At 42.2% G+C, this 143731-nt stretch overlaps 6 protein-coding genes and 1 long non-coding RNA gene across 16 annotated transcripts; 5 read left to right on the plus strand and 2 right to left on the minus strand.

The window, feature by feature from the left end:
• Positions 1-23264: 23264 nt before the first annotated feature.
• On the minus strand, positions 23265-32615 carry hic1 (hypermethylated in cancer 1). 4 transcript variants are annotated; one of them, XM_034604140.1, is made up of 2 exons: positions 32373-32615; positions 23265-26219 (listed from the first exon to the last, which is right to left on the minus strand). In XM_034604140.1, exons 1-2 carry the CDS (start codon positions 32430-32432, stop codon positions 23988-23990), a joined length of 2292 nt encoding a protein of 763 aa, XP_034460031.1. In that variant the 5' UTR covers positions 32433-32615; the 3' UTR covers positions 23265-23987. The 4 variants fall into 4 exon arrangements, with proteins under 4 accessions (XP_034460031.1, XP_034460034.1, XP_034460032.1 ...); XM_034604143.1 differs by having other exon boundaries at positions 23265-26203; positions 32373-32614; XM_034604141.1 differs by lacking the exon at positions 32373-32615 and adding an exon at positions 30704-30901 and having other exon boundaries at positions 23265-26203.
• Positions 32616-42039: 9424 nt separating this feature from the next.
• tsr1 (TSR1 ribosome maturation factor) lies at positions 42040-49508 on the minus strand. The gene is made up of 15 exons (XM_034604760.1): positions 49339-49508; positions 48297-48400; positions 47983-48211; positions 47564-47698; positions 46985-47433; positions 46452-46596; positions 45802-45989; positions 44061-44269; positions 43769-43931; positions 43557-43667; positions 43318-43450; positions 43038-43154; positions 42793-42933; positions 42617-42691; positions 42040-42324 (listed from the first exon to the last, which is right to left on the minus strand). Exons 1-15 carry the CDS (start codon positions 49454-49456, stop codon positions 42146-42148), a joined length of 2496 nt encoding a protein of 831 aa, XP_034460651.1. The 5' UTR covers positions 49457-49508; the 3' UTR covers positions 42040-42145.
• Positions 49509-54563: 5055 nt separating this feature from the next.
• Positions 54564-64684, plus strand: taok1a (TAO kinase 1a). 4 transcript variants are annotated; one of them, XM_034603994.1, is made up of 20 exons: positions 54564-55118; positions 57688-57937; positions 58668-58739; positions 58843-58944; positions 59038-59083; positions 59211-59307; positions 59410-59523; positions 59642-59733; positions 59851-59944; positions 60065-60146; positions 60269-60436; positions 60573-60773; positions 60877-61005; positions 61313-61549; positions 61653-61781; positions 61923-62126; positions 62259-62498; positions 62600-62812; positions 62947-63129; positions 63382-64684. In XM_034603994.1, exons 2-20 carry the CDS (start codon positions 57806-57808, stop codon positions 63910-63912), a joined length of 3066 nt encoding a protein of 1021 aa, XP_034459885.1. In that variant the 5' UTR covers positions 54564-55118; positions 57688-57805; the 3' UTR covers positions 63913-64684. The 4 variants fall into 4 exon arrangements, with proteins under 4 accessions (XP_034459885.1, XP_034459886.1, XP_034459887.1 ...); XM_034603995.1 differs by having other exon boundaries at positions 54568-54903; XM_034603996.1 differs by having other exon boundaries at positions 54614-55012.
• A 4039-nt stretch (positions 64685-68723) lies between these two features.
• On the plus strand, positions 68724-72322 carry LOC117772671. Its single transcript, XR_004615821.1, has 4 exons — positions 68724-68859; positions 70183-70319; positions 70924-70968; positions 71078-72322. It is a non-coding gene; the product is annotated as an uncharacterized LOC117772671 (long non-coding RNA).
• A 429-nt stretch (positions 72323-72751) lies between these two features.
• Positions 72752-78367, plus strand: paf1 (PAF1 homolog, Paf1/RNA polymerase II complex component). Of its 2 annotated transcripts, none has more exons than XM_034604855.1 (14): positions 72752-73029; positions 73685-73717; positions 73832-73924; positions 74482-74603; positions 74702-74768; positions 74853-74954; positions 75053-75158; positions 76016-76084; positions 76263-76366; positions 76459-76575; positions 76697-76825; positions 77067-77172; positions 77390-77465; positions 77596-78367. In XM_034604855.1, the coding sequence occupies exons 1-14, from the start codon at positions 72983-72985 to the stop codon at positions 78063-78065; spliced, it is 1641 nt and encodes a 546-aa protein (XP_034460746.1). In that variant the 5' UTR covers positions 72752-72982; the 3' UTR covers positions 78066-78367. The 2 variants fall into 2 exon arrangements, with proteins under 2 accessions (XP_034460746.1, XP_034460747.1); XM_034604856.1 differs by having other exon boundaries at positions 72769-73029; positions 73688-73717; positions 77596-78065.
• Positions 78368-83489: 5122 nt separating this feature from the next.
• Positions 83490-94763, plus strand: LOC117772650 (protein Smaug homolog 2). 3 transcript variants are annotated; one of them, XM_034603958.1, is made up of 13 exons: positions 83490-83854; positions 85082-85610; positions 85778-86248; positions 86480-86716; positions 86846-86955; positions 87275-87361; positions 87685-87958; positions 88052-88137; positions 88373-88488; positions 88684-88882; positions 89354-89480; positions 91867-91950; positions 92618-94763. In XM_034603958.1, the coding sequence occupies exons 2-13, from the start codon at positions 85415-85417 to the stop codon at positions 92644-92646; spliced, it is 2016 nt and encodes a 671-aa protein (XP_034459849.1). In that variant the 5' UTR covers positions 83490-83854; positions 85082-85414; the 3' UTR covers positions 92647-94763. The 3 variants fall into 3 exon arrangements, with proteins under 3 accessions (XP_034459849.1, XP_034459850.1, XP_034459851.1); XM_034603959.1 differs by having other exon boundaries at positions 83500-83547; XM_034603960.1 differs by having other exon boundaries at positions 83554-83854; positions 87278-87361.
• Positions 94764-95941: 1178 nt separating this feature from the next.
• On the plus strand, positions 95942-102888 carry socs9 (suppressor of cytokine signaling 9). Its single transcript, XM_034603961.1, has 2 exons — positions 95942-96139; positions 98126-102888. The coding sequence occupies exon 2, from the start codon at positions 98270-98272 to the stop codon at positions 99929-99931; it is 1662 nt and encodes a 553-aa protein (XP_034459852.1). The 5' UTR covers positions 95942-96139; positions 98126-98269; the 3' UTR covers positions 99932-102888.
• Positions 102889-143731: the final 40843 nt, after the last annotated feature.

Here is a 143731-nt window from a genome sequence, read left to right on the forward strand (position 1 = left end):
TCAGCAGGGACCCCTCACATCCTGGGGACCCACTTGATCACCACCCTCCCCTCGGGCAGGCTCAGGTTCTTACGTGCCCGGACAAACTGGCTGAGGAACACTTGTTTTTCCATGGGCTGTGGTCATGCTGTTAAAATCATAACACCACCGCACCCCGAAGAAAAAACATTTTTTTCATGTTTTAACTGCAGCTAACAATGTACAATGATACATTGTACTTATATTATTGTATCTGAAATATATGACCATTTTTAAATAGAAATTTCCTTCGGATCTCTATTCTATCTTCTATCCTAATTTATTTTATTTTTCTTATATACGCTGGTAAATGGACAGCTGCCAAACCAAATTTTGTTGTGTATTGATGTAAGCAATTGAGACTTATTTGCCACATAACAATAGTGTGAAAGAGAATGAGTGTTTCACTTGTGTTTGCATTGGAATGAGGTAAACAAACAAATCTTTCTCAAGTTGAACGTGATGTATCCGACTGAATCACCGGTGTCACTGACATAATCGATGTTATTTTGCAGAGGAGCTGCGGCTTCGAGGTAAAATGCTCCCTCACAGACTGCGAGAGCCAAGGAAACAATCACGTTGCAATAACTGGTTTCTATGCAGCTCTCTGAATCATTCTGAACCAAAGCATAAAGTTCAAACCAGCAACAGACTGAACTTGCAGATGCAATTGGTTAGCAGGACAAAAAAATGAAACCATACAAAGTCAGTGTGTAATGTACAAAACTCAAATTAGCAAAGATTCTTAACATTTCCACCTTGTTCACATCAATAAGTCTCAGCTGGGACGTGTTGTTTTTTTCCATCTTGGAGCAGGAAGTATGCAACCTGACTTCATCTTTATCAAGAACTCAAACGCTGTTCTGTAAGTTCATTTCTATGACTGCAGAGAGAGAGAGAGAGAGAGTGTGAGAGAGAGAGAGAGAGCGAGCTGCCAGTCACATTGAGTGTTTGGCCGTTGGTTTGCACATCTCCGCTTAGAATGTGAAACACATGTTAATGTGTGGGTGGGAGTCAGGAGAATAGAGGAGAGGGTATCCATGTCCCAATATGAAAACGCCCTGTCTGTCCATCTGCAGGAACATTTAATAAGACTTGCTCACCAGCAGACCTTTTTTTCCATCTCTCTCTCTCTCTCTCTCTCTCTCTCTCTCTGTCTCTCTCTCTCTCTCTCTCTCTCTCTCTCTCTCTCTCTCTCTCTCTCTCTCTCTCTCTCTCTCTCTCTCTCTCTCTCTCTCTCTCTCTTCATCTCCTCTGCCTCACACTCTCATTATCTTTGATCTCCATGAAGCTCAGACTCTTTTCTATACAAATTGTTTTGCTGGAAACTAGAAAAAAAAAAGCGTGTTTCAGTTCAGTTGAGAATGTGTGCGCCTGTGTAATGTTTCACTTTTCACCGTTGTTACTGTGTTTGTTTAGGTGTGTAAATGTTTGTGTTACTATACTATCTGCCGTGTGGTATAAGATTTCTCCTGTGTATGCGTGTGCTAAGCGTGTTCCACCGTGTGTTTGTTCGAGAGACGTGTCATTGCCGGGTTGAACGGGCTTGAGTGCGTGGCAGCCCCCTTGCCTGCCCCCCTCGGAGCTCTGGTGTGTGTCTCAGGACTCGGCAGTGGGTTTATGATGTCTGGCAGAGAGAGTGGAGAGTGCAGATGGCAGGATTTGAGAGAGAGAGAGAGAGAGAGAGAGAGAGAGAGAGAGAGAGAAACGGAGGAGGCGAGGGGAGGGAGGGGAGGGAGGGAGAGGTGTGTGGTTGCATTAATATGGTCTGCAATTCTCGTTAGCACTAATCAGGGGCTTCCTGTGCCGAGAGGAGCATGAGTTCACCTTCCCAAGTACCCCGGCACCACACACATGTACACACAGAGACACTTGCATCCAGAAAACACAACACACACCACTCGTGTGCTCGCATGCATACACACCTGCACACTCCCCCTGAATCCTACTCTGGCTCCCTCCCCTCCTTCCCTTCCTCCTCACTCTCCCTGAACACTGCAGGTCCATCTCCCTCTCTTTGCTTTCTGCCCCCTCACACACCGACCATCCATCCCTCACTGTTTGGCTCCCCGCGCTCTGAAACTGGCCATAAAATGAGTTGGAAGGAACTGCAGGCAACTGAAAGTGGAGCTTTTTCCACTCTCGGGGTGACTTAGCATATGCTGCGAGTCACGTGAGACCACAGCAAAGAGTTCACTCTCCCTCAGGAAGGCCCTCGTCCCAACGTGAACTCGGAGGGGTCGTGAACTTCTGCTGGAGTGCAGAGGAACTGGCATTCAGGGCGGAGATCCACAAAGACAGCCTAGCTGGCATCAAGGTAGCGCAGATGACATCCTGGAATGTGGAACACAATGACGCACGAGTGAGCGGTAAATCACTTGCTGACATTGGCATATGGCAGAAAAAAGAAAGCACCTAAGCCTGACAGGAATCAAGTCATCTGCATGCGCGCGAAATGTGTAATACCATCTGTGACCGTTTAGCAGCTCGGAGCTTGTGTGGCCACGATGGCATGTGGAATCTTTGGGCAATATGTTGACCTCAGAAACAATAGAAACAGGATTCCACAATGAAAATGTCATAAGTGCCCTCGCCCCTTTTCCTCTCCCTCCTCCCATCCCTTCCTCTCCGTTCTCCCAACTCTAAAAGAGCCCCGGGGTAAGATAAATTAATGTATTTAAGATGTGGAAATAAGATATTGAAATCTTTGCCCTCACCATCCTCCCCCCTCTTCCCCTGCTTCTCCCTAAGCCCCCAGCCTCCCTTGCACCCCTCTCCCTGCACTTCTGCTCTCTTTAATAGAGTTTAATAGTGCACATGGAGACAGCGTGATAGATAGACTGAGAGAAACTGAGGAGATTTGGTTCAAACTAGTTTCTTTCGCAGTGCACATTTTGCGTAAAGTTTTTTTATATTTCTTTTACTGTGCCCTGGGCTTTGCAATTGATAGCCTACTCAAAACTCAACCACTTCCCCCCCCCTCCTCTTCTTCCCTCCACACCTTCCCACCCCACTGAACCCTGGCCAGCCACAGCTGCCTGACCAGATGTGAAAGAGAAAGAAAGGGAGTAGAAGGAGAGATGAAGGACAGGGAGAGGCCACCTCCTGCGGGGAAAGAAGATTGAAACCGAGAGAGTGGAGAAGGAAGAGATGGAGAAAAAGGGGAAGAGGGAACTTTGCAGAGAGAAGAGTGGGGCTATAGATAATGGAAGAGATGTAGTAATAATGTAAGAGGTCAGGAATTGTGTGAGAGAACATGCATAGCTCAAAACTGATTCCTCTTTAGACAGCATGGCCATGTCATTAGAGACCACCTACCCAGACCACACTGGGCCCCAGTCACACGATTCCGCTGACTTCATTACATCTGCAGCCTCACACCTCCTTTTCACACCTTTAATCATTACTGACGACCACAACAAGAGCGAAACCCTTTTCAAAATACGTGACCAGAACACAAGAGTCCTCCACATTTCACAGCACCATCAGGCAGGTTAGTGGAGTCAGCATGTATCCAGGCTCCTCCATGGGCAGAGCTGATTTATGGAGCAGCTCAGCGCTCTAAGCCCCGAGTCCACGCTCACACCGTACTCCTGGGGGCTGTCTGATTAGAGATGGGGGGAGAGAAACCATGCACTCACACACCCCACCATTTGGTTCTCATTACACACATGTACATGCACACCCAGAACACATGAGCACACACTCACGCTGATGCAGATGCAGATTGTGCAATCTCTAACATGGAGTGCCATACCTAATTTACCTGGGTGTTGTGAAACTGGGCACCGGCATTGGGCTGTAGCTTTAGATAAATGGAGGAGGATTAGAAGTGGAAAGGGGAAAAATACAATAGCGCTATTAAGAAAGAATGCAATTCACATTTGTTGCGTGAAAGCAGTGAACGGTTTTTCGATTTTCTTGATTGTACACGTTCAGATTCGTGAGCTCTGCCCTGATCCAAGCCAATTCATCCTCTAGATGCTCGGCCACAGACGGACATATAGTTTGGGAAGTTGCCATCAAACTGGTGGTGTCAACGCTATTCTGTGTATTTACCCAAAAACCTGTTGCAGCATGGTGTACCCCATGCTGTTTAACACACGTGTTAATATGAGAGGACTGTAAACACTCGGCTGTAATCACAGACCGCAGCATGTGGTCACATTGACTGCAATGAGATGAGGAGATGCATGTGTTGGAGGTAAAATGAGAGCGCCCTCAGGGGCACAACGCTAATTTACAACACAGAATGCAGCTTTTAGCAGCTGACCAATGCATGAGTACCCAGGCTGTGTTTGTGTGTGTGTGTGTGTGTGTGTGTGTGTGTGTGTGTGTGTGTGTGGGTGATCCACCAGAGTCTCTGTTGTGTTATGGATCATGGACATTTCACAACATGTCATTAAAAAGCTGTTCGCCAAGCACCACTGCCCGTGCGCACACACACACACACACACACACACACACACACACACACACACACACACACACACACACACACACACACACACACACACACACACACACACACACACACACACACACACACACACACACACACACACACGCTCCCTCCAGGATTGGCCTGTGGATGTATCCAGTCCTGTCTCAGGTTGCGATGTTTTCCTCTCAGGGCTCGCTCCTCACTGCCAGTCCAGTCTTTTTCACCGCAGACTCTCCCACTCTTCACTCCAACCCTTCGCTCCAACCCCAACACCTCACCCCAAGTGACATCAGACCGCTGCATTGGGAGGGAAACACGTAGCTTCACCGCACCGTGCCCCCCCCCCAGATCAGGGACATGGCGCTGGAGCTCTGATGGGTAAACCAGATGCACACATAAACCAACACGGCCACTTGTGGCATATACAATAACGATAATACATCACTGCTGGAGTACTGCTGGACATGTTGGAAGAAGAGGACGGACAGAGTCTGATAAAGTATCACACAACAAGACTGAACATAGTAGAAGAAACTCTTAATATAAATGTAATGTATTAGATAATTAAAGGTTTAAAGAAATGAATCTCTTATTGACAGAAAACAGACCTGCACCTGATGTTTGATGTGAATTTCAGGTAAATTTATTTTTTTGGGCCATATATAGTTTTTTATGTCTATTTAAGTAATTTAAAAATTGTTTATAAGCCATTTAAGTCATTGAATTTATTATTAACCTCCTCACAATTACTACTTTATTAATGAATGCGTAATTGGTGAGGTGAAAAACACTTTGTATTCATTTTTACAACCTACTCTTTGTTATTACTGGTCTTTATTAAAATAATGTGTCATATTTTTCTGCCTCAGGGCTTTTATCAATAAAGCCTGCACTGAAAGAAAGAGCCAGGTCTGTTACTGTTACTATGACAATGTGTGTGTTTTTTCTTGCATGGAACAAAGCACCTGTTCTGGAGTCTGCCGTCATTTCAGCCGCGGTCCCCGGTGATCGTGTCCGAGTGTGACAAGAACAATGAGGTGGACGAAAGGGGATGAGAAGGTTCTGCAGGGGACGTAGTGGAGACAGATGCTTTCTCTCCAAGGGGGTGTCGCTGTCTGACAGGAAGCATAGGTCAGCGCTGGACGTGTGTGTGTGTCTGTGTGTGTGTGCATGTCTGTCTGTGTGGCCAGGTCCGCACCAGCAGGTCAGGGCTGTACAGCCAGCAGGAAATGACCCAAAACATGTGCACCAAGATTTAACCCCACGTGTACCGTACCATCTTCTCATCTGAAGATTTATTACTATCATCCCTATCAACAGAGGTTTATATTTAGCTTTAAGTTGTAACAAGTAGTTTTCTGTTTGTGTCTATAGCTAAAATTATCAAGAGTAAGCTGGGAAAAGCCTATTTTTAACTGAGGATATGAAAAGTAAAGTGGGTCTGTCGGTCTGCAGGTAAAGTGTGAAGTTACCACAAGGAAAGTTTCCAGGTCACCGATGATTATCTCGGTTGCATAATGACGCAATTCTTGGAAATGGATGAAGTAACAAACTGTATACGTGAGCATCCGAATACAAGTACGAATATTTGGAATACTTGAGCGGAGGTGCTCTAAATTTAGCTTTCCCTTGACTTTCCCTCACCCCCTCCCAACACTTCTGCCTTCCAGCCTGAAACAATGGACCCCCTATGTCCCTCCCCCATCCTCCCCCACCCAACACACACACACACACACACACTCCTTGCGCCATTATTGGATGTGCTGCCTCTCCCTGTTTAGGTGTGTATGTGTGTGCACTTGGAGTCCATCTGGCCTCTGGAGTCCCATAAGGAAGAGCTGAACGTTTAGCAGCTCCTGTGCTCACTTCTCAATGTTGTTTCCGTGGCGATAGGGACACTCTGCCTAGGTGGACAGGAAGCGACCCGCGGGGACGAAAGGAATTCTCAGACGGTGGGTCCTGACTGACGTTACGGGGGCGAAAATACACTATTTCTGGCAAGGATGGGGCTGCCTGTCAGCAGACACGTTTACATCAGTCTCGTCCAACTCTGATTGACCTATTAACTCATCGGGTTACGTAAACAGCGCCGTGAATACCCACAGTCGGCCTTGTGCGCCTATCTGCTGGCCTTCATCCTGCTGCCATTCTGTAAGTCAGGGCAGTAGCACACACACAGGAGTCGGTGGGGGTGATCTGAGGTTCATCCTGTTTTGGTGTGCGGCTGCAACCTTGAAACTTGTCACTTTCCTGGAGTGTCATGTTTAAAACAGACGGTTGTTATCATCAGTCGTTTGTGAGGAAGCTCCGCTGGCAGCTCATTAGTTCATCCTCTCTTTCCTTGTCTGCTCTCCTCTATTCTCAGCCACTATCTCAACACACAACTTCTTTCAGGAGATATAACCGCACAACCACTTAACATACAACATCCACCTTTGTTTCCCAGGAAAGTTTGACAATTTCTGGAAACATTTATTTTTGATTTCCTGGTCACTAATTCACACATTATATCATTGTTTAATCCTTAAAAAGCAGAATGTTAAAAATGGCAAAACACAATTTCTGACTTTATTGTAATTGCATATAGTACAAGTACAACGAAATGCAGTTTTACATCTAGCCAGAAAGTGCAAATAGTAGATTGAGGTGCTGATGAGGCAATATTTACACGTGGAAGTTTGTGTCATATATTGTATATAAACATGACAAAAACACAGATAATAAAAGAACAGCGAGGTCAATTATTTACAGATATGGTGTATATGAATATGTACAGATAGAGTAGAGAGAAAAGGTAATTTATATGAGATAAATTGTTTTGGATATAAGAGTATATATATATATATATATATATATATATATATATATATATATACAAGCTACTAGCGCCGGCATCCTGTTCACCGTCGAGACATGAGAGTGCTCTTCTCTTCTAATGCCACATCCCCTCTGCTACATTTTAGTTTTTAAAAGCACCACTACTGCTGCCATGGTTACGGCTGCCGTCCACACTGCTCCTAAACTGTAGAAGTTTGGAAACGCTGCTGTCGCCGTTTTAGTTTGAAAGCTTTGAGGCTGTGATGAGTCTGGACGGGCCTAAACAGAGACGCATTCGCATTCTGATTGGTTCTTATCAGTCACGACTCGACTACGAGCAATGAGGTAAACTCTGGGTAAAAGCTCCACTTTGTCGTCAAAGAGAAATTGTTTGCTCTTACTTCACAATCAGTGTTTCTTGATTTAAGCACAAGTAAGCAACCAGCTGCAGTGTAGACAATCTGCTTCCTGTTTGCATCATGCCCAGTGAACGTGAATGTACATGTTGATGTTTTCAGGTGTGTTGTATGGACGGGATCATGTTGTGTTGTTTTAATTTTCATCATTTAAACGTATGTAACCAAACTACATCTTTAAGTTTGGGACATCCTCTTATTCTTCACTGCCTATTTTGACTTGTTCCACCTGGTATCTTTGGAAACTTTGGGCTCCCCCCTTGAGTTTAAAATAAAGTTTGTAATCACTGCCCTTTCACCAAACTCTGCTTGTTTTCAAGAAAGATGCATTCCTCTGAAGCCCTCCGTGCTGCTCCTCTGTCCCTCATCTTCTCCGGTCACTTCCTCTGTCTCCATGTTCTGCATGTTCTCACTGTACAAATGCGTGCATGTGGGTCTGAAGCATGTGTGTCAGTGTCCATCTCTCCGTGGCAGCATTCCAGTAAAACTCCAGCCAGTGAGGGGTCTGTGTCTCACATCCCTCTTCAATCAAACACAAACACACACGTCCGGCCAGCCTGGCCCACGCTATCTTTCCCTGCCTCCTAGTGCCAGATGCACACACCCTGTGCTCTCCCTCGGCCGCTCTCTCCTCCTCCTCTCCCAACATTCCTCCCTCTGCCTCCCCTCTCTCCTCTGCTTGCTTTTCCTCCCCCCCCCATTTCAGCGCCCCTGTGCATCACATTGTCTCCCAGCTCTTCATCTTTCTCCACTTCCTGTGTCCTGCTCCTTGTGCCCTCTACACCCCCTCCTCCTTCCTACCCCGCTTCTCTGGGCTTCTCTCTCTCCTCGCGACGTGACTTTCAGCACAGACAGCGGGGCCGCCGCCAGCAAGCTGGGGCAGAACTGGCCGAAGATGTTCCCTCGCTCGCTGGGATGTCCACGCACATGTCTGACTGCGACGTGCTGCACACAAGCGGACACCTTGACACAATGAGATGTGGTTCACACCGTAATATATTTGCTTCTTTGCCACTACCATCAAATGTAAAGATGGGTGATACGTGACACTGTGAGAAGTTTAAAGAAACTATATACACTATATATTGTAATTGTTCATTAAAAAAGCTGGATGGTTGCTTTAGCTTAGCATTGAGACTTGAAACAGAGGAATCGGCTCGTCTGGCTCTGTCCAAAGACAAAATCCACTTAGCAGCATCTTTAAAGCTCAATAATCAACAGGTGATCTCTCGTTTTTCAACCAAAGTATAAAATGTATTTGTGGCTCATGAGATCTGGGTCATCGTCTATCCAGAAGGTCGGTGGTTCAATCCCCAGTTCTTTTGGCAGTGTGTGAATTGTGTCCAAACACCTATTTTTGAAAATGTTTTAATATACAGTACAGTGGAGCTATGGAGCAATGAAGCTGCAGGCTTTTGATGTCCCACCATTTTACACGTCATGCTGGTTTCTCTCTTCATTTGTCACACAAATGTTTGGTAGTTGTTAGCTTCCTGTTTATTGTGTTGGGAATTCAGTACTTCACTTATGTTCAAAAAAAGTTTTCTATTTATGTCCATGATGATCTTTTTGATTTTCTTCAATAAAAATAACCTTTAAAAAGTTTATAGCTAATGATGCTCATGTCTCATCTGAGAAACACTTTCTCAGCACAACTGTGCAAAGAAAGAAGGTTTTCGTGAAAGAAAGAAAGAAAGAAAGAAAGAGGAAGCATGGGAGACAAGTTGCAGCTGGTGCAGGAAGTGAAGATGATGCCAGTTGAGGGCATGAGAGCAATCAACAAGACACGGAACTCACACACACACACACACACACACACATGTTGCCGTGTGTATGTGTGTGTGTTCATATGAGTGTGTATTTACAAATGTTATCAGGAGGTTGAAGATGGAGACAGAGGACGTTCGGATCATCCCTCTCTCTGTGTTTACACTCAGTCTAAACAGCAGACCAGCCACTGAGGCTAATGGGCTTCTAATCTACAGCTGGATGACACACACATGTCGTCCTCTGAGCTTCTCCAACATACGAGTAACCCCTCTGTGCCACATGTGCATTTACAACATGCTCTTACTCTTCCACTGACATACACGTTATACATGTCAATGCATATCACGCCATTGGAGTGCACAGAAAATCTTTTGTGATATTATTTACTTTACATTCGTCTGGCAGATGCTTTCTCTCCAAAAACAACTTAGCCTCCTTTTATCACCCACATGGGAAGCAATTTGCGGTTCAGTGTGTTGCTCAAGGATATTACCGTCATGCGGAGAGGGCGAGCCGCAGATTAGACCACCGACTTGACAATTAATGAGCGACATACTCGGCTTCAAGTTTTGTGTTGTTTGTTTTGCGGATCAATAAAAAAAAAAAATTGAAAGATTTAATCTTAAGAAAGAGAGACAGAGATGCACCAACGTGGAAGAACAACACCCGTCTTCTCACCTTTTTAGTATCTGCACCACAAACACACACACACACACACACACACACGCTAAGTGAAAGTGATGAAGCACTTAGTAATTTATTACCCTTGTCAAACTGAACAGAATACTAATGGACTGCTTTTAAGTGTGTAACTCCAGACTGAGAAGGTAATGGACACCCTGTTCTTAACAGCTCAATGACTTTCTGTTCTGTGACACGAGGAAATTCTCACACACACACACACACACACACACACACATATATATGTAACCGGGCTCAGTCTTTGCGTCACCAAACACAATGGCATCAAAGTTGCAGCACCAGATCTGGCAGCCTCCCCTCCAGTCATCACGCTGCCAACTGACGCGTTCACATGAGATCGCTCTCACTAAATTAAAGGTCACACAACTTCTATAGAGCTAACACGCACCTACCCTGTACAGTATGTGCCTCTTACAGTAACACACACACACACACACACACACACTCGGTCGATCACCTTGTGAACTGCAATTGTTTGCATGCCAGCTCATTAGTTTGTTCAACTTTTTCCCCTCCAGGCCTGCAGTATAAAGGCTCTCTCTTCTTTTCCTCTAATAGATAAAGATCTGATTATTGCCTCTAAAGTTTAGGCGGCCTGCATTTATTTATATATATATGTGTGTGTGTGTGTGCGTGTGTGTCACCCAGCCAGGCTAGCCATCAACCCCTTTCCCCCCAAGGCCAAGCAACTTTGTCCGGGCTTGTCTGGCCGCTGCACTCCTCCATGCAAAATTTATGATGTGAAGTCCCTATTTGGTTAACACGCACGCTTCCAGCACCTGTGAATGACTAATTCATGAACTTCTAATTCTAGTTTCTACTATCACCTCCTGAGCTGGTATGAAATGCAACTTTCTGGAAGGTTTAAATCATACTCAGGGTCAGATCCTCCCTAACCAATACACAAAAGGCTGCTCAGCTTTTACACTTCTATGTCTCTTCAATTTGTATTTGCACGCTTTTTGCAAAATGCGAGCAGCAGCAGAAATAGCGAATGCATTGTGCGAGCAGAGAGAAACAGGATGGGTGGATTTGTCAGGGCAGGTGCCCACATGTTAGTCAATCTACAGGCAGGAAATTGCACTGGCATAGATACATAAACACACGCATTGCCCACAATATACACCCAATTTGTCACCCAGGCCCCCTCAGCAGCTGTAGCAATACTTCCTCCTCGTACTTCCCTTGACCCTGCTCTGCTTCTCACACCATCTTCAGCTCGCTTTAACCATGCGATTTCATCTTTGTCACACAACCAAACCCTCATCACAACCCTCCACCTCACTCAGGCTAAACTTTGCAGAAAACTCCACTTCAGCTAAACGCTTTATGATCAAATTAAAGATTATACAAGCCAATAACACCTATTTTTACTGTTCATCTGAGTGTTGGCTGCCAGAACTCCCTCTAGTCTGAAGACCTCTTATTCTATGTTCACGTTACCTTTACTTTTTTTATTGAACGTAATAAAGTGGACATTTTTAACCGCATTTCTTCTTGAAGAGAAACGGTGGCCATTGTCACCACGAGTGGGGATGATCAGACCAGATGATGACACATTTAATTTTCCTTCATTTCCCAAGATTCTCTTGAGTCAGTCGCCTTAACTGTTTGTGATTAAACCTGAGTGAAACAGTAACAAGCAGAGGGGGGCATGAAATAAGATGACTCAATGACATCAGTTAAACAGCAGTAGCATCTTGCTGAGATTACAACATCAGCCACAGTGAACTACTGGCCATGGGAGTGAAGATGCCAAACATGTCTAACTAATTCTGCAAAGAAGGTGAAATCCATAATGTTGTGTTGACAACGGATCAAATGATGATCTCAGTGATGACTCAATAGATAATTATCACCGATAAGTCTTCAGTTCTCATCGGCTCTACATACTTTCAATGAGAGTTTTGGTGTTTGTGGACAAAATGATAAACTTTGGTTCAAATCATAATTTGTTTAATAAGGTTTTTCTTTTTTCTTTTTTAGGGTTTTTTATCATCTCAATTCAAGATGAGTTTGGCAAAAGTCATTTTCTACATGTGCAAGATTGTGATAAACTTATATAAGACTGAACTGTGTTTTTAAACGTGTTGCTGAATAATCTGTACAGGGCATATTGATCGAATACATTTTTCTTTGTAGCCTATATATAGAGGAAAATTGTTTTGTGGTGTAAGCTCATAATTTTAAAACAATTTGTCCTACGAATATCGTTTAAAGTCAATCATATCCATGCTTGTTGGCTTTGTTCTGGAAGGTGATATCCTTTCTTAGTAACACCAGAATTAGTTTTTGAATTAATAATGAAAGTGATTCAAGAGCTCTAGAGGCTAAAGTTGTATTTAAACTTTGAGGTTCATTCCACATCTTAGAAATGGCAGTTAATTAAAAACAAAACCCTTTTGGTCCACTCACACTGTTCGCCAGCAGATTGAGTCTTTTCATGCTTTGGAACCACATGCTTCAACATGTGTCGTCCCTTTTCTGTGCAGAGCTTGAGCCCAGTTTTTATGCCTGTTTTTGTCCTCACGCTGGCCCCCTGTCCACCGCAGCAGGTGAAACAGGTTGGGTATCAGGACAAAGTAATAACTGACATGTTACTTAACTATATGCATACTTGGCCGCGCGGCTCAGCTGCATTATATCTCCGCGTTTTTCAACTTGTCAAATGCAGAACCAGCCATAACACCAGAGAATCACCAGGGAGTAGGGTTGGGAAACGAATTCACAGAAAGGAGGAGAGGGAGCGAGTACCATATGTGGATGGGAAACATGTTCTCATGCTGTTTTTCTTTTGTTTCAGCTGCGCGGCCCCACCTTAAATGAGGACAGGGAGCAGGGGAGCGCACTGGACAGAGGAGGAGGAGGAGGAGAGGGGAGAGGTAGATGGGAATTCATTGAAGAATCGGGCATAATGTGCTCTGGGCAGTCCCCGACCCAGCTGTTTTCCATTCAGTGGGAGTCCAAGCAGTGAAATGTAGCAGGGGTGGGATAGACAAGCAGAGAGAAGTGGAGGAGAGGAGGAGGAGGAGGAGGAGGAGAAGGAGGAGGAGGAGGGAGATGGTAAAACATGGCCTGAGACACAACACCTAAAGGTCAAACTGACGGCCTTTAAGAGAACTGATGTGTCTGTGTCGCTTCTTCCCTCCAAAAATAAATTGAACTTTTTGGTTTCCTCTTTATCAGGTTTTTACTCCCATTCAGTCGTTCATAGTGCACAGGATGTCGAACACTTCCTCTCTGGGGCTGTGTATGTGGTTTCTCCTCATCCACCGGCCTGTTGCATCATCTCCACCTGGCCACGTTCATCCAAGACTAAAAGCTTTGGACGCATTCATCAGGTCAAGTGCCGGTCACTGGTCCATCCGTTCATACCTCTTATTACTGGCTGGAGCCAATCCCAGGTAACATCCATTGTGTTACTCATAATAAACACGGTGAACCTGTGAGGCACAAGCCAAACTAACCAGCAGCAGGTTGGCTTGTGCTCTTCAAAGCGTTCAGCAGGAAGTTATTAACACTGTAAAACACACGGGTGAAGATGTAATTGCCCACATTATTGTGCAAACAGAGGTTACTGAAATGAACCTGCATCGTCACTGTCTCCCTGAGTCAGAAACATAATGGAAACCACGTGCTACAATTACACAAAACACAGCTCATTTGCATCTGTGATAATGCACTTAGAGTTTAAAGTCTGTTCTGTATGTTGAACACTGCTTCCCCATTTGTTCTTTTCCTGCTTTTTGGTTTTTATAAGCCGAATATTTCTTTTCCCTTGTAGGTTTGTTGCCGGAGCAATGCAGTAAAGCAACAAAATGAGAAGAGCGTGTCAGTTTTAAACTTTAAAATCCAGCTGTCTTCACATATTTTATTGCGTCGACAATGAACGGAACTGTTCTGCTTCGGTTTGCCGTCTTGACTGAGTTGTGACTGACAGGAGTGTGTTAACGTGAGTTCAGAGAACATCAGCTCAATCAACTTGAAAGAGGGGAAACGCAGATATCACAGACCTCCCCGCCACATCTCGGTTCCGTGGTCGCTGTTGAACGATCCCATTGACACCGAGTTCTCGAGCAACCTGGCGAACAGTTTTACAATGATGTCATGATATTGAAAGCTGCTGCAGGAAAGTCCGGAAATCTTCTCTTTGATTCTTGGAATTTAAGAGAAGTCCCAAAAGCGCAAACATGAACGCAGAGCTGACTTATGTTGTAATTTCCCTTTAATGACATTGATACACTTGTGAGTTTTCATGCGCAAATGCAAAATGAAACACAGACTTCCTAATCTCCGCACAGTACCGACTCAACTCTGACCTTTTCACTCCCATCTACTCCACATCTGAAGCACCAGGTTACACAAACACTCCCCAATCCACTGGATCTACCTCGTCTATGCACGTTTGTCCTGATTATTCACATTCTGGGTGTGAAAGTACTGGAGGTTTTTTTCCGGCGTTCGCTGCTCCATGCTCACTAAGGAGGGAAAACATCCTGGCGTGTTCTCCGACAGAGACAGACAGACGCTTCCACTCATACTTACGAACACTTAAATTCGACTGGCATCTCTCGTGAAGGGGAAAAGCTGCCCGTTTTTTTCTCACAGGAGGCTCAGTGAGGAGAATCAGAACTGGCACCAGCCCTGTGTCCCCTCCTGACATTACCAGGCTGAATGAGGGCGCCCACTGCCTGACACTAGACACCTCAGACCTTTGCCATTTAATCTGCGGCACCTCCGAGTGGCAGAGAGGCAAACGGGCAGGTTGTTGTTGTTGTTGTTGTTGTTGTTGCCGTTATAAGTCTTCTGGTTTCTCAGTGGGAGCAGCGGGCACAACGTTTCTGCCCCTGACATAAAGACACGAAAAGGAACATTTTGGGTCTGGTACTACAATTAGATGGGAAAACAAGGGTTGGTAAATTGTATCACCCATCACATGTTAAAAAATTATATTCTGGATCAATTTAAATCTGATGTACTTACTTTATTACCGATACACATGAAGGGTTTTCCAGTGTAGTACAGGATTATTACCACCTTCCTGTTTTAGGCCTGTTTCAGACTGACTCCAGCTCAAAAGCGTAAGAAATGTCACAAATGCTGCACGTAAAGATTAATTATAGTTGGTACCTTCCAGGGTGGAGCAATCCTGGTCCTATAATCTCTAGTATTATAACTACAACTCCAACTTTTCAGAACTTCTGCATCTTTGGAAACTCATCGATCTGTTTACCAAACCGAACTTCCTGGTTTATATTTGTTTGTCACATTTGTACCAGAAACCACTGAATGCCCTCTTTTTTTAAAAACATAGATCTCTGATTGGTCTCAATTGCGCATTAAATAAAGAGATTTAGATTATCTGGCTAAACCTTTACTTTGTCTCTAACCTGTTTGATTATCTGAATGTTTGTGCACCAGCTCAGACCTCAGGGATAAACTTGGTGAGTACAGCGTCCTCCTAATCGATAGTAAGAATCACGATCTATCTGCTTGAAAGTTCTGGAAGCTAGTAAGTGGACTTTGAGTCTTTTCTTATTGTCAAACATATGGATAATACTATGAAAATAACACCCACATTGTAATGAACTGGAATTTCCCCCCGAAACTGTCAGAAAGCCGAGCCTGGTTTCCAGCTTCGGGAAAAGAATGAACTGAGACGTGTTGTAATTCTCCTGCTGTTCCTTTTGTTTTCCCCCTACTGTTCAAACAGCGTCGAGCGGACGGCGTCGTTCACTTACACCTGGTGGACGCCATCGCGCAGGAAGCACCTTGACTTTCGTGAATGCTGATGATTTGCAGCACCTGAGAGGATGAAATGCTAATGTGTTTAATGTCGAGACGTAATTCGTGGCACGTTGCTTGATTCATATCAAACATCTGGAAGGCACTATATGATTTCTTACGTGCTGGTGATAATAAGGTGATTTTCACACAGTGGAAAAGGATGTGAGCGTGTGTGCCTGCCTGGCTGGTTTCGCTCCTGCTGACAGAGTAATGGATCTGTTCATTGTTGCATGTGGACTGTGTGTGATGTATGAGATTCATTTGAAATTCTCTGTCTTAAATGAGGCACTCACATGTCTCCATATGGGGGAATATGGACTTGAAGGCGAACGTATTGTAGGAAAATGAACAGCGTTTGCTCATTTTTGTGGTCGTCATTGCTGTGAAATGGTCCCGATCGTGGTCTTTTGTCTAATATTTTTCTTTTAATATGAAACCCTCGTCGCGCTCAATAAATGTGTCAAAAACACAATTTGTTGCTGCAGGAGTTTTTGCACAGAATATTAAAAATGGGATAAAACGAGTGTAAATCAAATTCTTACATTTTAATTATAACTAAAAAAGATTGCAATGGAATTGTATGCATATTATAAATGTATATTTATGTATTATTATTTGAATTTAACTCGGACATGCAAAAACCACAAATGAATGAAATGATTGGACACATTTCATTAGGAATCCATTATGCAATTCACTTTATTGCCAAGTTGATTTTGAGTATAGAAACAAACAAAAAAAACATGACATTTTTTTTCACATTGGCTTTTAAAAAAAATAAAAGCCTTATCAACATGATTTTATCAAGACACCATAATTAAATGAAATTATCATAAAAACCCACAATTGAAATTTACACTAGAAAAATTAACTATAAAACATGTAGACATGCAATAAATACATTCATTTCACTAAAGCAAAGTAAAATCAATATTGACATGAAAGGCAAAAAAATTGAAAACAAAAAAAATACTGTTTGGTTTAATGTATTGCTTTTAATTGTTTTCACGGTATAAACTGTTGTAAAAGCACAAAACGAAACACTGGACATTGATCGTGTTTCACGCACATCTGCCTTGTGCTGAAATACGATCCCGTCTTCCACTGAAAATCTCATCTCCACTGTAAATGTGTGATGTATGTGTTTTTCTTTCCATCTATCTGTAGCTACCACTGTCTGCGTGGCGGTCTGTGTTGCTGCTGAACTTCCTTGAACCACAATCAGTCGTAGAGGAAAACCACCTCAAAACATCACAGTGATCTTCATTAGATCATAATCCATCATTTCTTCACATAACCTTTTTCCAAAACCAGAATCAATGCTTTTGTGTGCAAGTGTGTGTGTGTGTGTGTGTGTGTGTGTGTGTGTGTGTGTGTGTGTGTGTGTGTGTGTGTGTGTGTGTGTGTGTGTGTGTGTGTGTGTGTGTGTGTGTGTGTGTGTGTGTGTGTGTGTGTGTGTGTGGACCCTGAGGCTCTATCTTGGCACAGGTTTCGGTGTGTTTTGGGTGGAAGCCGTCAGCGGGATCGCCTTCTCTTTAATAATGGTTTTTTCTACAAGAAGCGACAGTCCAAACGGAGCAGGGCAACCTAATTAAATCTGACCTAATCTGAAGCAGAAGTCTGCCATCCAGCTGTGTGTGTGAGTGTGTGTGTGTGTGTGTGTGTGTGTGTGTGTGTGTGTGTGTGTGTGTGTGTGTGTGTGTGTGTGTGTGTGTGTGTGTGTGTGTGTGTGTGTGTACAATCAAATCTTCTCCCTGACAACTTTCACTCTTCCAAACTCTTGGTTTGTCCTTTGTCTTGCTCTTTGTTTTTTTCTTTTGGACTTTAACTGCTGGAGCAGACGTTGTAGAATGTAAACCAAAAGATTCAAACCTCAGTCCACATCGTCTGTGTGTGTGTGTGTGTGTGTGTGTGTGTGTGTGTGTGTGTGTGTGTGTGTGTGTGTGTGTGTGTGTGTGTGTGTGTGTGTGTGTGACAGAAACAGAGATGCAGGCTGAACAGATGCAGGAGGAGGACATGGGCAGCCAGAGCCCCCTTCCCCTATATTCAGCTACAAAGAGCCTACTGTGGGTCATGTGCTGATTGGGTGCTAATTGTTCGGTCTGGGAAGAGGATGACTTCTCAGGGGGCATGCTGACATGAACGTGAAGAAACCTTGGCATGACCCGCAGAAATGAACAATGAAAAGGAAATAAAAACTTTCCTTTCAAGACAATTTCCTTTAAAAAAAAAAAAGAAAGAGGAGGGGGATGAATTAGCTCAAAGAACGAGGTTAAAAAAAAACAGAGGTGAAGAAACACAACGCCACCAGTTTCTCTTTGTTATTAAGTGAAGGTTATGACCATCGAGCACGAAGCTATTTGTCTCTGTGTTTCTGCTTCTTTACCTCTCAACCCTTCTCCCTCACTTGTTCCCTCCATCCCGGCGCATGACTTGGCTGGCGCAGCCGAGGCCCGGCTCAATTGTGCAATTTCATACATGTTTACTTTACTGGCATCTTTCTGAGCATATTTTCCCCCGAACATTTCCCCTCACATTATTCTGCATTTCCTCTACAATGATGTGCTGTCTTTAATCTCCCCTTTGTAAGCCGTTTCTTGGCCCCCGGGATCAGAATACAATAACGATGTCAGACTTTTAGATTTGGCCCATCATCTGCTGTATTTTAACACATGCCACAAAGTTCATTTTGGAAATTGATCAGGGCCTAAAGAAAAAGAAAGTAGCTCTTCACGTAAACATTTAGACAACTGTCTTCTTCAGCATGAAAAACAGCTGGAAGTAAGTGGATCAGGGGAGGGGAGGGGGGGGGAGGCGGCGGCGGGCGCTGTGGGTCAGCGGTTGGAGTCGAGTGTAAGAGGAGAGAGGGGACAGAGAGAGGTGAGGGGGAAGGCTGCGCTTTGAGGGAACAAGGGCGGTGAGCGAACGTGGCCGGGCTCTGCACTGGAGGGAGGAAGAGGAGGAAGGCGAAGGAAGCAGAGTGCCAGAGGAAAAGGCAATTGTGGGACTTCGAGGGGATCGTAAGAGTAATAAAAAATCACAATACAATGATTTTTCCAGAAAAGTGCAGTTCAGGGAAATAAATCTAAAGCAGCTGCTTGTAATAAAGACTCTGAAAGTGTCAAATCTCTCCGTCGTACTTCACCCTGCTGCACTGTGGGAAAGACGCTCAGACATGTAGATGGGCAGGTGCACACACACACACTCTCACACACACACACACACACACACACACACACACACACACACACACACACACACACACACACACACACACACACACACACACACACACACACACACCTATGCATGCACTCATACAAAGTATTGCAAAGTCACTGAATGCTCCTTATACCAAAGGCACACTTGTATTTCTGACCAAAGTTTTTGGTTTCACAGCCAAAATATGGCTTGAATATTAATAATTTTTGGCTTGCTCATAAAAATGATCATCACATTGGACAATAGTGGCACGTCTGCGCTGCGCTCTCATGGTCAACCACACAGAATATGACTTTCATAACAAGGCAACGTCGGTCAGAGGCCTCGCGCCGCAATGCGTCCCGTGGAAACTACAAAGATGATCAGCGAGTTTTGTTTTGAGCATCTGGGAAGCGCTTCAGTCCTTCTGGCACACAGTGGGAAACACAATAAATGTCAAACAGCATGATTGCGGATCGGGACTCTACACATAGGTGACCTCGGCCTGCTGCCGCTGGTGGAAAACTTAGATACATACTTTGAATTTTTACTTTTTTTTTTGTGGTGTCATTCCAAACCTCTCTTTTGGTTGACACTGGCCTCATCCAGATGCTTTTTTAATTCTATCATGTCGGTGTTATAAAAGGGGGACGGCTGCTATTTCATTAAAAAGGAAAGAAATGGACTTAAGAATTTGATATAATAAAATTTAAAAAAGTTAAGCTCACATCTCGAGGTTGGTGGCTTGTTTTACAGCACTCCTTTATTTATTGTTTTGCATTCATTTATTTTCATTGTGGTAATTAATGTGACTAAACTAAATTTATTTATTTCAAAACATCTTCATCCAAACCACTTTGGGAAGCAGAGGTTTTCTGAGTTGACGTGTCGTATAAATAACATTCAGAAAAGGCACATGGCATTAAACCCCCATGGGGTGAGTGGCTGCACCAGTAAATTAAAACAAGACTCTCCTAATTTTACAAACTGAATCAACCACAGACCCAGTTTTTAGTTTTTTTACGTTTTTAAATTATGATTTACAATACAGTTTCTATGACCTTCATATTGATCGGCTCTGTCACACATGTTTTATGGGGAGAACACTGATGAATTCCTGTGACCAAAGGGATGCCAGAAAAATTAATCCACAACATCCTCAAATTGTAACAAAATGTCTGAATGGCTTCCTCACTGTGCAGCGCTTGAAAGGCCACGACGTCGTATCACCGTGATACTGAGCAGGGGTTTATTCCCAGAGAGCAGCGAGGGGAAGGAAAAGAGAAGATACAGTCTACTTGTTTTCTGAATGGAGGGTTTCAGAAGTACGACCAGGCTTTCATACTGAGACAATGGCTCATGTCCACCCTGCTGCGCTCGCCCTGCTCCTCTCCCTCCCCATTCTCCGTCTCTCTATCTGCCTCTGAGCAGAAACACACGGCACATCCTGCTCGGCGCAGCGCACCAGCCAAAAGTTCACTTCCTGCTCCTCAGCTCTTCTCCTTCACACCAGCCCTATTCCCAGGACATGCATTAACAGCCGCTTATATGCTTAAATAGCATAGGGACACACAAACAGACAAGAAAACGCTTCCCCTCGCTATGCACACACACCACCTTCCCCCGTCCGCCCGTCCGTCCGTCCGTCGTACACATTGACACAATTAAACAAGTGGCAAGGAGTGCACATCCTACAGAAACGTTCAGCCATTATCTTGCTCTTCCCTCCTGCACAGATTTGAAGTGACAGTGGAAACAAATCATGTTATTTTAAGGGTGTAAGGCAGGGGAAGGAGGAGACAGATTTTCATTTAAACTCCTGAATGAGAGGGAGTGAGAAATTCCCACGACTGACATCCGCCCGTTGCTACGTTTTCTAACACGTATGCATGTTTGTGGACTGAGTTGCTACGGTTAATAATGTTTGATCTGAAGTTTATCTTTCTTTATTTCTTCAAACCCAAAACTTGAAGTATCAACGAAAACAAGCAGGCATCCTGTGTGTTTGTGTGCGTGTGCGGCCTCAGTCTGACTCTCATCAAAAGTTCACTAACCTCTGGAGAAACGGGGTCAAACAATCTGAGAGTCGTTTTTCTGACTCGCCCAGAAAAGCCACTGCTTATCTGTGCAGAGAGCTGCGTCGTGTCTTGTGGGCAAACCAAAGTTTCAAAGCTCTACACTCGTCACTTAGATTTTAACTGTACGTGTGGTTGGAATAAAAAAAATAAGAAAAAGAAAATGGCATTATGCGCACTAACATGTGGTTCGGAAATTCACAAACAGCCAGTTAAGATACTACCAAGATGACTTTGCCTCATGTTATAACAATGGAATTGGTCAGACCGACACAAGCCTCTTTGAGGACAACACAATAGAAAATGTATACCGCATAGTAAAAAATAACAACACAAATGTTAATATCACATGTTATCTCTCCACCATTAAACTGTAACAAGAAATGTATACACACAGAAATAACCACAGGTTTAACACAGGACCACCGCCCTGTAAATAAGAAAATTTAAAAAAAGTGTGTGTGTGTGTGTGATGAAGTTGTTATCTGAGGGTTGACTAAAGTTTAGCTTTTCCCCCATGCTGGGTTCAGTCCTGAGGTAAAGCACCAGTTTCACGTGCGCTGCTTTCAGCTCAAATCAAAATGAAGTAAAGAAAAGTAAGTGACAGGAAACAACGTGTCTGATATGATCATATGCTACAGAAAAAGAAGCCCTTAAATTATTGTACATGAAGAAAAAAAAAAACAATCCCAAAACGTCAGGCACATTGTCTGTGTTTGTTTTTAAGCCTTTAAGAGTCACTACGTCTATCACAGTGTATTTATGGCTTTAGTCTTCACATTCACCCACTGAGGTTGGCGTTGGCACTATAGTGGTCAGACATTTTTTATCTGAGGGACCAGGAAAAGTGTTAGAATACAAAATAGAAAGAGGGCAGCGTGCTCTTTGGAATAAACATTCAAAGACAAGAATGTGCCTTCAACCCCACAACCTTTAAGTGCTCTTTTGTTTTCAAGCTGGAGGAGCCGCCGGTCAGCCAACACAGAAATATGTCTTTCTCTGTTTCCACATTTGATACCAGCGCAGGGGGAAAGAAAAAAAACGGAGGCGAGGCTGGGGCGGGGGGGGGGACACTTGCTAAGCTGGGATGTGATGTTAATAAGTGGATCAGAGGGGTAAGATGGCAGGCATGAAATGGGACATCATGCTGGCGAGCAGTGCGAATTGTCCAGGAGAAAGTGAGATTTCACAGGGATTACTGAGCCACGGCAGCTGGGGAGTGCTGTTCACCCGTCAGCTTCCTTCCAGGGAAGACACACAAACCCCCTTCTTATTTTCATTTGACTGACAGATTAGCAGCTCGCTCTGTGTGTGTGTGTGTGTGTGTGTGTGTGTGTGTGTGTGTGTGTGTGTGTGTGTGTGTGTGTGTGTGTGTGTGTGTGTGTGTGTGTGTGTGTGTGTGTGTGTGTGTGTGTGTGTGTGTGTGTGTGTGTGTGTGTGTGTGTCGTGTGGAGCACTTTTAAAGGCAAAGGGCTGGGAACAGCATTGACTTTGGCCTGTCAACAGTAGCAGGGTTCCCAGACAGAAGACTACAGGGGGAGGGAGGTCAGATGTGAGGTTGGACAGTGGATCAGAGCGGCGTCCAACCCCGGCATTTGACTACTGCCGCTCCACCGTTAATCATCACGCTGCTGCGAGTGGAGTAATTGCTCTTGACAGATCTCTGTGTCATTAACTCGTGACCCGGTCCGAGCCTCAGCTGCATCCGTAACTGCAAATATTACACAATGTCAGAGGCAACACCCATGCGTCGTCTACGCCATGAGATGCAGGGATTAGTGTGTCATCAGTTGGGTATGTGCAATCATGTCCCAGCTATGAGATCACAGGGCCGTGCTTGCTGCATCTCAATAACAAGTGAGAGCTGTGGGAAGTCAGTCAAGATGCAAAGGAAGTTTTAGCTCGAGGAGGGTTACGCTCTGAGTGTACGGCTGCTTAAGCTACCGCTGCTGTCACATAGCGTGAGCCTGTACACACAAATATGAAGGGGAGTGGGTTACTTTAAAAAACATGTGGTCAAAACAGAGCAGAGGAGACAATGCTGAAGTGATTGCTCTTATTGTTGAGCTATTTCCTTGGGATGCAGGGAACACGGTGGGGAGAAGCTGGAGGGTCAGATACATACATTGTCCAGTACCCCAACAAACAGAAAAGAAAGAAAAAAAAACAAGAAGAAGAAAAATATATATATATCCTCCCATTACTTTAAAGTCCAGGAGAGCTGGTTTATTCATTTGATAAAAGTTCCGCTCAGGTCTGGACACAAACCCTGGATCTTGTCCTTATGTGCTTTTTTTTGTCATTTCTTGTACACAGATGATAATCAATAGTACACAGGTTTAGGGTCTGATTGCAATGTTTCCTTGCAACAGTTTCTCTTTGGATTTCATCATGATACAAAAATAAATAAAACAATTTCATTTTTGGTTTTCAATTTGTAACTTTGGCTCAATGGCTGAAAAAAAAAAAAAAAAGAAGAAATGTTTGTTTGCATATATACGCTGTACATAAATACTGTACTTCTTTGAGTGAGTGTCTCTTGGTCATGGAATAGCACAGACTTCCTTTATGAAGGAGGACTTTAAGATACATTAGATGCATAGAAAGGCACTGACAGTCTAAATGTTTTGGTGTGCATTAGCAGACCAGTTTCTTTTGGCCTGAGTCTGAGGTGCAGAGGAGGATACTGAGGTGAATGGCTTTAGAATACTGCAAGTTGTGTGTGCACACAGACCTATTGGCGACAGGTCACATGTCTTAGCTGGGTGAGTAGCGGTCAATGGTGCGGGCTTCAAGGGCCTGTGAGAGAGCGGGCAGGGGTTGGCCCAGGACATCCATCTTGTCGTGGATGAGGCCCAGGTGCTCCGCGGCCAGTTTGGACAGCGGGTAGAGGCTCTCCAAGGCCTTTCCGCCAGCCACCAGCTGCTGAGCTTGGATGTGAAGTTCATTGGCCTTCTCCTGCTTCAGCCCAAGATGCTCTGCTGTGTATTTACTCAGAGGATAGATGCCCTCTGCAAAGTCCAGCTTCAGTTTCAGATCTGCGGTCAGGCCCCCCGCACTCCCTCCGCTGCTGTGCATCTTCATGTGGCTGATGAGGTTGCGCTGCTGGGCGAACTTTCCCCCGCACACCTGACATTCGTAGGGCTTTTCCCCAGAGTGGATGCGCATGTGCTCAGTGAGGCGATACTGGCGGGTGAAGCGCATGCCACAGGAGTCGCAGGCGAAAGGTTTGAGGCCCAGGTGGCTACGCATGTGGCGCGTCATGGTACCACGCTGCGTGAACTTCTTGCCACAGATGCTGCAAGGGTACGGCCGCGTCAGCCAGTGGGTCTTCTCGTGCTGCCGCAGAGTGGCTGGATCTTTGTAGGACTTTTCGCAGTTGGAACAGCGGTAGGGTCGCATCATCTCCCCGAGGGCCCCTGAATTCAGCCCCTGTCTTGACTTGGACTCCAGATGGGACAGACTGTTCAAGCTGTTGCTGCTGTTCAGGCTCCCGTAGCCGTTTGTATTGCTGCTGGTGTTTTTGGTGCTGCTGTTATTGCTGTTTCCCATCTCCCCACCGGAGTTGCCGTACAGCTCCTCCTCTGTGTGTGTCTCCACGTGTGCATTGAGCTGCTCTGAGCTCGGGAAGCCTTTGTCACAGGGAATGCAGACATACAGATTGTCCCCGAAGCTCTCTGGCTCATACGGCATGTGGAACCTCCCCATTGGTCCCGTAGGGGAGGGGCGGCCTTCACTGCTCCCCGTCTCCTCTGTGCCAGACCCGCTCTTGTCATCTGCTCCTTCACTCTCCTCCCCAACCTTGTGGTGGTTGTGATGCTGGTCTCCGTTTTCACCCCCCTCCTCCTCATCCTCGTCCTCATCTTCATCTTCAGCTGTATATGACAGTGGCTCATGTTTCACCCAGCGGTAGATGTTGCCCATTTCCCTGCCTGCCTCGCCACCTTCCGTGGGAGTGTCAGGGCTGGGGGGGCATGGGTAGCGATCTGTGCCCTGGGTGCCTGAGCGGTGCAGGTGGGGATGATGGGGGCCAAGGGACTGGTTGAGATGGGAAAAAGGTGGAGGAGTGAGGGAGCTTGTCTGATCGGTGCACTCCATTTTTTCAGAGGGGAAGGCCCTGCCGTTCGTCCCCTGCATGGGACTAGTGCGGCCGCTCAGAGTCCCGTCTCGCTCCTCATCATTGTGACTGTTTGCCAGATGGGAGTGAGTGTGCTGAGACTGGGAGTTGGGGCTTTTCTTAGAGAGATCAAGGCCATAGTTGGGGGAGCAGTTCCTGTCGGGATGGGCTGAACGCCCAAGTTGGGCAGGCAAAGCTGACTGCAGGGACGGGAACACCTGAGAGCCCTGGGTGGAGGTGGGAGCATACAACTCCCCAGCATGGATGGCTAATCGATGGGGAATTAGCTCCTCTAGTGGTGGTGCCCGGGGTGCATGGCTATTCAAAATTCCTCCTGGAGGGCAGGGTTGAATGACTGGAGTAGAAACTCTGTACCTGCCACCACTCCCTAACCCCATGCTATTTGGTCCCATCTTTGGATAGGGCAGAAATGCAGGGCCCAGGCGCGGCGGGTACTTGCCATGTCTTTTCAGCTTCTTTTTGCACAACGCCACTAAGTCAAGCAGCTGAAGGTAGCTAGCTGCTGCCAGGACGGCCCCCAGATTGGGTTCAGTTGGAGAAGTGGGGTCTCCCTCAGTAAGGCGGCCTGTGTAGATGTAGTCCAGAATGACCCTGAACACGCCTGGACTCACCATCTCGTGGTCGAGGTTGATGAGATTGTCATGGACCACCAACGATTTCAAGTAGAGGCTGCTGGCGGCCAAAATGTTCTTGTGAGCTCTGAAGAGGGCGTTCTGCACCACAATGATAACATCACACAGGAAGCCCTTGGTGCGCTGGCTGTTGAGCTGCAGGAGGAGATCCCTAGCATGACTTGGAACGTCCATGGCATCCAGCATCGTCTTCAGTCCGCCACCTGCAACGAGAGATATCTGTAAAATATCATGCAGCAGTCAGCATTTCGAGCCACATCAACAAAAGCAATGTGTCATTTCCAGCATTACTGTTATAATCAATGATGCATTTCATCTAAGAAATCTATGAAAAGGTCAGGATTTACATACATTTGAAACATTTAAGTGTGAAAAAGTTTAACCACGAAATCTGCCGGAGCAACAGACGGACAGAGAGATAATAATAAAAAAGTCTTTACATGTCTGATGATTAATTTAGGTGAATTCATTTGCAAAATTATTATTTTAAAACACAACACATCCGTTAATTTACCAGAATTTTTATGCAAATTCATAATTACAGTTTTATCATTTAATTTTGTTGCCTTGTTTACTAATTAATTTGTTATCAAAGCCTTCAGTATTTGCAAAATCCTGTTTAAATCATAGATTCAGCTCTATGAGACGTGTGCAGCGAGCAGAACTCATGTGTGGGAAACGCACATGCAGGCCCCTCGGTAAAAGTGAACTTTTGCTAAAGGTGAGCAGCTGCAGTGGTTTTCTCATTATCAGAAATTCAAGTGTATGCATTCACTTCCTCTGCAGCGAGCAAAAACACAGAGACTGAGAAGTAAAGCCAGAGAACCACAGATATATATTTTTGCAACTGCTGGCTTCCTGATACAGTATTCCAGGAGTGATGTGCAGACGTTTTTAAACAAAGCGAGCGATGAACGTTTCACAAATATGATGAACAGCAGGTATAAACGTGTGAGGGAAGGACACGTCCAAAAAAAGACAGGTCTCTCGGCTCCAAGCTCTGTCCAGTCATATAAGAAACAGTGGAGCGCACAGGATGTAAATCAAGCTTAGACGATTCAGTGCTGTACATTGAGATGAGCTCCAGGGATCTAATGCGCACACACACACGCACACACTACGACATCAACCCTGACTGCTCCATCCAGCTTAAAATAAACTACATCAGCTGCGTGCACGAAACACAATGTATTGTTCAATCAGTGGCATCTGTTTACTTAAGGGATTAAACATCTAGAACTGTCCCCACGGGGTTGCACTCGCTGATGGGAAACAAGCAACTAAATAAATATCATGTCATCTGTCTGATCCCAGCCTTCCTGACACCAGCTCATTCACTTCTTGTTTATTTTGTTCAGTCTACGCGCTCAGCACAAGAAATATGAATTTTATTTTGTTTTAATCTGACTGAGGAATTTTGGAGAATCCTAAAACATCATGTCTATTTTTCTCTATTAAAGCTAAGTATGACCAAACCTCAAGGTCGCTCTGATGTTCATCATCAGGCAGCATCATTATCACTGAAAAATTAAAAGTTACTGTCAGTATAACAACAGCAGATGAACATAGGGATGAACATCTTTTAAATATGAATTTAATTTTTATTTAATATTCTGTGCTCATTTCTACACACATGACTGATGTGCTATTTGTTACTTATTGTCTTGTCAAAAATATCTTTAAATAAATAAATAAATTTAAAAAAGAACAAAAGCTGTGAATAAAAAGGCAGGTATATGGCAGGTTTACGCTGGACTCACACTCCATCATTTTCCCCTGTTGTCATCTAAAGTGTTTCCACTTCTGGTTTCTGTCTGGCTTTGATTACGCCACAGTGGTACTCGACTACAAATATCAACGTCGGTCGGATCAAACGTGTTTAGAAGACGAGTGTGATGCGAGGAACGGGCCGAGTCATTTCCATAACTGGCTGAACTTCTGCAGAGTCTCTATTGCGTTGAGGCTTGTTCAGCTCACTGGTTTGCTGCATGGTGACTTCAGCGGGACATGGTGACAGGTTGTGTACTAACACACACGGAATCACTGTGCGCTCATGCACCGTTATGTGACAGTTCATCCCAGAGGACAGCAGAAAACTAAACCCAACTTTATATCTGGATTTGTTTGAAACATTTGAATCTACGTTTGCTTTTTCTATAGGAGTCATGCAAAAAATCTGCATTTGTGCATGAATCTGGAATCTGCTGCAACTTTGTTTTTGGTAAAGTCTTGTGGTAACAACTAGACAAGGTGGCTGTGGGTTTTCCGATCAACACAGTTCAAATCGCTTTACTCTCGCTGGGACCAGTCTGATTCCTGTGTGACCCCACTCCTTGCCTTTCAAATCAGCTGACCTCGCCGTTTGATGACAAAAAAAAAGTGTTTTTTTAATTCTTGATCTGGTGTGCATGTGTAAGCTCACTTCATCCTGTTAGGAAACCAGCGGTGATTGCAGTGTGATTTAGCCGTGGAACACATTTTAAAATCCAGCCTGCTACATATAATATTCTGGTTAACACAATCCGAAACCTGCACCGCAGCTTGTGTTGTTGTTTTGTTGTGTTAAACAGGCCGAGTTACAAAATTTGTACAGTTGCACACACAGTCAGAGTCGCCTGAGAAGAGGTTTTCATCACGACAGCCTTATTTCTAATGACCCATCAACAAGCGGAGGAAACTTAAATGATCCTGATGCTTGTTTACAGCGATGACATTCACTTATTTGCATTATCTGCATATTCACTGTCCCTGTGTTTTGTCTGTTTTATCACTTTTGTGGTTTGGGGGATGAAGCCGGAGACTTAAACGTCAAAAGTCTACATCCAGCCTCAGTCACATAAACACTCCAAGACATCTGCTTAAAACATCATCTTCACGTTATATTTTCTCTCATTTCAATTTGCTTCCCACGCAGCCATGTTTATTTTAGAGCCCATTCCGCCATGTTCACATCGTCTATATGTTCAATTTATGGGGCAACACTGCAGCACAGAGTCCAGTGTAAACTAGCAAAAAAAGAGATTTGACTGTAGGTTTTTTATTACTTCAATCCAACTAATTTAATTTTTGTTGTTTCTGTGAGTCACCAGGGTCGAATACAAGCTGGAGAGGTTTTACATGCATGAGATATCAGACTGGGAGCTTTCCTTACATGTGAGTGCAGCCTGCAGTGCAGACCGAGGCTGATGAATAAGTGAATAAGTTTTAGTCAGATCAGCAAACATGATGGAGAGAGTCAGCATCAGTTTCATGTTTAAATGCTGCAATCACACAATTTAAAGAAAAGAATCCCTGCACATTTACAGCCTTTAAAGTTGCAGGAGAGCAACACACAGCTTGTTTTGTTACAGTAAAATCACATTTAATAATAATCAACACTTCCATTGAAGCATCAGCAGAACAAGTTGGCAGTTTTTTGGGGGGTTTTCAGTCAATTATTATCCTGTAGATTTCCCAGCAGATTATTCTATTTTAATTCATTTTAATTGCATGACTTACTTTTTTTTTTATAATTTCTTCTCCTGAGCATTTAAAAGTGACAAACTTCACAAAATAAATCAATATTGAATCTATGAACAATATTTGCCTTTTGTGCCGTGATGTTTAAGTTCGGGACATGAGGACTGGTTCCTCTGTCACTGTCTTGTCTGTGCGCTTCACGTCGCCTCTTCGCAGGCACCAGCATGGAGCTGGTCTCCTGACCCTGTGCGCGTCTTCTCCGGCTCTAATCCGTTCTCCCCTGCTCTTCGCGTATTATCGCTGCAGCAAAACCACATCACGAGTGCGATGTGTGTGTGTGTGTCTGTGCGCCTCATCCACTCTCTACCTCTGCGTATGTGTCTCCTAAATCACCTCCAGAGACGCAGCGTCCTCTGCGCCCTGCCTGCGCCACACAGCTGTTTCTTATAGCAGCTCTCTGCGTCTTCAGACCTGTCAGCAGCGCTCACAAGCTGCTCCGTCATGCAGCTCACATGAAACCTCGGAAATCCATAAATTAAAGAAGTGACTCCACACACACACACTTTTAAATTATTCTATAATAGTCTGTTAACGCGTCTGTTAATCCTGAACTCAACGGTGACGTTATTACGCACAGTGATGGGCCTGTTTTACAACATCAAACTGGAACTTATTTATTTGCTGCAACTTCCTTTTTTAAATAAGTCACCTGGTTATTAAATACGCCGAAGATCCGCTTTGACAGAAGTCGATGTTGCCTTTAGCTTTTAATAATTAATCTGAAATTAATAATTAAACTCGCAGGTCAAATACAAAAAAGAAATCCAACTGGATTCGTCTTGTTTTGCACTTTCATAATTTTAAAATCTATTTTTGCTGAACTTTGAAGCCACATTTCAAGACTACATCATTCTGACCCTGGAGAATTTTAGAGATTCACTGTCTATAATTAATTATTAGAGAGAATTTTTTTTTATTAAATCTAATTTAATGCGGAAAGAAGAAAAAAGCGAAGGATATAAGACTGGAGTAAAAAAAACACATGCAGGCTGCATTACACAAAGTTTGTGTCTTACTAATATATCAACGATTCATTTTAAGAAATGTATTTTCTCTCTGGCTGCACATCCCGCTGCAGTATTAAAGGAATAAAAAGCTAAATTGCCATGCGTCCTCCTCCTCCTCCTCTGCTCTGGTGCCTCCATGTGCGCAGCAGCAGCAGCAGCAGCAGCAGCAGCTCTTACCTGCATGCCCGATGTCCTCTGCCATCCGATCTAAGTCTCCCTTAATGATCATCTCAGCAGCCTCCAGGAGTCATATCTGACGTTTCAGCTTTGAACTGCCAGCCTCCAACAAAACCATGCCAGTTTTCCGAGCGCGTCTGCCAGCGCTTTTTTTTTTTATGATTATTAATTGATATGAATTTCTTGTCGCTCCTCAGGTCCGTCCCCCCACCCACTTTCCTCCCTCTCCCTCTTTCTCCCTGTGCCCCTCCTCTCTCCCCTCTCTCTCTCTCTCATCCCCTCCTATAAAAAAAAATAAAAAAAATACGTGCTCAGACCAGCATCAGTTTCCTCTTGTTTCTTTTTTTTTTTCTAGTAATTTCCTTAGCTATTTTTGAGTCAGAGCAATAACGCGCACCGGGATGATAATGGAGCCTCTATGCGCCTTAAGTGTTTTAGCGCCCCGTGTGATGTCAGTCTATAATAAAACTAAAAGGTAAAATCGAGGGCAGGAACTTCGAGTGACCCCGACTTGAACTTCTCAACACATCGCCTTAAAGAGACAGACAGCGAGTGTATACATCGGGATATATGTTCCATATTTATGATCAGCTGCCCTTCCACCGAGGAGAGGAGTCTACTGATGGAAGTGAATCAAACGTCCTCCAAAACTTCACTATGTTGACTTTTCATTTTGTCCCTGAGGCCAAAATGTAATCAATTAATTCAATGCTATTGATAAAAACTAATTAATTTCCAACTGTAATAGTTTTTTTAATAAAGTAGAACCAATAAACCTGTTAAATGAAGGTGGCATGCACCTTCCCTGCAGAAATCCACTGAGAACATGTGGATCTTTAAGAGGGCCCCCTGGCTTCACTTAAAGACCAGCAAAAGATAAGTGGAAACTAAAGGGAGGTTTAATAGGAAAAAACCTTAAACCTCTCTCTCTCTCTCTCTCTCTCTCTCTCTCTCTCTCTCTCTCTCTCTCTCTCTCTCTCTCTCTCTCTCTCTCTCTCTCGCTCTCTCTCTCTCTCAGGTAAAGCACCATCACCTGGACATGGATGGACTGACTGTGTCCCCTCACACACCTTAGAGCCTTTTTGCATTTAGATAACTTCAGTAATGTGCCTCCATACTTAAAAAACCTGGTCATTTATTTTCCCACAGCATTGATTTCAAAATATGTTAATGCTAAGTAATAAAAGAAGGCAGCTGTATGAGTAATACATGGAGTCCACTGTGCTGTCATTAAAATAAATTATTCTCATTTTATTATAGAAATTCTCCACCTTCTGTGGATATTAAAACTAATATTAAATATTTTACGTGGCTTTTATGAATTGTAAGCTTATTTCTTTCTTTACACCAACATATTGTGGCCTATATATTATAAAAGGATGGTTTAATATATCAGGGTTAATATTTAAAAAATAAAATATGTCTAACAAAGTTTATATCAGATAAGCTTTAGGCCGGATATGACAATATGATCCAGATGTTCATTCTCAGTCACTACAGGCTTCACCGGGAGCATCGGCTCAAATCTAAAAATACGTTAAAAAGCACATTAAAGTTGGATAAACTTGTGATCGTGGACGCGCACAGTCTGCTGCTCGTTCTGACACTGCGCACGACCACACGTCTGCGGGGATGTCATCCCTGCCTCTCCGCCGGATCTCACTCTTACCTCGAACTCATGTCTGGTGCTCTGGCCGTGTGTCTGCTCTCCTTTTCGGCATTCCCTCATCAGAGACCTGCCGCCGTTTCCTCCACGTCCGGCTCCTCCGCAACAAAAAAAAGCCTCGTCTTCCGCGTAATTTTGCGGCCCTGTATCTCTCTCTCTCTCCCCCTCTCTCCCCGTCCTTCAGCCTCTTCTATACACTGGGTTTCTCACGTGTTAGCGACACTCTGACACTTCAGACTGTTGTTGGGTCCGGTCGGACCAAAACCTGCCGGTGGAGACTTTACGCGCACAGCGACACCCAACGGCAGCGAGTCCCCACTGGCTTTAAAGAGGTGGACGAGAGGTGCGGGGATGTTTGGGAGGAATTCACTGGAAGCACAGCTGTGACACACAGGGAACTATAAACCTGTGGAAAACCAGCCTCGTAACTGGTTTGCAAATGAAAGGTTTGTAAAATGAGTTCAGGTGAATTAACCTTGAGTGATGAAATTGTGCACTGATAGAAAAAGGGTTTAGATTTCAGTTTAAAGATATTTTACTTCAGCAAAAGTGGAAATTCATAAAAAAAAGTACAAAAAGCAACTAAATGCATCAAAAGTAAAAGTACTTTTAGCATTTTTGGCACTTTGACTTTTATATACTATTATAATTTTCTGTTATTGAATCAATGTTATCAATGCATTAACATGCAAATTGTATTTTAATGTCATAATTAATCAGGTTATAGCTAATTTAAACTGCTTTAAACCTTTGCAGTTTAATGTTATATAGGCCAATTCTATGTTTTATGTGTAAAATATAAATTTTAAGCTGAATTTAGTGGACTACAAAGTACAATATTTTCCTGATGAAGAATAAACTTGAATGAAATTGAATGATAAATTATGAGTTCCCCAAAAACAAATTATCCAAGCATAATACTTGAGTACTTTTAACCACAAAAAATACTATGTTGCAATAATGTTGCAGCTTGGGTGGTTTGTTGTTATTGTTTTTCATAATCACCACTTGAGGCTGGTTTATTCAAACTTTTATGACAGAAAGCATCTCTAGAATGTATTCTGCTGCTGCTTATTGATTTCAGTGTTGTTTAAACAGAAGATTTTCTCTCTGTGTGTACACTGGAGTCATTAACTCTCTATAAACAATACTTCTTACTCATGTTTAATCCACCGTATTAAAGGGATTGTGTCAGACGTGCTCCAAACTTGAACTTTTTCCTCAGCCATCAAGAGATCCCTTTGAAAGGCCGCCGCTTGGAATAGAAGGAGCTAATTATTTTACCATCACTGAGGTCATTAGCAGACAGCCGATGTGATGCGCACTCACGGGGCCGAGGCCTATTCACGTTTGTTTTGATCACAACAGCAGATGACAATCTCGTGAAGCCTGCAGACCCTCTTCCTCTCGAAATGATCCGAGCTGAAGGTGCTGCCGTTTCAATGAGGAGATCCGAGCCACGCAGGGAGCCCGTTGGCGAGGAGGAAGGCATTGTCTCTCACTTCCATGTTCTCTCGATGAACCGAGGATAACCTCATGGACACATGTAGGCAGAGCTGCGAGGGAGAATGGATATGTTCTATCAAGGATGTGACACCGTGTTTCAATTCATGGTCCAAAATAGTTTTTTTTCCGCCAAGGGAAACATTCAGTGATGTCATACGTTGCCTGTCAGGTAGGTTACGTCTTTGACATAGTTTGGTTTCTCTCTGTTTTAGATTACACACCTCTTAAAGCACTAAATCCTGGTTGGTGATGTTCTTTAACCCTTACGCTCCCAAGACTGAATCCTTGAGCAATAGTGTTTACATCATGTGATCATTCAGTCATTTTTTTGTTGTTGTTTCAAATAATTTTCCGTTTTGAGATAACTCCAGCTATTTGAAAATTAAGAGACATTTTGTGTATTTTGCATTACAATGAGTTGATGGATTATACATGTGTCGATTTTTAAGTCAAGGTCACAGCACGTGTTCAAGCAGGTGATGGATCATTAAAGAACAAGAATCCAGCTAATCAGTGAAATCTGTGGTGTTTTGTAAATGGTGTTGCACCTACAATAGGCTCACAACCAATAACACAGGCAAAACCGATTAAGTGCAACAACATACTTTTATCATTTACTCCTTTAAGTAACTAATATTCAAGTTTTACACGTCAAACTACGTCGTAAGTCTTTTTTGACGAGGGACGAGGTCAAGAATCATAACCAATAAATATGACCGACAGGGTTAAAAGCAATAAAAATGTTAACATAGGTATCTAACCTATATTTGAAAGAGGGGAGGAGCACGTCCAACAGTATGAAACTAACATTTGTAAATTTCTGCTTCTTTGTTCAGCTGTTGTCTTCCCAGACAGACTTTATCTCACTAATCAATCAGCCTCCAGAGGCCTGTGCAGGACATTAAACCTCAGCCTGTCAAAACACAGTTTAACATACCGTAATCTGGAGCACAGCAAACCTGAAACACTGAACTTTTAATGAACTGAAAAACAAGAGAAAGCCTCCAAATTGCAGGTTGTAAGCAATGATTCAATTAAAGCTGTGAGAGCTGGGCCCCGAGTTCGGCCCTGGGATCTGGTGCCAAAGCGACTTCCCCGAAGACCAACACTCAGTGAAGGAACCAGAGCTGGAGATAAGGCAGGGAGAGCGGCTAAATCTCCCAGCAGTGTGCTGTCACCCTCTAAATCACACACCTTTCCCACCATTCTTCCAAGTGTGAGCACTTCAGGTTTTTACATGTGACATATATCTTGCAGAAGCTCGCTGGATGTGGAAACACAGCGACGGGGCTGAATATTCTGAATGACCGGGGCCAAGTTTCTCAGACATCTGCGAGCAGATACGTTGCAGGGTCACCGTGTCTCCGAAGCCCGAAGCACCTTGTTCCAATTTAGGTTTGGAGTGACGAATATTGCAATCACCCTATTATTGCTCCATTTGTGTCTGCCAGCAGAGAGACAGAGCAGGGCTGGACAATAGACAGGACAGTATGAAGGTAATCTTAACACCTTGAAACAGACCATCGCAGTGTATTGTCCCAGACTTTGCACACAAGGCCTTTTGCTCTCTTTCTCTCGCTCTCCTTCTTTCATTCTCATCAATCATCCCTCTTTCCTTTCTTTCTTTCTCTCTTTCCAGTGGACATGGCCACACATATCTCCAGATGCTTGCTGTGACCGCCCCCACCATACCAGACACACACCCCTCCAGCTTCGGATTCCCCTCGCCACCAAAAATTGAACGGTAGGCTCAACATTTACACACAGGCCTCTCTTAATTCATCGTAATGAGCGGTTTAGCGACAGCTTTAGAGTACAGGCGTGCAAGGCATGTCATTTGAATGAGCAGAGCTGTTGTGTGCGTTTGGTCGCTATTCTAGTTCACCCATCTGCTGGTGATGGACAATTATCATGCCATGATTAGAGCCAGATCCAATTTTATTTTCACAAATGGAAACATATGAATGCAAAACAGTTTCTGGTTTTGGGAACACTCATAATATACAATGTTTCATTGCCCAAATATTTTTTTGCACTCTTGCCTTTTTGAGTATTTTAGCTGGTCTCCAGTTTCTCTGTTTACTGTGTGTAAACAAGGCTACAAGAGAAATGCATCTGATCAAATATATCAAGGTATTCTCGTATCAGCCAACTTAATGGTCTGACGTTTTGGAAAACACATTTATTTCCTCTCTTGCCAAAGGGGAAATGAGAAGATCGATACCACTCTCATGAGAGTTATATCGATCTGCTCATCTAATTCACAGCAAGAGAGAATTAAGCTTTCCAAAAAAATGTTAAGCTTCTCCTTTTAACTAACACAGGGTGCAACATGGGTGAATCTGTTATGCCACCCAGATGGAGGCTGAGAACATTAAGGGAAATTGACATTCTCTACTGATGTTATGAGACTTATGAGACAAGTTTTGATGATACTGAATAGTGTCATATTTTAGACCATAAATGAAAAAGGAAATTAACAAATAAAATAAAAAAGGCCATGTGCCATGTGATACAACCAAAACATTGAACAACACCAGAAGGAACTGGGATGGATAAGGACCCAGTGATGTCATCGTGCCCAGTGACGACTGAAAACAGAGATTAGAATGAGTCCAAACAATAAAGCTGCGAGCCCGAAAATGAAAACAATGAATGATGCAAAAATTCAGGGCTGAAGGAAATTTCAGTCGTCATGTGAAAAGGGTGCTGTTCTCGCCCCCTTTTCCACTAGGCCCTGTCTCCCTACATTAAACATTTGGTCATTTGATTATTATTAGAATTTTGATTATCAATTAGATCCTGTAGATAATCTCTTTTTGAGTTGTGTGTTGTATTCTTTTACAGCAAGTATGTGTTGACAGTTTATTTATTTGATTGCTGTTTTGCCAGGTATGTGCAGGGGGTCAGATCAGGCAGTGAGTGATCTGACAGGTTTGCACGATCAGCTCTCTGAGAAAGGACGGGCTGGGCAGACTCAAGGAGACAGAGAACGGGTGACGTGTGCTGCATTGGATTACATCTCAGTCAACCTTTTGCCTTTATCTGCTGTATTTGTGCAGATAGATTGGATTGTGAGCTCAGCAGAAACCCAGAAACTTGTGTTGAGTGTGGTTTCTATTTGTCTTTCTGTTTAGCTCACCTTTGTCTTACCAGCGCTGGTGGTAGCTTCCTGGTAGGTGAGGCTATGAAGCAAAATGGGTGGGGGGGGGGGGGGAGGAGTTGGCAGCTTGTGGTGAGGCTGCAAATTTTTTTGTTTTGTTGCACTTCCCAGGGATCATTGTGTCTTTCTGTTAAAGTACCTTTTTGGTAATAAAATGCAATTTTTTTCACCTACTCATTCTTCTTCAGTGACAAATAACATCCTCCACCCCTGTCTGGGGGTTACGGCGCTACACGTCACTACAACAACAGTCATATGATCTGTTATGCTGATCATTGTAACTTTCTGGCTATTGAAGGCAGCTCGAGTGCATCCGCATGCACTCTGCATCTACGACGTTTCCTGCGCAGCACATTTGTCTGGTTTTAAATCGGAAGGGCAAGCGATGCATATGTCGGCCTTGTGTAAACCTTAGTTAACATGTTAATCTCAACTTAGTCCTTCCTCCCCCCTGTGTTACAGTATCATTGATTAGGCATGTGTTTCTCTGTGTGTACGTGTTTGCGTGTAGGCCAGTCCAGTGGGCGTCTGTGCAGCACATGGCTGTCCGATGCATGGTCTCTGCTCCCTGGTCTCTCCTCATTAGCCTCACACAGTGCAGCCATTCCCCTCTCACCCCTTCACCTCCTCCCCCTCTACAAGCCTCCACTCACAGTGCACACAAGGGGAAGAGCAAGCCTTTTGTTTTCTGTGTCCGACCTGCGCCCCATTCCAGCCCTCCTCCTTTTCTCTCCTTCGCCTCTCCTCTGACTAAATCTCTTTTCCGGCTTGATACTGCTGAAAACCATATGGAGTGTGACATCATCAGGGCAGGAAGCAGGGAGAGGGGAATGGTAGAGCAAGGGAGAGATTGGCTTGCCAGGTCTCTGTGCAGTTATGTCAGCAGAAAAACACTCTGGGAGGCCCCTTCAGGGGTGAGAGCAGAGCAGGTTGGAAGTTTTATCCATTTTTTTTTTTTCATGTCAGATTTCACTCCCACCTGGATAATCAGGAGGGAAAGTCGAGAGGGAGCGTGCACCTTGAAGGGAACCTTGATGTGCTCTGTTAACATGTCAGGTCATGGACTGTTGGCCTACTGTGCCGAGTTTACATTTGAGTGCAGGTGCTGCTGCGGCGCTTTCCCAAGAAATTCCAAAGGATCTGAATCAGGGGGATTTCAGATCATTTCTAGGCCATCTTTAGGTATTTAGGTCTCATCCCGTGAAGCCCAAAACTTCTGCCGATCATCTGTCTGCCTTTTAGTCGCCGGCAGTCCCAATCTGCTCACCAGGCTTTATGTCTGTCAACCTCCCTCCCTCCCACTTTTGTTCTCTGGGTGAACTCTCCAACTTTGTTGTGAGATCCTAGTCCCCATACCATACCGACCCATCCAGCTCCCTATTAGCTCACACAGAGATACACATAAACACTACAGTCAGCCACTCACACAGTCAGCATCTCTCCTCTTCACACACACAAACACACACGTACTAATATACCCTTCCCCTCTAATTAATGGCAGGGCTGGGGAGTGTGCCAGGCAATGGGGGAGGCATTCGAGGAGAGGAGAGGAGAGGCTGCTGCAGCTGTGGTTTTGGAGTCGGTCTCCGCACCCCCTTGCTGCCCCCTCTCTCCATCTCCTCTCCGCGGCTCCTCCAGGGACACACGCCTTGGCCAGGCCCCAGGAACCAGGGAGTCAGGACCAGGCTAAGAGGGAGAAAAAGGGGGAACAAGAGAGGGAAGGGAGGATATCACAAAAGAAGGAGAAAAACAGAGCTGACCTAATATGAAAGTATTGTCAGGCGGCATCGACTTTAATAGGCGAGTCCATGTGATGTTACTCAAACGTTTTTACTGGCAAAGTGGTATAAAGCTTCACTTTTCCAGAAACACATGAGCCTGTAAAAGATTGTTTTACTATTTGATACTAATCCTGTCATATGGTTTTATGTTGCAACAAAGTCAACACTCACTTTTTTACCAGAGTTTGGAAAAACTTCTTTGACTCAAGTAACATTCTGAGATAATAGCGTTTTCTATTTTGCATTAATTAATACAGCCACTGTTCTGTTGTGTTGTAGCTTTTTTACGCAAAGAGCCGAATGGAGCAAACTCACTCATTCATATTTAGCGGATCTCAGATTCTCCACAGGGGGAGCTGTTTTGTCAGAATTGCACCATTTTACTGTTAATGCATCTCAATTTGTGTAGTTACTACTTTGACTGCTTCAGCACGTTCTCACCATGCAACAGAGAGTCTTCTATGATCTGCACATAGCGGCTCAAAACGAGTGTAAAACCAGGATGGCAGTGGAGTGCATTCCTCCGCCAAGGCCGAACAACATGATTGTGTTACAGGAGAAATACAAATACAAATTCACATTTTATTTGTCACTTACACCAACTGTACACAGTACGACATGCAGTGAAATGCTTTCTAGATACGATAAGAAAATTATTTGCGATTTAACAGAGACAAATAGAGTATGAGGAATGATAAATCTGGTTAGGATAGGTGCAACAACAGTAGGCTGTATGGAGTGCAGGCATGTGCAGCTTGAGTGCAAACATGAGCTGTGCAACATCAGGCTGAAGTACTTGTTGTTGCTGTTCAGCATATCATAAATGCAGCTTTAATGTGTTAATGTGTACAGAAACATTTCTCGAAGATGGTGTGATGATTTTGATTTGATTGGGGAAGGTTTCGACATCGTCCTTATCAAAAAAGCCCATCACCTGTGAACTGTGTGCTGTTTGACGCATCAACCTGTGGCTTCATTGTTGGCCTGACTCAACATATGCACGATGTTTGCATATGCTTGTGCATGCGTGAACCTTAAGTGTGATCTGCTCACCCCATGGTGCCCGGGGCTGGTGTGCACTTCAGAGCCATTCTCCCTCTCCTTTCCCCCACTTCTCTGTGTTTTATGGGCTGTGTGCTGCGGTGCAGTGACCTCCCTCTCACCCCGGTGCCACCCAGCCGGTGCAGGATTCAGGCGCGCATGGCCCCTGCCAAAACCCCACAGCGCCACATCTGCAATCCATAAACGCCAGCCACTCTTGCTCTCCTCCTCCCTCGCCCACACCGCCTCCGACTCTCACACTCCTCCATTTCACTCTCTCTCTCTCTCTCTCACCCACTAACTTTTTATTTTAATTTCTCTATGCATCCCCCCATTTGCATTCCTTTGACTGCTTCCTCCCACCACTTCTGGTTTTATTCATGCTGAACATCATCTGGCTCTTCCCTTATCTCTCACTCCCTCTCTGTCCCTTTTCTCTCCTTTCCTTTCTTTATCCACATCCAATGGAAAAAAATCTCTCACCCATTATATCTTCCAGTGGGAGCCAACTAAGTGTGGTGGCAGTGAACTTGGAACCACAAGACATTCCTGATCCAAACAGCACTAAGTCACCAGCGTTCACGTCTTCTGACAGTGGCTTGTGCCAAACAAACACTTCACTTATCGGGAGGATTCAGCCTCACCACGTCGCAGTTGGTCCCCAAACAGCTAAATGTGTATCTGTTTCACATTGATCGTCAGGGAAAAATGTCCTGCATGCATGTAAATCCAGTTCCATTTTTTGTAGATGTTTTACTTTGAGAGCATTCTCCATCATGGGGGTATTGAATTCCCCCCCCCCCCCCCCCCCCCCCCCCCCCCTAAGCATGAACTGCTGGCCAGCACGGCTCACAGGCCCCCCTCCCCTCAGCCTTAACAAGATGTGTTCAACACATCACTGTGCCCTTGCCTTGATACGTGTGCAAAAAAAACAGTCAAGTTGAAAATAAATTGAGTGTTACCACAAAACTGTCCAGAGCTCCCAGCATGCCCCCCCCCCCCATGGGCATTAGAGAAATTCGTCTTTCCCGATTGTATTATCTTTTTCCACTGTAATCAAATGAAAATGCACAGGGTGAACTTTCGCTCCCCTTTTCGTTTCTTGGATCATGTTCTCCTCTCCGTCCCGAAGTCTTCACCTTCTGCTTTCCCAGACATATTGGCATGCCTCTGTGGTGCAGTCCCAGCAGAGCCCCCAAGATGAATCATGTTGCAGCAAACATGCAAGAACTCAGTTTTATGATGAATCTGTGTTTTCCTCTGTGAGGAGCACGGGCCAGGGGAGGATGCAGAACTGTGGAGCACTTCGACTTTAGCTTGAAAACAACAGCGAGGTCACAATGTGTTGACAAGAGCTAAAGAGGAGGCTTCGGGTCAGGGCAAGACCACCATGGAGAGAGAAACTGTGTGTGTACTGCTTGTAGGAGGCAAAGTAATATCAGTACTTCTATTTTTAGGTGCTCGTACAATTTTAGGTAGACCACTTGTAAATACAGGGTACAGGGAAAATTGTTGCTTTCAAGGCCGTTTTGTTTCTTCCCTTGCCCTCACACCAATGTTGGTGGTGCCATGTAACTTAAATAGTTCCAACAGAAATGAGTTTTGTGCTTCATATTGCATGAAGACTGATGATTAATAAGGTCTTGGTAGCCTAAAGTCCACTGAGGCATGTTTGTGATAAAGGATTATACAAATAACTCAACCTGACAGCTGCCATTTGTCAAAGCTTTCGGGCCACAAGTCGTTCATTGAGATTATCGACAGGAATTGTTGCTCTTAAGTACAACATGTGGGTTCTTTCTCCATGATTAAAGCGCCTTGATATCTCAAACATTATCTACAAAACGGTTTTGTACGTTTTAATGTGGCTGCAGACTTTGAGCCACATCTGCACGACTTCAAAGAGCTGCCAGTGTAACGGGCTCGAAAAATGACGCATGTAAAAACTATCGTTGACCTGCCAGTTGTTGTGGTAACGGTCCTCCATGTTTGTTGAATCACACACACACCCAAACGTTTGTTCACGCGTAGTCACTGAAATATTTTTGACCTATTTCAAAACAAAGATTTGCTCGACAAAACAGTGAGGAAACTTTATCATTACTTATTCATCACTGCCATCTAGTGGACAAAGTAGACTCAGCAGCAAGTTTGAAACTCAAGAAGAACCAACAGGAGATACTTTGGATCAAAATAGTTGTATTTAATACACATTGCACATACACACTGATGTTGAGTATTTCTGTTAATACAGGTTGTACGTCTCTTGCATTGTTGTCCCTCCACTACTCCATGTCCGAGTCGTCCGCCTCCACGGGGCCCTCTCTCTTGACCCAGGGTAAAGATGAGGGCACGTAGGGGTCGTATGTCCAGCGAGGATACACCCGCTTGTACAAATTCATCATGACAGTGTCTTGAGAGGGCAGCTGATTATCAAATACACACTTCATGTGGCCGTGTGTTCCTGAAAACATAGAATATGGTGGTCAGATTTTACTGTACATAAAAACTGCTGCCTGACGACGCTGCTCAAACTGAGTTTTAGTTCCTCTGCGGAGGACCCATTAAATTTAGTTGCAGATCCAGGAGCTGTTTGTCCTTTTCTTTAACAAGATTGGGTGTTTTTTGACATATACACTAATTTCCCAATGAATTATAAAAATCAGGAATGTTTAGGGACTGATATTAATGGGTGTCTGATACTATTGGCCTTTGGCAGATGTATGCTGTCTATTCGTGTTTTTTAATTCTCTCACCTAAAGCCTCTTTGATGTGACCTCTCCGACCCCACTTGGTTCGCAGCTCCACCGGCTTAAACCACATGATGTCATCTGACAGAGAGAGAAAAGAAAAGAGCAACAAAACAGGAATGAAAACCACAGAGAAGTCGAGAGTGGAGTAATATTCTGCAGCCATGAGAACGTCCCCTCACCCCTGTTAAAGAACATGTAGCGGACGACCGCAGAGCGCCGGTTTATTTTGAACGGGTGTCCGCTCAGCACAATCCTCTTCAGCACGACACGCCGAGGGTCACAGCTGAGCAGGCTGCCTGTAGCCACCAGGTCCTGGATGCCTGGAAAAGACAATGAAAACAGAATGGATTGGTACAAGATTAAAACCAAGGCAGCAATCTACTTATTTTCAAGTACAAGCACGACTTTTCCTTCTTCCTCTCACCATCATTGTGCTGTCTGAACAGCAGGACTCCTGCAGGGGAGAATGTGATGGGGGCGTACACTGACACCACAGTGGGGGCATCTGGCCTGAGGAAACGCTCCATCTTGTGCTTGTCAGCTAGAGGAGAGCAGAGACCGAGTTCAGTGCTCAGTTATTCATTTTCTGCTGTTCAGTATATCCTGCAGCTAAATCGGTTTCAGATCTTCACACCTACAATGCTCCTGCTCAAATTATTGTTTCATTCAGAAGAAATTAAGGTTCGTATGTGGGCATGCTTCACCTGAGGTGTGCTGAGAGAAGATGGGAGAGGCCCTGAACCTCCGAAATCCACAGTGGAACACCAGCTCCTCTTTGGATTTGATTGGCTCAGTGTTGCTGGGGTGTCTCCTCACCAAAACATGCATCACGGACATCTGTGGGAAATTATTAGGGCAGAAACGGTCAGATTGACTACGTTTCAAATGGACAGTTATGAAATCAGACACAAAGGCTTTCAGAAGTCAGAACTGTGAATCATACCTTCTGTTCATGGGGCAAGAGGGACACCAGCACCAGAGGTTTGCCTGACTGCACGCTCTCCATCACAGACAATGGCACGTCAATGATGTGCAGTGTAACATACCAGCCCGCCTGAAAACAAGAGGAGCAGCAGAGTCGATGAAGCCACAAATCTAAAATAAAAAAGTGCATTGGATAAATGAAGACGATCTTTTCTTTCTTTTTTTTTTTACCATGGCTCCCTCTTCCTCTTCCTGTGCAGCCTCAGCCAGAATGCGGTGGCGAGTGCGTTCAAAGTTCTTGAACTGGAAGATGCGAGAGTAGTTGACAGGCAAGTTCTCCATGGGGTCCCAGGGCGAGGAGCGGAAACTTTTTAGGCCTCTGTAGCGCTGAAACCTAGACACACAGGACAGCAACAAGATCAAATACGGCAATGATCAACCTTTATATAGAAAATGTTCTCAACTTTTTTTCCTCCGAACCTAAACACACAAACTTAGTCAGACTAAAAGCAGCAGAACTGACCTGTTTTTAGCTGACGCCTGGAGTGGTGTGTCCACCTCATCAGGAAAATGCACATTGGCTCGAGCCTCCCGGTAGCGTTTAAGGTCTTCTTCTTCTGCCGCCTCGTCAATGTGCTCATCGTAGCGCTGATCTGCTCCAACTCGTTCTGGGGGGCACACTTCCTCCTCCTCTTCCTCTTCTTCTTCCTCTGAACAACATGAACCAGCGTCCTGAGCAGAGAGGAAATAGAACAAATCGGTTTTAATATACTGTAGAATTGAGCCCCGGGGACAGAAGAGGCCAAAAGCTAAAATAGCTTATTTGACTGCAAACATATCTGATGTCTTTCGCTGGCCATAAAAGAAGCAGTTTTCGTTGAGAATATCCTCCAAACTAATTTTAATAGCCCGAAGCATAGTAACAGGTCACAAGAGAACTAAATCCACATACCAACTCCAGAAGTAAATGGATGAACAGGTGCCTCTGCTATTCTCTTGCTGTTCTGCATTCATAGTAAAGCAAAACCACTGTTGCATTGCTCCCATAAAACAAATGCAGCCTGAATATTCTACAAACAATGACCAGACAAACATGTTGGGAACACAAGGGCATTCAAAGAGATTCTAAGAATAGAAACGGTTATTGTAAGGCAGCCAAACATAAACAAGACCAGCCCAGCCACAATAAAAACAGTGTTAAAAGGAGACTGGTTCTGTGCATAATGGTACTTGAATCTGCATACGTCCGTGTGAATGTGATAAGAAGCCGCCTGGATTCAGACTGTGGGAAGCCTTAGTTTGCATATATTTAAATTCTGTGCCCTTCCCAGTGTGTCTACAAGTGACAGCCTCCGGCTCCTCCAGACAACCTCTCTAAGAATATGTAGAAATACAGCTTCCATGGGGAAATATATTTGTGTAAGGAAACAAATCATCAAAGAAGCCATGCGGTACAGTACTCCCATTACTGGCAAATTACAGGAGGAGCCAGACACATGAGGGGGGAAGCTCTCAGCATGGGGCTGATTCACAACCTTTACAACATCCTTGCTGCAGTAATAATAATCATTATCATTTGAAGTGCCCTTTTCCCTATTGTTGTCCTCTCCGAAATATGTATTCCTGTGCGCCAGCCTTAACATCAAACACATGCTAATAACAATTACAGATCGCAATGCACCCGCTGCACAAGGTGAGCTTCCCCGACTCCGTTTCAAGCAGCGCTGGAAATAAATAAATGGTCGAACCGCTCCCTCCGTCCAGACAGGAAGCTCTTTTCACAGGACAGGAAGAGAGGAGGCTTCTCCTGGGACTCCTGCTCCAAACACTATTGTTGTGGTGAGCAGCCTGGCACTACAGCCCAGAGACAGACAAAACAAACAGTGCCTGTCAGCGGCGAGGTGCACTGACCACGGGTCACGTATGCACTGCTCCGGCCCCACTGACACTCACGCATCACTTCTCCACACACGACTGTCCTCGTTTTCCTCTGTGAGATTACACTGTCTGACTGCAGCCACACTGTTGCTGTGACAACAAGAAGGAGGAGCTGGACCAACTAAGGTGTGTTCAGGCTTATACTGAAACTATTAAATCAATTGAACAAAGTAGTTATTGGAAGTTATTGGAAGTTATTTGAAGTAATTTGTTAAATTATAATCCCAGCCAATTTAGTCTTTCATATTTAAACATGACAATTTGGGACTCAAGAGAAATTGATACTAAAGTTTGTAATAAAGGCTTAAAAATGCTTAAATGTGTACCTGAGAGTTTATCTCCTCATCCTCGCCATCCATTGCCTCGTCCAACATGTCGTCATCATCGTCATCATCATCACTGCTTTCTTCATCTATCTCTCCATTCTCCGCCTCATCTTCGTCAACAATCCACGTGGCCTGGTAGTCCGACGTTCCTTTGGGAACCTTCATTACACGTTTGCTCTTCCTGGCCTCTGAACAGCAAAGAGAAGCGTCGAAGAAACATTTAGATCAACGTCTTATTGTGGCAAATTACATTTTTATTAATGAGAAAGCCAAACATTAAAAACCAAACACACACATTATAGTACTTACTAATTTATGGTTGGTAGACATGATTTTAAGTTCTTTCGAATCATGCGTCTTTTCTTTTTACTCACTGAAGAGCTTTGTAAAGTTTGTCATTTGACTCACTGTTTGTGTTTATTATCAAATCTGGTTCAAAACCAGGTTCCTTTCTCAATACAACAGTTTCCAGTCAGTTGGAGGCTTTTCAAGATCACGTTACAATTTCGTGTTAATACTCAGAACAACCGGACCTCTCACAAAAAAAGACATCTGACTACACTTAATTGTTTTGTATTGTTAAACACTGGTACCATCTTATCTCCATCTGACCAACTGCATCATGTATAAATATAATTCAGTGTCTGCACCTTCAGCTTCCAGCAGCTCTGTTTCCGTTGGCCACGTCTGCTCTCCGTCCATGGGATCCACGTCCGCCTCATTCTGAAGACTCTCCCTGCAGGAGGGGTCGGCTTTCATGAGCACCCGCACCGGAGCCTCGTCTTCAATCGTATCCTGTGGGAGACGCAGACGACTCATTTAAACAACATTGAAGGCTTTTACATTACTGAATTAATTTTGCCATCTTACAGTGAGCCACCCTTCTCATTCATTACACAACATGAAAAGTTATATTTAATATTGCTCAAGAATGAGAAACAGCATATAGCGACAAGGTAGAACGAACTACCTCTTCTAATATGAGGTGTCAATTTAAGGTCCAAACTTAAGACTGATTGATGTGAAAAGAGACATTTTCTGTGTTTGGATAATTTATTCTTCAGCATTTATTGGATGGATTACCTAACAAATAATATAATAAATGTGAAGAAACATCTTATTTTTAGCTAATTACAGCTGTAATTTGAAAATATAAGAAATTTGATGAAGTAAAAGCTCTTACCAGCATGTTTGTGTCTCCTCCCTTGCCCAGCTTCACTGGTCTGGAGGTGAAGATGAGGGGAAGAGGGTCTGGTGGTGCATCAATCTGACTGAGCTGAAAGTCCCCATGTCCACAGATGTGCACCAGTCTGTCAACCCGTAGAGGACGACCACGGACATACCCAGAGACGCAGAGAGTTCCTAGGCCAGTGTTTCCACCTGTACCCTCAGCAGGGCTGTTGGGCGTGAACGTGACATTCTGACCTAACATATGTGAACGTCTGGAGCGGAAACCGAGCTTTCTCTGTCTCTGGGTGCCCAGGTGTCTGAGAAGTAAAATGCCATCCTGCTCTGAATCCAGAGCGAAGAGACGGGTGTCGGGGAAACGGACCTCTGTGATCTTTGACAAAGCTCTCCTCGAGTCAACCTTCTTCTTCATGGGGAGATCGAACACACCTTGACACACCAAGGCTATATGGAACAAATTCAGAGACAGAGAAGACATGGGTTGAGAAAGTGTACAACAGGGGGGATTCAAATTATGAATATGTGTCAATGGTGGAGTCTGAACGCTCCAGGTTGTTCAGGTATAAACACCCACCATGGCTGGGGAGGCCCTGGGCAAACAGGCAGGAGAGGCAGTACTCTCCATAGCTGTCCCATCCTTCAGTGGAGTCCAGAACAAATAAAAGACTGTCTGCAATCTTTACCACATCCAGCAGGGAGTGCATGTCAGCTGTCAAAAGAAACAATGAGACAGGCTTCAGAAAATGCTCATCTAAGACAAAAGTAGTACAACAAAAGGTATGAGACATCGTACAATCTCTAAATGTCTGTTAAAAATTGCCCTATAATAAGATTTTACATTCGTTAATATCCACATTTTTTTAATATCCACATACTCTCAATTTAAATATGAATACAAATTAGTGTGTATCTATTATAAAACAATATTCCTGCTGGACATAACAGCATTCATCTAATTCATTTAAACAATAGTGTCGTTCACTCAATACTGACCTGTGCTGTGACTCAGAAACGTGAACCTTTGTTTAAACCGGGGCAGAATCAGTCCAAAACTGTCACTGATGCCGGTGATACACCGCTCCTGATGAAGAAGACCGCCGGCGCCCTCTCCACGCAGCAGTTTGGTAACAGCCCCGGCGTCGACACCAGCGTGGAGAGACACCACAGCGACCAGATGAGGAGGACCGTCCCTGCTGCCCAGCCGCCGCTTCTCTGTCAGGACCTAAACAGTTGACGTATATGAAATCTCTGCAGCAGCGATCTGGAAGTCAAGCACAACTGATTCCTCATGTAAAATAAAATAATACCATGTCTTTCTTGTTGCGGCGTAGCTGGTTGGCTTTGTGTCTTCTGTCCGTCTTCCTCTGCTCCTTCCTCTGTTTTTTGGTAAGAGCTGTCACCGACACTCTGCCTGTGTGACAGATAAACACAAAGCAAACACATGGTTTTCTGGAGTTTTGACTGATGTTACGACATCTTTGCTGTGAAAACACTGATAGAGTTTAGTGCAATCCAACGCAACAAGGACTGCCTTTAAGTCAAGGAGCTTATAAGGAAATTAGTGTCTTAGTTGCATTGATTCAGTTTATAATTCTATGACGGATACATTACAATGTCTATGTATCTTTCCCAATCAGACACTTACATGCATATTAACAAAGTCACGTTGTGTTGAGATCTTTCTACTAGTAACAACAAAAAGTGAACATGAGAGGGGGTGGTTCATGTTTCTTACACATAATTATATTTTAATAATAACTTAAGAGACAGCTGAGTTCAGATTTTGTGGACAAAGATTTCCCTGTGAACCTACAGCAGATCTGACAATAGTCGTGAATGATTGGGTCTTTTAAATCTGAATGGTATTAGATCATTTGTCTCATTTGCAGCTGCTCACTTCTGTAACACACACAGCTGTTCATTGGGATCCCCTAAGGTTTGTTAACTGCAATGTTTCATATCCAGCCAGTAATAAATAAGTATTAATTTAAACTATAACATCACAGAAGTTTAACATTAGTATGTCATTGTATGATTGTAACGTGTACTCGTCAGGGTGCTAATTTAAAGTCTGGCATAGCATGTATAATATGTCATCATGTGATTTAAATTCAATTATCAGGTCACTGAGATGCAGGGATGTAAAGTTTTGCTTTAAAACCTTTAGATTAAGTCTATAGATAGAGAAATCCATTAAAAGGTCCCTTTTTCACGCCCAGATTAACATGTGATAACCGAGGATATGTGATCGCTACCCAGAAGTCAACACGTGTGTCTGCAGAGCCGCGGCCACATGCTAACACAGCACAGCTAACATCAGCCGTTAGCGACACTTTCTAACCCACTCACCTTTGTTTTCTCTATCAACTTCCCCTTTCGTCCGGTGCTTGCCATGTTTGTGTCCCTTGTTCTTCTGTTTGTAACTGCCGGCTCTGTGGCCTTGTTGTTTTTCCTCAGTAGCAGACATTTTCTGCCATGTGGGGGAAAAGCCCAGCCAATTCACTTCCTGCTTCCGGGGGTTTCCGGTGAGTTTTTTCCCCTTCAAAATAAAGGCCCGGGGTGTAATTTGTGAACGTCTTGATATTTTGCACATGCTTTGACTTGAATGAATATTACATTACCACAACGCGTTTACTGAATACATTCAAATATTTTGCACAGACAAAGAGAAACAGAACCTCACTTATACACATATATGATAAGCTGCACCAGATGAGAGTAAATACTGTATTTCGGATGTGGTGGGGAAGAATCCTCCCTGTGGGAGAACATAGTGTGCAGCCTTCATATACAGTCTATGTGTGCAGCAGTGCTGAAAGCAGCCCCAGCCTTGACTCCTCCTCTAATCAGCCAGGCTATATAAGGAACCTGTGAGTCTCTGTCCTTCTCTTTGCTGTGGTTGTAGCTGGTGGTTGCTGGTTATACTGGTATGTGGCCCAGGCTCATTTTCTGTGGCATGCAAACTAAATGTACTGCCTCCATTACAGCCTGCATGTGCCCTGTTGTCCTGGCTGTGAGAGGCACATGCCAAGGCCCCATACTGGAGGTGGTGAGGAGTGGTGGCCCCGATATTGAATGTGTTTTTCTGCAGCATGGTCTGCCTAACTCATTGTGTTTTCTTTGTCTTTATAGGTTCACCTGCTGCCGTTATGTTTGCTTCTGTTTTGGTTAATATTGTTTTTATTTCTTTTGGCAGCCTTTACTGGTTTACTTTGTTAGAATTGTTCTTTGTTCATTTGGACAATTGGGTTACACCATTATTGGTTATTGTTTACAGATGTATTGTTTATGGTTATATTTCTACACTAGTTTGTTTCAGTGCAGCTGAGTGCCGCACTGCTGGGAGGCTTGGCACTCCAGGTGAGGTCCTCCACGTAACGCATGTGAGTGAGAGCACTGGGATAAGTTGTGTGCACCATTGTTGCTTTGTGAGTAACTGGTTGCACCCTTGGGCACTTCTTTGGTTTGACAGCCTCTCCACATGTGGCCTCAGCTCACATTTTGTTTTGTAGGCTGGCTTTTATAGTTTTAAGAGATTTGTTATAGTGATTTTGGAGTAATGTAATAAAGAGATTTTAATCCTTGTGATTAAGACACTTCTCTGCCTCTTATCAGTAAGAACTTGAGTAATTGATCGGTGTCCAGAGAAGGACGTTGAGACTATAGATCCTGGTGTGTGTGTGTGTGTGTGTGTGTGTGTGTGTGTGTGTGTGTGTGTGTGTGTGTGTGTGTGTGTGTGTGTGTGTGTGTGTGTGTGTGTGTGTGTGTGTGTGTGTGTGTGTGTGTGTGTGTGTGTGTGTGTGTGTGTGTGTGTGTTCTCTCTTATTTCCTTGTTTGAAATGATTGAAAACATGTAAGGCTGTAAAGTTAAGGAAAGGCACATTGACTATTTTTGCAGTACTAAAAAATGCAGTACTTAAAGTTATGAAATACTATATTTGTATATGTTTTTTTTTTTTATGAGATCATTTCCACACTTGCACAAACCCACCTCTGAAAAGATGAATCATCCTCTGATATTAAGTTCTGCAAATGATTCAGCCTCTTTATCTATGCAACTACAGAGTGAGGAGCTTTTCTTCACACCTAAGATACCTGCTGGAAAGGGTGAGGAGATGGAGGTATGAAAAGAGAATGAAGAAGCGCCTGATGCAATAAAGTTGGATCAAAACTGAGCATGAGCTGCCACCTATTCATTCAGAGAACAGGTTCCTACCAGAGCAGCATATTTTATTTAATGGATCCCATTGTTTTATTTTAATACTGCGAGGAAGCCTGCGAACAGCCACCAGCATTCATAAATACTGTGGCTACTACCTGCAAACACATCTCACCCCTTTTTTCTAGTAAGGATACTTAAGGTTCCTGTCAGACCTGGCACACTAATCTAAGCTCTCATCAGTTAAAAAGTTCCTTCTGTTTTGATTATCTAATTGTTGCCAGGATTTCAGTTAAAATACTGGTTACGCAATTTCCATTGAAGATGAAGTGTGAATGACTCATCTTTGACTTTATTTCTTGGTAGCCTTAAAAAGTACAGTATGTAATGGGAGATTACTGGTATAAAGAACTTTAAAAGTCAACCAGAACATCAGGTGAAAGAGGAATAAGAGGAAATTCAAAAGTGTAATGAATCATATGAAGCAAGATTTATCCATTTTATTTAATTGTCATTACCGACATTCCCATCAAGGCTAAATTGTGCTTATTAAACTGGAATTAAAGAGCCTCACAGCAAGAAGGTTTCTGGTTTGAATCCTGGTTTGGGCCAGGGTTATGTGCGTAGGATTTCACCACATACTTCTGCTTCCTCCTGCAGTTCTAAGACATGCAGATTGGGTAAGGTTAAGTGAAGACTTCACATTTATAAGTGTGTGTGAATGTTTTTTTTGTCTCCATGTCGGTCGTGCAATACACATGGGGACCTGTCTAGGGTGTACCCACCCTCTGTCAGCTGGGATGGGCTCCCCTCCGCGCCCCTCAAAGGATAAACAGTATAGATAATGGATGGATTTGCAGTCAAAGCCTTACATGTTAAACATCTTCGGTTTTCTGTTATGCAGTTTGGTTAGTGGCTATTGTGGGATCGAAACAGACACATTTTCTGCTGTCAGGATCTTCATTCTTCGTGCAGAAGCTCCAAGTTGTGCAACTCACATGCAGAAGCAGTCACATGTGGCATCATCTGAAGAGGATACTTTTAAATAGATCCTAAAGCCAGAGCACCTGTGCCTTTTTGTCGTGGTAGGAAATCCCCCCCCCCCAGGTGAAGCTGACTAACAATGGTTCTGTTCTGGTCAGAAGTCACAATAATTCATTTCATTATTTACACCTGTGCCTTTCCTACCTTGACATGTCCACATGTGTTCTGTGAAAAAAAGGCCCGTTGTGCAGACTGTTACCATGCAGATGGAGAGGGAGGCTGAACTTGAAGGGCTGGCTACAGGGGTTTCTTCTGTACACTGTTACATCATGCACAGAACCACCAGCAGAGAATCTATTAGTAAACAATAGCTGACTATCATGCCCTGCCTGAAGGGAGAAAATGGCATACCCTCTGTCTGCTGATGGAGGAGCCCGCAAGTATGATGTAATAACCTTTTTGCACCTCAGCCTCAGATCACCAGCTTTAATGTTGCAGATAATCTGAAAAGAAAATGTCCCCGATATTTGGAAGAATTTAATGTTTATTATTTAAATGTCTCGATCTGAAGATCAGTTATGCCGTGTGGTTTGAGATGCTTGTGAACTTTCTACTTTGAATCGTCAGGAAAATACAGTGGAAGGCCTTGAGATTCATTCTGTGGCTCCTCAACAACAAAGAATACTTTCAAGGATCCCCAGGGCGAGTCACATAACTGTGTTCCAGTAGAACCAACAGTAGAATACATGCACTTGTACTGGTTTATTCCCTGGTGTTGACCACGGAAATACAGTATTATCCCCTGAATATGTCGGTGTGTTTGAATTGTGTTATGAACCACTGCAGGATAACAAAATGAGTTGATGGAGCTTTTATTGCCAAGATAAAGTAAATAAAGTTATATCTGTTACAAGATGTCGTCGGTGCTAGTGAATATACATTTCACATATTTTCATAAACATTAAAGCTGTAAGTCAATTTTTCCTTCAACACTTACACAAGCAGAAAAAACAAATACAACACCAAATTCATTTGTATCATTGATAATGGTTAAGAAGGAGATGAACTGTTCAATTGAAAGTGCAAGTGAATGTAAGATAAGAATCCTTTATTAGTCAAACCAAGTGTTCCAGCAGTATAGGATAGTGAAATGCACTCTCAGTAAAAGTAATGAATAAGTAAAAAGTAAAATATCAAGGAATTATAAAGATAGAAAGTAATATGTACAATGTCAGAGTATATACAGTGTAATGGTAGTGTACATATATTAAAATTGCACTGACAAAAAATTACTATAGCACAGTTAAATAAGTTGATTTAGAGTGAGATATATAAGGTGCATGTGGTCGACATGGGAGCAAAGTTGCTTGTACAGTATAACAGCTACAGGAATGAACAGCCTGTGATACCTCTCCTTCAGACACTGTGGGTGAATCAGTGCTGGGATGGTGTCCTGCGGGGGGGGGGGGGGGAATGGTTTTCCATGCAAGATGATGTCAGACTGACCAGTGTTGATAGATTATGGACATTACAGGCAGAAACAGACATTCAAATAACAGACCAAACAACACCCCCAACATCACAGGCCCAAACGTATACAAAAACTTTATAAGAAGGACCAGAGCAGACTGTATTTGTAAAGGAGCCTCAGGTATTTGGGGTTGCACCCGAGAACCTCGGAAAACTCTGTCATCTCAACTGCTGACAGGATGAGACTGGAGGTGGTAGAAGGAGAATGATCACCTGCATTTTCATTTTTTTTGCCAAACATAAGGTCTTCTTGAACAATATGTTGATCAACAAAAAAAGTCATTGCTAATGTTTATAGTATTAATAGCTAAATAAACAAATGACACGTGTTTTTGATGAAGCCTTGATCATCAAGCTTCGGGTGGCCTTTAATGATGCATTGAGAATCTGTCTTTAGAATCTTTGTGGCCTGTAATGTTCCTACTTTCCACGCTGTCAACTTTATGAGTCGATTAACTGATTCAGCAAATGTTATCATGATGGTCTTTACTGAGCCTCGACACAGTGACACGAGGTATTGCTCTTGTTCCTGGAAACACTGGAACAAAGGCCTTGATAATAAATTTGGATTTGTGAGCTGCTACAATTATATTTATATGCTGTTTGTGTCTTATTGTTCTTATATAGATATGAGCCTTTTGTGTTCGGGAATAAAGTTGAATTGAATTCCTACTTTACAAGCTTTTTTATGAAAAGTGTTTACAGGCAAGTATTTATCTCTTGAAAGGTAAAATGGTTTTATGTCACATATTCCATGATCAGTCAGGAATTTAAATAAAAAATAAACATTATGATAAGAGAAAACATGTGAATAAAAAGAACATTTATAAGAGCCCAGCATTGACTTTTCATATATAGTTTAAGTGTTATTTTAAATGTATAGTCCGGTGTCCCCGCCTCTGGATGTTGGGTCAGAGAGAGTTTACTGCCACAGTCAGGGCGGAACTGCTGTTCACAGAATGTGGAGGGAGGACGGACGGTGGAGCGGAGTTACAGCGAATCTAAACAACTAAGTTAACATGGCGGCGTGCTAGCTTCAACCTACCTTGTTTTACGACGACCCCGCGGAGCCTCTCTCGCCCTGTTTATGGGTGTTTCTGAGCGGTTTGAACTTCCCTCACATTCTCCCCCGACGTGTTTCCACGAAGGGAGGCGGCGGCGGCGGCGGAGCGCTCGGCAGCCATCTTTGGACCTGCCTGGGAGTGGGACTCGACTACTCTGGCTCCCCAGATACTTCAAGGGTGGGGATCTTTTTTTTTTTTTATTTTTTTTTTTTAAAGCTGTGATAATTAACGACTCTAGTGCGCTGTAGCCGACTGACAGCGTCCAAAAGCCCGCAAAGGATCCAGCGTGAGTCGGGGCGGGGATGAAACGGGAGGAAGACTCTCATAATCCCCGAACTGTCTTGAATTAACGACATTAACCGAGGCGCTGAAACCTGGCCTGTCAAGGGAGGGTGAGTTTCAGCTAACTGGCTAAGCTAACTTAGCAAACATCGCACAGGTTAGCCCGCTAATGTGACAGTTTCGGGGGGTAAAATGGCCCATGAGGTCGGTTTAACTCCCCACGATTCGCTCGGTTATCAACGTCCCCGGGTTGCGTGAGTGTTGCCCGGGTTGTTTCATCATATGACACGTAACTTAGCCTAGCTAGCGTCAACTTTTGCTGTGAGGCTAACACTTCCAGGGAACGTTGGGTCCAGTTGGGGCTTGTGTGCGCACGCTTCAGGGGGTTGTTGGGTCTTTCACGTTTCGGGGGTGGGGGGGGGGGACCCGTGTAAGTTTGACTCTGTTGTGTGACAGCAACTGGAGCAGCTGCTGGAAAGTGACAACTTTCCAGCAAATCCCCACTAAGAGCTCCGTGTAATCCCACTCGTGTGGTAACTCCAGCGAAGTGTTAGCCAGCCAACAGGTAAAGTGGGATGAGACGCAGCAGGTAAGGCTGGGCTGCAGCCCCACATATGACAGGGGTGGGTGGGTTTGCTCTCAGGCGAAACTCTGATCAGTTGATGGTGGTTTGGATTTGTCAGACTATTGTGTTAACATGTGTCTACCTGTCCTCGCGTTGGTTAGGCCCGATTTCCACTTTATTAATGTTCATAAACCTACTTTGGCTTGTTCTCTTTGGTTTTGAGCTTTTGACATGGGTGGTTAAATGATTAAGGAAACCCCGTTGGGTGTCACAGTGAGATCCAGTTTTTCAGGGAATGGCCGAACTGACCTACATCACTGATGGCTTTAAACGACAAGTCATCTGAATGATGTGGAAGTTTTAAACCTGTATTTGACTGTGTCCGAATCTGCATTGCACGACTGAGGGATTGTCACTGTTGTGAAGCGAAGAGACATATAATCATCAAATGCTCACCAGCGCCCAGTCCTACCTCCCCACAGCCAAGCGAACAGGAAATGCTGAGAAATGCGGAGCAATGAGGGCATACATTGGGAATTCCAGCCCTCCAGCTTTGTTGTCCTGTCTTGCTGCATTCTTCTTGTATGTGTGTGTGTGTGGGTGTGTGTGCTAGTTGGAACGCAAAGGGTGTTTTTTATGAAGGTATCAGTTGTCATCACTCACTTTTGTGCTCACGTGTCCACGGTCGAAAATGCCATCATGACATATGACAACAAAGCTCATTCAAGAGCGACAATGTAGTGCCGAACAATGGCAATAAAGAGGCACACAGTCCCACATGGTAATGAGGCTTTATTTCACAGCCGTGGCTGCATCTCTGTGGAATTGTGAGTTGTTCAGTGTTGTTGTGAGACAAAAGATGTCTGCTTCAACTGGGGGCTGTTTCTCCCAGGCTGGGAAAGAAGTCTTGTGACTCTAGCGTCAGCTCTGCATCTGTTTGCAGCAGATCATCTGAGCCGCATGTACTCAGTAAACTTTCCTCAGTGATCTTTTACAGTCTACATCTGTATTACAGCAGTGAAGTTGTGTAACAAACAATTTAAAAGGCAGCAAATGGTTAAAAAATCTCAGTCTGATGGTGAATTTGTTGACACAAGGTATATTTAGTAAATTTCTGTAAGTTTAAAGGGGGAAATAAAATAGCTTTCTTAATTTCTTAGTGGTATCTTGATGATGCAGATGATTTTGGCTTGTTTCATGTAGTGAACCGTAGAATATTTTTGTTAGTATTTTTTACATTCAAAGGAAAATATTTCGCAATGACTACTGTCATTGATTACTGTAAATTTGATTGAGTACCTAGTACATTAAGTTTTTACGGTGAATCTGCATTTAATTGAGATGTGGCTGTGGGTTTCTTCATTGGGAATTTGTTTGTTTTTTTGTTAATGGTGTGTGAGAGAGATATATTGGTGAACTGACTCTTGATCACTTAAAGGAAGGTTACATGGGTAATGTTTGGTATGTTTAAGAATCTGTGTTTACTAAGTACTTACAGGTTTAACAAGTAGTCTTGTCACTGGAATGCTTTCTTTCAGTGTAGGCATCCGTCTCACACTGAAGCAGTGTGTTGTTACCTTGGTTTCTTTGTTCGAGCTGGTTCTTTGTATCCTCAACACATCTATCTGTCCACATACCAGTCACTGAAGGTGTGAGGGGAGGTTGTTAGGACACAGGCCACTATTTTCCTCGCTGGAGTTGCTGTTACTATGGAAACAGGAGACTTATCTGTTGCTACTTATGGATTTCTAACTGCCCGTTCTCCACATTTGCACCTGACATCATGGTTCAGTCGGTGCTTTCGCCTTCTCTTGCTCTAGTTAATAGACTCTGTTGTTGCAGACAACAGAGTCACAGTCACAGACCTGTGTTTTTTTCAGAAAGAAGTTATACTTACATATTACATATAACATAAACTGTAACATGTTAAGGTAGAAAATATGATCATCTTGCTCCAAAACATCCAGAAACCACTTATGGAACACATTGTACTTGTATTAATAATAAAGCCATTACATTTTTATTGGGCACACATAAACACATTAGCTTATACCACTCTGCTGTTGCTGTATTTCTTTCACTGTACTCATTCTTGTTTACCCTTGTGCTTTTAGCTCTGAACACATATGAGACCACTGTCCTGCAGATGAGACATCGGTGGGGGCTTTCAAGTCGCTGTCGCAGACCCAGATAGTTGCTGGCGGCAGCGGCATTGCCCCCCAACTCCCCATTATGCCCAACAGCAGTCGGGCGGGGAGCCTGAAGGACCCCGACGTAGCTGAACTCTTCTACAAGGAGGACCCGGAAAAGCTCTTCACAGATCTGCGTGAGATCGGACATGGCAGCTTTGGTGCTGTATATTTTGTGAGTATTTCTCAATATAAGGTTCAAGCCTAACGCCATGTTCATTCTGACACCTGAACTGAAAATGCAGCCTTCTCACTCTTTCAGTGAGGCCAAGGGCTTTGGGGGCGAAAAAGTTATGCCTGGCTCAATTAATCAAATACATCTGAGCGTACGGTTATTGTGTTATGTGAATGTAAAATTCCATTGCTATATTTGCATCATTACTACGCATAATAAAATAAATTCCACCATTATTATCGTGCTGAAAATTAGGTGAATCTTTTTTTCCTCAGTATTCCAATTGGAGTAGACTAAACAAAAAACGGCCTCTTAGATCCTTTCAATTATTTCAAACTATTTCGAAATGATTCTCAAATTGTAGCTCTGTTGTAGTGACACTGTCTCAATGTGTCAGCTAGCAACTACAGTACAATCAGACTTAACAGTAAAAAATAAAAGTAAAAAGAAAAATTTGATATTTTACAATTCTGATGTTTTTTGGGGGGCGTGACTTGGCTTTTGTAATTGCTGTAATGTGAACGTTATGCCTCAGCAGTTAAAAGCATTGATATGATTGATATTATGTCAGTTAGCTTACTGAGACTTGTGCTGTAACAGCAACAGATTGTGTTGTCATGATGGTTTTGGCAATGAGATCATCATTATGGATTTAATGGATTTTGTATAAAATGAAGTTATAAAATGAAGGTTGCAATCCCACCTAATTGTAATGTTGCTCATTACTCAGGCACGAGATTCACGGACAAATGAGGTGGTGGCCATCAAGAAGATGTCCTATAGTGGAAAGCAGTCCACTGAGGTATGATATCTTTGACTTACCTATATCATGTTAATAGGTCATTGTTACTATGTTTACTATGTCGGTTGTTAATATATTGCTCTGCTTTTAACTGTTTTTCCAGAAATGGCAAGACATAATCAAGGAGGTGAAATTCCTGCAGAGCATACAACACCCAAACAGCATAGAGTACAAAGGATGTTACCTGCGAGAGCACACAGCCTGGGTAAGATTCACCATTGATGACGAACACACTGTTGTACATACTGCTAGGTAAAAGAAAATGCATTCACACAGACCCCTCTTTATTTCGTTGCAGCTGGTTATGGAGTACTGTCTAGGCTCTGCCTCAGATTTGTTGGAAGGTGAGTTGAAAATGTTTTAAACTTTTGATCTTTGCTGCATGACTTGAGAGGGTAGACTCCCTTTTCAATTTAAACCTTGTTGCCTCTCTCTGGATTTACATCACTGTCTGTGAATGTTCCCCTCCAGTTCACAAGAAACCTCTGCAAGAAGTTGAAATAGCTGCAATTACCCATGGTGCTCTTCAAGGGTTGGCTTATCTTCACTCCCATAACTTGATCCACCGGTGAGTGTCTCAAGTGTTTAGGAGCGTGCTTGGCATAAAGTGCCCTCAGGCCAACTGTCTAATGTTTGGAGCTTTAATATTTTCTTGTTCTGTGTTTGACAGAGATATCAAAGCAGGAAACATCTTGCTGACAGAGCCAGGGCAGGTTAAACTGGCAGATTTTGGTTCTGCCTCCATTGCCTGTCCTGCTAACTCCTTTGTGGGGACTCCATATTGGTACGCTACAAAATTATATAAGTATATTAAAGTTTCCTCTCAGAGCGTCTGAAAAGAGTTTTTGTTAAATTTCCATTTACTTATTTTGATTGTGCTGTGTGTGTGTTTGTTTTCTCAGGATGGCCCCAGAAGTCATTCTAGCTATGGACGAGGGTCAGTATGATGGAAAGGTGGACATTTGGTCTTTGGGAATAACCTGCATTGAATTAGGTACACAGCCAGTGAGAGTTTTGCTCCTTTAATCTGTTAATTATTGATACATGTTGTTCCTCATTGTCTCACAATTAAAAATGTTCTTCTTATCTGACTCCTCTGTGTAACCTGCAGCTGAGAGGAAACCTCCACTGTTCAACATGAATGCAATGAGTGCCTTATACCATATAGCACAGAATGAGAGCCCCATGCTGCTGTCTAGTGAATGGTGAGTTCAGAATTATTTTTTTATCAGCTTATTACTTGTTTCTTAAATCATTAAGACTGAATGCAACAAAGTATAGAAACAATTTTATAAATTTACCGAAATTTCATCTCTCAACTTTAGGACGGATTATTTCCGAAACTTTGTAGACTCTTGCCTTCAGAAATTTCCCCAGGATAGGCCCAACTCTGAGGAGCTGTTAAAGGTATGAATCAAAACATTTCTATGACAGGCATTCGGGTATGTTATGATTAATGGCTTACCCTTATAGACACAGTAGAATTCAGGATTTTAATGCAAGAGGTGTATTCTGTGTCCTTCCCCCAGCATGCATTTGTCCAGCGTGAACGACCAGAATCGGTTCTAATGGACCTGATAAATCGGACAAAGGATGCAGTGCGGGAGCTGGACAATCTGCAGTATCGCAAAATGAAGAAGCTCTTGTTCCAGGAAGCCCACAATGGCCCCACAACTGAGGCACAAGATGAAGAGGAGGTCTGTTACATGACTGTCTCTAACCTCTTTTTCTAACCTGCATCTCCAGTTTAGCGAGGCTGTCAGTGTTTAAACACATATTATCAGAGAGGCTTGTTGTAACCTTGTCACTGTCTGCTATGTGTGCTATTTTTAGGAGCCAGAACACAGTGTGGGCAGGACAGGTACAGTGAACAGCGTTGGGAGCAACCAATCAATCCCCAGTATGTCAATCAGTGCCAGTTCCCAGAGCAGCTCCGTCAACAGTCTAACAGATGCAGGCGATGACAAGAGTGAGGTTGACATGGAGGGAGACCACACAGTCATGTCCAACAGCTCTGTCATACACCTCAAACCGGTAAGAAGTTCAGGTCCTGGCCTGTTTAACCTGTTTATAATTGGTTATAGTAGTTGTTTGTTTTAATTGCTTGTTCCTCTTGTGCTTTTTGTGTCCCCTTCAGGAAGAAGAGACGTATAATCAAGAGTCTGAACCTAACACCCGGCCAACTGAGCAACAGTCGCCACCTGCACAAACTCCACGGCCAAAACGAAACCGCGAGCACTTTGCCACAATACGTACAGCCTCAGTGGTAAAAACACTTTTATCTGCAAGTTAAATAGGAAGATGGTTAAAGTAACTGCTTGATAACTGAAATAACTGCTCGCATACCCACTGGAAATTTCCAATGGGTTGTTGAAAGTGTTTTGACATATTGTCCTTGTAGTCATTGAAAGCTGTAAGGCTTGAAAGTAGTAATTAAATTATGTACAGAATGAAAAGTAATGCCGTAATCCTGCTTGAAGCTTTTATACATTTGGATAGACTTTTATGTTGTTCTCTCAAAAACACCCAACCAGCAATAATATAAATGAAATTCTTTGTCTTATCTATGCCAGCTCACTCGCCAGATTAAAGAGCACGAGCAGGATTCTGAGTTAAGGGAGCAGATATTGGGCTACAAGCGCATGAGACGGCAGCACCAGAAGCAGCTGATGGCTCTGGAAAACAAGCTGAAGGCTGAGATGGATGAGCACAGACTCCGACTGGACAAGGAGCTGGAGAATCAGAGGAATAGCTTTGCCCAGGAGATGGAGAAACTCGTCAAGAAGCACCAGGCATCGATGGAGAAAGATGTATTTGTTCAGCTCATTTATGTGTTCACTAAAATTTGTCATTTGCTGTGGGTCATACTAGGCAATAGATCAAGTTGACTGAATATATGTATTTCTCAAACAGGCAAAAACCGTTAGCAATGATGAAAAGAAGTTCCAACAGCATATCCAGAGTCAGCAGAAGAAAGAACTGAACAGCTTCCTTGAATCCCAAAAACGGGAGTACAAACTTCGCAAGGAGCAACTCAAAGAGGTAGAGAAACCATTTGCATTGTTGCTTTATATAGTGCCCTGTGTAAGCATGCCTTGCAGCTAACTTACTGATAGCAAATAAACACTAATCAGTTCTTTGAAGACAGTTCTATCAGTGACCTGTGCTCTTTCTTCCCTTTAGGAGCTGAATGAAAACCAGTCAACACCCAAAAAAGAAAAACAGGAGTGGCTGTCCAAGCAGAAAGAAAACTTCCAACACTTCCAAGCAGAGGAGGAGGCCAATCTACAGCGCAGACAGAGGCAGTACCTTGAACTGGAGTGCCGCCGGTTCAAACGGAGGATCTTGATTGCTCGCCACAATGTTGAACAGGACTTAGTACGAGAGGTCAGTTCTCCGTCCTACATTGTGCTGCTGAATTTCAAATTTCACAAAAATAGTTCATCAACAAATTAAAATTTGCCCCTCCTTATCTATTTGTTGTTTCCTTTTTGTCTTTGCATTTGCTAAAATACTAAGGAACTAAACAAGCGTCAGACCCAGAAGGACTTGGAACATGCCATGCTTCTCCGCCACCACGAGTCCATGCAAGAGCTGGAGTTCCGCCAGCTCAACAACATCCAAAAGACGAGGGCTGAGCTGATCCGCCTGCAGCACCAGACCGAACTCCACAATCAGCAGGAGTACAACAAGAGAAGGGAGAGGGAACTTCGACGCAAACATGTCATGGAGGTTCGCCAGCAACCCAAGAGCCTTAAGGTACGAATAAGCTTGAGCATGTTCATAAACATTGACATTAAACAGACACGCAAATTTCACTTAAAAAAAACTTAATTTTGTAATTTTTCTCTACAACATAGTCCAAAGAGCTACAGATCAAGAAGCTGTTTCAGGACACCTGTAAGATCCAGACCAGACAGTACAAAGCACTAAGGAACCATCTGTTGGAGAACACGCCAAAGTCCGAGCACAAGGCCGTCCTTAAACGGCTAAAGCAGGAGCAGCACCGCAAACTCGCCATCTTGGCTGAGCAGTATGACCACTCCATCAATGAGATGCTCTCAAATCAGGCGGTTAGTCTTGCTTTGCCAGGAATGTGGAATCTTAATATTGTGTACATTTTGCTACCTTTTTAGAGGATGTTTCCAAATCATTAGTGGTTGAATTCTATTCCCTGGACCCTTATGTTAAGTGTCTCTGTCTTCAGCTCCGTCTGGATGAGACTCAGGAGGCTCAGTGCCAAGCCCTTCGAATGCAGCTACAGCAGGAGCTGGAGCTTCTCAACGCCTACCAGAGCAAAATCAAGATGCAGACAGATGCCCAGCATGAACGCGAGAGGAAGGACCTGGAGCAGAGAGTGTCAATCAGGAGGGCCCTGCTGGAACAGAAGGTTGCTTTCTATTCATTATTCTCATCTGGTGATTTACACCTGTCTGACTCAATAGTTGTATGAAGGATTTAAGTTTAAAATGTTTTGAAAACCAACTACACCCTCACAGCTTTAGGTTATTCCGGAGAAAATACAGAGGAACCTCAGTGTCCAGTGCATGTCTGAAAGTAGTTCTACTGTGACCAGTCAAAATGTCTGCTGTGAAAAGACCTCTATGGATGCTGTTGTCAACAACATTTTTGTTTTCCATAGATTGAGGAGGAGATGCTGTCCTTGCAGAATGAACGCTTGGAGCGAATCCGGAGCTTGCTGGAACGTCAAGCCCGAGAAATTGAGGCTTTTGACTCAGAGAGTATGCGCCTGGGCTTCAGCAACATGGTGCTATCAAACATCTCCCCTGAGGCCCTCAGCAACAGCTTTCCTGGGGCTTCAGGCAGCTGGAGTCATCATCATCAGTACAACCAATCTGGGAGCTCTCAAGGGCCACACTGGGGCAGTGGCAGTTCAGGCGCAGGGTCAAGCCACCAAGGCAGCCTTCACCACTATCACTCCAGTCCAGGAGGGGCATCTATGCAGCAGGGCTGGGGGCAGGGAGGTGGGAGTCCATCACCGTGGGGCCACCCGTCAGCAGGAGGCCTGGTGTCCCGCAGCAGTGGAGGTGTACAGAACAGCCCCCAAGCAATGGGGAGGACACCCTCAGGGGGGCGCAGTGAGCAGGCAATGAGCAGGAGTACCAGTGTCACGTCTCAAATATCTAACGGGTCACACCTCTCCTACACATAGATCCCCCGTCAGCAGTGGAGTCAGCATTGAGTGTGGAGACGGTAGAATCCAACAAACGCAGCAGGGTATTGGCTGAGCTCCGCTGCTCTGTCTCTCTCTGTGACACCCCTCCATTTCTCCCATGTACAGATGTGGATGTGTGATTAAATAAATGTTGCTCAGGTCAAAAGGGCTGGAAAAGGCACAGCCCGTCCACACGGCAGTTTATCGGCACACATACAGATCCTTAAATTCTATGTTATATAAGCAGTTTGAGTGTCAACACATAATACTCCCATTTTGTTTTTATTTACAGCTCTCTCCTATGGAATTTATGGAATATGTGTTGTGCTATTAACAGCCATTGCTCTCATTTTGCACATGAAACACTGTTAAAAAGTCTTTGACATGTGTTAACTATGTCCTTAGAAATGTGGTATCAAACATTCACAGTTTTGTTTAGTACCTCCCTCCTCGAATTACCCAATTCATATTAATTTATACACTGGCCGATCCTCTGATGCTGGTTAGAACTGCAGCAAACATCGCTCTGTGTTTTTTGGTGTTGCTGTTGTGATACGAGCCTGCTGTAATGGTCATTGTGATAAATTAGACGACTCCGTTTTATATCCTAGTTTTTTAAATTCTGATCATAAGCCAAAATGAGACTTAACAAATTTAAAGCCACAAAAACTAATCTTAACTGTAAACCAGGCTTATGGTACACTATTAAAGTGCCTTTTTAAACCATTGATTTAAATTAGTCCCAGATGTTTATAGTTTAATACTTTCATCAACCATTTGTGATCAGTCAGTGCCAGTGTTTTTTTTTTTTTTAGTTCGTTCTGTTTTAACACAAGTGATTTTAAGTCCAGAGGTCCCAGATAGATTTGCCAGGTTCTTGTGTTCCCTGTGGATGCAGTGGAGTTGGTTTAAGCCTTATACATTTTTGAGAAACTTATCCGTGCATATCAGTAACTGTAATGTAGGTGTAACTTGTACACCCCTGCATTACAGAGAATGTGGTTGTACATGTTGAGTAATTGTGTGGTGGGGGGTAAAAAAAGACTAATTTGCCTTCACAACAATCCTAATATTGACCTGTTGATTTTTTTTTTTTTTAGTGCCTTTTTAAAACTGCTGCCTTTTTCAAAGCACTTTATACAGCTAAATATATGTAAAGTTAACGTTCAACTTCTTTTCGCCAAGCACCTGGTGGGTGTGTGTTTTGTTGGTACGTACGCTGTTAAGTTAAGGAGTCGAGCTAACCTGTGCTGTGAGTTTTTTTTTTTTTAGGGGCAATTTTCCATATATGGACAAAAGCCCAGTGTATGATACCAGACAGTGCAGTATGAGTGACAACATTTTTTTCCCGTTCTGCGGCTTTTACTGTGTTTTGAATGTGTTTGCGTGTAAGCTGTTGTTGGTTATCTCCTCTGTGAATAGAGGATGGGAGGATGCTTCTAAGAAATGTTTTGGCTCCAGTTTCCATTAAACAAACTGAACTGAGTTAACTGAAGAGTTCATTATGTGCAGGCAGGAAGCGTAAGGAATTGTCATGACCATGACAGCAGGCTTGGAACTACAAAGAAACTACAACACTGTTAAAAACAATGTTGGGGCTTATTTAAGTAACACTAAAAATGTTACGGGTCCTATGTTATTGATGCCACACCATTCTCAGCAGAGCCCAGGAACAAGGGTGATTGAATAATGCACACACTCGCATGATGTTATTGTTGTGTATTCGTGTAGAAGTAAAATCGGGTCAACACACACGCTGGAAAAACGGCCATGTACCAAATAAATGTGGCAAAAGCACTTGGGTATTCCTTTGATAGCTGTAACTGTTCCTATTTGAATAAACTCCTTTCTCTCTGGTTGATGAACTATCACTGGCTCAGTCAGGTGCCCCTCGAACCTTTCAACAGTCTCCCCGTTCAAGTGAGGTTTTTCCATTTCCATACAGAAAAGGCCTTTAAGGATACTTATCCATAGATAATAAGGATATGTGCTCCCCCCCCCCACCCCGAATCACAAAGCTGGAAGTAAATGTTCATATGTGTATATTTTATCAAAGAAAACATTTAAAGACTAAACTCACATTTTAAGAAAATAATTTGTAAAACTAACTATTTAACTGACAGAACATGGGGATATTAGCAAACCTTTCACTCTCAAAGTTCGAGTGGTGTTGAATTGTCTGGATATATGCTCATTGGAAGATATTCTTGGTCTTGTGTACAGAATCAAAATGCCTCATATGCATGTATTTGCTGTCATCTCCTCTAAATGCCACTTATTTAGTCACCGGCCGTCTCGGAGCATTAGAGTTTGTTCTCTAAACCCCCCCCACTCTGCAAACATTTGACCAATTTGTCCCCATTCCACTCTGATTCAGAGCCATTATTTCCGAGGCAGGCTCTTTCTGAATGTCATACTGTGATATATTCCTATCACGTTTAAGGACACAAAAATGCTGGGGTCTCTTTATTAAATCGGTGGGATTTCAGTTTACCGTGTGTATATATCCTACCTAGAAAATATGCATTATATCATCTTGTATATGGTTTGGTCCCAAAATCCATAATTTTTATTCTTGAATGCCAAGTGACTTGTTCCGGCTACCGTAACACAGCAGGTTTAATTCATCATTTCTTTTCTGATTTATTGATATTTGATAAAAGGGTAATGTGCTTATCATTATTGGAATCTTACCTTAAGTCAAAAGCCAAGGCTAAGACGTTCAATGTCAGGCCCAACAAACCTCCCACACATGCCAACCTTAAGTTTTTATGCACAAGTTTTGTTCACTTTTGTCAGTGTTGTGTGTGTGTGTGATGGAGTCTGGATATTGTTGTCAATCATCGTCAGTCATAAGACCCTCTCCACCAACCTGGATTTTATTTGTTTTTTTAACTTTTTTATTTTACTTAAACTTTGATGTCAAATTTTGTCCTACTGACTGTAAGCATATGGGATACTGAATGAGAATCAGCAACTGAACATGGCGATCCTTTCTATGGTCAAACACTGTGCCATACCCGAGTTGCCAAGCCCAGATACCACTGCATTGTCTCATCTCCATGGTCGTACCTAGCATTGGGCGGAAGGCATGAAACGTATGAAACATGACAACAAGCAAGTTGGTTCACGTCTCATGCCCAAAGTAAAAAAAAAAGGCTTGAACAGATGATGTGGTGACAGGCGAATAATGAAAAGAGATTGCATTTCTTTGAAGGTGTCAGTATTCTTCTTTGGCACATTACCACTACAACTCATAACCTGTATTAAAATGTATAGATGGTGGAACTTGTTGAATGTCGGAGAGATTATGAAGATGTTACATAAGAGATGGTAAAGTACTAAAAGTGGATTTAAATTGTGTAAAAAGATTCACAAAGCAGAATAAGAATAGGATCAAATTTACTATTATGTTTGTATATTTACTATTGTTTTGGCAGAGGGATATTGAACAGAAATCAGCTGTAATAAAGTAATTTTAGTATAAATTGCCTTGTGTCTGTGTGTGTGTTTTGCACCTCATTTGCTAGTGTCTCCTACACAATAAAGTGTTAACGCTTAGAGCCGTTTTCAGACGTCACCTCTGGAGAATGTCCACACAACTGGGCTTGAGTTTTCCAGCAGTTTGCATCTCAAACATGAACAACGCAGCAGGAGATTCTCACCTCAAATCTTCGGGATGTTTGGGTGAGGCAGGATGTAGCTGTGGAGCTTTGCTGTAAATCCTCTGGAGGATCTGCTGCTTTCTCACATGCTGCAGAAGGTCCCAATGCTCCCAATCGGACATTAGTGTTCTCACATAAGCCGCCTTCAGATGTGTCCTGCGGAGGAACTCAGAAGAATTGGGCCCCGGACTTTCTCTGCAGTTCACACATGCACAACGCGGCAGCACAACAGCAACAAATACTTTGCTTGATTCAGTTGAGAGGTGGAACCGCAGGAAGAGGCAGGAGGTAACGTTTTCATTACACCGTGGAGCTCACGTGTTTTGCTGTGCCGGCTCCAATCCCCACAAACTGTCTTGACGTCTTTATTGGTGTCTTCTACGTATACGACTCCACTTTTCCATTTTTGCATCTGTCACGTGTTGGAATCAGAATCAATGTTTATTGCCAGGCAGGTTTACTCATACAAGGAATTTGCTGTGTTGTGTTTGTACAAGTATAAATATATAAACAATGTTTAAAAACAAATACATATATAAAAAGACAACTACGCACAGGAAGATCCACAATGATTAATGTGTCACCTCAACCATTGTAACATTTATATTTTCACTTTCAGGTTTATCGGGAAGCAAAATAACAAAAGATGAGTTCATTCCATTGTTCTTTCATTTCTTAAACTCCATTTGAAGAACTTGCACTGAGATGATATTTTCATCCCACTGCCGTTCTATGCAACCACAGTTGTTGCTGTCTGCAGCTATATTTGTGTTTTAACCATCAGATTGCAGTGAATCTGTTGCTGGCAGTTATCAGATATGTTGGTGCATGTGTGATAATGCACTCTTAACAAGGAGCTTATTGTTTTGGTGGTGGAGTCATGAACAAGTCTGGACCTAGAGCAAAGATGATCGTGAAGAGTTTATTTCTGGTTCAAGGATTTTATATTCTTTACACCAAGAACCCTCACCTAAAGTAAATCAAATGGGGATCGGGCACAAAGTACCAGCGCCATTGACCCTGGTGAGAAAGTCTGAGAGCAGCTTTACTTTTATATTTGCGTTCTCAGATTAAAGATCCTCTGGAGCAGAATGAGTGTGTGGCCGCAGAGGAGACGTGTCCGGGCCTCTGAGGGGCCGCGGACCAGAGCTTTTCACCCCCAGGTCCCAGAAGCGGAAACACACGCAACGTGACTTGTGATGATCTTTGTAAACAAAGTGGATGTTTGGCTTTAGGCAGCGTGGAGCCGGAATGTCGTCTCGATAATCTTTTGACTTGAGTGAGTAAAGAAGGAATCGACCTTTTATTTAACGGTGCTCGCCTCTGTACTGACAACCTTAAGCATGTGGTTATAGATGAAACGTTAACAACTGGAGTTAGCACCAGTGTTTTCATCCGCTCCAAACGCGTCGTTTCAAACTTTGAAATCGTTACTTTAGCGATGCGTTGATTAAATGTTTAAATGTGAACAACAATAATGTTAAAAACAACACGTAATGATTTTGCCTACAAACTAACACACAAGAGGATTCAGCACAAACGGCTGTTAGCTAGCTAGCTGGTTAGCACTGGTACTTGGATGTCGACTTTAACTAGAGAGCTAAGTTATCACCGGATTATTTTACCTTCCATACAACAGCGTCGGTGATAAAAGACAAGTTACGTGTTGTTGATGCATTAAACGTCGACATTTAGCCGGAAAGGCTCGACACTGATTTGCTAACTTTCCTTAAACAGCTAAATTAAAACACAAAAGTGGATGTTAGCAAAGTTTTTCAAACATCAGGTTTAAATTACAAGTGACGTGTTGGAGCATTTAACATCGTGTGCTCCTGTACAAAACATAACTATTTACACGTTTAAATCTTTACACGAGCATCATAAGAACATGAGTTATGATGTGTTGAATCTGCCTCTGTAGCTCTTTTACATTTACCCCAGTCTGAGGCCTTTCTGGCTTCTCATTGGTTAATTCAGTCACGTGAGAGTGAGAAGCAGGAAGTGTGTGTTGTTGATGTGATATAGGAGATATTAACAATGCTAATATTATATGTTGATAGACTCTATAATAATAATAATATTAACAATAACTTACATTTGTATAGCGCCTTTTCCATAGACGCTTCACATATTTGAGGAAGAAGGACATATCTAAGGTGACATAGACAAAGACAAGGACAGATAGCATCAGACCAGGTCATATGTAAAGTGATGTTATTATTTATGATTTTTCCTTTCTGTGTACATGTGTCGATAAGTTGTTCAAAGCACAATTATGTAGGAATCATCCAAACATTTTCGGTTCATTATGTAACTGCGGTGGGACAGATTTGACCGTCACAATGGAAAACACTGAAAAAGAAAGTTATTTAAGTTTATTCAAAGCAGTCATATTTTGGTCATAGACCCAGGTGTTAGCTGAACATTAAAAAAACATGATATGCAACATTTCTCAAACGGCTTTAATTCTACCAGATGCATGAAAGAGATTGTATGAATATGATGGCAATGCCTCTGCTAGTGGACACATTTATATCCTCTCCTCGGCCAACCAATATAAGTTTCTACTGTGTGTGTGTGTGTGTGTGTGTTGTCCTCACAGAGCTCCAGGATGTTGTGTGAAGTCCTGCTGTCGTCCCTATGGTTCCTGTTTGTTATCTTCTGGGTGGAGACAATAAGCGTGTGGCTGTTTCTGTCCATGTTCTACCAGGACCGGGGTTTTTACCACTGGGGAGATGGGTACGATTTGTGTTTTTATGGCTGTGGAAAACTAATTGATATTTATAGTAATTCTCACACTTGTTTGTATCTTTAGTGTTATTTTTCTTAGACTACTTCTAGTGTTTCTACAGCTTTATTCCATTTAATTAGGTGACTACAGTATTTCTTCTGTCACTCAAACTCGATTGAAACGTCTCATTCATGTTGCTGACAATGTGTCCTGTAATTAACATGCCTGACTGTTTCACATGAATGCAACTGTAGCTGGATTGGAAAACCCAGGGTTGGAGATAACCGACCCAGCTGACAATCTGCTTTGTGACTCAAGTTAGACTGGATTACCATCGTTAGAGGCAAAGACAGCCTGTGATCTACACGCTTTTCCCCCACCAATAACTTACCTCAGCTGACAGAGAATAATGAGAAGCATGGAAAGGCCACACATCCTCTATTTCCTTGATAAGGCCCAAAATTAGACCTTAAGGGTCCTCAAGTCCTGTCATGCATCGAAGGATGGAAAAACACTTAAAACCTAATGGGCATTGTCCATTACGGAATCAGTGTTGAGTTCATGGGTTAGTGAGCATAATTTTTTAATGGAACCCTTCTTTTAATGTTGCAGGGTTTTTGCAGATGATCCTGGACAGCTGATATACATGTTAAGCAGGTATGAACATTTCCTCTGACCTGAATAACTGTGTTCATAATATTTTATTTTGAAATCTTGAGCTGTGTGTGCCTGCAGGTCTAATGTCTTTTCTCTCTCCAAAAAGTAGACACCCGGATGCAGACAGAGACTGAGTCAGGAAAAGATCAAGATGTCAACTGGAAGACACATAATGGAGGGGGTGCTGCCGTTATGTGACAGGGGAACATATCACACTGCTTTGCACAGCCCTTGTTAACATAAGTAAATGTTGGCCCACTTAAAAAAAAAAAAAAAAGGTGGTGAAGTGCAGCATGACTCAAGGCACAACTACGTACAGGAAGATCCGCAATGATTAATGTTTCACCTCCACCAATTGTAGCATTTTCACTTTCAGGTTTTTCGAGAAGCAAAATAATGTCGAAGAAAATGCAATACAAAGCTCATTAGGTTGTTCTTTCATTTCATAAACTCCATTTGAAGACTTATACTGAGATGATATTTTGATCACACTACCGTTCTATGCAACCACAGTTGTATCTGTGTGCAAGCTATATTTACATTACATTTCATTTAGCTGACGCTTTTATCCAAAGCGACTTACAATACTTTGTGTTTTAACTATCAGATTGCAGTGAATCTGTTGAGATTGAGGCGTATGAATGTTGCTGGCAGTTATCAGATATTTAGGTGCATGTGTGATGATGCACGCTTAACAAGGAGCTTATTGTTTTGGTGGTGGAGTCATGTACTTGGGTTTTTCATGTAAGTCAGGACCTAGAGCAAAGATTATTGTGAAGAGTTTGTTTATTGTTCAAGGATTTTTATAATTTTTACACCAAGAACACTCACCTTAAGTTAATCAAACGGCATCAGGAGGATCATTATTTGAACTTGAAGTTTCATTATTAACAGTTGCAATATTTCTATTTAAAATTTTCCAGAGCTTTCAGAGACATCTGGTCTTTTATTGGTGGATGGATTTTGCTCTGTTGTCATGTGTCTGTCTTCTACACTGAGCTCAGGTGATAACTGAACCATCTCCACGGCAAGTGCAAAAGCTCCATGTGCTAATGAATATAAGGAGATAGGACTGAGAGCCGTGGACGTGAATCTGATCCAAGGAATTTTATGTCAGAGGAGCAAACTAGATTTGTGTATATGTGGAAAATAATAGTGGGGATGAGGGTGTAACCCCCATATGAATCATTTAATGGAAATAATTTGTCAATGCCATATCCATTTAATGAAATACAAGTATTTTTTTAAATACTTATAAATATGTATCGCTTTGCAAGCCTGAAATATTGTCTGTCTTATCTTTTTTTCTATTCCATCTTGTCCTCTGTTCATTAAAGCGTTTGCTTAAAAAAAATAAAAAAAACAGCTGATAGTTTTGATCTCTTATTGTAACTGAGACAAAAAATGTAAGTATTTTTAAATGCATGCTTTTGGTGAATACACTACACAGTTAGGAATTATGAATGGACTCTGGATTTCTCAGAAACAGTAAAACATCTCCTCATCCAGTGCAAGAAAGGAGGGAACTATTCAGATAAATGGAAACAACTGGAGGAGCATTTCTACTCTGTGCAATCTGCCAAACCTGCATGGCTGGACCAGAATGAAGGAAACCGACTGTCTGCACAGCATTGCACAATATAAACACACATGAATAATCATAAAGAGCACTGTTAACAAACAGTAGGGGGCAGCAACACGCCATTGCAGCGTCTCGTCAGCCAAATCCAAGAAGAAGAAGAAGAAGAAGAATATATACACAATAACTCTTCACATGCCGGACCAGCAGGTGGCGCTCACCAAACACCAGATCCGCGTTAAGAGCTGTGAGTCTTCCTGTTCTTCCAGGACTGAATTAAGATGCATTGTGATCGAGGGGGGATTTAGCAGCGGAGTTTAGTTTTACTCGGATCAGGTGATTTGTTTACGATCAGGCGTGTTTGTGTTGATTATTTGCGCAAACAGAGGAATTTTGTTTTCAGTTGCGGAGCACTTTGTTATTGAAAAAAATAAAATGGCTCCAACGATTCAAACACAAGCTCAACGAGAAGACGGACACAGGTAAGTTTCACTAACTAATTAACTAACTGTCCTAATCTGCGGTTCACAATCCATATAAACACTAAAGCTAAACCAGCCTTGAGTCTGCAGCGTGTGTTTGTTTGCGCGCAATGTTAGCTAACGCTGCTAGTTAGCGAGATAAACAAGCACGCGCAACGTCAAGTTAACCTAAGCTAACCCGTTAGCCAACAATCACATTGTTTATCTTCAGAGAACGAGTTACTGCCATTGTACTGTTTCACATTGGATTCAAATAAAATGGCTGACTTAAAGTTAGTGGTAGGTTTTGTTAGTTTAAGCTAGCCACGGTTAGCCAGCCCGAGTGCTAACAGCAATGTCTGTAAACTGACGGAGCGAACATCTGGGATGAAACGTAAACAGAAGACAAGACGGTGTATTTCCCTGATACGTAAAGATAACGTGAACGCACCCAATATGTCTATGGCAGCAATATAATAACACACTCAGTGATCATATTAATAGGTACAGCATCACAACCTTATATCATTTAATGCAACAAGTCTGCCATCACTTTGAGCTTTCTTACACGAGCGCACCACAGAATAAACACCTGGATACAACAGATCAACAAGATCTCAATCAAGCAGTAGAGTGTTGGTTGCAGGTTTCACATGTGGCTGTTTTTCTCTTTCAGCAGGCCGTCCTCACACAGAACTGTCCCAGAGAGGTGAGTGGATTTGACACTGTTTTGTTTTTGCCGTCACGTGCAGTAACCTGTCTCTTTAGTGAGGCGTGTGCGAACGACCGGCTAACCCCAACTTTCCTTCTGTGCCCGCGACAGGTCGGGAGTCGTCTGTCGAGTGAAGTACTGCAACAGCTTGCCCGACATCCCTTTTGATCCCAAGTTCATCACATATCCGTTTGATCAGCACAGGTAAATACAGTCAATCGTCCGTCCCTACGTTCACCAAGGAAACATTTGGGGGAGGAATTAAACATTTAGGCCGTGTCCAGACCTCGAATTAACATCTTTCCTGTGAGATTTGATCACAAGTGGTTATCTCTATATGCAAATAAACATGTAAATTATTCCTGTGTATAATGGTCAAATGATGCTGAGTATAGATGTGTTTGTGTATCAGCATGAGAGATTGAATAGGGGAGAGAGTCAGGAGGGGCTGAGTGAATCCATGCAAAGCAGCCAGCAGTAATGTAATGTTAAAACATATCTTTGTGTAGTGGTCAGTGTTCAAAAAGCAACACAAGGGCACTGAGAAGAGTAAAAGTCCTTTGGAGTCATTGTCAAACTGTAGTGGGTCAGAGACATCAGCTGAGTAGGGGGGGGGGGCACATTCGCGTGTGGTGTGACTGATCGGATCTCAAGATGTATTCACTTGTGGTAGGATCACTCAGGACAGATGTAAACACTAGGTCTGAATGAGGTCTTAAATACCCAGACACATGCCTCCATTTGTCTGTTTGCTGTGGCAGGTTCGTACAGTATAAAGCCACTTCTCTAGAGAAGCAACACAAGCACGAGCTCCTGACTGAGCCAGACCTTGGCGTCACCATTGATCTCATCAACCCAGACACATACCGCATTGACCCCAACAGTAAGTCTTCAGTTGTGATCACAAACCTAATTTCTTACGGCAAGACTATCTTTTTCAAATGTGTGTGTATAGACTGAACCAATCTTTTGAATTGATAGTATTGTTGGATCCCGCTGATGAAAAACTCTTGGAAGAGGACATCCAGGCTCCCTCCAGTTCGAAGAGGTAAGTCTACGTAATTGCCACCTTGACAATATTGTAAATTCATGTGGAGACTTTTGGATAAATTTAGTTTTTTCTCTCTCAAAGGTCCCAGCAGCACGCCAAAGTGGTCCCGTGGATGAGAAAGACAGAATATATTTCTACAGAGTTTAACAGATATGGTGTTTCCAATGAGAAAGTGGAAGTCAAGTAAGTTATTTATTGCTTTTTAACTTAGAACCATTTGCACAGTAGAAAGATGACCAGTATGATTCGGTGTATTTAATCTGGATATGTGTTGTGTTTAGGATCGGTGTGTCTGTCAAACAACAGTTTACAGAAGAAGAGATCTACAAGGACAGAGACAGCCAGATTTCTGCCATTGAGAAGACGTTTGAGGATGCATCGAAATCTGTAAGTGAAGATTTTCTGAGGTTGGCTGAATCCTTTTTAAATCCTGTATATCTCAAGCAACATTAAGAGTAAAATGGACATTTCAAACTGGGTGTTGAAAGTTTGCAACTCCCGGGATTGAGGAACAATATCTGCAAAATGCAAATATTGGGATGAATAAGACGTCTTCCTCAAAAGCTTTTGCTGTGGAGCTGCTGTGTACAGTAGAAAACTGTTTGTAATGTTTACCTGTCAGATACAAATCGGCACATTATCCAAAGTGGTCAACATGTATGGGTAGGTAATGTGGTGGCAGTTTCTGTTTAATAATGATACTCTATTGTATAATAATACACACATAACATTGTCTCTCGGAAAGTTCAAATAAAACACCTGCAGGTGGGCTCACCCCACACAGCTACCTAGTGTAACATGTATAGAATGAGCACAGAGCACAGGAGAATCACTTCACTTATACAATCAGAAGCCCCTCCCTGCGAGGAGCAAATGGTATTCTTCAGCCTCTTGATGTCTGACCAGGTTGGGCAGAGTTCCTGTCTCAGATCTCCGTCCCAGACCCCTGGTGTGACCTCTATCTTCATTTACAACATCAAAAGACCCCAGTCCTGTATACAATGCAGAGTTCCCCTCACCCATCTCTATCAGACACACTAAGTAACACCCCTGCAGTGAAGCATTTGCTAAGACACACATGTGGGGGCCATAAACACTTATAGTCCCCTCTGCAACTTTTGTAAGTCACAGAAACACATTTGTTATCTACTTCTTCTAAATACATATCTGTTCTTCTATTAAACATTACACAAATGCAAAATCTGCCATTACAGTAATTAAAAGGCTATGTTTTTTCTCCCCAGATTGCGCAGCACTACAGTAAACCCAGAGTCACTCCTGTGGAGGTACTACCTGTGTTCCCTGACTTCAAGGTGAGCTAGCTTCTTAACACACAGTTTATCCACATTTAGAGTCTGTGTGGATGCTTTCAAATTGAATACCATATGCACTGTGGCAGGGGATGTGTTGTGAGGGGAAAATGTATCAAACTGGCACTTCACTGGGCACCCTTATGAGCTTCATTAATATTGCTTTTGTTTCTCTCCTCAGATGTGGATCAATCCATGTGCTCAGGTCATCTTTGACTCTGATCCTGCACCTAAAGACATGACGGCACCAGCAGGAGTGGAAATGATGTCTCAGGCCATGATCAGGTGCCTACAGATTATCCTCTGTGTGGACGTGTGTTTCGACAGAGCAATTATTTCTGAAATAATAATGCACATTTCTTGTCTCTTGAATACAGAGGAATGATGGATGAGGAAGGAAATCAATTTGTGGCTTACTTCCTGCCCAATGAGGACACACTTCGCAAGCGCAAGAGAGATTGTGATGAGGGCGTGGATTACTCGCCTGAGGATCTGTAAGTAGAGATGTTGCATCAGGAAAAAATCCTGGATCTTTTTTTATGCATTTCAAAATAATCTTGTGAATTTGCCTTCTTTAACCTCTCTGCAAAATGTATGTGATTTTCTGTGTTTCAGATATGATTACAAGATTGCCAGGGAGTACAACTGGAATGTCAAGAACAAAGCCAGCAAGGGTTATGAGGAGAACTACTTCTTTATCTTCAGAGATGGAGATGGTGTTTACTACAATGAGCTTGAGACAAGGTAAATCATTGATCGGAGAAGAGAGTTTTTGTGGCACCTCAACAAGGTGAAAGGGAAATATTTTTTTTGTAGTAATAAATGCAACTGGTGTGTTTGGATCAAACAAGTGCACGTAGAAGTGTCTGTTCCTGATGACAAACCGTAACACACAAAACAAACCGCACTATCCCTAATGATTTATGGAGCTTTCAAGGGAAGCTGTTTGGCCTGGTTGTCTGACAGCCTGTCTTCTCTCCTGCAGGGTGCGTCTGAGCAAGAGAAGAGCAAAGGCTGGATCACAGTCCACCACAAACGCTGTGCTGGTTTGTAAGCACAGAGACATGAACGAGAAAGAGCTTGAGGCTCAGGTGAGTGTGCTCGTCGTTTTCCTCTTCATTTTATCCACATTACACTTTCTCATTATAATTATATTTTAAATTCATATTTAATGATGCTTTACAGTAAAACTCAGCATAAAAACGTGATCAATTATTTGATATGTAGCTTTAACGCCTATGGGGTTTAATTTTGCATTGATCCTTGTTGTTTTGTGATGACCGATGATCCCCTTATTATGATTCTCAGGATGCACGTAAAGCTCAGCTGGAGAACCATGAGCCAGAAGATGAAGAAGACATGGACAAAGACATGCAGGACTCTGGTCAGTTTTCTTTTATGCGCTCTCTGACTTCATATTTACTGTATTGTCTACCTACTCTACTATGGTTGTCATTGTTCCTGCTAAATCACTCACCATCTGTGCTGTGTTGTGTTTGCATTGTTTTCTCCAGGTGATGATAAAGACAAGGGCAGCGGCAGTGAAGCAGAGAACTCTGGTAGTGAATCTGAGAGGGAGGAGGAAGAGCCGGAACCGAGCAGAGGAGTAGTAATAGAAGAAGACAAAGAACCAGAAGAGGAAGAGGTCAAAGAGAAGAGAAAGAGGAAACCTAGTGGCAGTGGAAGTGAAAGCGGCGAGGAGAGGACCAGAGAGCTGCGAGACGAGGAAGAGATCTTCGGCAGTGACGATGAAAGCGAGGAAAACGACGACAACGACGACAACGAGCCTAAGACCTCAGCCAGGAGCAGCGGGGAAGAGGGCAGCGGAAGTGAGGACGAAGGAGGGAACAGGGGTGGCAGCAGGAGTCGCAGTGCGTCTCCAGCACACAGCGACCGCAGCAGTGACCATTCAGAGACCCGGGCTCAGAGCGGAAGTGGAAGTGAGAGAGGCTCAGACTCCAGTGATGCCAGTGACAGTGAATAAGGCCTATTCTGTCTGTTCTGTATATTCAGCAACAAACACTTATGATCACAACTCCTCGATGAAATTTGTGAGCAAGATGCACATTGGCTTTGGACCGGAGACATCTCTGTTCACTCCAATTTTTAGATTTATCTCAAGCACCATTAGGTATATGTGTACCATTCCTGTGTTTTTCTCTCTGTCAAATCGTGTGAAAATTTCTTTATTCTCTCAGATTTCTCAATGTCATAATGCGTTACAACTTGAAACTGAAAATAAATTGCAGGTGTCATTTTGTAAGAAAAGGTTGTTGTTTTTCTTTTACAACACTGCATTCAAATGGCAAATCTATTCAGGGATTATTTTATTCCAGGAAGTAAATCACTGTTTGTTCTTCATTTTTGAAAGGTATAAAATATAATTTGTTTAGCTGATGTTCAGTTCAGACTTCGGTTGGAAGAGCCAATCCCAGCTGATGTTGGACGAGAGGTTGGGAAATGTATTTTCATCGAAAACGACTCATTTGGTCCCACAGCCATTCTCCAGTGAAGTCATCATGGTTTCTTGTTTCAAATATCTTCGAGTATAGCAGAGAATGTCCCAATCAGAGATAACATCAAAAGTATGAATGACTTGCAAAATAGGTGTGGATATTAACTTTTGTCTCTTTGACTCTACAAATCTTGTAGTACTTGTCATTTTAATGTGATTCTCATATTTTGGTGACTGTTGCAGGTTTTGAAAAATATCAAAAGATTCCTCTAGGTCTTTTGATTGGAGAGCATGAAATGTACAGTGTTCTGTAGATGGAGATAATGTCCTTACTAAGTTAAGTTTAGTGGTATATTTTTTGTGTCATTAAATGTCATGATAAGACAGATCACTTTTTTGTAATTACCTTTTTGATTCTTAAAGATTTGACCACGTCCATCTTGCTGCCTTCGTAAACCATATGTTGCTTTGCCGCAGATGCTGTCAATAAGGAATTGAAATTTTCACAAGGGATTCTGTCATTTGTCCAGTCAAACAACAAATACATCCGATGCCAAAGTCATGTCATCAGTCATTCTTCAAATAGTTAAATGGAGAAAGATGTGTTTTTACTCATTACCTCTTAAAGACTATTACTTACTCTCTGGGGTGAAGAGTATGAAACACAGAGGGTAGGACACCCCATCATCACCATTGGCATTGACATAGAAATAGATGATGTATGTGAACTGTTGTCAAAGAACTCAAAATATGGTCAAATTGAGTGGCAACCCAGAGTCTACATCCATACACTGTCTATACTTTTAACACTATAAAGTTACTTTTTAGTTACTTTTGTAGTTTTAGTTACTTTTTAGTAATTTTTGTACTTTTCGTTACTTTTAGTTACTTTTGTACTTTTAGTTACTTTTTAGTTACTTTTGTACTTGTGGTTACTTTTAGTTACTTTTGTACTTTTAGTTACTTTTGTACTTTTAAGTTACTTTTGTACTTTTAGTTACTTTTTAGTTACTTTTGTACTTTTCGTTACTTTTAGTTACTTTTGTACTTTTAGTTACTTTTTAGTTACTTTTGTACTTGTGGTTACTTTTAGTTACTTTTGTACTTTTAGTTACTTTTTAGTTACTTTTGTACTTTTAAGTTACTTTTGTACTGTTAGTTACTTTTTAGTTACTTTTGTACTTTTCGTTACTTTTAGTTACTTTTGTACTTTTAGTTACTTTTTAGTTACTTTTGTACTTGTGGTTACTTTTTAGTTACTTTTGTACTTTTAGTTACTTTTTAGTTACTTTTGTACTTTTAGTTACTTTTTAGTTACTTTTGTACTTGTGGTTACTTTTTAGTTACTTTTAGTTACTTTTGTACTTTGAGTTACTTTTGTACTTTGAGTTACTTTTAGTTATTTTTGTATTTTTAGTTACTTTTTAGTTACTTTTGTACTTGTGGTTACTTTTTAGTTACTTTTGTACTTTTAGTTACTTTTGTACTTTTAGTTACTTTTTAGTTACTTTTGTACTTTTAGTTACTTTTTAGTTACTTTTGTACTTGTGGTTACTTTTTAGTTACTTTTGTACTTTTAGTTACTTTTAGTTACTTTACGTTACTTTTAGTTACTTTAATTTAAATAAGTAGTCAACAATTTCCAAATAGAATCTTCTTTTAACTGTTTCCCACAATCAAATACTGATGACTCTAATACATCAATGTATCAAAGATGAGGCAGTAGAATATATGTCCTTACAAATTCTACTAATATCAGCATATCATACCTATTATCTAATAGCAACAAGTAAAGTACATTTTTGTCTTTACATTAATTTGGTGAACTTTTGTGTCTCATTAAAGGTCATACTTCTTCTAACCTGTTAAAGGCCTCGTCCAGATCTTCACAGTCACAGCAGCATCCGTACTGGTAGATATCACACTCGCAGCAGCACATGGGATCATCTGGCTCCGGAGGCTTTAACTTCTCCCATTTCATTATGGCTTCCTGAAGTTCACAGGGCAACTTCGTTCTCTGGAGCGATGCACAAATGAACTACACCATTAAAACAAACTATTAGTGCAGGGAACATATCTATGGAAATGTACTGACAGAATCTATAACACAAAAACACACACACACGATCTATAACTTTGAAAAAAGCACATATATACATACATATCAACATATATATAGGAGCAATTATCGTAATTATAGAGGGTTTACTTTACATCTGAATTGGCAGCAATATTTCATCTATCTTACTGTCTATAATGATATAAAACCACTTGTCAATTAAAAGCAACTAATTAGGGCCCGAGCACCGATGGTGGGAGGCCCTATTGAAATTGTAAGGATTTTTCTTATTATTATTTTTCCGACAAAAGAAGGGGCTTTTTGAGGGCTTCAACATGCTCAAATAGTTACCAAAGTTTGCAGAAAGTTAGAAAGTGGTGAAAATTTACGTATTCTGGAGTATTTAGAAATGGGCGTGGCAAAATGGCTCAACAGCGCCACCTGGAACGCAGCCCCTAGGAAACATAAAAGTCTCTCAGTGTATTATGAAAAACGCAACAGGAAGCCCGCCATTTTGCATTTAGTGGCCATTTTGGCCATATTCCACATTTTTACTTTGACGAACTTGTCCCAGGGCTTTCATCAGATCAACTTCAAATTGAGATGAGTGTCATCTAAACAAGATGGAGATAAAAACTAACTCAAAGATCGATTTTTCGTCACACGGTGTGACCGTGGCGTGGCGTCAAAGTTTGATTACACGCCATCAAAACACGAGGTTCTGTATCTCGGACAGACGTGGTCCAATCGAGTCCAAACTAGACATGTAAGACAAGAGTCGCGACCTGATGACATCTACACAGAAATCATGACTTAAAATCACAGCGCCACCTGCTGGCTACAGGAGGTGACATGTTTTATACTTTGATGCACTGCTCCTGGCTGCTTAACAATATAGAGCTCAAATGAGCTGAGAGAAGTCAATGGACCATGGTCAGAATTGTGACATTTCCTCAAACCGTGGCAACATTGCGGTGCGGCGAAGGATCATCCTTCGCCAAAGGACACGATATTGTCATAACTCCAGTGTGCATAGTCCTATCACTACCAAACTTCTGTCACATGATTAGAGTCCAAGCCTGAATAGTTCTATGTGTCAATATTTCCTCAGTGTCATAGCGCCACCTACTGATTCGCCATGAAACAGGAAGTACTTTGTAAATCCACCCTGCATTATCCAACCGGCTCCGAACTACCTATGATCACAATCCTGACCTGAACACATCCATATATTAATATTAGTTCAGGGTGATAGCGCCACCTACTGATCAGTGTGAAAATTAAGTTGTTGTAACATTGTCCAATTGACACAAAATTGCTCACGCTACATCAGAGCCCCTACTTGAACAGATATATTAGTCTGTACGTAATAATAGTGATTGCGCCACCTACTGGCAACAGGAAGTAAGCTTTGTTTTACAAATATCATTCGATTTACATAAAATGTTCACAGTGTGATGTGCTATTTGATAGCGTGGACCGCAATGAGCAATTAGCAGGAAAGGATCGACATCGCGTGACGGACGCAGGAAGTGAAGCGTTTATCCTTGCCGCAGTGCGCAAAACGCATGCAACGTGGAGACGTGCGCTTGTTCAATGATCGCTCTCGCCACTAATCGCAACAGGCTTGGAAATGCGTGTGCTCGGGCCCGTTAGTGCTACAACGTAGCCCTAGTTCTGATTGTTTTTGAGTTTTCATATTGTTTGTTGTGAAGCCCTTTGTTACTTGTATTGAAAAGTGCTATACAAATAAAGTTATAATTTTTATATTGAGGGCAGGAAATGTTTGTGCTGCAACATGCAAGAATTTAGTTTGCTGCATGAAAGAGAGCAGGCGATGGTCGACTTGTGTCACCATGATCAAGTAAAAAAAAACAACGAATAAGTACGCACAAATATTTTTGAATGACAGTTCAGCAAATCCAGCAAATTTCAACACAAGCAGAAATATTTCCCATAACTGCTCCAGTTTCACCCACCATTCTCGTCTCTGCCCTCCTGTCTTTGGAGTGACACAGGCTTGTTGAAGCAGTTTGCAAGTGACAGACAGCCTCTCCCACTCTCTGCTCCTCACAACAAGGGGAATGACCAGGGGACAAACGTGCATTACAGGTGCTTCCACTTTTTAACCCCACAAGATGATGCAACCTTTATGGTTTGTGGTGTGAAACAGTGTGACCATCTTTTAAAGCTTGGATGACACATGCAGGAAAAAAGCAAAACCTTTAAATGCCAGTCTGACAGAAAGGACTGGGGCATTTAACTAAAATAGATCCATATCTGAAGCTAAAATAGATCATTTTTCAACAGGTTGTGTATCATTACCACATTACTGTTTGATTATTTTATTGTTGGTTGGGGATTTTACTTTTAATTCACATTATCATGTGGGGAAGACATCAAATGGAAGCTTGCAGAAAAGTACTCAGATCTTTTGACCTCGCACTACCAGAATAACAGAAGAATACTATTTATACTACTATTTATATATTGATATATATATGCAAATACATAAATGCTACACAAAATATACAAATAATTATTTATAAAATCACCCCACCCAACCTTGCATTTATGCTTTTTAATCCAAAATACAGAAATATACTGTATATACTGTTTACTGAGAAGGGGTGAAATTAAATAAATGTGTACTTCTTCTCACTCCTTTTCCTATATGTAAATTAAATCATTAAGCGTTTGATTTTTTTTTTCTCAGTTTGTATAATTTATCTTTTTTTATTTACATGTTAGAAATACAAATAAAATGTAAATCACTCTTTTCATGTTTATTAAAATGAAAATGTGTCTATTTCACTACACAAATACACGTGTTTACTTGTCGCTGTCTAAAAACGAAGCTTTATATTTTCCAGACTGTGGGCGGGACCCCACATGACGTACCCTCCAGACGTATGACGTCGTGCCCACGTCTTACGTCAACTTAAAATCGAAGTAGATTTCTCCAGGCGTTCACTCTTTATTTTCTGTATTGCAATAAACATTTTTCCACGCGTGTTCTTCAGCATGGTGCGTTGGGAGCCGCGGGGGCCCGCCGCCGTGGAGGAAGCCCCGTGAGGAGCCGCACGTCCAGGACCGATCTACGCTTCTTTCAGCTGAGCTAACGTTATTGCATCTATTAGCAAAAAAACTCGCTAGCTAAGGAGCTAGCGCTAGCACTTAGCTATCCCTGCCCCTACCGTCGAGCGAGCTGAGCGTTAGCACTTTAGCCTAGCCCGCTAACCAGTGCCAACTGACAAAGGTAAACAACCAACCTTTCCGCCTGCTTCCATCGTAAGTCGCTATTCTTACAACTTTCTGCGGCGAACGCGCTGCAACAGGGGGTCGATTTAAACCGCGTTAGCACGTCCCTGTTTGTGCCGCTAAGCCTGAAGTCCGAGGCGGAGAAAGGGGGCAGCAACAGCTTCCACGAAAAACAATACAAATCCCGAATCCCTCATCATTGACTAGGCCGACCGAGCTAACTGCGGCTAACGGCTAACTAATGCTAGGCTGCCGGGTGTAATGTTAGCCTGTGTGAAGTTATTAAACCGCACAGGGATGGTCACAACAACGGGGAGCCGATCGCAGCTCGTAGCCAGACACTCGTGTTTGCTGTTAAATCCGCAGCTTAGCTCTTAATGTTACAGGTGTCACCGTTTGCAGTGTTGGTGCTCGTAGTTTTGACATGTTAACGTTGCCTGATAAACTTCATAATAACGACCTGTTGTAAATGTAGGGCACCACTCACTGCCCTTGTTTTTGGGGTTTGCAGCCTACTTGAATGCTGTGAGACAAGCATTACTCTGAGTGTTAGTGGCCTGGACTCTAATCTTTTTTTATAACACGTTTGTCACACCTTTGGTGAGTGACTTGGGCATTAATCATCCTATTATGATTCAAGCAGCATGAGCAAAACTGGTAAGAGTCTCTGTGAAGTTATAAAGTTAATCAGTCATCTCTCACCTCTAATATTCTTGCATTACCTTGGACATTGTATTGTAAACTTATCAAATGCACAACAATTAATAATGGGCAGATAAAGACTTAGTTATGTTCCATTCTTTACGTATCTTAATTGATTTTAGAAGTCTGTTCATTATATTTTGTCTGTGTGTGCCATAATGTCCTGTTAATTTATTTTCCATGAACCTTCATATGAATCTCAAACTGTCAGTCCAGTTTTTCACCTACTGAAGCCAATGATCCGTCTCCACCATCAAACTAAATCTCCAGACCTTTGCATCTTTGAGGCAGAAAAGTGTCCATATATATCAACACAACTGTTATGGACAGGAAGAGCAAATTCAAATACTTAACCACTGGTGCGGAGGATCAGCTTAATATGTCGAGGCTTTCATCACTTAAATTAGAAAAGCTTAATAAGTTTGCAATTGATGTATACTAAAGTATAAGGCTGATTAAGATTTAAAAATTTAAGTTACATTTTTGTCATTTGTAAGTTTTCTCTTTTCTGTTGATTTAATAGGGCATGGGTGATGTGATCCTGAACATACAAGAGTGAAAGAAGACTTTTCCAGTTTGTGTCATTAAGACCCACAATTGACACACTTTCAGTTTCCCTTCATAAGACAACATCCCAGTAATTCACACGGCCTGTGAATTCACCTGTCTACAGTTCTTTCGGCACCTGAACCATGTGAGGGCCCCTCGGTCCAGTCTGAGGGGATCCCAGGACTGTTGCAAGTACGACCCCGCTGTGCGGGGCGAGACTGATCCTGTCTGTGTTTGAGAGAGCAGTCTTTTCAGTAGCCCCCTCCCCACCCACACATTCCTGCTCTCCTTACTGAGGAGACACGCCATGATGTTCCGAGACCAAGTAGGTATCCTCACAGATTGGTTTAAAGGCTGGAATGAGTGTGAACAGACGGTGGCACTGTTGTCCCTCCTGAAGAGGGTGTCCCGCACCCAGGCTCGCTTCTTACACATCTGCCTTGAACACTGGCTGGCAGACTGCACAGAGATCCACATCCTTGAGGCTGAGGCCAACAATGCAGGTAGCTATTAGTTTTACGAGTGTTTTTTATCATGTGCTGTTGGTTAGTGTGAAACACTTAAAATTCGTATATCTTTTTCTAAAATTTAAGAAGGCTTATCTTCAGAAGGCTAATCAGTAATAAAAGATTAATTGATGATAAATGTTTCTTTTCCCTTTTATTATTAGCGATTGTCAGCCAGTGGCACCAGGAGCCAAAAGAGAAAGTGGTTTCCTTGCTGCTGTCTCATCTGCCTCTGCTGCAGCCACGCAACAGCGAGGCCAAATGTGAGTACATGAAGCTGCTGCAGAAGGTGTTGAGTCACACCATTGAGAGTAGCCTGTTTGTGGAAGAAAGCAGACAGCTGCTTTCCTATGCTCTCATCCACCCTGCGACCACACTGGATGACCGTACCTCTCTGGCCATGTGGCTAAACCACCTGGAGGAACACCTATCAAGTGGCTACGCGCCTCGGCCTCCATCCAGTCCCTACCACCCACGCCAGGGCTCAGATGAGTGGCCCAGCTCAGCTGAGGCTCTGGACCCTGGCCTTGCTTGGCACGACAAGTCCCCATCATCCAGCACATCTCCTGCAGGCCAGAACGGACACATGTCATTCCCAGGCGGGATGTCTTCTCCCATCAACAGCAATAACACAGGTAATGTTTCTCATTCGTCTTTTTCTTTTACGAATCTGGGGAAAAAGCACATAGATTGATGAACCTGGGATTAGTGTATATATGAAACCAGTGAGGACATATTTTTCTACCCATATTATGCATAACGGGGGGTCATTTATTTGAAGGTCCCAGAATGTTATTAACATATCCTTTACCAAGAATATAACTTTTTTTCATTATTGCTCATAACTGGATTGTTTCCCTTGCCAGGTCTGGGTGGGCAGATGCAGCCCAGCCCTCTGAAGAAGTCCATGTCCGTTATTCCTTCCAGTCCCCAGGCTTGTGGCTCTGAGTGGGTTAGCCAGGATGACATGCGACAGAACTTTATGCCAACAGATCATGCACCTCTTTCACCCCAAAGCAGTGTCGCCTCCTCAGGCAGCGAGCAGACAGAAGAACAGGGCTCCGCTCGCAACACTTTCCAGGAGGATGGCAGTGGCATGAAAGGTCAAAGTTCATTACCTACCAGAGCTAAGGGCACTCATGTCATTTGGCTCTGCCGAAAGCCGTGCATAGCCAACAGCTGTGGTGATATAAACCCGAAATCTAACATTACTTTGTATGTGTTTGCTGTAGATGTTCCAGGGTGGCTGAAAAGTCTCCGCCTTCATAAATATGCATCGCTTTTCTCCCAGATGAACTATGACGAGATGATGATTCTCACAGAGCACCACCTTGAGTCACAGGTTGGTAAACCTCTCTTTTACGTACACTAGGGCAGGGCTTTGGTTATTCCACCCCCCTTATCAGCTGTGAACATTACTGTCCTCAAACCTGATGATACATCAACTCTCAATGAGGCATGAAATTAAGCAATGCACCCTACAGTTATATCAAGCCAGTCACACATAAATGCTGTGATTTTGCCTCTGCCCCTTGGCTTTAATGAAACAGATGGTGATTAGCTTCGTTATTTAGTAACTGTATAAATTGCCCCGTGTTCACACAAGACATGACTTGCCTGCTTCTCATACCATCTTGTTGTTTTCTGTCTCTCCTTTTTAGAATGTCACTAAAGGAGCACGGCATAAGATTGCCTTGAGTATCCAGAAACTGCGAGAGAGGCAGAGTGTGCTCAAGTCTTTGGAAAAGGTAAGTCAAATGGCATGTTGCTCTTGTCATTCTAAAGAAAAAGGCCACAGTGTTTTGTTTGTGCTGATAAAAATATATGTACTCATTGATGATCATGTGACTTTTGCATTGGGAAATCCCCATTCTTCCGTTGGCACCGAAGCAGACAGAGTGCAGCTGGTAGAGATGCAGTTACTTCCTCTAAGATATTTCTGCGGAGCAATGTTTGCTCTTAAAGCTTTAATCCAGATTTACAGCTTGGATGTGTTACTCTCTACTTACAACATCATCCTTAAACTTAAAGCTTACACAGCTTGTGAGACTGATGTTTCCTCCCTTGTCAGGATATTTTGGAAGGGGGGAACCTTCGTAACGCCCTTCAGGAGCTGCAGCAGATCGTCACCACACCCATTAAGGCCTACATCCCACCCAGTGCAACACAGCCTACCTTAGAAACCGCCTCCTCCCCTTCAGAAGCCTCAAAAACAGGAGCAGATAAAGAGCCAGTCTCAGAGGGCTTCCAGTCCCACAACCCACCCCCCTGCGATGGAGACTCCACAGCCACACCTATCTCAGACGGCGACATTGCTGGACAGTTCACCCGTGTCATGGGCAAAGGTAAGAATATGATGTTGTTTTTTTTGTTTACATTCCTACATCAAAATGAACTCTGTGAACATGAATACCTAAATCCTGTCTTCTGTTTTTCAGTGTGCACCCAGCTGCTGGTGTCCAGGCCAGATGAGGAGAATATCAGCTGTTACCTTCAGCTCATCGAGAAGTGTCTAACACATGAGGTAACTGCACATCAAGTTTATTTTTCATATGCTGAATATGTTAAAGTGAGTTGTGTACAGCGTTATAAATATCTCATAGTTCCAAAAGTATAAACCTGAAATAATATAATCGCAAATTTAAATAAATAGAGAGTAATATATATATTTTTTTAAATTACAAATATCAGAATCATCTCCTGAAACATTGAATATCTGATGCCTTTTTTCTTCTGCTGTCTCTTTCTCTGTGTGTCAGGCTTTTACAGAAACTCAGAAGAAGAGGCTGGTCTCCTGGAAGCAGCAGGTCCTCAAATTGCTCCGCCTCTTCCCTCGGAAAGCTATGCTGGACATGCCTGTGTACCGACAGAAAGGGTGAGCCTCTCTTGAGACTCTGCTCTCTTTTATCTTTGATCTCCATCTGTAGCAGTTAGATGTCACACCAGCTGAATTAGATTTTACATCTTACAGTCTATTATTTTCACTCTCTTTCACTTCCATTTTCAAATAACGACTTTTGCAGTTTTCTGATGCATGTTGCCTTTGTTTTGTTTTTCCTTTTTACTCCAGTTGGACGTATGGGTCCAACTCCCTCCCCACAGCCGGCTCTGTGAGTGGAGTTGTAGGCCGACGAGGGCAAAGGCCGTTCCAGATGACCCCTCGTGGACTCCCAGCTGGTCGCATAAGTCTTCTGAGTCCTGGTGGGATTGGCGGAGCATCTCCACGCCACACACTCACTAATCCTGTGCTGGCAGGCCAGGGTAGACAAGTTAGTACTTCTGCCATTGGATGGGCATTTTTAACACAAGATTGTGACATAAAACTTAAGTTAACATGAAGCCTTATGTTGTGGACAAAATGGATTTATCAGTCATGTCAGGTTCTGTTTGTTTTAAAGTTGATGGAAAACACTCAAAGCTGATTGCATTTATTTATTATAATTCAAACTGACTCCATATTTGTAGTCTCTGTTTTTACTTTAGCGGAAGGTATTTACTCACACAATACACCTTAGTAAATATTTACTCTAAAGGGAAAATAAATGACAAAACAATAGGCATTGGTAATTTAATCAGTAAACATGTCAGCAGGGGTTAGGCATTATATGTTGATATAAATTGACTCACTATCTTAGCTTGAACAGTTTAATTTAACGATTTAGCTGAAAAATAAACAATCCACGTCTACCTCCCAGAGTGAATGGGATTTAAGTAACAATAACTTGTGTTTTCCTCTATAGAACCTGTGGTTTGCCAACCCTGGGGGCAGTAACAGCATGCCAAGTCAGAGTCGCAGCACTGTGCAGCGGACCCACTCACTCCCTGTCCACACTTCCCCACAAACCATGCTCATGTTCCAGCAGCAAGGTACTGTGTGATGTCAGGCCTTTTTGTATTCTTCATTAACATGCTCGAACCCACAGTTTGTGGCTGGCTGTGTTTACATTTTGATATACTCTGTCAGTCTTTCATTCCACAATCTCCTGTTTACATTTCACCACAAAAGAAATACCGACACGTCGCTTATCTACGGCTCCTTTTAATTTCAGAGGAATATTATCATTTAAAGCTTAACTGGAAAAGTTTCATCGACCTAGAGTTGAGACTAATTTAACTGACCAGCCCCACATTGTTATAAATTTCAATGTTATAAAGGGACTATAGTTACTCAAATCTCAGTCTAGTTTAAAAGATTATCTCGGTTTTAAAGTAACAGTAGTATAAATGTTTCAAATGTATTTATTCTCAAAAGAAACCCTTCAGAAGATCATGGAGGCCGTGTTTCTATCCTTAACCATGATACATGAGGTGATATTTCTTTGAGTATCACTGAAATACTAGCGTGTGCAGTTCATCAACCTCTGTGATTTAATGCAGTGACCACTAAAATGGTGTCTTTACCAACAGAGCTACCTCTGATAAATTGTTATTACTTATTTCACCTTTCTCAGCAAACCGTGCTTCAGTTAATGGAACTGAAATGACAAGATGTCAACACAAGATGCTGTGTACACCTTGTCGAGTGTATTATTTAGCTGTTTGCTTTTACTTCCCACAAAATTAAATATGCCGCCATCTGTCTGACTTTTAATATGAACCGCTGCAAACATGAATGGATTTTAATGTTTTTAGAAGCATCTCATGTTAATATAGATTTTAGTAAATCTGTCATAGACCTTCACTTCAGGTAATCTTAGAATATCTTCTTTTAGAGGTGGGGAGTGTCTCACATTTTCTAGGTTCATTGTAACATATTGTAGAAAAATGAGTCGTACATGTTCAGAGACCACATACACCAAAAGAATAGAATTTAACAGTGTGTTCCTGTGGGCACTCCAAAGAAACCAATTTAAAACTGTCATGGCATCACTCCTCACATCACTGCACAGACTTGCAGCTGAATATAAAAATCAGTCAAAGGTCAAACTTAACACCCAAATGGTCGTCACTGGTCTGTGTCCTGTGCTTTCATTTTCAAGCTCATTCACACTCTGTCCCTCCTCAGAACCACTATAATGTACCATGTCTGAGTCCACTTCAGACAGATTTCACTTTACGCTTGACAACAGAATACGTCTTGAGTGTCTTGAGTGGTCACATAGTGGTTTGTAAGCAAGTGACATGTCAGCTGTGTCATATACCAGACAAATAAACACTAGACTGTAGCCATAGAACTAAGGAAAAGGATTTCAGAGGTGAAAGGGTCTTACCCACTTGTATGTCGATGATAATCTACATTTATATTGGATGTTTTTGACAGTGAAAATGATTGTCCTGTTGTTTTCTTCTTCAAGTTGATCAAATTGTCAGGTTGTTTATGGGTTAATGTCACGTTTCAGCAGTAGTTATGTGAGTGGAGTCTGTTCCGATGTCAGTGTATATCAGACGTTTGACTGAAACACATTGAGTAACAATATAATATAGATGAACTGGTGTGCCTGACATTGTTTGGTTGGCATAAATGATACCATGGAATTGGCGTAGTTTAAAGAAATATGTTTTATGAAATTAATTATTACGAATTATTATTCCTTTAAGTGATACACTTAAAGGAATATGCACTTCTTACTTATTTTTGTGTAGCTGTGGTTTTTCTGGATGTGGAGCTGATGCCATTATATTGCTGCTACACAAGTTATCAGAAGATGAAACAGTTTAAAACTAATTCAACTTTCAATCACTTTATATAATTCAAGATAAACAGGGCTCAAATGTTCTTTATATTATCCGCTGTATTGTTAAATTCTGTGCACATCTATGGTCATTTTGAAAGGTCAAAGTCGTTAAATATCTGTATATCTCTGTTAATGTTTATTACATTTCAGGAATATTTTTGCTTCCAATTAAACAGATTAGTTATCAATACGCAGTAAAAAGGGCTAAGAGTTGAGTGAGCATTCCCATGGCTGCCCAGTATTTAATAGATGGTAACAGTAGGTTGTATTTTTAGCAATTTGTCAGCCCCATTAGTTTTGGTTGACTCTTAGTGGCACACATCAATTATGCTGAATATTGTTATGTTTGTTTGGCTAATAATCCAGCTACTCTGTTTCCCTTTAAACCAGATAATTGTTTCTTTATTATGGAAACTGTCATTTTCTAGGTGAAATTGGCAAATGAATCCTCTTTGGATAATTAGAAAAAATCCAGATATCATAAATTAAGTGTGAAAATGCAGACTTTATTGCGATACTTGCTGTAATATCAACCCCAATCTTTCTTTCGACTAAAATGTTTTCACTCATTTCCCCAGAATGCCAAGTTCCAGGTGCTGACCTGGAGATCAACCCCACGCTGGAGTCATTGTGCCTCAGTATGACAGAGCATGCCTTAGGGGGTAAGTGTGCTCAGCAGCCTGGCACTAAAAATGCCACTGGCTAGTTAACCTCACTAAACTATCAAGTACACAACAACAACAACAACAACACCTTATTATGTGTTATATCTCGGCAATGAGAGGGAAGATTCTATTTATAGACTGCCCATCAAGGAAAGTTATCCATACTAAATAGTTCACACACGACTTCCCTCATGCAAACTGTTGACTTTCATAATTCATATCATTAGTTTTGGGTATTAATATTGAATATCATCTTAATTATACAAGACCATTCAGCAAGTCACAGCCAGGTTCCTCTTGTGGAGAGAGAACTATTTTCCTTCCTTTCCCAGAGACAGTTGATGTTTTATTGTGTTCCATCAGGTGCTCTTACCTGTGTTGATCAGACTAAACTGTGCTGCTACACCCTCTGATGACATATTAGCACAATGTTCTACTGCAGGACACAGCTCTGCATGTTGCAATCAGAATGGTTAGGAGAAGGCAGGTGACATTGGAAAACAGATTAATGGACACATAAGAAGGCATCAATAACTTTGTCTGTCTGTGGGACAAGAGGCAAAGAAGCCGCACTACCTCTTTTTAAGGATATAATGTGAATGATGCTGTATATTTCGTGATTGTAAATGTCCTGAAAATTATTTCTTTCGAATCTCCTCCGCAGATGGAACAGACCGGACATCAACAATATGAAGAGAAGAAAGGAAAAATACACTTCATCTGAGGCCTGTTCAGTTCCTCGTCACCCAGCACAAAGATATACGTATGCTTAAGAAAACCAGGCAAAGCAGTCACTACAAAATGACAAAAAACTGTGTATATGTTCTCTAATATTTTTGTACTTTATTATATACAACTAAGTTTATTAAAAATGGAATACAGATGATTATTATATTGCAGGACAGAGAAAACAAAGGTTAACTGTGCAATCTGCTCCGTGTCACCTGCAGGACTGTGACATGACGTGCAGAGGGTCAGTTTGCCACGGTCTGAGAGAAAAACGGTCGATTGGTGCTGTCTTAAAGGGTTTCTGCCCTATGAGTTACTTTTCTTTTTCTCCTGCCATGGAGCAAGGGGTTCTAACCGGAACACACCGCATAATGTGTAAATCAGACAATGTCTAGCCAGGAGTAAGGCACTTTTATTAAATTATCTGTGATATTAGGCACTAAACTGGAATTGGCCCAAGAATCCACTCAACTGGCAGACGGGTGTTGATATTCAGACCCCAATACACTTCCTAGCCACCTTAACTGTTCTATAACCAGTGCTAGTGAGAGCTTGTGTTGGTTGAAACTAAGATTCCTTTCCTTGGTTCCTTTCCTCCTCTCTAGAGAAGTTGTTTTTTTTGCAAAGGCAAGAAACTGAGGAACAAAAGGATCGAGACAAAAGCTTGTAATTCAACTGTTGGCATACCCGTTGTTTTGGTCATTCTCCCTGAACACGTAGTCAAAGTAGAAGTGACTGTCCTCCTCCAAACTTCTACAAAGCCAAAGAGAAAGGTTGTACAATGGTTAATTTGAAAAGGATCTTTGTAGTGAAGTGCAACAGAATGGTATAATTTTGTTTAAAAAAAAAAAAAGAACAGCAGTTTGAAGACTTGATGCCAGCTGCAATTTGTCTCTGTCATTTTATGCCCTACTACGTAAATGATGATGAATCTCATTTTGTGCCGAGGAATCCCAGAGCGGTGAATAAGGGCCGGTGTGGTTTGTACTGTGCAAAGAGCTGATTTGATATTGAATTGTTAAAGGGAAGGAGGGGAGAGTGTTTTCAATCTACACTCAAATGCCGAGTGAGAAAACTAAATGAAACCCATTTCAACCCTCTGGCCTCTTTATGATTGGCTTTGGAAAATGAAACTTGATCCTGTAATAAATGCTCGGGAGCGCGGCGCCCTCACCCTCACAGTGCCCTCTTCCTCAAACGGCCAACGTGATGATTTGATGAATCATACTTTTCAAGGTGCTTGACGATGTCCATATTTTCTGTTTGTGTCTCTGTGTGTTTCAGTCTCAGAACCCAAACATTATCATGTGGTATCGGTGTTGAATCAAGAAACAGTCTTATACAGCCTCTGTCTTTGAATGTGGCAGAGCGGAGGTGCATGTATGTGTAATATGGTCTTAACTTTTGGATCACTTTTGGTTACATCATAAGGCAGGGATAACCATTCACATTTTTATTTCAGCAGAGCCATAGGAGGTCGGTCTAGTAAAAAAAAAAGGTTATTTACAGATATCTTTTCCAAATGTATTTTTTACTCTCCCGTGATATTGATAACTTATGCTTATTTTCTATAATCGCATGTTTTGCCACACTAATACAGCACTGTTGTAGATAGAGGACATGGTGGTTGATGGCGCCCAGTGTCACCTACAGCTAGAGAGCAAGAAATCTTGCAACTAATGTATGTTTATATCGCCTAAATGTCACTGTTTACATCTCTCTGGGATAATGCCCGATTCATGTTAAGTGATGTCATGAATACTCCATTGTCTCACTATGTAACGCATTAAAGAACTGAAGCCTTCTCGCACAGGAGCTGGCTGGGTAGAGCCTGAAAACAAAAGCCCTTCTACCCACTAATCCACAGACTCCATATGAGTCTCGGTAGATTTTTCAAGTGATAACCGTATGGGGCACATAACGCCTGCTTTTTGTGGTCATGCAGTGACGAGAGAGAATGAGCTTTCTTGACCTTGTGACTGAGCTGTTTGCTGTCATGTCCTCTTTAAACTGTTCATGTGGTGCCTGAAATGCACAGCTCCAGTATCCTCAACAAGTTGATAAAACGGTCTTGAGTAGTAGTCTAGTCATGAATTTCTTCAGAGCAGGCTCTCGGATAGATTTGACTTACTAAAAGCATCGCACTCATGCCCAAAGAGGACTTCAGCGAGTTTGCAACGCAACTTTAAGATCTTATTTTTTAACTATTCACTATACTGTATAGCAACTGTGTTACGTTACAAGTCGCTCAGATCATCCTTATCATGGCCTCTGAAGTTTTGGGCGGTCTACACATTACTGAAACTAGACAGAGGTACCATGTGGCAGATTTCTGCTGGCGTATGTGCATAATGAAGATGCAGCAGGGGATGACGATGCTTATCTGAGCCACCGACGATGTGATTATGAGTAAACTGAACACTAATAACAGGCCAAGGAATAATGTTTACTCCATGTTTACATTCCAGTGGGGAGTGAGATGAGTTGTGGGGGGGCAATGCACTTCACGAGTTCAGCCTGGTGTATTTTTACATACCAAGCAGCCACAAGGAGGTACAGCGCCTGTGTCACATGGAGAATTCTACCCACAGAGCATGTTGTTAAAGGTTCAGTGTGTAAGATTCAGGTGAAAGGGATCTATTGGCAGAAATTGAATATAAAATAATCCTAGTGATGTTTTCCCGAGTGTGTGTTTAATCTAAATTGTACAAATTGTTTTCTTTACCAAGAATGGGCCCATTTTATTTAAATACTTCATATTTACATTGGGAGCGGGTCCTCTCTATGGAGGACGCCATGTTTTTTACAGTTGCCCAAACTGAACAAACTAAACACCTTTCGAGGTTGAGGTCAGGTGTATTCAGCTGCAACATGCAACTTCACCACTAGATGTCACTAAAATCTACACACTGAACCTTTAATGTCCCTGCCAGGCTTAATAATAATAATAATAAAACTAAACTGAACTGTGGCTCCATTGCTTATATTTGTCTTGTACAATTTATATTTAATTCTGATGACTCCACCCCCCCCTGGACATTTTCTAATATTTTATGAAACCTTTTGCATCCCATGCTTAACACTCTACTTTTTTACTGTCTCTCACGTGTGTGAATGGTCTGAAGTGCAGCATCCGTCTGATCGATGACAGTCCAAATAAAGAGGTTCAGTTCTTTTGCAACTTCACTTGTGCTTTGTCGCTGTTTACTTACTTTATTCACACGTTTCTATTCCTCTCCATCTCTCCATTCACCTCCCCCATTACTTGTATACATCCGGGTCGCACCGCGGTCCCAGCGGCGGTTCATCTGTCAAGCTAACGGGAGCTAGCCGCCTTGTTAGCGCTCATTAGTTCGTCCGAGAAGAAACAAAAAGCTCTCTCGTCCGCAAACTTTGACACCGGCCGCGACGGGATGTCCCCAGGCGACGTCGTTGATGAAGCTCGACGCGAGTAAGTGTAAGTACAACGCGACGTTTCCTGCCTACAGGGTAAAAGTACCCAAGTTAGCATGTGGCTAGCTAACTTAGCTCGCCCGCCGCAAACAGCTGCTTGCTAACGACGCTAACGCCAGTGTTGTCGCTCGCTGTGTTTCGCTGTCGATGTGTTTTTGAGTCGTATGTGTATCTGAACAACCTGACATCTGGATTTAGTTAGCATTTAGCTCCAGCTAGCTTCACGAGGAGTGGAACTGGTTGAAAGTATCTACTTTTAATGACCCTCCACTGTCTCTACGTTGTGGGATTTGTGACAGAGCTTCATCTCTTTAACTCAGATCCTCATCAAACCTTTTAAACTCTCCGCTTATACAGACATCGAAGTCTTTGCAGAGTCAAACAGGTTTGACATTTAAAAAAGGTTTAGTTCTTATCAACTTAACTTTTTTTACATCACAAAGCTAACTACCATAGCGGGTGTGAAATTACAGATTAAACGTAACTTTACGTTGAGAAATGCTCTAAAGACACTTCAGGAATAAAGAGCACATCACAGTTAATGTTACTTAGAGACAGAGCGTCTTATTTTATGAGCTGTAACTTCTGTGTTTCTGACTCTCAGATGGGTAGTTTAAAAAAAAAAAAAGTAGTATATACTTTGTTTTAGAGAATAAAAATGGACTTAAGTAACTTAAACCTGAAAGTTAAGAAACTGTAACGCAGAGATGGTTTTCCCCTAAAGTTATGAGACAATGATTTGTTTATTGAACTGGATGTTCCGACCCTAATGGTGATTCATGTTCTCTGTTGATTTGTTGTTGTCTATGGTTCAGCCTATGGGAACAAACTCCAGATGTTCATTATCACAAATGTATCATGTCCGTGAAAACCACAGGAGCTAAAACCAACACCAGAGAGCTGAAACAGGCTAATTTAGTTCTCGGCACCATGAACTTTCCTTTTATTAAACTTTTGAAAGATATTTCAAAAAAATAGTTGTGTGGGTTTTCTCTAAGGGAGAACTAGTTTGTAGTTGTCACCATGAAGGGCAGCTTGGGAGTTAGCTGCCCTTCATGGTGACAACTGCAAACTTTAGTAGATTTATTTTTGTATATATATTTCTGGTGTTGAACACTTAAATGACCCGGTTGCCATGAGAATTCTATGTAGGCCAAGGTGGATTATGAGCCTTATCAGGGATCATGTATCGTTGAAACAATTTGACTATGCAAAGTTTTAGTTTACAGAGTCCATTCAACGTGAATCATACAATCCCTGAATAAACTCTCATAGAACTGAAATGGTTTGACATGTTTTCCTTCAAAAGCTGAGCACACGCGGGGCAATACTTGTCCCTGACAACAGGTGGTTGACCAGAACAGCTCCTTGGGGAACCAGGTCCCTCAAAGCATGCACTCAATCAATCTGACAGAAAAACCTAACTCAGCATGGCTGTTCCATAATTAAGACATTAGTCATTAGCAAGTGCTCCAAACTTGCCTCATCCATAACACATGTGTCCTGTTGACCACTGACCCCACACAGTTCAAACTCATCAGCTGTAGATTACGCATACTGCAACAACTATTGAATGCAAACTACAAATCAACCAGTTTCCTCAATGAGTTGTCGGGCTGTTTTCCACTTTTTTTTTTGTCTGATAGCGTTTTACTAATAATACGTCAGGAGACATGGAATCGATCAAATCCAGGGAAAGCATGTTTCGCTCACTTAACACAATTACGCCACATGAGGTTCCATCTTGTTGATGGAACAAGTTAGATTAACATGGCCGGTCACATGACGTGCTGGGTATGTATATTGTTATGACCACTACCTATATCTTTCATATTAATATAAATATAAATGTGAAAATGATCATCAGTTACCTCTCTTAAATTATAACTTTGATTAAATTAACATCTCTCTGAAACAGTTTTAACAATAGAATTATTTTGACGGGAAAAAAATCTGCCGGCTTTAAGCAGCATCTCATTTTGTTTTGCAGGTTAGTCTGTATGTCCACAATGCATGGACAACGATAATGGCATCTCAGACCAGGGATGTGGATGGGAAACTTTTTGCTAATAAGTCATCCCTTGGCAACTCCCTGGAGCGGTGCAACAGTTGCCATTTCACCCCATAATCCATCATGTCACTACCAAATGAATCAGGGAACCGAGGGAAGGATCGAGAGAGGGGGGCTCGTCCCAAGGTGAGACAGAGCCGGTCAGAGGAAAGACGGGATACAGGAAGGAAGGGTGGAAAGGCAAAGAAAAAGGGCCTGGCCTGCCATGAATCACCTGCTGAGCGACCTGTCAGCGATGGCTTTGAGTATGGTGAGCTGTTAAGTGACCTGGAGAGCAGTGACCAATCTTCCTGTGCCCTGAGGGAGAACTGGAGATGGCCGGGATTGGACGTCACCGCCTCTTCACTAGGACAAGAATGTATAGCAGCCAGGCCAGGACTGGAAACCGTCAGCTCTGCCAGTGAGTCGCCTGCGTCAAGTGAAGGTGACAGCAGAGGGTCGAGCAGCAGTCGCACTCTCCGGCAAAAAATCCAAGATGCAATGGGGCAGTGTTTCCCAATAAAGACGCACAGTGCAGCAGCACCAGCTCCACAGGCTCTATCATCATCATCATCATCATCATCAGCCGCCTGCGCCTCCTCAAAGCGTAAGATCCATCTCAGTGAGTTGATGTTGGATGACTGCCCTTTCCCTGTAGGGTCTGAGCTGGCTCAGAAGTGGTATCTCATTAAGCAGCACACAGCCCCCATTACCCAGCCTCCCGTGCTGGATTCTGCAGTCGTGTGCAGTGCCCCACCTTCAGCCATGGCTGCTGTGGTTGAGGACGTAGACGATAGGTTGAGAGAGCGCAGGCGAATTAGCATTGAGCAAGGTGTTGAGCCACCCCCCAATGCAGAGATTCACACATTTGAAGTGACAGCCCAAATTAACCCTCTCTACAAGCATGGCCCTAAGCTGGCTCACGGTATGAATGAGTTAGCAGGTGCTGACAGAGCCTCCGCTCAACAGCAACAGCAGCTTCTTCTCCAAAGACAGCAGCAGCACCAGCTCCTGCTTCAGAGCTGTTTGGACACTCTGGACGAGGTGGTGGCCTCGGCCTCAGCATCGACCTCAGCATCGGCCTCAGCATCGGCCTCTGTCCCCACCAGCGATGCCATCTCTGACCCTGTGGTTGAACCAGAGGTTGCAGCGACCAACATGCCCTCCAAAGCCATACTTCCTCAGACTGAACAACAAACATCTGAAGATGGCTACCGCATTCACACCCAGATTGATTACATTCACTGTTTGGTTCCAGACCTGCTGCAAATTACCAACCTCCCATGTTACTGGGGGGTCATGGACCGCTATGAGGCAGAGACGCTGTTGGAGGGAAAGCCCGAGGGCACTTTCCTCTTGCGGGACTCTGCCCAGGAGGACTACCTCTTCTCTGTCAGCTTCCGCCGCTACGGCCGCTCGCTCCACGCACGCATCGAACAGTGGAACCACAATTTTAGTTTCGACGTGCACGACCCCAGTGTCTTCCACGCTTCCACAGTTACAGGGTTGCTGGAGCACTACAAGGACCCCAACTCGTGCATGTTCTTCGAGCCCCTGCTTTCCAACCCCATCCACCGCACACAGCCCTTCAGCCTGCAGCACATCTGCCGAGCGGCCATAAGCAGCTGTACCACCTACGATGGCATTAACATGCTTCCCATTCCAAATACTTTGAAAAAGCACCTGAAAGAATACCACTATAAGCAGAGAGTACGTGTACGGCGAATGGACACCTGGTGGGAATGAAGGACAACAGAAGAAAATAACACATTTTTAACACAGGTCTCTCCTTATTGAACTGAATAATGACCCTTGTTCTTGACTCTCTGGCTGTTTTAACCTACACTGCACTGTTCTTATTTATTTTATCCCTGCTGTACATGTCTTAACAATTGTGTGAACTACACTGATGAGGAGTAATCTGACTGATCTTTCACGCTCCATGTTCTTAATGCTCAGATTAAACCGTTGTATTTAGATCTGTGGTGTTCAGCGAACTACCCTCTCATCATCTGTGTTTTCAAGTGCGACTAAATCAGCTTTATTATCAGACGGTGGGGGAATGTGTCTTAGTGGAAACGGAGATGATTAAAATAATAGAGTTGTTCATCAGTCACATGCTGGGAAGACGGAACACACACAGACAAGGTTTCCTACTTGTTACTGAGGTGAGGAAGTGTAAATCATTTACCACAACGATCCTAGGAATTTCCATAATTGGTTAGATGTAGATCCACATCCTACCTACTCTTATTATGAAAGAGAAGGTTTGATCCAGAATAGATATTTGTCACACACTGAAGTCATGAAGACGCTCCCCTTATTGTTCAGTGTTCTAGTTTCATTGCAGGGAAAGATGCAAAGTGATATTGCACAACTAGAAGTAAATGAATGCCATATGTTCCGATTCTACATCATTTGGTTGCTTTGTTTTTCCCCTTCATCAAAAAACCATCTGTTTCTCCTGAGGTTGAACCGCACACAGCGAGTGCCAACGGACTTCATTAGTTTTGAAGTAAAGGATCAAATGTAAAGGTGAAACAGTTTTAGAATGTAAATAATGGAGCACAAACACTGATGGACCTTATTTTACTGAAAATCTGTCTGCAGTGCTGTTTTTAATGTACTCGTCCCCGGTCCAGAGGTTTAGTCTGACTTTTTTTTATTTTTCATGTAATTGTAGCGGGAAGACCCAGATCCTTAAAAAATGTTGTTGCTTTACTCCCTGCTGTACTTTAAAGAGGGGGGGGGGGGTGTACACACTAATCTTTCATTCCAGCAGTTCAGTGATAAAATTGTCGTAGTGAATTAGCAGTGGTGAATCTTGATTTAAGAGGAAAATGATGGGACATGGAACGTATGTAGGCTTTTTCTGGAGTTTGACATTAAGTCGGCTACACGGCAAAAAAGCCTGTAAGCTCTGAAAAGATTTGAAGAGATGAATCAGACCTAAGCTGAAAACCTAAAGGCTCTGAGTAGAGGTACTGCTGTAAATGCAAGTCTATGAACCTGAGGCAAATGCTTAAAATTTAATATGTGGGAGTATAGGGTATAGTGCACTTTACAGCATATGATATAATGCATAATACACCTGTCTGTGCATGTACATAACAAACTAGAATGGTATCAGAAAGCATAAACCTCCACCAAGGCCCAACAGTCCCATATCGAAACCACATTAAAATTCATTAGGTCCGAATTTTCATTTGAATTTGTACTAAATTGCACAAACCCATAAAATCAGCCCCCTAAACATGTCAGTGAATTATTGAAAAATGTCCCTTTCTTGCTTTGTTAATCGACCCGCCCCCAGATCTGGGTCCGCACCAAAACTGAATGTGGTTCTTCCCTGACCCATAATGCATCATTCCACCAATCCATCCCACAGTTTGTCTGTATTCCTGTTAACTAACAGACAAATGAATGAAAACATAACCTCATTGTCAGAAGTAAATATATATTTTTTTAAATATATCAATGGAAAAATGTATGTCAACACTCAAATTCTACAAATGCAAAGAGAAAATAATTGTATTACTTTACAAAGACCAACATTTATATTTAAACAGAATAATTATGTCAACATTGCAAATGAGGCTTATTCTACACAAGCACTGTCAATCTCTTGAAATGAAGACAAGATAGATCTGCATGTCTGAATGTGCAAATAATACCAACGTGCCACAAATGAGTAAAACATTTCACGCCAGACAGACTTTAATTCACCTTATTATCAAGGACTTATTCGAAAGATTAACTGCAACATTTACCTGTGCAGACGAGTCATGCACTGCTGTGTGAGAGCAGCATCTTTGTACTAATGAAAACACACAAGAGAGACCAGGCAGCTAATTGTTGTATGCAGTAAGTAATAATCACAAAAGAAGAGCGCTCCGGTGTTAATAAGAAAGCGTAGAGAATGGATCCCCGTTCACCCCCTGAACCGCTCTGATACGGTTTCTCCTCCTCGAGATGGGTGATTTGATTTGCCGGATGCAAATTATTCATGACAGTTCACTCCGCCACTAATGAAGATGCTATAATTTAAACAGCGTTTCCAAGGCAGCGTTAAAGTCTGCATCTGAAATGCAAAGTCCAGACCTTTTGACCTTTTGTGTACTTAATTAAGTCAGTAAAAGTATAAAATAGGGTTCTGTGTGTTGGAATACACAAGTGTGGTCGACACTATGAACCTTCTGCACATGCAATTTCAGTCCCATGACAGTTAAAGGCTTTTGTTTTGTATCTTCCACCACAACACAATCTGGTGTTTTATCGCAGATAAACATACAAGAATATATTTATGTGCCAGGGTTTTCCTGTAACTGTTTTAAAGGTGATAACTAATTTATATGCAAGTTTACACGTGACTAATGTGTAATTTGGTGCTAAGCATTGGTTTCAACGGCACATTTCCAATCAATAATTTCCAATCAAGTGGAACCTAGAGAGAGTTTGAGAGCACAGCAGATCAGATGAGCACATTTTTCTAGCAGTAACCATGCATCAAACATACGGAGAACAGAGTGATCATTATTTAATCAGTAATGAATGAATATGTGGTTTGGTTTCTCCCAGTGTTTCTCTGGAAATCCTCAACTCTGTAAACTCAACACGACTAAACAACCTAAACTGTTTGGACATTTCCCTTCAACGATATGTGGAAAAGACTTGTAAAATAAAGTGTTAACAAGTTCAATATATGATGAAGCCTCATTAATTATGCATGTTGGTCATATTGTATAACAAACAGCACTTACAGACATTGAGTGTTTGAGTCCGTGCAGATTGTTGTGTTACGTGCAGCACAGCAGGTGGCTCTAAAGAGCTGCGCTGGGCTTCTTTCAGTGGCGGCTCTCAGGCCTGTTTGTGCTCTCGGCGCCTGGAGATGGTGGGATTGAGTGCGGCTGCTGCTGCAGATGGCAGCTCCGCGGCTCTCATCATGCAGGTATTACAGGTCCTGGGTGGAGGGGGGGGGAGAGAGACGAGGGCTGTTCTCTGACTGGATCAATGGGCCCTGAGGACAGCATGCTCGAGCAAAGCAGAAAGCTGATTGGTTACTCCTGCTCAGTGTGTTTGTGCCTGTCTGGACCTTCCCCCCCCCCACTCTCTTCCATTGAGGGAGATTTTCCTCTGAGCCTAATCTCTACAGTTGAGCATCATGGGGGTGGAGAATACGATTGGAATGTTCTTAACACCTGGGGACAATTACTTTGCAAAAATAATCTGCCGCTCATAATCCAACAAATGCTGTAAAAGGGCTTGATGTGGATTATTTGAGAGTGAGAACATGCACAGCGACAGTCTGTGCTTTTTGGCGGCCGTACGCAGACCCATATAGATTGTTAACTCATCCACCGTGAGATGTGGCATGTGTATCTAGGACATTAATTCAGGGGAGGGCTTATCAAACTGGTTTTCGAAATTCCTGCAAGATGTATACAGCCAGACATGATTCTTCTTATCCACCCACAGAGGGGGAATACATTTCTGTGACAGAGGAAACGCTGCAGCGGAGAGGGAGTTATTTTTGGTCAGTAAATGAATCCTGCTGAATTTTCCACCTTGAACATGAATGGGAACATTCTTGCCTATTTCATGTCGCGCCGTTTCAAACGGAGCACCTCTTGTCAAAAACCAAGAAAGTCACTCCCGAGGTATTAAAGTTTTCAGTTTTTAAAAGTGTCTCAATCCCGCCCCCCCCAGGAGGTACATTATCACCGAGTGTGTCGCCTTCGTTTGATGTTTGTTTCCCTGGAAGCACGCCTTTGACAACATATTTCCTCTCTGCCTCCTATTTACAATCCAGATGCACTCGAGTTCTCCCTGGAATCTCGAATGAGGCCTTCGCTACAGCTTTCTCGTTTGGATCTGCGTGTCTCCTTCCTGCACGATCCCTCGCTGCCTGTGTTTTTCACTCTCGTCCGCACTGACAGGTTGTTGATGGAATAATGGAGGTGTTGGGCGTGCCACAGCTTAGCCAGTGATACAACCCTGATTGATGGGATTGTGGTGTAAATGACACACGCCGCAGCCCATATCCCAGGCCTCAGCCCAAGAAGTCATTAACCAACTGCCTGGAAATAATACTGGGACATACAGTGGACCGATAATGACACCTGATGATTCATGAAGCTTTGCAAATGAACATATCCTGTAATTTGACGCATGTAGTTGTAATGTGCATCAATGTGTTTGTTCCTACGGACTATAATGGAGCCCCAGATATAATTATAGATAAGCATTGTTTGCTTTGAGAAGAATGGTTAATTATAATACGCAGTCACAGTGACTGGTAAAAATGTCCATGCATCATTAATACAAGGGAACGTTTATAATTGCACAAGTGATAAATTAAACTACACAACTCCTGCTCTCTGTGGCTAATTATGCTGTTGCACAACAGTTGCATTGACCGGTGTGCGCCGGTGAAAAATTACAAATGAGAAAGGAACGTGTGGACCTTGGCAGCCAGTTATTGTAAGAGTCGTTCCTCACAACGGGCACCTGAGATTGTTCTTTCTCCCAGGTATTCATTTTCTATCCCTTTAGCATTTTGTCAGAGTGAGCAAGTTTAATTTGCAGGTTAATGTGTTGGTGGAGCGCAGGCACCTAAATGATCTGGACTTTTCGCAGATCACACAAACCAGAACAAATCCCCTCTGTTACTTTCATGCTCCCAGTTTTCATGCAAATGAACCGTCCTTTGCAAATTAGTCTGCCGTGACCTGCTGTTAAACTATTTGTTTGCTTTTTTACTTAATTAAAGTGGATGCATTCTTTTACGAACCACGTTCAGGAGTCGTATTTTTAACTCGTACATCCCATTATTGTAATGGCTGCAATCTGCTGTTTCACCATAGACACCATGTATCAAAATACATCAGAACTGGAACGTGACTCATTCATTTCTTATATCAATTTATATGTATTTGAGCTAAATGTGGGGATTTATTTCAGGCAGCGTTTCGACTTGTCAGTAGCAAAAGCCCAGGTGTTGCTAATGGCATTAACAACGGTTCAATTACGAATAAGCCGTGACAGTGAGCCAACGTGCACAAAAGTCGGATCAAAGCAGCTGAAAGGAATTAAGTCACCATTAGCTTCATTAATGAAACCTGTGCTTTTCCTGTCAAATTGTCTGAGAGGTGAAAAAAGCCTTTTCTAATCATTTTGGAATCACTCAGGTAAATGAAATGACACGTATCATGTTTCCTTTTGTCAAATAAAGCAGGTGACAGTGTAGTTTAACTTCATATTTCAGTTCATGCTGCATTAATGCAGGCAAGTTATTCCTCTTTTCACGTGTTTATCTACAATCGTACTTCAGATTTTATAACAATGTCGCAGGAGCTGCTGGGAACGGCCCTGTTATTTGGGTTGGTTTATCATAAAACACAAACTACTTAAAATATACAATATTTAAATAACACAGATATCAGAAACCATATTTCACAGCAGATCTGATCCATCCTTAGAATCTGTCGGCACTAATAGACCATTTACCCTGTTTGAATCTATTCATCCATCCTCCTCCTCTGCAGGCAGATGGTGAGCTGTTTGCATGTGTCCATAATAATGTAAACACTGTTTTACAATTGTTGTTTGACTATAGATCAGAGCAGCATTGAAGAAACAAATTGTACAGTTAAAACCATCACCTGACTCTACACTGTACATTTTCTTCACTGCAAGAAGGTTTTTTATCATGGTGTGAAAAGACTGGAAATGGAATAATAAGTAAATTATGGGCTAAATGAACCTGATATTCAACATGTCAGATTAAGTGGGGCATAATTAACTGTTCTCTGTCGGTGAAACATGTTTTTTGTTGTATTCCTCTGTGTTTTCGCCCCAGGTTTTTCTACCTAATTGACGGGGGAAGCCTTCGGGATGTCTGGAGATATGTTTAAAAAATGTTTATGAATCTAGATGTTTCGAATGGACAATAAACTGCCCATTAACAAAATATATATTTTCATTCTTTAAATAGACATTAGAAGCAACGACTAAAATGCCCGATGCTCATTCCAGGCCCGTAAGCAGGACGAGAATGTTCGCGTGAACAGCTGGACAACTGTCCCGTGTAACTATGGAGACAAGGGACGAGCTAAGTGTGGTACAAGAAGACAAAAGATGGTGGAAGTAATGGTTACTAAGTCCCTGATATATAATGGACTGGATTGTTAGATAGATTCCACACTAAAGTCACACACTGTGGGAGACAATACTTAATGTCACAGGAAAAGCATTCGACACAGACTCACAAAGCTGCACAATGGACATTTTAGATGAGACTCTCAAGTACTACACTTCATAGTGAGATGATCAGAAACCCACTCAGATTATTCTGATCCTCATTACAAATATCTGTACTTATGATCTAATCATTTTTTAGAATCAAATGTATGTTGCTATGTTGCCCTGAACATTAGCTCGGATCTAAAGTGTGAGTGAGTGAGTGTGTGTGATCAGCATCATGATTATTAATTGTTGACGTGTGGTCACATTTTGTGTTGCACTCCGTGTTATAGATTGTTGTTTGGGATCATTTTTAGCTGCTGATGGTACATCTGCCTCATTCCATCATGTGGTTCTCGCTCCCAGCATTAGTGTAATTATCTTTTGTTTACCCGCCTGGTATAAAATAAGACCATGCGATGTGTAAAATTAAGCTCTTACTATGTTAAACGCTGCACTGGCATCCAAACACAGATAAATTGCACAGTCTACATTTGGTAATGTCACCGTAAAAACCCCATTCTTCCCATGTTAACGGGAGCCGTGGTGACAGGCAGCTAACATGACTGGCTCCAAAACAAAGGTAAATGTCAGTGGTGCTTTTTAAATTTAGGTTTCCTGTATGAACCTCCTGCCTCCTCGGTGCCTGCGGTAGCTTTAGGCCTAGTTATTACCTGAAAGTAGGCCTCTCTCCGGTAGGCACCTCATCAACATGACTGACACGTTTTGGGGGGGGGATGAGCTTGAGGGAGGCGAAGTGGAGAGGATCTTACAATTCACCTCCTTCGCTCAGAGCAAAGAGTAGCACATATTAGCTTTAACCGTACTGCAGCCTAATACCTGACGTGGCTCACATGTCAAGCAGCTTCTTTTTTTTTTTTTTTCACCGATTGATGATATTTTGCACAACACATGCCACTCAGGGCCGTGGAGAGTGTTTTACACCTCTGTCGTCACTTCATTTTTGTAGCTCACTCAATCAAAGCTGGGAAAAAGGAAAACCAGTTTAACATCCCAGCGTGCAGAGTAAACTGATTTAAACCGAATGCACTCAGGGAACTTTTATTTCCCTTCTCTGCAGAGAGAGTAATTACACAGGCACTGTCGAGTAGTGTTGTGCGACATGACGATACATAGTGTGACAACAGCAGAATGTCTATCGTTTCATGTATTAGTCATTAAGGCGACTATTTGTCTTCTTCCACACAAGCACACATGCAGGCAGGAAACGTACATGAGGGAACACAGACAAACTTGGAGGAGAGTGAACGTGACACAGGTCATTCAGAGCAGGTGAAGGACCCAATAAAGTGGTTTGGGTAAAGATCAGAAAACCACACAAGGCACTCAAATCAAAAAGCAGTCCCAGGTTTGTGTATTACCGTCCATCAGAGAGAGAGAGAGAAAGACACCGTCAGGAATCCTGTGAAAAATAACAAACTTCATTATATGTATTGCATTGTTATATTTATTGTGGTAAACCTCCATTCGCTGCCTGAGACACCAAAACTATTCTACTGAGCTATAAAAATATATATTTATCTTTATTATTTGTCACTTTATTTGTAAATTAAACAATTCCGGCTTGGATCCTGCAGGAATGATGGCTCAGGCTCTGAAGCAGGTGGCCCTGCAGCATACATCACCATGGTAACCTGCTTTAAAAGTGAGCCAGCTACGTGATATTGGAAAACCTGAGTTAAGCCCAAAGATGATGGGTCAACTAATCTGACTTTGTGGCACGGGCCCCTGTCTAAATATATTAATAGAGTAAATATAAAACACAATTGAACCAACACAAAAATAAGGACATTACAATAAGTGTGTGTATGTGAAGGGAAACTTTGGCAACATGAGACTGCAGCAAAAACGTCCCAGGACAATTAAAAGGCTAAAGGTGTTAAAGGTTTTGTTAATCTTAGAATATTACAAGTAGATCAAGAGTACAGGAGATCAGAGTATATGTGAGGTACTGACTATGATTCACTGTATATACATTCAGGCTAAGTCACTCTGGGATTTATATCTTGGGAGTATTTGCATTTTGTGCAATATTTAATTGGAAGCTGGTGTAGAGTCCACAGGATTCGGTTAATTTCATCAGTTTGATCGTTTCGAGTCAGACGCTGTCGGGCCCGTTTTCACTTCTGATGATTCACTGACGCCAGCAAAGATGGCAATAAAAAAATCTAAATGACGTTTTAAGTTGTGTAATTTACTACAACAGCGTCTGAGGCTCCTGTAGAAGTTGTAATTTTAATCAAAATTTTGTGTTGTGAACATCTGGACAGAATAAGGACAGAAATGCAGCCATTTAATTTTACCAGTTACTCAGTGAAAATATAATTTCAGAAAATTCTACTTTACACTAAAGTACGTGGTATAAATCTTTATGTTTAAACCGATAATTGATGGCAGCGGAGTTATATCATATCTTATATTCAAGGTTCAGCTCAGTCATTGATCCTCCCAGGTGGGAAACTCGGCTTGAACTCAGGTATGTTTACTTTACACTTAGTATTAATACTTTTCTGTGGAAAAAAAAACATGACACGACCATGTTTATAGGAAAAAACTTGTTTGCCTCAGTTTGTTTTGTTCAGATCTGCTTGTATTTACATTTGTACATTTGCCCTCGCACCTCTCGTCTCTCCGCTGCGAGTGCAATGCATGATGGTATAAATTGCTTGATTAGTGACCGTTGGTTGTACACCATGTGTCAAGATGCACTGTGGGAAAACAATTAAATTCTCACTGAGAGGAGTCACTGGGAAGGAAATAGACACTTTTATTTTCAGCGCTGAAGTAAAAGCATAGCGGTGACCTTTTTAGTAAATAGAGTAACAACAATAACCGTGAGCATATGGAGACAGACACAATATTACATTTTGTGCTTGTTACTGAATTGTGCAATGAGGACACGCCACATTTAAAAGAACAAATTAGAACTTGTACTTGGACTAGAAGTTGTTTTTTTTTTGAGGGAGAATAAAATACCCCTGAAAGCTACTTAATAAAATATACACCACTATTTTTGAAAATGGGGCTGTGTAGTTGTTATTTATAACCCGTTTACTATATTAGACCGTGCCCTAATTTGGAGAGAACTGGAACAGAGCTAGTGGTTTGTTTGTGTGTGGGGGGGGGGGGATGGGAGGCCTGCAATGCACCATTTTTGTGATTTCTTGGCATGTAAAAACTTCAGAAATGGCACCAGGCAATGCCAAGAGGGGTGGAGAGGGGGGAGTATGCAGAGGCTGTGCAGAGTAGGTGTGGCAACACAACGAAAAACAGATTTGATCACATTATAACTTGGCATGATGGCGCGTCTCCGGGACACCGGGAGACAAATCCAGCTCCAATCAGGCTGCCAACTCTTTTTTTTCACTGTGTGTTTTGTTTTACTTGTTAGGTCAGCGGAGAGGAGAAGTGTGTAATGATGTGTGGTATTAGGGGTTTTAATGAGTGTGGTGTGACGTGGCTGTCACAGAGTTGTGGGGACTTTGTTGAAGTTGTGGGATTGGACTATTCCACGGTGCACAAGGAAGTGATGCAGTTTCCAGGGGAAATCGTACACTGGGCTCATTTTCCAACACCACTGACGAGAAGTTTCGTGAACCCCCCGGAAACACACAAAGCTTTTATCTGATCTACTCGCAGCACACATGTCTGTTTGGACGTGCTGTGTATTTTCTGAATAAGCATGTGTTTTCTTAAGCTGCAGTGCATAGAGCTGTCAGGGCCGCCGTGTTAGATATTCTGTGTGTGTGTTGGACTAAGTACAAACTGTAGGTCTTACAAAGTCTTTAAAAGCTGTGCGGGGCCACAGGCAGTCATTTTATAAAACGTTTTTGTATCCAGTTTGCCGGCTGCCAGACGACATTATACATCTGGTATAACGGGAGTGATATTTCTGGAGAGTGTCGTCGTCAGTCAATGAAAGTGTCTGCACCATCAGGCCTTTTGCAAACCACTGTCACCATGGTGAGCAGCATGAGCTGAAAGACTCAAGGTCTCATGGGAAAATGTCAAGTTTTGCAAAAACCTAAATGGACTTAAATAAGTTGTCGGAGCCAACATCATATTAATTTAATCATATTGTATTGTATCCAATTGTATCGTTATAAATCATATTGTATACTTTTGTATCATATCTTATTGTACTTTCTCGTATCTTATATAGTATCGTTTCATATCCTATTTAATCGTATCAGATAATATCTTATTGTATCGCATGGTAATAGTGAACAAATCTATAGACCAAAGTATCCTGACTTGTTGCTATGATAATTAAATGTAAAATTATGACATTGCGATTTAACTTGTTGCCTCTGTAACTTTGCAGAAACACTGTAAGAAGCTGACGAAGGAATGTCTACAAAGTTTCTGTATTAAAAATCCCATCAGTGTTCAAAGAGAACTGATCTTCCAAAAGTGGTATCCATTCATGAGATTGACAGAATAAGGTCATAATATTAAGAAAGTTGTAAATCACGAGAGCAAATTTTACAAGAATAAAGTAATTGATTTATTTATTATTTTACAACTTTATTTTTGAGATCTCAGAATAATTTTTAACACTCCGTCGTAATTAGTATCTCACGCTGTGGGAATTTCCTCGTCATGATCAGTAATCATAGGTGCTGTTGAATATCGATGTCCGTCGTCAGACTGCCACTTGCTCAGTTAGACAGAAGTCAGTCATAGTCGTAGCTCACACTGACCTGACACCATGCGGCTGAAGGGCAGCCACTGACTGACTGTCCCATATTGTATCAGTGAGCGAACAATAACGGTTTGTGACTTTGTCCATCTTACGTCTAATATGTCCTTTTTGAAATGTACAAGCAAAGCAGAGGGTGAAGCTGACTTTACAAACACCGCGTTCAAAGGAAAATGCAGCCATATGGATTTTTACGAGGCCATTGTTTTTGCCTGTTGACTTCCCTTTCTAATAAAAGCAGCACAACTGCGTCCAAGGATATTTCCTCTCGGCAATCAGCTGCTCCCAAATGTAGGACAGCACGCTTAGCAGCATTTATCGTGAGGTCAAAGAAGTGGGAAATAACAAATGTGCTTAAAGATAATGAATACACTGTAAACCTGTCTAAACGAGTCCATCTAAAAACCCAGTGCTGCTCAGAATCAAATGAGGAATAGAGGGAGAAAAAGAAGAAGGTGTTGCTTGCTCGGTGTCGTGCTGAGAAAAATAAAATGTGCCAATAGTCTATACTTCAAAATCCATTTTTGAAAGATGTGATTTCAACCGTGCGGCAGTGTGAGAAATCCTTCACCTGCTGTGAGGACAGGAAATTCATTTGCTTGTTCTCCCCGACCATAGCAAGACTAAATCTCACACTGCTGCTCACAGTATGTTGGGCATTCTGCCCTTGAGCCAGGAATTAAAGCAAAGTCGGGACATTGTGTACCTCTTGATTATGTACATACAACAAGTCCTCGCTTTTTCCCATGTTTGACAAGTGAGGCCCAGAGATCGCTGCTGGTGTGTGTGTGTGTGTGTGTGTGTGTGTGTGTGTGTGTGTGTGTGTGTGTGTGTGTGTGTGTGTGTGTGTGTGTGTGTGTGTGTGTGAGAGAGAGATGTGGAGTATTACCGGCTGAAATAGGGGCAGATGTGATGGCCGGGCGAGATTCAAGAGCTTCAATTGTTGCAGTGAAGGGTAAAAATACAGATTTGAAAATGCCCTTCCTCAAAAAGTGATGGAAGACATTTGCGCCGTCCTATTTTCAGTGGAAATGACTGTGCCACAGGGTTTGAAGGTGTCGGGTCAGTGAGAGGACGAGCACGATGAATGAGGACAGTTTAGGAAACAGGAGACACTAATAATAATATGATCACAAGACCATGATTTTGTCAAATGTTTTAACAAATCCTATGACCGGCAGTGCTGCTGTTTAATAACATGTTACCTACTAAAGTAATTCCAAGCAAATTGTATTTTAACAGCGTTTTTTATTATTTTTATGAAAATGTACATTTATGTCACAAAGCCTGATTAAAATGGCGTTAAGGAACAGGGCCTGTGTGAGTGCGGCGTGTTGATGGAGACTCTGGGTCAGAATCACCAGAAGAAAGCGTGGATCAATGCACATTTCCATCCACAGCTGTTGTGTGAATGTTAGGAGTTGGTTCATCGAGAAAAGCAGCTGCTGGAGCTGATTCTCCAGGCGGCCGCCATTAAAGCCCTGCAGAAGAAGAGGGCACGACCAGATGACGTAATCAACCGAGTCCAACCTCAAACTGTGAAAAATCACAGTTTGAATCGGAGAACACGATTGGGAATACGGCTTGAATCCTCATCTTTTGTTTTCTAAGCTGAGTGGAGGCTGCAAATTCACATATTTCATTTATGTCATGTATAATTCTTTCTGCTTCCACTGCGTTCGGTTGAATTCTGCTTTTATGAGATAAAGTAATTTTTTTTTACGTTTAGTGATTTTTGTTGACGCCTAAAATTGAAAGTGCACCAGACAGCTGGCTGCAAACCCACCTGATACGTGAAGATGTCTGAAAGAAAATTGGAAAGAGACTAGACATTGAAATTTGTTTTCTCATGTATTGCATCGTTCATTTCTTTCTAACGTTTTATCATATTGTGATGTGACATCACACAATATTGTGATATGTGCTTCAGCTCCTATTCTCAGCCTCTCTGTCAACAAGCTGTTTGGCTGATGGACGTCTCTGTCAGTCTTTCAGTTTATTGTCTATTTATGAGTCAGCGAGAGGTTTTTGTTCACTTTGGCATATCGAAGCTGAAAACCAGTTGCTGACTGAATTAAACGAGTCATGTGGAATTACGCCGGATAATGGAGCCTGAGTTTATAGTTTGATGTGGATTGCTGAGACGTGTCTGACAGATAATGTGGTTGTCAGTTGCAAACATTGCAGCAAACCTCCTGTATCAATCTCTTGGGCAGAAAGTCAGGGTTTTGTTTTATTCCATGCATCTTTGTTGTATCCTCTGGCAGCCGTGATGCGTTGGAGTTGGATTAAAGATTTATACTTGTAGTTTTTCAGCATCTATAAACTTATATTTAGGTACAGTACAGGGCGAAGTAAGCATGTGTGTGTGTGTGTGTTTCAGATGGTGAAGTTCTGGTATAACATTTATCTTCACAAAGTTTATAATCTTCAGCTTTTGTGATATTGTCAAAAATGCAAATTAAATTCTATATTTAATGTTGAGGTCATTCTTATAGATGTATATATATTTCAAGGGTTTTCTATTTTTCACCCTTTGGATTTACATACATGACGCATATTTGAAGCAACGTTCTTTAAATACATCCTATTAATACATTATGTAATTAGTGTAGACGTTGTGGCAGTTGTATTTGTTTACATTAGACTCTATAGATGCATCTAATTGAGCGTTGCAGTGAGCGCCCACTGTTAGAGCAGCTCTCCCATTCATTTTCTTCATTGATGTCTCAGAAGATCCCCTGTAGAAAGGACTTTGGATTTTGGAACCAGGCCGAGCAGCTACGAGATGAATCGCCATCGCAAAACATTTGATTTGGAGGAATAAATAATTTTGGAAATTGGAAGAAAGGTAAAGGCGGAAGACTGTTTACATAATTATTTTTGAGAGTGAAGAAGCTACGCATCGCATAAAACGTTGCCAATAATCCCTTTCCAACGACTTCTAACACTTCTCTTCTTGAGTTTAACTTTGTGATTTTCACTCCCTTTGACTCTTTTCATCTCTGAAAAAAAAAAACCCTGCTACTTGTTATAAAAAGTAACCGTGGTGGCTCTGTGGTAAACATAACTTGGAGTCCTAGCCCAGATGATTCTTGCGGTTGTGGCGAACACTTCATGGTACCAGTGAGCTCCATCATTCACAGACATCACTGAGTATTGTGGGTAGTGTAGTACCTCTACTTGACATCGCAGATGAAACTTGTTTTTCCTTCAAACACAGTTGATATCACACAAACTTGTGGCTTCTACAGGAGCAATAACATTCTTTCACAATCTCGTAACTTGTGCTAAATCCACCTTGGATGGTCACAACATTATGGCTGATAATCAACATCTCTATTCAGAAAATGATTTGGATTTTTACTCCTGGAACTGTGCTGTTGAGCTCTGTAAAGTTAGATTAGTGTAAATTCTCGATTGCCCCCTCAGTACATCTTATATTCAATGTTCATATAATTCAAATACTGACTGTCCCCAAGAGTTTTGTTTGCCAGCGCTGGACGCTCTGTTTGTGTTTGAGCTCCAAACTACAGATAATTACGAGGGCAGGGGGTTTTCAGATAAAAGGTAACGTTTAATGGGATAGTGGCAGTGTGACTCAATATTCAGCCGCCTCTGGGCAGGTTTGCTGCTTATCTCTGATGTCTTTTGTGGAGAATTTGCATGTTGCAGCGTCCCAACAACACTGTTATCTGCTGGACTGGATTAGAGGTGCGATACGACCAAAATCTCATATCCCAGTAGAGTCCATATCATAACCAGATATCAGTACACAGCGTTACTCTGACTTACGTGTTACTCCTTGTCTCTAGCTTGTACATTTGGGCTTTGTCTTTGCAAATGTTGAGTTGTGTAACTGTTTTCTCCGTGTGTGTGTGGGGTTTGTTTTGAGCACTCGGCTGCACTGTACTCTCATCTGTCGACTCTCTCAGTGCTGTTTGACATGATTCTTGTGAAGGTGTTAAAAGAGGTTAGTGGTGTTTGAATCTGTCGTGTGTGTCTGTCTCAGACATTTCACTCCCCAGCCACGCAGCCCCTGTTTAGGTACAAGCTCCACGTTTTGTCTTGGCTGCTCCTTCTCCTGTCCTCCTGTTTCTCCTGGAATAACCCCCCGCCCGTTCTGTGTCACGCTCACTCTCCTCCGTGTTTGTTTGTGTTGTCCTCGTGCAAATATCTTAGCTGCATCCGTTCTGCATGGACGAACGCAAAGCACCATCCAAATGAAGAAAGATTGGAGAGTGTGATTTTCTGCAAAACAAAACACATGATAGGAGCAATCAGTGCTCTATAGATGTAACAGGGATCATCTGTTTGTTTCAGCTATGGTGAAGTTCACATTGTGTTGTAAGGTGTTTTACTGAAGAGGACATAAATAAACTATAAAGTCAAATTCATTTTACTAAAGGAGAAATACTTGTTGAATTTATGCTCATTTCTCACATTCCTGTTACACCAGCTCAGATAAATTAACAGTATTGTTATGTTGTGAAATATTTCCCATATTATCACATTTTCTTAATCAACTTTCAGATATTCAGAGTTAATTTCAGAGCTATTTCATTTAAGGTGTCGGTGGAAGCATCTTGTTTTAAAATTGACTTGAATGGATTATAATGAAAGAAAATACTAAAAGTTGCTCTTTACGTCTTTAATACCGTTTCCAGACTGTTTAAAAGAAAATCTTAAAATGTTTATAAAAAATTAAATTAAATCAAATGAAAGTATAACATATATAAGAAAAGCAAGTGTAAGAGGCAGGCTGTTTCTAACCAAACTAAAACTGCGTCAAATACGATGTAGAAATAATTCAGTTTTTTTCTGTGAGTGGGTGTACCACAAAACAGAAACTGATTACATCTGTTGAAAAACTTTGCGATGCATGAACCCGGCTGCGCTCCGTTTATCTGATGAGATTGAATTTCAATGCAGCAGTTTAATTTCTGTACTGTATCTGCAAGCTTTTAAAAAAACTCTCCAATAATTTAAAAAGAAGTCAGCATCGTTCTGGTAAACAAAACATATGAAGCTGTGTAAATGAACCAGTTGTGACCAACAAGAAGCATCATGGTCCATCGGTCAACACTTTCCAATGATGGTGGTATATGTAGCTGTTATGCAGTACATCATTACGTAGGTTGTTAGCCAGGAGGCAGTGTCGGTCTCATTAAAATGGAACTTTAATTAATGATCTTGTCTATTTAATACAAGTGTCATGATGTGCATGAGTGCAACCCCTGCGCATTTACACGTTGTCAACACGACAACACACCCCGATGGCTATCTTTGGTTTATTCTCCAGGCATCAAGACAGTGTTTGCCTCATGAGGAAAAGGTGGGTTAAACTTAGAATTCGTCACAGAGACACCTCTCTCCCCCCCCCGCCCACAGACACACTGACAGTACCTGAGGGTCTGGTCACTTTCATTATAATAGACAGCACAGAAGATTTGGTTTCTGCTGCAGTCACCAGGCAGCTGCAGGAGCACGGCTCTCTCACGCTCTGGCCCAGTAATTAGAAACCGGGCGGATGAGGGAACATCTCGTGTTTAACCTTCACATCCCTTTGTTTTATCAGAGGTGAATTCCTGCATCCTAATTGGACAATGTATGTCTTGCTTTTTTTTTTTTTAAATCGTGTTGCCAGGGTCAGTGTTATAAACATTAATATGTATTTGTCGTCACAGTTGATTTGTTGTGTTTCATGTTCTGACAGTAATTAAATTCCTAATATTACAGATTTTGGATGTGTGCATTTTCAAAAAATAAGACATTTTCCATTTATGCTTATCAGAGAGCCTAGACTTCACAACTGGGGTCCAGCATAATGAGTTTTGAGGTGAGGTGTTTGGTCCTTATCCACACCACAACTAATTGTGTATGCCAAGTGGAATGCTTGGCTCGCTGCCCTTCACTGCATGCACTGAGGGAATCCCAAATTCCTGTCGTAAAAAAGCACAGGAAGCTGTGACCTCTTTTGAAAGACCATGAATCATCCTGTTATCTCCATCTCCTCAGCAGAGACTCTCATTCCCAACTATCACTGTCATGTCAGGGCTTGGTAAATAAAGTGGGAAGCCAGTGGTAATGACATTGCAAAGGCGTTCTCATAATTGAATTGGGGAATCAAATTTTCATGGCCTCAGGTGTGTAAACAATATTATGCACCAAACTCGAGAGGAAGTTTACATAGGAGGGAGCTTAAGTCGCACAAAAGGCAGAGTGATCGAGCGATGTGTTCAGAAATCCTCTTTTCAACAGTCTCGGGCAGGGGTAACGAAGCGCACACAGTCATTAGCATGCTCTGTGCGTGTCTAGTCAAATTACCTCTCGGTCTTGCCTCTGCGACTTAAAAACAACCAGCCCTTCAAGTCAGCTGATTAAATGCAGCATCGGCTGATTTTCCCTTAATTGGTGGTGCAACCTCAAGCGAAGTTCACACTCAAAATATCATTCTCGGGATTCCCAGCAGTGCTATGTTCAGCCTCGCCGGGGACCTCATTTATCCGGATACTCTTGAAAAAGACAGTTGCAAATAAAAAAAAGGTGATATTTTATTTTAGGGCAGTACAACAGCTCACTTACGTTCATTGGAATCAGCTGAACCACTCTGCAGGCCCATGCAGGGATTTGACTGTTTCACTTTGTTTTGTTCTGTCTGACGTGAACATTACATCTGTCTCCCACATTCCTCTGCATGTCTCCATATCAGTTTCTGGTGCTTTGACTAATTTCAGGCACTAGTGCAGTGCCTGTTTGGAATGGGCTGTTTGCTTGTCCTGTGGTGATGCTGGTTGCAGTTTTCTTTCTGCGGCCGTTGAGCCACAACAAGTGATGAGCGGCTGCAGGACTCCTCAGAGTTCACAGAACCCTCAAGCTGCACGTTGCTGCTCACCTGTTTGTTCACATGTCAGTGGAGCTCGACACAGGAAGTGGGGAGCAGGTGTCATGGATGAGGCCGTTGTCATGAAGGTGCTGTTGTCATGATTGGAAATTTCACTTACACTGATGAGCTGCCGGTGCCACAGAACGCTAGTCATCTTTCTATTTCTGCGTATCACATGTCCAAATCACACCAAATTCAATACATCTATCTATCTATCTATCGATCTATCTATCGATCTATATTGGGATAGGTAGTAGAAGTGTTTACATCTTTATGGATTCATTTTGTCACTGAGCCGGTAGAGTCTCATTCAGAACAATGTTGACCCTGCACCGATCTCCTTGGGTGTCTTTACATGTTTACATCTGACTTCAGCTAAGTCAAGATGTTGACTCAGTCCTGAAAGAAAAAGAATACTTTCACCCAATTGCTTCATTTGAACAGAAAACCTCCTCTCAAGCTTCTTTGCCTGAGACACTTTACACGTCCAAAAGTGGGAGTGTCGTTGGGCAGGGCGAAAGTGGAAAGCACTAAATCAACACTGCACCTTGACATTTTCGAAGACTCAATGAGAAGTTTTAATGCAGAGGTTAAAAGGCCTGAACACAATATTTTTCTGACCTTATTGAAAAGAACAGACAAATTCAAGACCTTGTTGAATGATATTAACCACAGACCCTCCTCCAAATGTCAATATGGAATTTTTACCCTTCTTTATCAACAAAGTCTGCAGCAAGAGAACGAACATCCCGCTCTTGTACAGGTCACAACGATTTCTCTTAAAAACCACTCCTGAGTTTTTTGACTCAATATCTATGGGCACTCTCACCGAGCTGATCAATAAATGAAGCCTTCATCTCTCATGCTCTCGACATCCTGCCTGCAAGGTGTTGGAAAAAAGTATATGGATCTGTCAGTCCTTATATTCTCTTTTATAATTAAAATCTCACTATTGAACGGTTCACTGCTTATTTTAAGAACAAACTTGCTCAAACCATTCTGGGGAAAAAGAAAAACTCTTAGGACGCTAACTTCAGGGATGATTTTAGAGCAAATTTCAAGCCGCTCTTTTTTTTTCTCTGTCTAGACTTTAGTAAAAAGGTGTTGCTGAACAATTTACGGCTTTTTTTTAAAACAAGAATGGATTCTTTGACGCATTTCAGTTGGAATTTAGGGCAAATCACAGGACAGAGACTGCACTCTATGAAGTGATGAATGATCTGCTGGTCGCCACTGATGCTGGAAAGTCTTCAGTTTTAGTTCTATTAGACATAAGTGCTGTGTTTGACAGTGTTGATCAATCAATTTCACTGCAATGTCTCAGAAATTTGGTTGGCGTCTCTGGTCTGGTACTTTAGAGTAGCCATTGGTAAATTATGGTCATCCTATGAGGACCAATGGAGTCCCTCAGGGTTCTGTCCTCCAACCCCTCTTGTCCACTCTTTACACATTATATATGAATAATGATAAGTATGCGGTTGCTGGTATTGGCCCTGACACAGTCAATCCTCGGTGTCAGAAGGATCTTGGCTCTTTGTCCCAGAAACTTGGTGTCTCGTTTGATAACCACCACAACCTGAACAAGCACGTTGAAAGAATAGCACAGTGTTGTTCTCTTTGCAGCTAAAGAGACTCCTGATTATCTGTTCAACATTACCCAGAAGAAACCTAGAGACGATCATACATGCTTTAATTTTCTCTTGTTTTGACCAACAGAGTTTACATTCAGCACAACTTTCCAAAATGTAGCCACCAGACTTCTTAACTTATTCAAAAAGACCACATCACTTCCCTTTCAGCTTCCCTTCATTGGCTTCCAGTTAATTTTACAATTTATTTTAAGGTGCAATCAATAACTTTTAAAACTTTTAAAAAAGTTCTAATATGCCCCAGATCATTTAACACCATATGTGCCTGATTCATGACAAACTAAGAACCGGTTGGACTATAAAGAGACAACTTTTATTCTAGCGTCACCATAACAATTCACTGTTAGATAAATCAGTAACTTGTGGTTGTGTAAAGGGAGAGTTTAAAACAGTTGAACTGATGTAGCTTTTCTACATTCTTGTTAAGGGGGTTTGATAAAGTTTTGCTTACAGTAATGAGCGCAGTAGTTGTCAGCTCGAATTGTCTTCTTCTGTGTGTGGAGCATGTACTGCAGCACCACCCTGAGCAAAGGGTAACTGAGGCTTCCTAGTATTATATGACCAATTATACTTATCAAACATGGAATTAGAGATAACGATTTCTCTCTACTAAAGGCCTGGTACCTTCTGCATTAAATAAAAGATTTCTATTTCAGGAAATGCTGTAATAAAGCACCTGTCTAGAATCCTTTGAGTATAGTGGGTTGTTTCTACCAGCAGCTAACCACTTACCACTACCTACGCGTTTAATTCTGTTGTCCAATTACTCAGGTAAATGAGACCTCACAAACAAGGACAACGTCTGATTGATAAAAGGAGGATTTCATGCTCCTCTGTCTAATCTGTGTGCAGGAACAGAATGAGTTTCAAAGGTCACCTCCCCGCCTCACACAGACATAATGGATATGTCACTTCAGTCTGCGCTTGTTGTGGCTTGATGTGTGTCGCGCCAAACTTCAGCCCTGAATCGTCAGCATGAAATTATATTCCGAGTCGTTTTAGTAAAGTACTGTAGCAATTTATATTTTACAGTTTTCATTTTTTGAGTACTTGCCGCAGCAATCAGGGAGGTAAGCCAGAGACAGTGGATGGTGGTTGACCTTTTTCTTCTTGGCTTGCTTTACAAAACCAGGCAAGTTCATGGTCAGAACAGTTTCAATAGCGAGTCCTTTGCAGGTATGAAGGATTGTGCTCATACAGGACACGCGCCCAGGGGAAAGACACTGTAATTCAAAAGCCGTACAATATGTGGCATAATGCCAACTTTAATTCCTCAGCAAAAATCTGTTGGAGCTGGCCTCCTGCCACAACACTGAGTAAATCTTGCTTGTGCCAAATTAAAACATTATCCCAGCGTCTGTACAGGGTTTACTTTGTGGAAAGATGGCTAAAAGTGTGTGTTAAAGATGAATTAGTAAATTCTGTGGGTAATGTAGAGTAAAATCGACAATATTACTTCATGTGTGCTCGCCCCTCTTTTTTCCATTAAGAAAAAGAGGTAGGTTACGTTTTTGACCCTTAATGACTGTGACATTTCTAAACGTCCAGTAAAAGAGGACACATTGCCTGTCTTTGAGAGAGGAGACGGGGCAGCCGTTGGTCCGGCACTGGCCAGGAGCCCAAGAGATGGGAAAAGGCTAACCTTTTAAAATAAAATAAGATTAGGTCATTCATCCTTGTCTCAGCATTTCTATCGTACAGTTTTGTGCAGAGATGAGATGAAATCACAGCAGTCTGAACGCCCTTCACACCAAAACCCTAAAACCTGATTTCAAGCTGCCCATCTAAATACACAGCACCATACATATGGAGTAGCAGAGTATTGGAAAGACTTGCAGGATAGTTTTTTTACCATGTGTCTTGCATATTGATCCCGGGAAGTCACTGCGTGCAGAACACAATCTCACACGGACTCATCTGTCAGGATTAGGGTTATATACAGATGCTGTTTGCATTAGAGAATATAATTCAGTTTGCTCAGAATGTGTACATGATTACTTGAGTTGATGATTAATTCTAAATGATGCTCCAGAATCTACTCTGAGCGCAGAGCCCACCAGAACCATTTTGTGTTAATTTTGACTTAATATTCATGCGTTTGTTCTTGATAAGCTTGTTGTCGGTGGGAAATGACTCATGCTACTAATCCCTCAGCATCATTGATTGCGGTGATTAGTAGTCTCCAGAAGTGAATATTCATAGTATTTAAATGCATTGTGCTGAAATAAAGCACCTGACATTATTGTAGAACTAGATGACAAATTGATGTTTTTTTCTTTTTCACTCCTGATTTGTATTTAATTCCCAACATGTGATCTACTGACTCAATATCCCACAGGCACTGGAATCAGAAATGAGATAATTACAAGTGATTATCAAAATAGAACCTGTACCTCTGATTCTTGTAGACAGTCATTTTTCTTCATTTCTTGCTTATTCATGACTTGTTGCTCTTTGGATTTGCTCGTCTTTGTGGATATTGCATTTGCAGATTTACATTCTGAGCCATTTTAATTCACAAGATTATAATTCATAATGAAATCCTCTTAAATCATTTCCAGCCTGCAAACCTGACTCCAGTCCGCATGCAGATCTCAAATGGATTTTTAATTAGGATTTTAACTTATTCTGCGATTGTGCTTCTTTCTTAAAAACAGACACATATCATCCAGTGAGGTGGCCTCATGCTGCTGGCTCACATTCAATCAATCAATCAAATTTTATTTGTATAGCCCATATTCACAAATCACAATTTGTCTCATAGGGCTTTAACATGGTGTGACATCCTCTGCCCTTAACCCTCAACAAGAGTAAGGAAAAACTACTTAAAAACCCTTTTAACAGGGAAAAAAAGAACGTAGAAACCTCAGAGAGAGCCACATGTGAGGGATCCCTCTCCCAGGACGGACAGAAGTGCAATGGATGTCAAGTGTAAAGGAGAACATCAAGATAAAGGTTTTAGCAGCATTGATTAGGGTAAACATTTTGAAGTATAACTGAAGGTCAGTGAATTGGTGGATTAATGTCATTAATGGTCAAGTGTCTGAGGAGAAATACTATGTATCGAGCAGTCCTGCTGCAATCATAGTCCATGGTCAGCAGCCAGCAAGATCATGATCCACCATCAAGATCGGATGCCACTATAGTCCACAGTTATTGTCCACTGCCGCCATTAGGATCCATCATCAGCTGCCACCTCGGCCGTGGTCCACTACCAGTATCTGATGGCAACACGATAAAGGATCTGCCTTTGTTATCACGATCAGCCAGCACGATGCAGAATCCGCCATACTGGATCCACCATTACGATCTCTGATACGTGATCCCCAGATCCTAATCCATGATGTGGCCACAGCCGCGGCCCTGGATCTGCGGACGATAAGGCAAAGGGACTCCGGGGAAGAAGTCAAGTCAGTAACATGTATTGATGGGATATGAATTACTTTGATGTGATAAAGATTGAGAAGAGGAAGGAGAAGCTGGAAAGAGAAGCTCCGTGTGTCATGTGTCCCCCGACCTTCTAAACCTATAGCAGCCTAACTAAGAGCAGGTCTAGGACAAGCCTGGACCAGCTCTAACTATAAGCTTTATCAAAAAGGAAGGTTTTAAGCCTACTCTTAAACGTACAGATGGTGTCTGCCTCCCGAACTGAAAGCGGGAGATGATTCCACAGGAGAGGAGCTTGATAGCTGAAAGCTCTGGCTCCTACTCTACTTTTAGAGACTTTAGGGACGACAAGTAAGCCTGAATTCTGGGAGCGCAGTGCTCTAGTGGGTTGATAAGGTACTAACAGCTCTTTAAGATATAATGGTGCCATATTGTTAAGGGCCTTGAAGGTGAGGAGGAGAATTTTAAATTCTATTCTAGATTTAACCGGAAGCCAGTGTAGCGAAGCTAATACTGGAGAAATGTGCTCTCTTTTCTTGGTTCTTGTCAGGACACGTGCTGCGGCATTTTGGACAAGCTGCAGAGTCTTTAACGACTTACTGCTGGAGCCTGATAATAAGGAATTACAATAATCCAGTCTGGATGTAACAAAGGCGTGGATTAGTTTTTCTGCATCCTTTTGAGAAAGGACATGTCTGATTTTGGAGATATTACGCAAGTGAAAAAAGGCTGTCCTAGAAATTTGTTTTAAGTGAGAATTAAAGGATAAATCAGGATCGAAGATCACTCCCAAGTTCCTGACTGTTTCATTGGAAGCAAGGGCAATGTCGTCTAGCGCAGCTATATCGTTAGATAATGTATCTCTAAGGTGTTTAGGGCCAAGTATTAGAACCTCTGTTTTATCTGAGTTTAATAAGAGAAAATTGCGGGTCATCCAGGTTTTTATGTCCTTGAGACATGCTTGGAGTTTAGTTATTTGATTACTTTGTTCAGGTTTTATTGACAAGTATAACTGGGTGTCATCCGCATAGCAGTGGAAATTTACCGAGTGTGTCCTGATAATGTTTCCAAGTGGAAGCATATATAATGAGAATAAAATTGGGCCGAGCACAGAGCCTTGTGGAACACCATGGTTAACTTTGGTGCGCACAGATGACTCATCATTAACTTGCACGAATTGGGAGCGGTCTGAAAAATAGGATTTAAACCATTTTAGGGCGGTTCCTTTAATGCTAATTAACTGTTCTAGTCTCTGTAATAAAATATTATGGTCAATTGTGTCAAATGCTGCACTAAGATCTAACAGAACGAGGACAGACACAAACCCCTGATCTGAAGCTATTAGAAGATCATTAGTGACTTTTGCCAAGGCTGTCTCTGTGCTGTGATTGGCTCTAAACCCTGACTGAAAGTCTTCATATATATTATTTTCCTGGAGAAACTCACACAGCTGATTGGCTACAACTTTTTCTAGGATTTTAGACAGGAAGGGGAGATTAGATATCGGACGATAATTGGCTAAAACCTTGGCTAAAACCTCTGGGTCTAAGGTGGGTTTTTCAGCCTGCTCCTCTCCTCTGCTGTCTCATGTCCAGACACCGTCTCCTGTGCCGTCCCCCCTTAATCGTCTTCCGCTGGCATTAACACTTTCACTTGTCCGTCCCTCTTTACAAACTAGTCATTCAGATCCTGATTTACTGATTCTCAAGAAATTTGTCCCCATTTTTCAAATCTAAATAAAATCGTGGCATTCTGATTCCAGAGTACCTGCAATCATAAGCCTTTGTTACAGCCCAGATGGCATTAATCAATGCAAAAGTGGTGCATAATAAAAACCTTTATTCTAAGGGGTTTTTCTGGCGTCCTGTGATCTGTTTAAAACCGAGAACCAGATAAAATATGGACACAGCACGGCCTTGGCTAAACGGTGTCCCACAGACTGTGATTTTGTCTCCGCGCCCTGGAGCTCCGGTTAAATAGGAGGCTGAGCTGAGCTGCTGTTCTTTCTTTTATCTCTTTGTCTGCCGCTCGTCGGACATTGGCAAGTTCAATACTTATGAGGCATGTCTGCTGTTGGATTGGATTGGCTAATCCCTTTTTTTTTTTTTACTATGTGATGATTTACTGCCCACCTGCCCCAAACAATGGTTTAACAGTACAGGTTCGGGACAGAAGTGAAAGCTCTGATAAATTCCAGTCTTGTTTTCATGGGAGGCATGGTGCTGGAATCGCTCTGCTCAGGGTGTGAAATGATATTTTAATGTTGGCCAATTCAGGGAAATGCTCTGTTTTGTTGCTACTTGACCCAAGTGCAACGTTTGGCACAGTTGTCCACTTAATTCTCCGTAGGCTTCGGCGGGCAGGCAGGTGCAACAGGAAGCAGGGAATGCTAATGACTAGAGTTTTTCTGTGGCTCCTGCTCAGCTGACGTGTGGTGTGCACCAATAGCTTGATTCTTGGTCCTCTTCTTTTCTCCCTGTACTTGCTCCCCCTTGGTCTCTGAATTGGTCAGTTTAAGTGTATTTCTGATGATTATTATGCAGATGATTCACGGGTATATTTCTCTTTTATTCTAACGACCTCAGTAAACTGCATAACCGACATCATGGACTCAATTTGGGATAATTTCCTGCAATTTAAACATGACAAAACAAAGAGCATCACAGGTCCTTAGAGCAGCTTTTGAGAAATAAAACTGTGTAATGGTCCATAAGAAAATGTTTTCAAACCTAAAATTTTTTTTTCTTTATCAACATATGGCTTTTGAGTGGCAGATGAGAAAAGTGGCATAATCATGTTTCCTCCGACTTAACTCACTTACTCAAGACGCAAGTGAAAACCTAAAGAGAAAACCCGTGTTTTATTCCCAAACTTTGTACTTTGAGAAAACCAAAACAGCTGCAGGGAGTCCGAGCCCCGGTCTGCATCGGTGAGTCAGAGGCATCAGAGCCTCCTGTTTTAGACCTCATGTCATTCCCGTTTAATATTTTCATTAAAGTGATTACACACAGAACCCTCTATGAATCCCGTGTCATTGTTTTATCAAAACCTAACTCACTGCCAGAGGAAAATACCTTGCCGATGACCTTTGGTGTGATAAAGATAAATCCCCAACTCTGGAGGTAGTTATTTTTCATGAGAACGCCACCGTCTTGAAACAGAATAAACCATTTTATCATGCTTGAGCGGTGCTTAAAGAGTACAACACAGTCAGGGGCCCCATGGTGCACCACCACTACCTCTTTCTCCATTCTTTATTCACTCTCACATCACAACCTATAGTGCTAATGCTCACAGCGTGTCCTCGGCAGGAAGATCAAATGCTGTGGTCTTTGGAAACAGTCGATTCAGCAAGGAAGTTCTGAGCTGCTGTGAAACGCTGTAATATGATATCTATAATCACCACTATCCTCAGTTTCAGTGGGATATTATTAAATTACACAGCTCGGCCTCTCTCTCCCCCTTCCCTTGTGTGATGTTGTGTGATATTGGCAGAGGAATTTATTTATGTGACTTATTGTGTTTCTGTGCTTCTCCCCTGGATTTAATAAAACATAATTTTTCAACAGGTTTAATACTTAGCAATTGAGATCCTTTAAGCAAAAGGAATTTTGGGGGGTTAATAAGAGAGATTTTAGCTTCTCACATACCGCATTGCATTATAGCAACCACACTTGTTTTCCCGTCGTAAAACTGGCCATTAATGAGCAATGATGCAGAATGAAAAGAAGCAAATGAGAAAAATGCCACTAAAAACAGAAGTAAAATATGGGTCAGAGGCACTTTTCCTCCAATGCTCGAGGCTTTTTATAATTTAAAAGCAAGAAATCACTATTGTTAGGTATCTTACAACACAAGCATGATTCCGACTAACAGTCCACATGCTGTGCTCTGTGATTTAAAGGCAATCACTTCAAAAGAGGAGGTCGCCAGCTTCCACACAATCGGACCTAGAGGAACACTCTGGTAATTCAATGTTAGGTCTTTTTTCCGTGCAGAGTCACAGCAAAGTTTTAAAAGGAATAGTCGAGGTGTTAAAGAGACGAGATGACGGCCAACGAGCAACAAAGCAGAGCCTCGCCGGTCTCTGGTGCATCATGAGTGAATTTGTGGTAAAGAGGCTTTTCACTCTCGCATTAACATAATTATCAAATGAGCATTTTTATGTTTGACATTATGCACCGTAATCATCGTCACACATCACGCAAAATATCTTTCCACCTTTTTTGCAAAAGCACCTATTAGAGGCTCATTACTGTGGATGTCAACACCATATATTTTTTTTAAACACATGAATCAATTCCGTTATAATTTCTGTTGAAGAATTAGAAGTGCACACATTAAAATTATTAATATCCATTAACCATCCACACAGTCCAGATCCTATGCAGAAAGCAGCTGACGAGGTAATTCAGATAAATGTATACACACATTAGGGATTCAGCTTTTTATTTTTTTAAACGATGTCAGATGTAGTTAATTGAATAATTACCACTATTATACCCTGTGCAGTAAAACAGAGGTATGCTATAAAATATCATTATAGATGTTGGTATATTTTAAAAAGTGTGATGTCTGGAATAATATCTGTTTGTTCCATTACCAAAGACCCCATGCATTATTTAAAACCCACTCCCGTATATATCACGCCTGAATCATTTAGGTTCTGGTAAAAAAAAACAAAAAACAGTGTGAGGACATAAACATCGCTGTCAAGTTTCTCATTATACGTCACACTTTAAAACCTGCTGAGAATACACAACCAAAGGAAGAATGATAGCTCCTGGTCGCAGCATCTGCTGAGCCTGATAAGCCTAGTGTAGGTGGTGTTAGTGAATCAAGACCCTTGATTATCTCCATAAGCCGCGTTGCAGTGGCCGGTTCCTAGATGTGGGTCTGGATAAGCTCTGGCCCCACACATCACTTACAGCTTTCTGCTTTCTGTATACCCGAGAGGATAAAGAAAGAAAATCAGTTATGATACGTGTTGTACGGGTCGCCACACCGCGACAGTGAGACCACAGACCCCCCACCCCCTCCATTCAGCTGCTTTGTATCCTTAAAAACTTGGCACGTAGTCAGAGTCTCCTGGCGCGGCGGGTGCAACGTGCCCTCCAGCAGGGGAGCTGATAGGACGCTGTAATACAGGATTTTCAGGGAGATCAAATGTTGGTTTGTTGACAGCGTGACACAGGGTTGTGTTCGGGTGCGTGGCCCTGGGCTCCCGTTTGAATATCCGGCTCCTGTTTGTGGCCAAGCATGAAAACTGTGCGGCTGTACACTGATGCTGAAATGGACCAGTCACTTGTCAGGAAATGGCATTAAAAAGTAAACTTGACCTCCATAAATAAATAAATAGTCACCACAAACAAAACATAAATTGTGATTTTGTTTTTTAGTGTGTTTTTTGTCCTGTTGTCTCACGTTTTCTTCCGTTTATTAACGTCATCATCGACAAATTATCCTTAAATACTGGAAAAGCGTTGTTTTAACATGTTTGTCTTATTTTTGAGTTCAGGAACATCTGTGTTCTTGCCCCACTGAGAAGTCATATCGATGGCTGGGCTCCAAACACAAGGACTTTGAGAGCAGAGAATGGGGTTTATAATCCTCTCTGTCGTTTTAGGCCACTGAGACACTGTCATAATGAGAAGAGGTCCAGTTAGGAAAAGGCTCCTGGCTCATTGGTTCATGTTGTAAGTGAAAAATCTCTTTCTGAATACGTCCCTGCTGTGGGTTTGTGTTTACTTTAGTAGTTTCCTTCACTTGAACATTTGCAGGAAGCAACAACAGCATAAGTCGAGTTGATGAGCATCATATATCCTCATAAAAACAACCATAACAACCCTAAAACCTAAACTTTGTGTGCGACTTTAATTACGAGAACCCATCATTTATTCAAAATGAACCAGAGGCTACAAAAAGAAAAAGGAAAAATCCACTTTGTATGAGAAATACAGCACTGTGGCTGAATTCTTATTTTACTGCGACCTACAGGACACGACTGACATTTGAAAAGGTTGAGCTGTGTGTGACACTTCAGAACAAGTTTAGAAGTATAGACTTTTTTCTGCACTTCAAAAAATGAATTACAGATTAAAAAAAAACTACATTCGTTTTGTTGTTTTGCTTCAAGTTTTATCTTCCAAAAAAAACAGTAGATAGGGTTTAAGTCTGAAGCTCCAGTGGAAATGGAAAAACAACAGAGCGGCGCTGCTCCATATTGCCGCGATACATGGGTTAGCGGCGTGCTGTAAATACTGGTGGCAAATGTTGTTTTCTTTTGATATTTTCTTGTTTGAGCTGCTCCATTTAATGTCGGCAATAAGGTGAGCAGCGGCGCCATTACCTGTCATGAAGTGCCACATTAGCAGGGATCTAAATGTGCTCATTATTTATCGTTTAGTTTGGGTGCTATTTCTCCAGCAGAATAAATCTAAAATATGACTGTGTGTGTGTGTGTGCTGCGTGCAGAGAGGTGGGTGTGTGCATACGCTGGGCTAATGGGAGGCTAAATCATGGTGCCTCGTCTTCATCAGCGCTCTGTGAATTGCCTCACCGCAGTGGCCTGTGCGGAGCAGCTCTTCCTCTGTCCGGTGAGACTCCGGCTGCACGTTGATGCAATCTCTGCTTTCTGTAAGCTCTGCTATTGAATATCCCATAAAACACTCGGCATATTTGTTTTCCTCCTCCGAGGTGTGGCTACTTGACAATAGCATTTGAGTGTCTGCTAAAGGAGCTGACGGTAAAAGACCCCACAGATGTTATTTGTTGTTTCATCACAAAGTCATTAATGAATGTGAATGTGCATATTTTTACAATTATAAATAAATTACAGCAGCAGTCACAATAAGCATTATTGTCAGTAATTAGGCTAATGTTGAACACAAGTCTCCTGCATATTTGGCCTTGTTTTGTTAATAGAGGTTATGATTTAATGAAACCTCTATGAATGAGTGGAAACTAAAAAACTGCAGCGTGTGTATATTCACTCATTGTGGAGTCACACAGGGTTTAAACATCCCTAGTGTGTAAGATTCAGGTGAAAGGGATCTATTGAAATTGAACATAAGATTATACTAGTGATGTTTTCTCTTGTGTTTCATCTAAATTGTACAAATTGTTGTTTTCTTTACCCTTGAATGGGCCTTTTATATTTAAATACTTTGTATTTACATCTGGAGCTGGTCCTCTCTACGGAGGCCGCCATGTTTTCTACAGTAGCCCAGACTGGACAAACATTTTGAGTTTCTTTGACAACTGAAGCTACCACAGGTTCTCTTTCATGTTTGGATGGGGAAGGTGAGGTGAGGTCATTCAGCTGCAACATGCAACTTCACCACTAGATGTCACTAAATTCTACTAACTGAACCTTTAAGGGTTGCAGGGTGAGCTGGATCCCATCCCAGCAGACATTGGGTGACAGGTGGGGTACTACCTGGGCAGGTCACCAGCATATCACAGGACCATCATATAGAAACCAACCAGTCACTCTCACATTCACACCTACAGACAATTTAGAGTCTTCAATCAGCCTAATCCCAATCTGCGTGTTGTTGGACTGTGGGACGAAGCCAGAATAAACCAGAGAAAGGCCCCGTGGCACCCAGGGTAAAAACAATCTGATACAGCTGAACCTCAGGGACGGCAGTTCGTGTTCCATTGTCTCACAGAAGCTGCTCCTGCTGCTGTCTGTTGTACCTGTACTTTCCTTTCCTCAGACAATGAGGTTTTTCACGGTGAATGTGTAATGAGCCCTTGTTAAAACGACACAGCGAGACTGCCAGACTCAGAGCGGCATTTCACTTCTTTCACCAGAGTAATAGGCCCAAAATTAACTTCTGTGTGATGTGTTAATCAAGCAGAATTGAATTCGGTATGAACCAGGCAACATGTATAAGATATAGAAGATTGGCTCTCAGTTAGGTGGTGAGAGGTCATTAGCTGAGTAATGTAATGAGAGAGACTTGTTTTGTTAAAATTTTCTTTTCTTTTTCCTTGTGAAAAGGTAGATTTACTTCCCCTCCTGCCTTGAAACAATTTCAAATAACCTCAGCTTATCGGCCACCTGTAAGGACACGGATGAAGCGACTCAAGCTGCACTGCTCTACTTTGGTGTTTCTATTTAAGCTGTGAAGTTTTCCCATCTCTCCCTTTGCCTGTCAATGCCTCAGCTGCCCTGCATCAGAATCGCTGCCACTCCACCGTGAACTCCAACAGGGGGTTAGAGATATTTGCCCATCGCTCATTATATGCCATTATACCTACGTAATCATATCTGGAGGATGTCAAAGCCTAAACGCCAAACACTAACTATGTTCTGCTGCTGCATCAGACAAAAACAAACGTCTGATTTGGAACCAGCTTCGTTTTACGTTGTCACGAGCCAATAAGGTTGGAACCAATGATATAGAACATTGTCCAGTGTATGATCTGCTACATCTGCTGCTGCCGGCCTCATCGTTAAGGCCTGAGACCCTTTCACCGCCTGTGACTGTGACTGTGACAATTCAACTTCAACTGTACATACTTCAAATTGTACATATCTTATCTCACCGTCCAAAATGCACAATCCTTTTCTTGAGTTCACAACGTATTGCACAATCCCTTCTCTAGTGTTTATAATATATTTACATTTAATTTTGATTGTTATTTTTATACTTTTTTATATTTTTGTTTACACCACAGCAAACTCCTTGTATGTGTAAACCTACTTGGCAATAAACCCTGATTCAGATTTTCACATACAACACTATATATTGTATATAACATTGCATTTCCTGGTGTCTCTCTCGTCTCTCTCTTTCTCTTCTCTCCCCTCCTTTCCACCCACCTCTCCTCTCCTCCCCATTATTCTCCACCCACCCCCAACCAGTCCAGGCAGACAGTGGGCCACATTGAGTCTGGTTCAGCTCAAGGTTTCTTCCAGTTAACGAGGGAGGTTTTTTTTTTTTTGTCTCGTTTCAGGAACTGTCGGGTTTCTTAATAATTTTTAAGGTCTCGACCTCACTAACTCAAGTGCCTTGAGATAAAGATAATGTATTTCTTGATAAAATTGAATTGAATTGATTTTCATTCCAAACCTCAAATGTTACCAAAGCCAGAGTTTTTTTATATCAGACACAAAAGCTCTTTGTTTCAAACAGGAATAATGGTTTGCTGTAAAAACGAACTAACTGCCCATATTGAAAGCTGTCGGCAGTAATATTGTAATTTTCATACATTGCTGGAGGATTGATGAATACAAAAGCATCAATAATGAATAGACTGTCAGAGATATTGCAAAACATGATGTGCTCAACCCATTACGGACAGATCCTCATAAATAAAATGTGCAGACAAAAATTGATTTGACAATGTTTCCCTTTTCCCTTTGGTGATTTGTAACTCATTAGGTGTTGACCTCAACCGATATTTAAGACTAAATAACCTTGGCTGCAGTTGCACAGCAGATGAATGTTTGTCTGTTTAAAGTGATGCAATCGCTCACACAGCTCAGCAACACCTGAGAATGATAAGCATCTCTCCGTCTGCATTTTCAATTTCTGCAGAGGAAAATATGTCACACTGCATTTTTCCCGCTAATTCAATCAGGTCTGATCAGGAAAGATTGGAGGAACTAATTTTGGCACGCTCGATAAACATGGAAAAAGATGCAACTTTTTTTTCCGAAGCACAGATTTTAAACTTTTGTACACGTTTGCTATGCAGGACTGGATTTTTGACCCTGATGATTCAGTGGGTGAGTCAGGAAGCCTGTGTAAGGAGTCCTGTTGCAGATCTGATGAAACCAGAGATGGGAGCGCAGGGAGGGGTGTAGCATCAGCTCCTTTGATCTCCATCTACTTGAATGAGCACTGGCATAAATTGCTGCATCCACTATCAGCAGCGAGAATCAAATGAGATCTACAAAGCACGGGCCTAGTTCAGCTGATGCGCTCTAAGTATTGGCAGGGTCCAGATATAATTTACATCTTTGTAGTTGGAAGGGACAGATAAGACTGACAGATAGGCTGCAGGAATTAGATAGCCGGCTGTTTGGGTGCTCTTATTTTTTCCACACGCTTCCAGTCTGCATGGTGACGATGGGTGTGTGAGTGTCTGGAGTGTGTGTATTTTACAGAAAGATGGTGGAAGACAACATGAACTATGAAGGAGTACAAGTTGTAGGTCAGTAAGTTTGGCAGCAACTTTAACTCCACCTCAGTCAAAGTATCATCATCATCAGACGCTTAAAAAGATTGTAGGCTGACACACACCAGCCTGGAGCTTATGTACGCAGATGTATTATTTTCAGAGCAAAGAAAGATTTTTCCATGAGAAATACACAATGTGGGCTGCCAAGAGAACTGTGTCTTTCTTTCTTCCCTTTGTAAAACGACGCAGCACAATCAATCTCCGCCATCGCCTTTCCCCGATGATGAGATCACAATCCGTCTCGCTGAAATTTGGCTTGGGATTTTCCGCCTACCCGTGTATATTCTGCACATCAATAAGACAATGTTGCGAGCGCCGAGTATTTATTCAGCGCAAACTTTATGATTGTGAGGAACAATGCTCTTGGCTGTCGAGAAATGTCCCCGCAGATATCTGCAGCGTTAAAGGAATCTTTTCAAGATGAAAATGCTGATGCATGATCACAGTTTTCTGAGTTCTTTGAGGTGAGGCATGAGTGCCAGAATCAAAAAAGTGAACTCAATTTCGAACAGGCACTCGACTGAATTACATATAAATAAATAAAGCGTCGCGTTAGTTCATGCAGGACACGGAGTCATGTGCTCAGCTGTCAGAAGCTGTCAGCTCAACAGCTGTATGACCCCTCGCAGGATGCATGCTTGCATTCTTTAGTCAATAATTTAGAGGCCTGCATCATGTTTGCTGCTATATATAGATATTATTATTCTAGCGTGGTGCTAGGTTTCCATTGTTTGGGGTTTTTGCATGTGTTCCCTGTTTTATATTAGCATGCTGCGTGGCCAATCCAGGAAACATCCGCGCCCAGCATGACTGTATTCCCATTTGTGCAATAAATGGTTAAATCATGACAAAGTGTTCCTGACTGAACATACTTTCCTAGAAAATGCCTGTGGATACATGAGCGTTGACTTGTTTGCATTTGTTCCAAAAACAGAGGTTTATTGAATTGAACAACTAATAACCTGTTGGTCCTGAACGATTCAGGCTGGTATAAGTTCACTTCACAGCTCAGATCCATCAATGTCCTCCAACGTCTGTGTTCTGTTGTGGAGACAGTTTCACAGTGTCTGGTCCCACATTGAAATTCCGGTCCTGTAAAAGACACACGCATGGAGCTGAAAGATAACAAGCTGACTCCTAATCTCCCTAAATGTGTTGGAGGCAGGTGTTTCCTGTAAAACGAGGACACCACTGCAAGATCAAAGCACATTGCTTCATAAATTCTGTTGTCTCCTCCCGGGTTCGCAGTCGAAACGACCTAAAAGCTATTTGCTGTTTGGAAATGTTAAAGAAATGGAAAACACAGACGTATCTGCATCTTCAGTTCGATGATGGAGTCAGTATCTGGCGCTGACGAGGTTTCATTTTAGGTTTGGGCTGAGCGCTGAGCACTAATGGATAGTGCAGCGCAACATCTGGAAACATTTAGAGCCCAGAACAACAAAAGTTACTCTGGAGAAGTTATCCCTGCCATAAGAAAGGTCAATGGATAAATAAACGCGATGTTAACAGAAGTGGCTCTAAATCGTTTCTGTCGGGTGATACAGGGCCACCTCTGAAACAAAATTGAGTGTGCCGCTTTCACTGGGTAACGCCTTATCTGCACCAACCGCAAATCTTCTATTTTAGGAGAAAGGGAGATCTTTTTTTGCACAGGCTTCCTTCCCTTGCTGTTCAGTATGAGACTTCTCTTCCCTGTCTAGATTGGATATAACATCTTTGATAAAAAAAATTTGAAGAGAAAAAAGGCAGGCTACCCATATTCCCCCGGCCCAATTTAAATCCTGCGTTAATCTGATGAATCAAATCCACTGGGGAGGTTATCTGAGATCTCCTGGCCGATAACACCGACAATATCGTAGGAAGCTGATGTTTTGTTTTGGCATTTGAGGATTGAAATCTGTCGTGCAGCTGATAAACAGGGAAAATCCTCGGGCCTCCAGATGTGCTCGGTCACATCATTTAACCCGAGAAAAGTGGCTTTCTTTCACCGAGGCATCTGAAGAGTGAAGTTTAGTTGTTTAAACTCGGCAAGCGAATATCACACGATAACCTTTATTCAAACATGGCCGACTGTGTCCCATGTATATGCAACACGTCGCCTCACAAACGCTGCCTCTGTAATGAGAAATAGATTTGATTTCACGTGGCAGGAATCACTCTGGTGTCAAGAGGAAGCACGGGCAACATACTGCTTTTTCCCCCGGCAAACAAAATTAAATCAGTTCCTCTTTGCATTACACGATTGGTATCCGAAAACAAACGCTTTGTGTTGTTCTTCTGTTCTGGAGAGGCAGTTGGTGGTTGTGTTGAAATTCAGGTCCCGTCCCAGCGGATGATGTGTGGAATGGGCGACCATATGATCCTGTCTACAGTGATTACCTGCAGCATGGTTAGGTGAGCGCGTTCGGCTAATAAGTTGTGTGAAGTGATGAGTGCAGTGGAGTCGTCGCCGTCGCTCCTGACATTCAACAACACGGCTGTCGATTTCTACAGCTCTCGTTGCTGTTATCATTGCGTCTTTGCACACGAGGCAAGAGGTGTCCATCTGTATTTGTCTTGTGTGTGTGAGTGTGTGTGTGTGTTCATCCACGAGTGTATGTGTGCCCAAGCAAGAGTTATATGTATAAGTCTTATAGTCTTACTGTCCACGGGATCAGCAGGATTAAATTCCCATTGTTTAAAGATACAACTGCAATTCAATTTTCTCCGATATCTTTCGATTGTTTTAGACCAGCAAAGCGTTAAAGTCCATATCGAGTATAGAGGAGGTGAAAAGATATTTTATTGTCGATTTTTTAATCTTACACACTGGATCTTTTAAACGAGTCTAAGACTGAATTATACCCACACTATTTGTTCTGAATGGAGTCCAAACAAAACAAGTTGTAAATTGTAACTATCTTGTTATTTTGTTTGATGAGTTGTTTTGATTCATAGTTTACTGGTTTGCTCACAAACAGGAACACAATAAATAATTCAGCTGGGTCCATTGTCATATTTCTCTTTAACGGATAATTGTTCCATCAACTATACTGTCGGTGTCAGATTATGGTGATATTGTGTGTATAAATGTATATAGATAAGCAGCAGCATCCACTGAAATGAGTAGATACAGTTAACATGTATATTTAATTACTGGGGGCTACATCAGAACTCAACATGTGGAACTATTAAAATATGGGATGGTCTTTTCTTTCTTTAATAATTGATGGGAAACTGTGTTTGTGTCAGCAGCTCATTTTAAATGTACAGTAGCTGATGTGGTTGATGTAGATGATTTGTATGTCTGATGTGCTCCTGCCTCGGTTGAGTCACAGCAATGTCTGTTATTTATTGTTTTTATTAGATTTCTTTATGGTCACTTCCTGGCAGATTTGTTTTGTTATTCTTTTTTGACTTATTGTTTTTTTTTAATTGTTTTATATCATTCTTTCCAGATATGCCTGCTATAGTTTTAAATTGTATTTGATGTTCTCATCATCTTCTTATTATTAACAATGGGGTTATAGTATATTGCATATCCTTCTAGCCTGTATGAATAAGATCTTAGGACATTGCTGTAAAATAACTCATTGCTCAGTCAATTTCCCTGAATAAATGATCATTAAAAGTAAAATGAGAAAAACATAGGACATCATCAAAAGATAGGACATTATTTTTCAATAATTAAGTGTGTTTTTCTCTCTTTTTTCCCTTTTTAGATTATAGACATGATTTTCTGGAATAAAAAGTTGGAACCTATTTAAGTGCTGAATGACTTTCAGGTTAATAAGCAGATATTAAAAAGGAACAAAATGTGCAACGACACAGAGAGAATGTGGCCACATAAATCTGACTAAATCTGGTCGTAATGAACCATTTGACTTGCAGTATTTGCGATCGTGTGTGAGAGAGAGAGCTTATTCGCAATACTACCAATTTAGATTTTTAATTTCTCTTTGCAGCATTTAAAATAGTTGTTCCTGTTGTTGTACATGGTGTCATATCTTAAACTGTAAAGTTTGCAATACAAAAATATCCTCGACTGTACCATGGACAAGCAACAATAAATAAAGTGATCATGTTGTTATCCTGAAGTGAAAGTGAAAGTTTCCCAAAATCAAAATATTGCCTCTTTACTATGTTAATAGTTCACAGTAGCAAAATAAAAGCTTTATTATTATTATTATATATATTTGATATATCTTTTGTTCCATTGAAAGAGAATAGTTTAAAAACAATCCAGAAAAGTTAGAGATCAGAGACTCTCCTTTCAGTAATAATCTATGTCTCCATAATGAACTGTCTTTGCTGCACAGTTTCATATTTATGTTCTTTTTAAAGCACGCTGTGTGAAACGACTCTTCTCTCACGGCTGTAGAGCTCCGACTGTGCTCATGACATGTAGACCCACCCCGCTGCTGCAGGGCACAGCACAGACCACTTGTTTATTCATAGTTTATTAATACTAAACGTGTCAAGTGTCCAAATTCCAACCAAAGCCCATGCACCACCTGCAGTTACAGCAAATACAAACAGTATTAAAGAATATTGACGATGAGCAAATCGGATGAATGGTTCTGGAGAAACATAAATTACAGATTCTTGCTCCATAGATGAGATTAGATGAGATTAGATTAGATTAGATTAGATTGGATCTTTTCTGCCTGCTTAGATCCTGTTTCTGCTCCCAATAACTCGTATTAGTGTCTGTATGTCTCGCCATTCCTCATCGTTAGTTCGCTTAGTCGTGCCTGACGGAAAATGAAGCTGACCGTAGTTCTGCTCTGCTCACAGTTTAGAAAGTTTAATTACTGTGTTCCTAATTATTAATGTATCATTTCACAACTGTGACCCATGCATTCAGAATCAGAGGGTTAATTTTTTTGGCCCGATCCGCAGATTAATCGCAGCGCCCGCTGGTATAATTGCAATCGCCACTCTCCATGTACAAGCTATGTGTTTAAAATGAAAACTACAAATACGACAATAGGTCGATGTGTCACCCTCTGTGAGTTTTGGTTAAACTTTACGATGTCCGGCCACCAAGCTGTGACTGAAAGCACAAGTATCATGCTGAGTAATAGTGTGAAAATATGCTTCAGTCAGAACCCTGTTAAATATGTCATCCGCTAAGTTAGAATAAATAAAAAAGGTAAATTTAAAATACCTTCAAGTTTTCTTTCGCCCCCGGGACAATAGGATGCCATTAAACTCCAGAGAGGATTTTAGAGACATACTTGCAGCATTATGGAATAAAAAAATTGAACTGAAAAGACGCCGGCAATTCTGAAAAACTGTAAACTTCAAGTGTTATAATTTCAAGGTCTTTGCTAATTATTAATGATCCCATTGAATTATCTCTGAGACTTTCACAGTCGAGCATCGAAGAAAAGTCACTCACAGCTTTTCAAGATGCAGTAAACAAGTGACACGTAATTTGGATTTCTGTCCAGGATTATTAACATCTTTTTCAATTTGAGTGAAAACACACACGCACGCACACGCACACACAAACACACACACACACACACACACACACGCACACACACACACTGTTATAGTCCTGACACTCCATTGTGTTCTGTGCCGTTAAAATGCACATATAAACAAAGTGCTTGCTATTAGATGAAATTATCGCCACAGCTCGGTTTAATGAATGCTTGTGTGGAGCATAAAGCATCTGAATCTCCTCATCTATGGGAACTATCCAAAATGGGATAACTGAGGTGGCGGCTTAGCCAGCTTGTTTACCAGACAGATGGAAATGCTGTTTTCTATTTATGCTGGGCATGACACACCAACCCCCTGAGGCAACTTAGAGAGAGGAGGGAGCGGAGGGAGAGCAAGCAAGCGCGTTGGTGTTGTGGTGATTATTCTGTCTTAAGTAGAGGGGTGTTAGCATTAGAACAGTCTCACTGCAGCTGTTTGGGCCTCACTCTTTCAGAACTAGGCTGCCCTTAGTTATGAGGGGAAGTCCTGACACGCACAGAATCCCTTTTGACAAATTGAGGCCACTGGGAAATAAAATTGCAGTGGTGGGTACAGAGCTGTGACATACTGCAGCGAGCCAAGTGCCTGGACTGTTAACGGTTTTTGTGACCTCACACTCAAGTCCACTCTGGCATCCATTCAGCGTGTCCCCTCCTGCCCCCCCCCCCCCCCCCGTCGCCGCCCTGCCTCCCTCCGAGGCCTCAGATCGGGATTGTTTGTGAGTCAAGGAGCTCCCCCGGACCTGCCTGAGTTTTGCACAGATTGACTTCTGGACCCTGCCAGGGGACGCGAGGTCTCGTCAGCCAACTTTTAACTGATACGTGACACCGTGGTAATCGGCCATGACAGCTCACTGTGAATCAGGGAAAACTTGCATATGAAATCATCATGCATGTGACACATGTGCCCCGTGGGGAGCGGGGTCATACCGTGAAAAGACTGGCCTTCAATTTTAGAAAACTGTCTAAGACTGTTGTGCTGCTGGTGAGCATCTGCCCTGCTGCGTTGTCCTTGAGCAAGAAAATTTAGTTCTGGCCCTGGAGCCGTGCCTCACAAAAGACTTCAGTTAAGAAATAATGCAGTTATAAATAAAATATCACATTCTTTCTACAGTTCCCATTAACTGAAATACCATATTTACCTGTGATGAAATTCTTTTGTTGCTTTGATACTCAGACAGGTGGAGCGGCCCTGGGCTGTGCAGCAGAAACATCTACTCTCTTATCAAGGCTCAACATAATAAGCCGAATAAAAAATTATATTAGTAAGCGCAGCTCGATTTAACATTCAAATCAATCTCTTCTATCGACACAATTGCACATCATGAACATTTTCTGGCAGAAATTGGACGAGAAGTGTGCACGTTTGCGTGGGAGCCGGTTGAATGTGGCTCCGGCGTGAAATATAATGGTAGGTCTGGTCCCTCAGCTATCATTTGGGGGGGTTACAGTGGGGAAACTGGTGTGCCCATGCTGTCCACATACACAGCGATTGCCTGTGGGGCCTGACAGTCTGCTGTTGCCTCTGGTAGGGTGAAAAGATGTGATGGTTAAGGAGGCTGTGACAGCTGGGAATAAGAAATGTTTTTAAAAAAGTAAAAAGAGTGGGTAGCTGCTGATGAGAGAGCAGGGGTGGTGCAGGGTTTCTGATGGAGGCAGAGGAGTCTCCTTTCCGGGGATCTGACATTGTGCACCCACATCTGCTTACACAGACATTCATTCCACTATTCTTCTAACTCAATAACAAAGGCTTCACTGCTTCCCCCCGCTGACCACGATACGTTCCACTGAGCATAAAGATGGACAAGCGAAATGAGACTTGTTTCATGATGCATCATGGGACAGAAAAGGCTAAACAAGATTTTTATCCCTGGCCTTTCATAGAGAAGACGTGAGCGAGAATTTACAGATTCTCGATTCAAGGTCCTGTTCAGGGACATAAAAACAACAACACATAGACACAAGTAAAAGAAACACTGTTTAAAACAATTTTCAAGCAAAATAAAAGATTAAAAAGAGTCGTAAAACAAGGATATTTTAATTGAAAAGAGGTAAAAATAAATTAAAAAGGATAAATCTGTAAAAACAAGTTGAAAGGGAGAAAGCAATACAAAAAAACATAACCATGTAGAATATTAAAATAAAAGTAGAATCAGGCAGTTGGTTACTAAGAGCTCTTCAGTGACTGCTGTTCTTCCAGTGTTTTGTTATAATGGTTGTTATCGGTATTAACACTGGTGATCACACAAACTGCTGTAGGCCAACATTATTTCATGGTGTTATGTTGTTGTGTCGACTCATATTGTGTGCCTCTGATATTGATTTTGTGTGGAGCTTAAGATCACTGGCAGATGGCCACATTCTCATTATTCTCTCAGATACTGAAAGAAAGACGGAGTCAGCATGCGAGTGTCTGTGATTTGTTATTTTCCACATTTCGAAAAGATGTTCAAAGGATCAGACCGATCAGATGTCACAGGGCAAACTTCTACTACCACAGGAAGTGACATCATTGTAGACAGCAAATGTGTACAGTTACATTTCCTGGGTCGTCTATAACAGTGTCACGTTTGAAAGGATGTTAAATGACAAATTAAAATGTTTGTCTTGGTTCTGTAGTGTGATACAAGACATCTTTCGAGTTGGAGTATTTATACTTTAGCACTGTTGTGATGTCACAAACCTGAGAAACCAATCCTGTCAACTTGTGGGTGTGGCTCAGTAGCTGCAATAGGCACCTTTCCTGTAGGTGGCGCTGTGAGAGGGGTGGGGGTGGGCATGTAGCATATTCATGGGTCCAGTCACGAAAGGAGGAAAGTAAGTGTTGAGTTACATTTAATCCATTTTAAGGTCTTGAGGGGAATTTTGAATTTTAAATGTGTAATTTTGAGGAACAAAGAAGAATTTTGAGGGAGTGTAATAACCTACATGCCGGAGGGGGGACTTTAACTATATTCAGAGGATCCTTTATTGTTAAGGGGTTTGAAAAGTCAGTAAATGTTGCAACAAATGCACTAAGTTGGAAGAGCAACATTTCCATTAGATTAGATCTGTGCTTTTTAAATCGTACAAAAATAACTTTCTGTAAAGCTGTCAAACGAGACGATCCTCCTGCTCCACCTTTAAATTGTCATCTGACTTCATTCTCTTTCGAGTGCCATCGAGGAAGATGACCTGTCGTGATCAATCATGAATCCATACCTGACCAATCACCATGCATTAGCCGAAAGGTAACGTGTTGTGCACAAAATCCCCCCCCCTGTAAGAAAAACTATGAGGCATCAGTATATTTTAAAGTCTGATACATAACCAATGCTTTATTTACCAAAAGAAAAAGAAAATGGGGCCTTTATGTCTTGAGAGATTAGTAAATAATTTAGCTGTTTAGCTGCATCCACTCCGATGCATTGAGGATCAAACCTTGTGACTGCCCTCTCGCTGAACTGCAGCCAATTTTGGTAAAACTGCATTAATAAAAAGTGGACAGGCTCTGTGGACAGCCTCTGCAATCCCTCACTCACTCACTCAGTCATGGACATTCGGGGATTTAGCTCTTGACTGTGGAAGGTTTTTGCAGGCGTCTTTCTAGCAGGCTCCCCTCTGCAATAAGTGAGTGTCCTTGTTGGACTCTCAGATTCATCATAATGCAAAAAAAATTTATGGATTGCAAATGTTTTGATTCGTTAGAGGCAAAGAAAAGATGCTGAGTGGAATTTCCTTACACCCACTTTCTGATGCAGAGGGTGGAGGTCAGAGGTCACCTGTCAGAATGGGCCTTGCTTTCGCAGGCGGTGAAAGCAACTGACAGTTTTCACATGTCAGTGAAAATGTGTTTTCTTCAGAGTAATGTCACCAGAGGAAAAAAAACAAAACAACATACATTTGTGTGTAGTATTCCTTAACACACACACACACACACACACACACACACACACACACACACACACACACACACGTTGACATGAACACACAAACATGCTCAGACTCCCGGCTGATTTGTGATCTCGTTATATCGACGAGGCCACAGGCTTTGTAAGATGCTGGCTCATCAAACCAAAACAGCAAACAGAAAAGCAGCGTTATTATAGTATTTAGCATCATGATGGGTTTCTTACCTCGTCAGCTCGACAATGAACAAGTAACCTTGTCTGTGTAAATTACAGACCACTGTGAGCTGCGTCAGGTGTCCGTTGATGTTGCTTTCGTTGGTTTGTCACAAACAAAACAAGTCATTCAGCGGTGAAGGAAAAACCTGTCTCTCCCACAGTGGCAGTGGATTTTCAATGCGCTGAGCAGTCGACTGTTTAAAAGCTGTTTGCTGTCATCCTCCTCGTTCTCACACAAAGACCAAACTGGCAAACATGAATCTGCTTTTCCTCACAAACCCAAGTTCTTTCCTCTAAATCGTACTCATTTACTGAATGAAACACAGACGCAGCCTCGTCACCACAGCTCATTTGCCTTGGCAGTCGTCGCCTGTGAAGAATCTTATGGTGCGATTTACCTACAGTTGGAGAAACCTTACCAAAGGTCGCCCAGGGTGGAAATTTCATGAAAGACTGAAAGGTGTTGGAGACTTAACACTTGAGTCCAGCGGTTCCCAGGAGACTCCCTCAAACAAAGGAAGGTCAACCGCTCCTCATCAGGGTTCAGACGAATTCTAACAGAGTCAGTTTCCTTGAGCTAGAACTACCTCCACAATAGAGGTTATGTGGAGGGGGCGGGGCTTGACCCAAGGACCAACCCGTTACATTTTCTTGTGAATCTGGATCAGGAGATGGATCCAGGAATTGTTTTCACTTTGTTAAACATTGGAAGGTTTTCTGACATCCTTTATAGATCTTGATGAAAAAAAGAATTTGGTTTGACCTTGTGCACCAATTGTGGCATTGCAGTAAAATATAAAATGGGAAGGACTTGACAAAGGTTAGTTCAGCAGAAAGATTGAAGGTTATTGAAAATCATCTTGTGACCAGACTTATGTTGTGA

Source organism: Hippoglossus hippoglossus, chromosome 13 (genome assembly GCF_009819705.1).
Source record: "Hippoglossus hippoglossus isolate fHipHip1 chromosome 13, fHipHip1.pri, whole genome shotgun sequence".
Lineage (NCBI taxonomy): Eukaryota > Metazoa > Chordata > Actinopteri > Pleuronectiformes > Pleuronectidae > Hippoglossus > Hippoglossus hippoglossus.

Bases quoted from the DNA above. Each gene is read 5' to 3' on its own strand.
- hic1 (XM_034604140.1), bottom strand. From the start codon at position 32,432: ATGAGGGAATGCCGAAAAGGAGAGCAGACACACGGCCAGAGCACCAGA. The intron at 26,220-32,372 runs GTAAGAGTGAGA...GATATTTTACAG, and splicing joins GCACCAGACATGAGTTCGAG to ATATCTCTCGTTGCAGGTGG.
- LOC117772650 (XM_034603958.1), top strand. From the start codon at position 85,415: ATGATGTTCCGAGACCAAGTAGGTATCCTCACAGATTGGTTTAAAGGC. The intron at 85,611-85,777 runs GTAGCTATTAGT...TTTTATTATTAG, and splicing joins GGCTGAGGCCAACAATGCAG to CGATTGTCAGCCAGTGGCAC. The intron at 86,249-86,479 runs GTAATGTTTCTC...TTCCCTTGCCAG, and splicing joins CATCAACAGCAATAACACAG to GTCTGGGTGGGCAGATGCAG.
- socs9 (XM_034603961.1), top strand. From the start codon at position 98,270: ATGTCACTACCAAATGAATCAGGGAACCGAGGGAAGGATCGAGAGAGG.
- tsr1 (XM_034604760.1), bottom strand. From the start codon at position 49,456: ATGTCTGCTACTGAGGAAAAACAACAAGGCCACAGAGCCGGCAGTTAC. The intron at 43,451-43,556 runs GTATGATTCACA...AATTTCCCACAG, and splicing joins TCTTGCCCCATGAACAGAAG to ATGTCCGTGATGCATGTTTT. The intron at 42,692-42,792 runs GTGAGGGGACGT...TCTCTCTGTCAG, and splicing joins CTACATGTTCTTTAACAGGG to ATGACATCATGTGGTTTAAG.
- paf1 (XM_034604855.1), top strand. From the start codon at position 72,983: ATGGCTCCAACGATTCAAACACAAGCTCAACGAGAAGACGGACACAG. The intron at 76,085-76,262 runs GTGAGCTAGCTT...TTCTCTCCTCAG, and splicing joins CTGTGTTCCCTGACTTCAAG to ATGTGGATCAATCCATGTGC. The intron at 77,173-77,389 runs GTGAGTGTGCTC...TATGATTCTCAG, and splicing joins AGAAAGAGCTTGAGGCTCAG to GATGCACGTAAAGCTCAGCT.
- taok1a (XM_034603994.1), top strand. From the start codon at position 57,806: ATGCCCAACAGCAGTCGGGCGGGGAGCCTGAAGGACCCCGACGTAGCT. The intron at 60,147-60,268 runs GTATGAATCAAA...TCCTTCCCCCAG, and splicing joins ACTCTGAGGAGCTGTTAAAG to CATGCATTTGTCCAGCGTGA. The intron at 60,437-60,572 runs GTCTGTTACATG...TGCTATTTTTAG, and splicing joins AGGCACAAGATGAAGAGGAG to GAGCCAGAACACAGTGTGGG.